The sequence below is a fragment of the Eriocheir sinensis genome, chromosome 54 (assembly GCF_024679095.1).
Source record: "Eriocheir sinensis breed Jianghai 21 chromosome 54, ASM2467909v1, whole genome shotgun sequence".
Classification (NCBI taxonomy): Eukaryota; Metazoa; Arthropoda; class Malacostraca; order Decapoda; family Varunidae; genus Eriocheir; species Eriocheir sinensis.
This window is the reverse complement of record NC_066562.1, coordinates 1,098,599-1,205,890: the sequence shown is the minus strand read 5'-3', so window position 1 is coordinate 1,205,890 and position 107,292 is coordinate 1,098,599. Positions and strand designations below refer to the sequence as shown.

At 41.7% G+C, this 107,292-nt stretch overlaps 1 protein-coding gene and 1 long non-coding RNA gene across 4 annotated transcripts; one reads left to right on the top strand and one right to left on the bottom strand.

Annotated features, from left to right (window-relative positions):
* Positions 1-1,149: 1,149 nt before the first annotated feature.
* Positions 1,150-97,477, bottom strand: LOC126983497 (DNA-dependent protein kinase catalytic subunit-like). 3 transcript variants are annotated; one of them, XM_050836243.1, is made up of 49 exons: positions 97,168-97,476; positions 91,517-91,683; positions 90,499-90,676; positions 87,754-87,866; positions 86,529-86,706; positions 85,882-86,099; positions 82,238-82,413; positions 81,847-81,931; positions 80,322-80,490; positions 79,716-79,907; positions 76,477-76,598; positions 76,314-76,391; positions 75,340-75,537; positions 74,689-74,859; positions 74,378-74,528; positions 74,098-74,201; positions 73,291-73,483; positions 72,127-72,237; positions 71,456-71,664; positions 69,687-69,867; positions 68,165-68,376; positions 67,082-67,232; positions 65,059-65,207; positions 61,086-61,733; positions 60,490-60,642; positions 59,946-60,196; positions 59,287-59,577; positions 57,213-57,365; positions 52,837-52,992; positions 51,846-52,029; positions 51,132-51,679; positions 50,523-50,667; positions 48,196-48,420; positions 47,260-47,408; positions 46,240-46,416; positions 45,243-45,352; positions 44,759-44,885; positions 44,176-44,325; positions 42,930-43,103; positions 39,846-39,964; positions 38,212-38,390; positions 36,201-36,390; positions 33,949-34,074; positions 31,248-31,402; positions 28,604-28,696; positions 28,004-28,235; positions 27,552-27,717; positions 26,896-27,079; positions 1,150-10,386 (listed from the first exon to the last, which is right to left on the bottom strand). In XM_050836243.1, exons 1-49 carry the CDS (start codon positions 97,316-97,318, stop codon positions 7,099-7,101), a joined length of 12,030 nt encoding a protein of 4,009 aa, XP_050692200.1. In that variant the 5' UTR covers positions 97,319-97,476; the 3' UTR covers positions 1,150-7,098. The 3 variants fall into 3 exon arrangements, 2 of the variants coding, with proteins under 2 accessions (XP_050692200.1, XP_050692199.1); XM_050836242.1 differs by having other exon boundaries at positions 45,225-45,352; positions 97,168-97,475; XR_007735943.1 differs by lacking the exon at positions 1,150-10,386 and having other exon boundaries at positions 26,931-27,079; positions 28,569-28,696; positions 45,225-45,352; positions 97,168-97,477.
* On the top strand, positions 28,703-37,928 carry LOC126983503 (uncharacterized). Its single transcript, XR_007735947.1, has 2 exons — positions 28,703-30,687; positions 37,791-37,928. It is a non-coding gene; the product is annotated as an uncharacterized LOC126983503 (long non-coding RNA).
* Positions 97,478-107,292: the final 9,815 nt, after the last annotated feature.

Here is a 107,292-nt window from a genome sequence, read left to right as displayed (position 1 = left end):
CCTCTGACAAAATGAGCACTGCAGAGTCGAGATGAAGCAGACGGCTGCCAGTTTTCCCTCCTCACAGCTGCTGTCCACTTCCTCCGCCCTTCTGGATTCGCTGGAAATCTATAAAATGACACAGCATCTCTCCTGTGTCAGTTAGAACATCCAACCGCACAGCATACGTATCCCATGACGAACTCACAGAGCACTTGTGCAGCCGCCACCAAGGTTTGCTTTGATAAGTGACCACTGCTACTGACCACCAAGATGGCTGTGCAGGCCCGTGCTACCCCTGCACCCCCACTAATGACATCAGCTGCAAAACCTCTATACTGGATGGCTCACTGCAACGTCATCGATGATGTCATGACTGCGGTATGTCATCTGGTTCACTCTCACCCTGCTCTCACGGTACAAAATGTACTAATGGTCAGATTTTGTGCTTTTTTGATTGCTAAGGATATGCAATCAAATTAGGTAGCTGTTGAGTTGGCAAACAGTATACAGCAACAGGATTATATGAGCAATATGTTAGAAAAAGGTACCGAGAAACACTTCTGTCCACCACACATCGACGCTTACCCACCCTCTACAATTTTACAGGGGTAACCAATCCTGTCATCAATATCGTTATAGATAATATATAAGTTGGTATAGTCTTTATGTATTCTTACATATACATTGATCCTTTTGTACATTATTTATATTAACCATTGGATATAATTTTCCTGATCCAACAGTAATACTTCAATTAATATATATCTATGTTAGCTATTTTGACGACAGGATTAGTTACCCCTGCAAAGTCGCAGAAAACGAATGTTAACGAAACTTGAGAAAACGCAAGCACCGATACATATGGCAGACAGCAACATTTTCCAGCAACCCCCATATAACATATTTCTCAAATATCTCCACCACTGCACACCACTGGCCAACTCAACAGCTGCCCAATTCAACCACATATCCCCAGCAACAGAAAAAAAAAAAAATAAAAAAAATAAAAATAAAAGCGCAAAATCTGACTATGAATGAGTGACAAGAGCAAAATCTGACTATGAATGAGTGACAAGATCAATAAGAAATGGCTCCCCAGTACACTTTATATGGAGAGAGTGAACCAGATTGCATACGCAGTGCATTGTGGGTAAAAGAAATGCTTAGTAAGCTATCATTATTATATATTATATATAGCCACTGTAACACCCATATACAGCACAAATCACCATTTTCACTGAGCATGCTGCGGTGAGAACACAGTGAAGTGAACCAGTTTCTCGCCCAGCACCATTTGTGTATATGTGTGATGTCATCCGCAGTGCATTGTGGGTAAAACAAATGCTTAGTGAGCTATCCTTATAGTATATAATCCTTGGGAAGAGCTTCCTCCACTATACTTACATTAATAATTTACACTTATTCCAATGACTGGAATAATTTTCACATTATTTTTCATTTTAGGAAACAAAATATTACACTATTTAGTTGACAATTCGTGTATTTTCAGAAGCTTTTCATAGCAAATTGACACACATTAGCCATGACATATATGCAGATACATTTTAGTTGACAACTTATGCAAATTATCCTTTTTTATAAAGCAAAATCTGACTTTGTTCTTTATTGTGACATTACTTAAGCTAGTAGTCATTGTATTTATCAAAATGCAACATGTCACTACATTACAAGCACTACTGAGCACGTTTTGGGATTCCTATCATGCTTCTTATTCTATCAAAATTAACTGTAAATAAACACAAGTAGCAAGAATGTTCCTACAGCCTTATTTGTATATTTATTCTCTCTGTTATCCATACATGGATTATGTAAATATTATAACACTATACTGGTTCAGGTGAGAAATATATAAATATACATTCCATTTGTAACATAAAAATCCAGCTAGTATCACTAAATAAATTAAAAAAATATATATATTACCAACTTACAAATCAGCAGTGCACAAACTGTAATGAGTCTTTGTGTTATGAATAAGGACCTGTACATTTGTTGCAAACCATGTAAATAGTATAGCCTACATTTTCAAAATATGATCATCATACATTTTTTTTCCAGTACAGGAAGCAGCTGAAGGGCAAAAATAAATGATAAAAAAGCCCATTAATCACTGCTCCAATAAAAGCAAGTATAGATGAGTGGCTAAAAGAAAGATCAATTTTGAGGGAGAGGTTTCTTGACACTCTTCTCGTGAAAAAGGTCAAGTTGTAGGCAGGAGGAAATACAGACGGAGGAAGGCTGTTTCATAGTTTACCAGTGAAAGGAAGGAAAGAATGAAGATTAACTCTTGCATATGGCATTTGGAGAATATATAGGGATGAGCTAGAATAGAAACTCTTGTGCAACAGGGCTGCAGGAGGGGGGGAGGCATGCAGTTAGCAAGTTCAGAAGAGCAGTCACCATGAAAATATTGATACAAGATAGAAAGAGAGGCAACATTGTGGCAAAATTGAAGAGGTAGAAGACTCAGTAAGAGGAGGGGAGTTGAGACAAAGAGCTGTGTGTGTGGAGCCCCACCATACATGGAATGCATACTCTATTTGAAGGTGGACAAAGTCCCAGTATATGGATAGCATTTGGGAGGGGGAAAATAATTGATGATACAGAACGGCCGGCCAACCTCGAGGAAGCTGATTTAGTAAGAGAGGAGAGAGCTTTCCAGTTAAGATTTTGAGTAAAGGATAGACTGAAGATGTTTAGTGTAGAAGGTGATAGCTGAGTATTATCAAAGGATGGGGAAAGGTGTTTGGAAGATTGTGTTGAGTTGACAGGTGGAGAAATTGAGTTTTTGAGGCACTGAAGGACACAAAGTTCTTGCCCTATTTGGAAATGATACCAAGGTCTGAGGTTAAGAGCTTTGCAGCCTCCAGTCTGGAGTCTTGTATTTCCTGTTGGAAGGGTCTTTTGTTGAAAGAAGCTGATTAGTGCAGAGTAGATTCATCGGTGTATGAGGCGATAGGACAGTTTGTTTGGGAAAGATCATCAATGAACAACAGAATTAGAGTGGGAGATTGGACTGAGCCCTGTGGGACACCACTGTTGAAAGGTTTAGGGGGGAGAACAGTGACCATCTGCCACAGCAGAGATAGATCAGCCAGAAATTAAACTGGAGGTAAAGGTACACAGAGAAGTATAGAATCCATAGGAGCAGGGCCGGCCCTAGGCCAATGCAACTGATGCAACTGCATCAGGCCCCGCGCCACTAAGGGCCCCGTGGGGATGATGTCATTCATATGTTATGAGGTCTGTAACACTTGCTCAGAGCTGAAGAGCTTATAAATGACTTTGCATTTGCCAAGTCATGTAAGATATTCCTATAAAATTTGCATTTTTCATCAAAACTGTGACAACTACATTGGTGACATTTCTCATTTATGTACCTCATTTTGTATTGTTTTGTATTTGTTTGACCGCACTAAATGGCAGTAAGATGGGTTTTTGCATTGGGCCCTGCACCTGCTAGGGCCGGCCCTGCAATGGAGGGTAGTTAGGAATGCAAAGATTTGTGCCAGACCCTATCAAGGGCTTCTGATATGTCTAGCGCAATAGCAAAAGTTCAGTTTCACCAAAATGGCTAAGAGAGGATGACCAAGAGTAGGTTAAGAAAGCAAGATCACCAGTAGAACGCTCCCTACGGAACCTATACAGGTAACTCTCGATTTACGCGAGTATTATGTCCTTGAAGAGGTCGCGTAAATAAAAAACAATGTAAATCAAACAAGAGGTAGGTTTCTATCGAAAAATAATTATTCACTTCATTCAGTGGAGAGAGAGAGAGAGAGAGAGAGAGAGAGAGAGAGAGAGAGAGAGAGAGAGAGAGAGAGAGAGAGAGAGAGAGAGAGAGAGAGAGAGAGAGAGAGAGAGAGACATATCACAGAGATATCCACTCAGGCACTCGGTTTCAGCCTTACTTGTGTGAGGAAGAAATGAGGGACACCATGTGCGACTGGCTAGTATTGGTATTGGTACTGAGCAGTCTGGTATCGGTACCGTACCGTATAGCTGGTACCGTTATTACCGGTACTGGTACCGGTACCTGTCCACCCCTATTGTTGAGTAGCGTGGCAGCATGGGTACTGTATTGTTGTTCAAGTGGCGCGCAGGAAGAACTGAGCTCAGCTGTATGGCCGCGGCGCCGTGTGAGTCCAGTCGTGTGAGACATCCATAAAATATCGCGTATAAGTGAAAAAAACGTGTAAATTAAACATTTATTTGGATTTTGGACCCCGCTTTATTACAAAACGCGTAAATCGAGAGTTACCTGTACTGGCAATCAGACAGACGATCAGAAGCAAATAGATGCTTAAGTGTGTTGCCCTGAGAGCTTATTTTCTATTTTCTCTATTTTCCTACAGGACCTCTGCGTGTATCAAACAACACATGAGAAATTAATCAAGACCAGGAGAGGGTATTCGCCAGCTGCCTGGGCTGGGACTGAACCCGTGACCAGCATGGCGAGAGAGCCACTCCCTACCGAGTCGGCCAAAGAGGTACCCCACAGGCTAAATGGGTTATGGGAGGCTCGTTCATCAGGCATAGTCGCCGCACTACATAAGAATTTTACGGTTAAGGATTGATTCAAAAGCTTTAGAAAGACAGGAAAGTAATCCTATATGATGGTAGATTAAGAGATTGGAATGGTCACCCTTCTTAGGCACAGGCTGTACATAGGCATACTTCCAGCAGGAAGGATAGGTAGATGTTGAAAGGCAGAGACGAGAGAGTTTGACCAGGCAGGGTGTCAGCACGGAAACACAGTTTTTAAGGAAAATAGGAGGCACTCCATCAGGCCCATAAGCCTTCTCAAGATTGAGGCCAGAGAGGGCACAGAAAGCATCATTCTTAAGAATCTTAATAACAGGCATAAAGGAGTCAGAGGGGGGGTGAGTAGGAGGAATATGCCCAGAATCGTCCAGAGTGGAGATTTTAGAGAAAATCTGAGTGAAGAGTTCACCCTTTGAGACAGCTGTGACAGCTATGCTGCTGTCAGCATTAAGGAGAGGAGGAAAAAATGAAGTTAAATTGTTAAGAGATATATTTTGGCTATGTGCCAGAAGTCTTTGGAAGAATTAGAAAAAGCAAGGAGTTGGAATTTCTGTTGATGAAAGTGTTCTTGGTAAGTTGAAGAATAAATCTGGCATGATTTCAGGCTGGAATGTTGAGGTCGTGATTAGCAGGAATGCGAAGTTTCTAGTACTTTTTGTAAGCTGCCTCTCTATCTTTGACAGCATGAGAATAAGCGTGATTGAATCAAGGCATTTTAAAATGAGGAGTAGAGAAAGTATGTGGAATGTATGCCTCCATTCCAGAGACAATCACCTCCATCATGCGCTGGGCACACACAGAGGGGTCTCTCCTGGGAGCAGTAATCATTCCATGGGAAATTGGAAAAGTACATCCTCAGGTCATCCCATTGAGCTGAAACGATATGCCAGAAGCACCACCTCCTTGGTGGGTCCAGAGCCTGTACAGGAGTGATAGGACAGAATGCAGAAATAAGGTTGTGATCAGAGGAGCTCAACAGAGTGAACAATTTAATAGAATAAGCTGAAGGATTAGAGGTTAGGAAGAGGTCTAGAATGTTGGTTGTGTCTCCAAGGTGGCCAGGAGTACATGTAGGGTGCTGAACCAACTTCTCAAGTTCATTGAGGAGGCTTGTTCACCAGGCTGATCAGTGAAAGAGGATGAAAGCCAAAGCTGGTGGTGAACACCAAGATCTCCTAAGATGGAGATTTCAGTGAAGAGAGAGTGGGTCAAGATGTGCTCCACTTTAGAGTTCAAATAGTCAAAGAATTTTACAGTTGGTAGAGCTAGGTGAGAGATAAACTGCACAGATATATTCAATAATAAAATGACAATTCTTAGCCAGATGGTGGGGAATTCTGAAGAGTCAAGAGCAAGTGATGTCGTTGCGTGCATAAATATAACATTCAGCTTTGAAAGCTAGGATAGAGATAGTAGGAGGGAACTGAGAAGAGATTACTGTCAGTAGCCTCAGGGACCTGGGTTTTGGTTAGGAAGAGAAAGTGAGGTCTAGAGGCAAAGAAATGGTGTTCCACAGAATGGAAAGTCTGCAAATGTTGCTAAGTTGATAAAGATAAAGGAGGAAGAGTTACTGAGACATCTCCAAAGACTATAACCAAAGGGGGAGTCCGACTAGGGGGCATTTGTGGTGATGGTGATGGTGATGGTGATGGTGTGTGTGTGTGTGTGTGTGTGTGTGTGTGTGTGTGTGTGTCAGTTGTAGTACGCATGTGTAAGGCACCATATTAAAACTTACTATATTGGTGTGTGGGAGGCCACCCATCACCATGGCAGCAAAGGTACAGAGCACTGCTATTCTCCCCAACTTTCATAAATATTGTAATGCGTTGCTCTAAACACTACATCGACACTCACAAATACTTTGCTATTTCCCATTACATTTACATCCTGGACTGTTAAATAAGACTTTTTGGGGTGTAAATACATTCTGCATTTGAATGGGAACCACAAGAAGGAAAATGTTCTATCAGGTGGGCTAAAAAAGACATATCAAATGTACTTGAGACAAAAATGATCAAAGCTGGTACATTCTTACCAACATCGGCAACCATGGTTTGAACTAATGTAACTGAAAGATGAGAAATCAGATAAAGGGAGGAGGGCAAAATGGCTAGCAAATGCTATTGCAGTTAATGGGTGTGGTCAGTTCAAAAACTATTCTCAGTTGGTAACTGGATTTCTGACTGTCTGACCTCGACCGTTAAATCTAAAGTCTGTTAAAAGCTGGTCCATTGAATTGAGGGGGTTATTCTATTATGTAATACACATAATAAGTACTAATGACCATTCCACATGTCAAGAACTACAAAATAGTATGACATGTTTCCTTCCCTTAAATGCAAAAGTCTTTATTGTAAACAAGACATCTGCATGCTAATTTAGCCATGTCAGATTTATAATTTAATGATTTCTTTTCATATGATTTTCTTTCAAACTGTGAACCAGACATCCACACACTTAATTCATCTGTGTTAGATTTAATATAACTTGCTTTAATAAATTAATAAATCAATAATAATAATGAGATACCTGTACTGGATATTGTATAAACTACAAATAAGGCTCCCAACCCAGCCACGTCCGCCCAAGAATCTTTGGGTCAGTTGCCTGCTCCAAGAGGGCATCCACTTGCTGATGCACTGTCAGTCCATCCTTTCCCATACCTGCACGTGTAGTCTCAGAAGTTGTACCCAGAACTATTTCCTTTAAGCCACTCAGGACAGTACTATCCTTACTAGCAGACTTATTCTTTGAGAGTGCCCACACTGTAATATGTGCAGGATTAAGGCCACTGAGCTTTCCTTTGAGGCATCTGATACGTTCCTCAGAAAACACTTCAACTACGCTTCCAGCCAAATCCCCTTCTTGTATCCTTACAAACTCTAGCCAGTCCTTTGTTGGCTCCCTGACAAAGGTTTCTAGCATTGCCAGAAGTACATGACGTGATTCCTGAAGAGCTCCCAGCACAGCTACCATCACATCTTTCATCATGCTGGCATGACCTAATGGCTGGAAAACATTCACAATCTGAGGAGTTAGTCTCAATGGCATCAGTTCAGGAACTGGAAGAAACTGGACACTTGATTCAAAGTGGTGTCCAAAATCAATGCCCACAGCTCTTCCAGTTTTTAAGCTGATCAGGGTGTTTCCACAGTGGCGATCACCCACCCCAAGAAGCCAGTGGGACACACACATGGTGGCGTAGCTGTTGGCAAATACACTGCGCAAAGAAAAAAAACCTTCACTGCTGTTTGAAAGTCTTACTAGACCACGTCGCAAGATGTCCCAAGGTATCTTGTTTACAATATCCACATACCTCTTCACAACTCCCTTATCTTCTACTTGCTTTCTTCCAAGTTCCCATGACCCTCCTTTTTTGTACAACTCCTTGGCTTCTTCATAGCATTTTGCTTCCCCTTCTCTAAAGGAACTTTTTATGAATTCCATCAAAGGCTGAGTAGATTCCACCCATTTAAGTATACCAACTTCCAAGGAGAGGGGAACAATCTGGTAAGTGTCCAGGGATGGGAGGAAGGAGGTGTGTGCACACAAAGGGGAGGTAGAATACAAAGAGTTCATTAGTGTAAAGACTTGCTGCATTCTCTGATCTGTTCGAAGGTCTTCGCCCCACTTCACCAAATATTTGTGATCTTTTTCATCACTTCCTCTGATGACTATTCTTATGGGGACACGAAGTGACTTCATTGGCACCACATGATCATCAAAGCTTGAGATGTTGACATGGTAGGCTGGCAAAGGCTTTGACATTCCTGAGTACTGGCCAGGAATTTCTAGGGAGTCAGAATGCTTTGAGGCCTGAAAATTTGCCAGCCAAGGTGAGTAAGTCTTCAGTTGGATTGGAATTTTTTCCTTTGAATCCTGATTCATTACAGTTCTTGTATATTTAACCTTACTTTTTATGTCTTCAACTGACATTTTCTCAAAGTTTGCCAAATTTTTCCCAAAGACTTTGGTTAGTGCTGCATCAACATTTTTTACAAGCTTGCCATCTTTACAAAATGCTTCTCCTCTTTCTTCTGGCAAACCCCTTTTAGATCTGTTGTTTACCTGCAAGTAATTAGTTATTATATTTTTCAACCCAATTTCAATGTCTGTTTTCTCTGTCAGACGGGAAAGTTTGTTGAATGACTCTTTGAGGGCAACACTTGGTACAACTATGAATGACATGGCAGTAGCAAAATGATGCAGCAGACTGTTTTTACAAAGCAGAGACTCAACTCTCTCACACATTGCTCTGGCAGTCCTTCCAACATCACCTGTGAAGTTATACTGCTGCTTGCTGATTCTGAATGGGTAGACGACAGCCTGAGGATACTCCTTGGCCAGCTCTTCAATGATTGGCTGTAATGCTGCACTTGGAGACTTGTCGGCATACACAAGGATGAGATTTATCCAAAGCAAATACATCCACACAGGAACACTTCCAGCTTGCTTCTTGAACACTTCCACCAGGTTTGGGTTCTCATTCATCAAGTTTATCAGGCGTGGGAAGTAGAAGTGTGCCTCATGGGATCCTAGTGCCATAGCCCTTAGCACAGAGACCACCAGGGACTCTGCATACTCAACAGTATCAACATGCTCCTTCCACTTCTCTAGGCAATTGTCACAGTACTTGGCTAAGGTCATGTACATATCCTTACCTTGATCTTTCACCCCTTCATTAACAGTGTTCAGTTGGTCTGCATGCTCTTTGGCTGTTTGCAGGTTTTCATAACTCAATCTAAGAAGTTCTCTATACAGCCCAGACTTTTCTCTTGCATTGGGTAATCTATTAAATAAGGTTTTTATGCATTCATCATCTTCATCCCAGCTGTCACCCATTGCCCTTATGGCTTCAACAACTTCCATGCTCAAGGAGCTCTCTAGTTTGAGTAATTCAATCTGGGTTGCAACATCCTGCTGTATGCTTGCCATTGCATGGACTTTACCCAGACACTTGGACCAACCTTGTACAAGGGCCTGCAAGGGGTTCTGGTGTCTGCTGTGACTTCTTTGAACAGTTATCTCCGTCATGAAAAAGTAAACCTGTGCAAGGGCTTTTTCGTTTTCACACAGCGGTTTCAACTTTTTCAAATGCCTGCTGGCCAAGTGATAATTTTTGTTTTTGAGAGCAGTGTTGATAACAGACTTATGAAGAGAAGCTTTTGTATCTTTGATGAGCAGTTGAATATCCTGCAAGCAATCCTGAGGCAACTCCTTTTCTAAAAAGTGAAAGTATAAGTCTCTATATGATGACAAGGATTGCATCAAGAATGAACTGTCAGTGACACTTGTTGCTTGATTTCTCCAATTCCTCACTGTCTGTCTCACTTTGGTTGGGTAGTTGTCACAGTCAGCATGATCTAATGTCTTCAGAAATTCTTCAAATTCTGTGATCAGCTGTATATCTCTTATGGTGCCTATGACGGGTTTAGTGATCACCAGAGAGGACTGAGCAAGAGTGAGAAGCGCCTTTGATGTGGCTACAGTAACATAATGACGAGCTTGTGGTATCTTCTGCTGGTGCACTGACATGACAGCTAACTGAAGGGGTAGAGTGTTTTCCAACATGACTTGTTTTTCTGGTTCCCCAAGAGCAGCATTGACGAATGCAAATAAATTATTGTCCGACTCAGAGCCATCCAAGATGTTCATGAGCTTTGAGTTAACAATGGAAGGAAGGACACTCACAGTAGGCCTAGGGAGTGTCCAGACACAATCCAGAGATGGCTGTCCTGCCTCATCATGAAGGATGCGGGTCTGCAGAAAGCCTTCTAGTTCTGACCACTGACCAAGCATGGCTGCACATGATGCATAGCTTTCCTCCCATAGCTGAATCTGAAATGTACATAAAGATATACAAAAAATTAATAACATTATGTACAATGTTTGTAGTTCTAGATAATTTCCACAAAATATTTTTTCCCCTTTATGGTCCAGTGGTTTGCATGCCTAGCTACGAATCCGTGTCCCTAGGTTCGAATCCTGGCAGTTGGAACACAGTTGTTCACCCTTTGTATCAGGCTGGTTGATAAATGACTACCTGAAAACCCTGGAGAGCCTTAAGTGTGGTAATGCAGATGTTGCACTTTCCCTGTGTCCCAGGGTAATGGGTTCTTACCCACCATAAAGACCGTGACTCGGTGATTCAAAAAAAAAAAAAAAAAAAAAAAAAAAAAAAAAAAAAAAAAAAATAAATAAATATATATATATATATATATATATATATATATATATATATATATATATATATATATATATATATATATATATATATATATATATATATATATATATATATATATATATATATATATATATATATATATATATATATATATATATATATATATATATATATATATATATATATATATATATATATATATATATATATATATATATATATATATATATATATATATATATATATATATATATATATATATATATATATATATATATATATATATATTTTTTTTTACAACAAAGGAGGCAGCTCAAGGGCACACAAAAAGAAAACAATAAAAAAAGCCCGCTACCGCTGCTCCTAAAGTAAAACAAAAGAGGTGGCGAAAGGAAGATCAAATACAGGAGGAGAGTGTCTGATACCTCCTCTTGAAAGAGTTCAAGTCGTAGGCAGGAGGAAATACAGATGAAGGAAGATTGTTCCAGAGTTTACCAGCGTGAGGGATGAAAGAGTGAAGATGCTGGTTAACTCTTGTATAAGGGGTTTGGACAGTATAGGGATGAGCATGAGTAGAAAGTCGAGTGCAGCAGGGCCGCGGGAGGGGGGGAGGCATGCAGTTAGCAAGTTCAGAAGAGCAGTCAGCGTGGAAATATCGATAGAAGACTATCAGTATGAGGAGGAGAGCTGATGAGACGAAGAGCCTTAGCCTCCACTCTGTCCAGAAGAGCTGTGTGAGTGGAGCCCCCCCACACATGAGATGCATACTCCATACGAGGGCGGACAAGGCCCCTGTATATGGACAGCAACTGTGCAGGGGAGAAGAACTGGCGGAGACGGTACAGAACGCCCAGCCTCGAGGAAGCTGATTTAGTAAGTATATATATATATATATATATATATATATATATATATATATATATATAGATATATATATATATATATATATATATATATAACCCCGATTATCCGAAATGGAAGGAAGCCTCTTCGGATAAGCCGATTTTTGATAATCCGGATTTATGGTCGCCATTTTGATCGCCGCCAGTTTGATTGTCGGCATTGTGTTCTGCTGTATGGTAAGGACGACTTTCTTTTTCCGGTTTCTTTCGGCATGGTGATGTAGAAAGAAGTGAGGTCGAAGCACAGGTAGAACGCGATCGCCCAGTGTGAAGTGTGTCCGGGTGTGGCGATGTAAACAATGAAACCAAACAAACACACGCCACGCTAAACAAAGTAGTACGCTTAAAACATGTGATGTAAATGTTTTATTGTATGTTTGTCTGTGTGTCTCCTTGTCTGGACCAGTGTATGTTGATACTTGTGAGCGTTGCAGATCTGAATTGTGAATGTTGCAGAGTGCGATTGTGAATGGTTGTGCAAGCTTGCAAGTGTGACCTTGATGCATCGTGCAGGTGGAGACACAGTATGATGACTCATATTATCGCGCCTTTCGTATGTTGGAAGGGAATGTGGCATGGAGTGGAGAGGGAGTCGTGTTTGTGTCGTTGTCTTGAGAGTACGTGTGAGAGTAGTCGTGCAGTAGTTTGTTCGTCCCGCACCACGTCCTTGCTGGGGCGAAGGTGCGGACGTGGTGTTGTTGAGAGTTTGTTTAATGTTTTTTGTCTAATACATTGATCTATTCGTTACAAGCTATTTCGGCAATACGTATTAGAAAGCATATTCATTTTAACTGTTCTTATCAATTTTAAATGTGTTAATATAGTACATATGTAGTTACTTTTATTTATTTTTGATGTTTTATAACATTTTAGAATAGAAATTTTTTTTTTTTTAATTGCATTATCCAGATCAATTTCGGATAATCCGCTTTCGGATAATCGGGGTTTTACTGTATACACACACACACACACACATATATATATATATATATATATATATATATATATATATATATATATATATATATATATATATATATATATATATACACACACACACACACACACACACACACATACAATATAGAGGGGTTGCACTGACGTCACACCGCTTCGCTTTTGTTTTAGGAAAAACAACTGTCAGCCATATTGGGAGGCATGAGCGATCAGCTGAGCCCCTGCCCCCTAATGATGGCTGGCCCGTGCCTCCCGTCTTCATATCACAATCTAAGTGAATATGCAAAAAATCTGGACAGTGATGGTAGGCTATCCATTAGGCTGCCAAATGATGATGGACATATATTTATTATCAAACTTCAAGATATATTTGGTGATAAGAACAATGAATGTATGACTAATTTAAGCCCGGGCATCCCCGGGCGGTGTTTAGTTAAAGCATAAGAACGTAAGGGGCTCACAAAAAGCCCACTGACCTATACTTGGCAGCCCCTGTCTACCTACTGCGAGTGGTATCACCCCCCTCTCCCCATTCCTCCACCTCTTCCCTCCCTTCCGTCTCTTCCTGCTCTTCCTCGCATTCTCTCTCCTTGTCCTCCCCCACATCACCTCCCCCCTCCTCTGCTACCGCTATCTCCCAAGCCTCCCTCCCTCTCCCCTCCTCCTTTCCCCCCTCCTCCCCCACCTCCCCCACCACCTCAGCCACCTCCTCCTCCCCCCCTCCCCCTTCGACGTTATCCCCTTCCTCTCTCTCCTTCTCCCACTCATCGTCCTCCTCCCCCTTCGACGTCATCCCCTTCCTCTCTCTCCTTCTCCCACTCATCGTCATCGTCATCGTCCTCCTCCTCCTCCTCCTCTGTTGCTGCCCCTCCCTCTCCTCCTGTAGCGGCTTCCCTTCCGTCTACTGACAAAGTTAATAAGAGGAAAGTACTGCTGGTTGGGGACTCTCAAGTCAGGTTCCTTGACAGGTACTTTTGTTCAAGGGACAAGGAAAATAGGCTTCGAGTGTGCTTTCCCGGGGCAGGCATCCAGCACGTATCTGACAGAATGGAGGAAATTTTAGCTGGGGAGGGGACACAGCCAATCGTCTTTTGCAGTTTTGGTGGTAATGACATCAGTAAGGTGGGTAGCGAAGAGATATTTCGGTGCTTCAGGGAATCGTTTGCTAAAGTGAGGGACTTCGGGGGGGTGCCGGCTGTTTGTGGCGTTTTGCCGAGGAGGGGGGTGGGAGAGGGATGGCTTTCCAGAGCCTTAGCAGTAAACAGCAGGCTGGCGGCCCACTGTAAGCGAAATGGTTGGTTTTTCCTTGATAATTGGGACCTCTTCTACAATGAGTGATCACTTAGCACCCTACAGAATTTTTTAGAGTAGGCGAGGGGGGAGGGCCTGTCAATGCATCGCAGACTGGGACTAGGGGGGCGCAGGAGAAATCGAAAGGATATAAGAAAGGACGGGCTAACAGCTTATTACACCAACAGTAGGAGTCTCAGGAACAAGGTAGATCTACTGAGGGGGAAAGCATGTGTCGAGAAATTTGACATTATAGCTATCACGGAAACATGGGTGGATACTGCCAACAAAAACTTCATGTCGGAGTATGAAATAGATGGTTACCAGATGTTTCACAAAGATAGAAAGGGAAGAAGGGGAGGGGGGGTGGCACTTTATGTTAAAGACACACTTGAATGTTCCGCTAACAATTATTCAAACAAATGGCGACTCAGAATCAGTTTGGGTGGACGTCCACAAAGGGAAGGACAAACTAATTCTAGGGGTTCTTTACAGGCCACCCAACCTCAGCAGGCAAGACACTGATATATTACTACAAGAGGTAGGCAGGGCGAGCAGGAGCAAAAATGTATGCATAATGGGGGATTTTAACTATAGGAATATAGATTGGGAAGGTGTGGTGGGTGATCTAGAGTCTGAGGATTTTCTGAAAGTAATACAAGATAATTTTCTCAAGCAGACAGTAACAGAGCCCACCAGGGGTAACAACATTCTGGACTTGGTCTTAACTAACACTGAGTATATGATCAGCGAGCTAGATGTTGGGGGAGAATTAGGTGGCAGTGATCACAAGGAAATTAGGTTTAAATTAGACTGGGCGGTGACCCATGAACTCAACCCTGTGTTGGTGCCCGACTTTAGAAGAGCTGATTATGAGGGGCTCAGAAGACACCTTGAGGAGGTAAATTGTGAAACCCAAGGGCTGGATGAGGGCCAGATCTCAGGGCTGGAACCGGAAAGACAGGGGAACCATGTAGAAATGACCAACAATAATTTAGTTAGAGAAATTGCAGAGGGTCAGACAGCATATCCCTTACCAAGCACGTGGGAAGGAAAATAACGACCCCAAATGGATGACCCGCAGACTCAAGCATGAAATAGGCTTGGAGAGGAATTTATAGGAAAATAAAGAACAGAGAGATCCACCTCAGGGGTAGGTATGTTGAGCTAGTCAGATCAATGAAGAAGAACACCCGCCTAGCAAAAAGAAATTATGAGATTAGGGTAGCCAACGAGGCCAAGAGCGATCCCAAGGGCTTCTTCAAATTGTGCAGGACAAAAACAAGGGACAGAATTGGACCGTTGAAAACAAACACGGGCGAGCTCGTTGAGAATGGAGAAGATATGAGTCAAATGATGAATGACTATTTCCTCTCAGTTTTCACGCAGGAAAATCTAACAACCATTCTGGAGAGAGTTCAGATATATGAGGGTGACAAGACTGACAAGTTGAGGGATGTGATCATCACTAGGCAAGTAGTCCAGGATGAGATTGGTAGGTTGAAGAAAAACAAATCGCCGGGCCCAGACAAAGTATTCCCAAGGGTTCTGAAAGAGTGCAAGGAAGTCCTTAGTGACCCTCTTGCCGATATCTTTAAGATGTCGGTAAATTCTGGGTATGTGCCCAATCAATGGAAAGTAGCTAATGTGACGCCGATTTTCAAAAAGGGAGACAAGTCAGCCACCTCAAACTATCGCCCAATTAGCTTAACATCAGTTGCAGGAAAGATGTTGGAGTCAATTACAGCCCAGAGCATTTGGGACCATCTAGAAAAGCATAATTTAATTCATGATTCACAACATGGGTTCACAAAGGGTAGGTCTTGCCTTACTAAACTGTTGTCCTTCTACACTAAAGTAATCGAGGCGGTTGACAGAGATGAAAACTATGACATATTATATCTAGATTTCAGTAAAGCGTTCGACAAAGTCCCTCATCACCGGCTATTACTAAAATTACAGGCTCATGGCGTAGATGGGAAAGTTTTGAACTGGATCAGGGCGTGGCTTAGTGGTAGGAGGCAGAGAGTGCAAATCAATGGTAGGAAATCTGAATGGGGCAGTGTTATGAGTGGAGTCCCACAGGGGTCGGTGCTGGGTCCTCTGCTTTTTATTATTTACATCAATGACTTGGACACAGGAATTAGTAGTGATGTCAGTCAGTTCGCAGATGATACCAAGATCGGTAGAGTAATCCAATCAGACAGGGACGCTACCGTTCTCCAGGATGAGCTTGACAGACTATACGATCGGGCGGGGAAGTGGCAGATGGAATTCAATGTCGGGAAGTGTAGCATTTTGAGTGTAGGTAGGAATAACCCCTTACACAATTACTCCTTAAATGACACTCCTCTAAGCAGGTCTGGGCGTGAGAGACTTAGGAGTCCTAGTGAGCGCTGACCTCCGTCCTAGGGCTCAATGCATTCAGGCTAAAAATTGGGCAAACAGAGTACTGGGTTTCATCTCAAGGAGCGTAAGCAATAGGAGCGCTGAAGTCATCCTCAAACTTTACTTAGCACTAGTTAGGCCTCATCTTGATTATGCAGTTCAGTTCTGGTCCCCCTATTATAGAATGGATATCAAGATGTTAGAATCTGTACCTGAGGAGGATGACAAAGATGATTCAGGGGGTGAGAAACTTGCCTTATGAAGACAGGCTGAAGCAGTTAAATCTACACTCTCTAGAAAGGCGAAGGTTGCGAGGAGACTTGATCGAAGTCTATAAATGGATGAAGGGCTTTAATAAAGGGGATGTCAATAAAATTTTGAGAGTGAAAGAGCCAGGTAGGACGCGTGGCAATGGTTTTAAGTTAGACAAATTCAGATTCAACAAAGACATAGGAAAGAATTGGTTCACCAATAGAGTGGTGGACGAATGGAACAGGCTTGGGAGCCATGTTGTGGGTGCCAATACCATAGATACATTTAAGAAGAGGTTAGATAAAGCCATGGATGGTGAGGTAAGGTGGGGTTGAGTGTACAGGAGCTGCCTTGTATAGGTCAACCGGCCTCTTGCAGACTCCTTACGTTCTTATGTTCTTGTTCTTATGTAACAGTAATAGATGGGCCACTAACACACCCACCCATACAGTAATAGATGGGCCACTAACACACAGTAATAGATGGACACTAACACCCACACCCACACAGTAATAGATGGACACTAACACCCACACCCACACAGTAATAGATGGACACTAACACACAGTAACAGATGGACACTAACACACCCACACAGTAATAGATGGACACTAACACCCACACCCACACAGTAATAGATGGACACTAACACCCACACCCACACAGTAATAGATGGACACTAACACCCACACCCACACAGTAATAGATGGACACTAACACACACACCCACCCAGTAATAGATGGACACTAACACACAGTAATAGATGGACACTAACACCCACACCCACACAGTAATAGATGGACACTAACACCCACACCCACACAGTAATAGATGGACACTAACACCCACACCCACACAGTAATAGATGGACACTAACACCCACACCCACACAGTAATAGATGGACACTAACACCCACACCCACACAGTAATAGATGGACACTAACACCCACACCCACACAGTAATAGATACACTAACACCCACACCCACACAGTAATAGATGGACACTAACACACACCCACCCAGTAATAGATACACTAACACCCACACCCACACAGTAATAGATGGACACTAACACCCACACCCACACAGTAATAGATGGACACTAACACACACCCACCCAGTAATAGATACACTAACACCCACACCCACACAGTAATAGATGGACACTAACACACACACCCACACAGTAATAGATGGACACTAACACCCACACCCACACAGTAATAGATGGACACTAACACCCACACCCACACAGTAATAGATGGACACTAACACCCACACCCACACAGTAATAGATGGACACTAACACCCACACCCACACAGTAATAGATGGGACACTAACACCCACACCCACACAGTAATAGATGGACACTAACACACAGTAATAGATGGACACTAACACACAGTAATAGATGGACACTAACACACAGTAATAGATGGACACTAACACCCACACCCACACAGTAATAGATGGACACTAACACACACCCACACAGTAATAGATGGACACTAACACCCACACCCACACAGTAATAGATGGACACTAACACCCACACCCACACAGTAATAGATGGACACTAACACCCACACCCACACAGTAATAGATGGACACTAACACCCACACCCACACAGTAATAGATACACTAACACCCACACCCACACAGTAATAGATGGGCCACTAACACCCACACCCACACAATAATAGATACACTAACACCCACACCCACACAGTAATAGATGGACACTAACACCCACACCCACACAGTAATAGATACACTAACACCCACACCCACACAGTAATAGATGGACACTAACACCCACACCCACACAGTAATAGATACACTAACACCCACACCCACACAGTAATAGATGGACACTAACACCCACACCCACACAGTAATAGATGGACACTAACACCCACACCCACACAGTAATAGATGGACACTAACACCCACACCCACACAGTAATAGATGGACACTAACACCCACACCCACAGAGTAATAGATGGACACTAACACCCACACCCACACAGTAATAGATGGACACTAACACCCACACCCACACAGTAATAGATGGACACTAACACCCACACCCACACAGTAATAGATGGACACTAACACCCACACCCACACAGTAATAGATGGACACTAACACCCACACCCACACAGTAATAGATGGACACTAACACCCACACCCACACAGTAATAGATGGACACTAACACCCACACCCACACAGTAATAGATGGACACTAACACCCACATCCACACAGTAATAGATGGACACTAACACCCACACCCACACAGTAATAGATGGACACTAACACCCACACCCACACAGTAATAGATGGGCCACTAACACCCACACAGTAATAGATACACTAACACCCACACCCACACAGTAATAGATGGACACTAACACCCACACCCACACAGTAATAGATGGACACTAACACCCACACCCACACAGTAATAGATGGGCCACTAACACCCACACAGTAATAGATGGACACTAACACCCACACCCACACAGTAATAGATGGACAATAACACCCACACCCACACAGTAATAGATGGACACTAACACCCACACCCACACAGTAATAGATGGACACTAACACCCACACCCACACAGTAATAGATGGACACTAACACCCACACCCACACAGTAATAGATGGACACTAACACCCACACCCACACAGTAATAGATGGACACTAACACCCACACCCACACAGTAATAGATGGACACTAACACCCACACCCACACAGTAATAGATGGACACTAACACCCACACCCACACAGTAATAGATGGACACTAACACCCACACCCACACAGTAATAGATGGACACTAACACCCACACCCACACAGTAATAGATGGACACTAACACCCACACCCACACAGTAATAGATGGACACTAACACCCACACCCACACAGTAATAGATGGACACTAACACCCACACCCACACAGTAATAGATGGACACTAACACCCACACCCACACAGTAATAGATGGACACTAACACCCACACCCACACAGTAATAGATGGACACTAACACCCACACCCACACAGTAATAGATGGACACTAACACCCACACCCACACAGTAATAGATGGACACTAACACCCACACCCACACAGTAATAGATGGACACTAACACCCACACCCACACAGTAATAGATGGACACTAACACCCACACCCACACAGTAATAGATGGACACTAACACCCACACCCACACAGTAATAGATGGACACTAACACCCACACCCACACAGTAATAGATGGACACTAACACCCACACCCACACAGTAATAGATGGACACTAACACCCACACCCACACAGTAATAGATGGACACTAACACCCACACCCACACAGTAATAGATGGACACTAACACCCACACCCACACAGTAATAGATGGACACTAACACCCACACACACAGTAATAGATGGACACTAACACCCACACCCACACAGTAATAGATGGACACTAACACCCACACCCACACAGTAATAGATGGACACTAACACCCACACCCACACAGTAATAGATGGACACTAACACCCACCCACACAGTAATAGATGGACACTAACACCCACACCCACACAGTAATAGATACACTAACACCCACACCCACACAGTAATAGATACACTAACACCCACACACACCCAGTAATAGATACACTAACACCCACACCCACACAGTAATAGATGGACACTAACACCCACACCCACACAGTAATAGATGGACACTAACACCCACACCCACACAGTAATAGATGGACACTAACACCCACACACACAGTAACAGATGGACACTAACACCCACACCCACACAGTAATAGATGGACACTAACACCCACACCCACACAGTAATAGATGGACACTAACACCCACACCCACACAGTAATAGATGGACACTAACACCCACCCACACAGTAATAGATGGACACTAACACCCACACCCACACAGTAATAGATGGACACTAACACCCACACCCACACAGTAATAGATGGACACTAACACCCACACCCACACAGTAATAGATGGACACTAACACCCACACCCACACAGTAATAGATGGACACTAACACCCACACCCACACAGTAATAGATGGACACTAACACACCCACCCACACAGTAATAGATGGACACTAACACCCACACCCACACAGTAATAGATGGACACTAACACACACACACACACAGTAATAGATGGACACTAACACCCACACCCACACAGTAATAGATGGACACTAACACACACACCCACACAGTAATAGATGGACACTAACACCCACACCCACACAGTAACAGATGGACACTAACACCCACACCCACACAGTAATAGATGGACACTAACACCCACACCCACACAGTAATAGATGGACACTAACACCCACACCCACACAGTAATAGATGGACACTAACACCCACACCCACACAGTAATAGATGGACACTAACACCCACACCCACACAGTAATAGATGGACACTAACACCCACCCACACAGTAACAGATGGACACTAACACCCACACCCACACAGTAATATATGGACACTAACACCCACCCACACAGTAACAGATGGACACTAACACCCACACCCACACAGTAATAGATGGACACTAACACACCCACCCACACAGTAACAGATGGACACTAACACCCACACCCACACAGTAACAGATGGACACTAACACCCACCCACACAGTAACAGATGGACACTAACACCCACACCCACACAGTAACAGATGGACACTAACACCCACCCACACAGTAACAGATGGACACTAACACACCCACACCCACACAGTCACAGAGGGACACTCACACCCACACAGTAATAGATTGACAATAACACACCCACCCACACAGTAACAGATTGACACTAACACACACACCCACACAGTAATAGATGGACACTAACACACACACACACAGTAACAGATGGACACTAACACACACAGACAGTAACAGATGGACACTAACACACACACACACACACACAGTAACAGATGGACACTAACACACACACCCACACAGTAACAGATGGACACTAACACACACACCCACACAGTAACAGATGGACACTAACACCCACCCACACAGTAACAGATGGACACTAACACACCCACCCACACAGTAACAGATGGACACTAACACACACACACACACAGTAATAGATGGACACTAACACACACACACACAGTAACAGATGGACACTAACACACACACACATACAGTAACAGATGGACACTAACACACACACACACACACACAGTAACAGATGGACACTAACACACACACCCACACAGTAACAGATGGACACTAACACCCACACACACAGTAACAGATGGACACTAACACCCACCCACACAGTAACAGATGGACACTAACACACACACACACACAGTAACAGATGGACACTAACACACACACCCACACAGTAACAGATGGACACTAACACACACACACACACAGTAACAGATGGACACTAACACACACACACACACACAGTAACAGATGGACACTAACACACACACACACACAGTAATAGATGGACACTAACACACACACACACAGTAACAGATGGACACTAACACACACACACATACAGTAACAGATGGACACTAACACACACACACACACACACAGTAACAGATGGACACTAACACACACACCCACACAGTAACAGATGGACACTAACACACACACCCACACAGTAACAGATGGACACTAACACACACACACATACAGTAACAGATGGACACTAACACACACCCACACAGTAACAGATGGACACTAACACACACACCCACACAGTAACAGATGGACACTAACACACACACACACACAGTAACAGATGGACACTAACACACACACACACACAGTAACAGATGGACACTAACACCCACCCACACAGTAACAGATGGACACTAACACACACACCCACACAGTAACAGATGGACACTAACACACACACACACACTAACACATTAATAGATGTTCACTAATACAAACACCAGCACAGTAACATGGCGGGGACAGTTTTCCATAAAGAAGCATAACAACATGGAACGGACTTGATGAGGAGACTGTGTCTGCAAAAACGATTCATGAATTTAAAGTCAAACTGGATAATAAGTGTTATGGAGACGGGACAGCACGAGCCTAGTCCGGTTCTTTTCCTGTATTTCACATCTAGGAAAACACAAATAGGTAAATACACACACATAAACACACAGCACGGACACACACACAATTTTTTTCTCTATTATATTTCAAAATTGTATTTTTTAACATGTATATTTTCAACTTTACAGCTGCAATCACTTAACCTTTAGAGTACAGGTGGCAATTTATTTCTCTGGATGTTGCGCACGGGGAAAATTTAGACATTTAAAAGAGGTGGAAATGGTGTCTTTCTTCTTTGCAATAATTGTATATTCATCTACTATATAAGGTGGTGTAATAAAACTTCTCTACTACTAATAATAAAGTTATGACAGCCAAAAATATTGCGCATTTTCTCGTGGCTGTGACGTGTCGTGTGGAAGCATCCCCCCCCCCGCTCTCTCTCTCTCTCTCTCTCTCTCTCTCTACTTGCTCCTCCCTCTGTCAATGTCACTACCATAGCAGTCATCAGAGTCACTGTCACTTTGATTCGCCCGCGCTCTACTTCCGCCCGGAGCTGAGGAACTGCTTGACGCGTCAGGAGACATGACAGATGTATTCCGAACAAAAGTGGAAAATGATCTGTGGCCTTCGGTAGGCTGCGCGCTGAGATGAATGAATGTGTGTACGGATGCCAGATGCCTCCACCATTCTTCTGAGTCAAGAACTGGCGGTATATTTGAAACGTAGGGAGCGTAGAGTGATATGATTATATATATAATCCCCGTACGGGTGGGGCGTGTGGTAGCGCACTTATATATACGATCGCCGTAATCTAAGGGTTAATAAACTGTTTATTATTATTATTATTATTGTTATTAAATATGTACGTAGTATACACACACACACACACACACACACACAATAAGGGCTACAGAGCGAGCGAAAGCTGAGGGAGACACTGCCACGTGCTTGTTGACTCAGCTGTGTAAACACTGATCTTGGCGCCGGCAGTGCCGCGGTACATGCACCAATTTCGCATCTCCAACGGCTCGGACAACTCCTCAAATGACTCGGACGATGTAAAGGCGGACACACAGTACATGATGCGGCCTGTCCGGCAGCCGAAAAGTGCGTGGAGCTATTGGCCATGAGGCAGTGTGTGTGTGTGTGTGTGTGTGTGTGTAATTTGTGCGGCGCGGCCTCACGACACGGCCCGATGGCCTTCTGTTTATGTGTGAAATTCCCTCCTGCGCGGTCCGCCGCCTCACAGTGTGTGTCACCTTGCGGCGGGGCCTCGCGGCGGGAATTATCAGAGCGGCGCTGACAGCCGTGGTGTACACATCATTTATGCTCCAAGATGTCTGACGTCTGGATAGATAAAGACTTTTGGATCAGTTTTATTGATCTGTACAAGGGCCATCCATGTTTGTGGAACATAAAACATAAAAACACTGCGCCTGCAGCCAGGAACACGTCGCTGAGCGGCTCCATGTTGTTGTTGTCGCTGCGGCGGTGGGGCTCAGAGTGACGGCCGCCGCCCGGTATTCCGTGAGGCCGCCTCATAGTGTGAATGCTTCATCCGGCTGACGATGCTCCGCCCACTTTCCGCCGCCAGACAGGCCGCATCGTATAGTGTGTGTCCGCCTTAAGAGCTATAGTCCGGCAAATCTTAAGTGGCGGCTCTGACGTAGACAGCTTGCTAGACTCTGTTGCCACGTCTCCAACTGACCTCGCACACCATGCCTCTCTCTCTCTCTGTATGTGTGTGTGTGTGTGTGTGTGTGTGTGTGTGTGTGTGTGTCTCTCTCTCTCTGTATGTGTGTGTGTGTGTGTGTGTGTGTGTGTGTGTGTGTGTGTGTGTGTGTGCGCGAGAAAAGTAGGGGTGTACTCTCATTCGGGGAGTATGGTGCATGACAATGCATAATAATATTAATAATAATAATAATAAACCTCTTTTAAAAAAATGCACCAAGACTCTTTACCCCTTGGGTGGTGTGGAAATAAGTGTAATATTTTAATGTTCTTAGTGACCACTCCTTCCCCACTCCCTGGCCATCCCCAGCGGAACCTCACCATTCACCTGGATGATTCACATCAAAATTTGCTTGACGGTCCTGGCATTCCATGTACAGGTACAGTCTCCATATTTTGTCATAATTATGCCATATGGCTGATATTGTATGGCAGATGGCAGACACACACCAAAAAATGGCAGAAATGCGATAATTAAAGCAGGCAGAGCAACTGGCAACTGCGATGTGTTGGGTTGACTTGAGCTGACAACGCCGCGGTGGCAACGCTGCCAAGTGTTGTACAAATTTCTTTGTATTCACTCACAGATAGAGAATCAATCACAAAAACCATATTTATTTTTATACTAGAGTGAGAGAGAGAGAAGAGAGACACGAGAGAGAGAAGGGTGAAAGGCACGCACGAGGTCAGTTGGAGACATAGCACCAGTGTCTAGCGGGCTGTCTACGTCAGAGCCGCCACTTAAGATTTGCCAGACTATAGCAGGGGTATTTTAGCCAGTATATAAGCCGAGTGGCTTAAAATTACTCAATCAAAGGGCAAAAAATGCCTACCGGTGCACTCGAGGAAAAAAAAAAAAAAAAAAAAACACGACTGATCTGATATCCGGCTTATTCGGGTCCGACTTAAGCGGGGTTTACTGTATATATATATATATATATATATATATATATATATATATATATATATATATATATATATATATATATATATATATATATATATAATATATATATATATATATATATATATATAAATAATAAAATAAATAAATAAATAAATAAATGAATAAATAAAATAAATAAATAAATAAAAGTGAGTGTAATAAGGGTAAGGGATAATGAGCAGTTTTATGATGAGAAAAAGATTAATGAAGTGTTAAACAAAAGTTTTCAAGAGGCATTCAACAACGAGTCTGAATTTGAACCCATGATGACAGGAGGAAGAACAGTTAAAAACTTGGAAAATATAGATGTGGAGAGAAATGATTAATTGAACCTCATGAAGTCACTGGATGTCAGGAAGGCAAAGGGACCAGATGATATACTGGGCCAAGTGCTAAAGGAATGTAGTGAAGAACTGATAGGTCCAAATTATAACAATAATAAATTGCCCAGTTAAGACTGGCACAGTACCAAGAGAATGGAAGAGGGCCAATGTGATTCCCATGCAGGCGACCGTTTACAGGAAACAGCGATCATGGTTGAACGAAACGTTTACAGAAGGTAAGGAGATGCAGCAGAAGTGACACTGGTGGTGACTGGCCACTCATACACCTGACATTGCCTTGTTTACACTGTTCCCCTGCCAACACAACACCTGGCACAATGACTTGGAGGGGTGTTTGGCTGATGCCACCATCTTGGCAAAACCTGATAGCTCAATTCTGATGCACAATGTAGCATGGCTGAAGGGTAAACCAATTGCAAGGCTGGGGCGAGGCAAGTTCACGAGGACAGAGCCAGGCTTAGGGAGGCACGGGAACGTCGCTCTATCCGCAGTGGACATTTGGACAGTATTTTATTTTATTTTTTAATGTAAATTTCGACTTAGACCAATTTGACTTATGACTGGCTTGTTGATCCTACTTAAACCCTGTTGAAACTTCAGAACCACCTATATATAGATATATATATATATATATATATATATATATATATATATATATATATATATATATATATATATATATATATATATATATATATATATATATATATATATATATATATATATATATATATATATATATATATATATATATATATATATATATATATATATATATATATATAAATATATATATATATATATATATATATATATATATATGTAAATAATAGTTTAAAATTGCAAATATATATGTATGTACTTATTACTTCCCTGAGAGGTACGTATTTGTATGTACTAGACACTGCATGGGTTAAACATGGTTAAGTCAAGAATTACCTGTACTAAACTGAGAAGCAAAATGAGCTACCAGACACATTCATACACCATGTAAATTTCAGAAATATTGTTGTGACTGTTTCTAAGTACCAAAAAGGGGGGGGAGCATTGAAATGGGCCGCCTAATAGATTTCCACACCATTAATGCAGCTGGGCCATAAATCAACCACATACAATGAAACTCTGCAATATTCCTATCCTGTATTAAAGCAAAAAAACAAAAAAACAAAACACAGCCCAAGTGTTCATCAGCAGCCTACCTCAGCTTGCTCCGGCTCCTCGTCCCAGTGTTTGCTGAGAGCCCTGCGGTACAAGGTGAAGGCCTCCACATAGTCATTACTGGCCTCAGCTTCCAAGGCTTCTTTGGTTTCTGGCTTGATTCTGCTGAGTCCCCCGTGCACCACGCCTCGCACCACATCCCACATGCCGAGGCTCTTGTACAGTCTGCAGAAACAGTCATGTCATACCACACCTGCTCAACTTGAGAAAAAGAGACTGATGGATAAGAAAAGATGGTGCAAAAAGAGGAAGTTAAGCAGAGGGTGTCAGTTGGATCGACAGAAAAAGTGATGGTTATAGAGGCAGTGCCTATGTGCAATATAGTGAAGAGTGGTGACATGACAATGATGAAAACACTCAGTGATGATGATAGAGACAATGAGAGTGATGCTGCTGGTGGCGGGGATGAAAGAAGTGATTATGATGATGAATGACCAACTTATGTTTAATTGATTTCTGACTGCATAATTGACTTGACAGCAAACAGGAAAAAATATAGTAAAGAAGTTGTGGGGATAAAAATTTCTGTGTTTAAGACATAATACAAACAAATGTTTAAAGAATGTACAAACAAATATTTAAAGAATGACTGTATATACAGTGGCATATTACTGTAACAGCTCAAGACTTTTCTTACTCTGCAATGCTGATCCATGCTGACGTATCTGGGCGTGCAATCTGTACGGTGGTTCTCTGCCTTTTTGCAGGGGGGGATAGATTCCTCTCTTGTTCTCTCTGGGACACCAAAACTTGCCTTTCCAGGACTAATATCCCCAGAGCTTCCAGGTGACCACTGTGGCAGGCTAGAAATTTAAGAAAATAGTAGAAATCACATCACTATGGTTATTTTTAACCAGACAAGAAAACCTAGTGCCTCTCTTAATGTCATATGTCATCATCTTAACTCTGTTTTCATGAACATGCATTTGCAAGGACACACACTGATTAAAGTAAAATACAAGAACCCAGTCAGTCTGCATATGGCAGCTCCTGAAAACCACCATCTGTCCTCCCTGTCTACAAAGCTGTTTAACTTTTAATTACAATATAGCACACAAAGTTAACAATTTGGTATATCCTGCAACATACCAGTAGCCAGAGCCTTAGGATCGACTGGGATGTCATTATCAATAACAATATGAAGGAGAGCCCTGAGCACGTCTGGGTGGCTGGTATAGCTCTCGGAGATGATTGTGTTGAGAGATTCCCTGATCTCCTGTTTCCACATGTCGTTTTCTCCGGGTGACAGAAAGGTAGGGGCATTGTCAACCACTCCCTGCACCACTGCAGAAAACAACATCTGGGCCACCTTGTCATCACGCTGGAAAAGGGAACAACTATTTATTTTTTTAGACCTACTTGACAAAGGACTAGACATTACATGCTGAATTGGAAAATCTTGATCTTAAAACACAAGTTATACCCCTTACAGCTTTAAAACTTTATTTTACATATCACTGCACTTGTTAAAAATTAAGTTTATAAAAACATGGGGTACAAAATGGAAAAAAAGAGGACCACACTGGAAATAAGTATTTATATGGGCTTCATGTATTATTCTTGATACACTGTAGATCTTTGTACTTTCCCAAATACAAGTCAATTACTCAATTGTTATCTGCTTCATGAATGGTCTCTAACTTTTCTCACTTACCCTGTGCATGTGTATTCAACATAACAACTGCATACCTGCGACAAAGCTTGGAGGGGGGCTATCACTGCCCGGTGAGGAATCTGAATGTCAGGCAGCTCGCCAACACGGTACTGCCTGTACAGCGTGACCTGTCAGTGATGATTAGCTCTAAATTTTGTTGAATGACACACCTCTTCATAATTTTTACCAGTCATATCTATGGGCAAGGTTTTGTTCACTAATCTATTGCACCATTCTAATTACAACTAGAATCAGTAAAAAACTACTCTGAACCCCCCCCCATGCAAACACATTGCACACACAAATGCACACACACGAGAATGGAAAACACAAAAGTGAACAGATAGGAGATAATGGGGCTATTAAAATCACTAGATGGTAAGAAGGCGATGGGTCCAGATGAAATACCAAGTCAAGTACTAAAAGAGTGCAGTGAGCAGTTAATAGAACCAATTCAGGACATTGCAAGTTGTTCAGTCAAGACTGGGGAAGTCCCAGTACAATGGAAAAGGGCACATGTGGTCCCATTTTATAAGAGTGGAAATAGAGAAGAGCCTCTGAACTACAGACCAGTTCCCCTAACTGGTGTCATGTGCAAGCTGTGTGAGAAGGTAATTAAAAGACAGTGGGTAGACCATCTAGAAAGAGAGAAGATAATAAATAAGTCAATTTGGATTCAGACAAGGTAAATCTTGTGTCACAAATTTAATATGTTTTTACTCAAGAGTAATAGATATAGTGCAGGAGAGAGAAGTTATGGGTGAGAATGGAAAGATGTTGAAAGACGGGGAAGCTGTGAAGGAGAGATGGAGAGAATATTTCAAAAACTTAATGAATTCTGAGGATGGATGTCCAGCAGCTGTAACAGCAGCAGTTTTGAGTAGAGGTAGAGGAGGAGTATATAAAGAAGGAAGTATAACATATGAAGAAGTAAATCAGGCAATAAAAAGATTAAAAAATGGAAAGGCAGCAGGAATGGATGGAATCACAGCAGAAATGTTGAAGTGTGGAGGAGATGTAGTTGTTAAATGGATGGTCAAGATATGTGAAGTAGCATGGGGGGGGGGGTGCCAGCAGACTAAAAAAAAACCCCATCATTGTCCCAGTTTACAAGGGGAAGGGCAGGAGAGGGGAATGTGGGAGCTATAGAGGTATAAGTCTCCTGAGTATACCCGGAAAGGTATATGGAAGTTATAACAGAGAGGGTGCAAAGACTTACAGAAGAGAAAGTCACTGAAGAACAAGGAGGCTTCAGGAAGGGAAGGGGATGTGTGGATCAGATATTTGCCTTCAGGATGGTAGTAGAAAAAATAATAGCAAAAGGAAAGCAACTATACGCTGCCTTCATGGATTTGGAAAAAGCTTGACAGAGTCGATTGGATTGCATTGTGGGATGTTTTAAAGATTTATGGTGTGGGAGGAAAACTGCTTAGTGCAATAAAGTCTTTCTATGAGGATGCATCTGCATGTGTCAAAATTACTGGAGAAACAAGTGAACATTTTGAGATAAAAGTGGGCTTAAGACAAGGGTGCGTCATGTCACCATGGTTGTTCAATATTTATATGGATGGTGTTATGAGAGAAATGAAGGGCAAAGTTGGGGAAGTTGGAGTAAAAATGTATGCTGAGGGATGGAAGTGGGTGCTGAAATCAATCTTATTTGCTGATGACACAGTGCTCATTGCAGAAAATGAAAGTGACTTACAAAATTTGGTCAGTGTTTTTGATAGTATATGTAAAAAGGAGAAAGTTGAAAGTAAATGTCAACAAAAGTAAAGTGATGGTTTGTGAGCGGAGTAGAAGTGAGGTTGTGGATTTTGTATGCCCATATAGAGTGGGAATTGAAGGTGAAAAGGAATGCAAAAATAATTTTGAATGGTGAAGAAATGGAGGAGGTCAATGAGTTTAAGTACCTTGGATCAGTTATGTGTAAGCATGGTGGTATGGAGGGAGAGACAAGAAGAAGGGCATTGCAAGGAAGAAGGGTGGTAGGGTCTTTGGGACATATCATGAATGGCAGAAGTGTGAGCATGGAGGTAAAGAGGGATTTGAGAAATACAATAATAGTACCAACCCTCACATATGCAAGTGAAACGTGGGCCTGGAATGAAAGTCAGAGGTCTAGAGTGCAGGCAGTGGAAATGAGTTATTTGAGGAGTGCTTGTGGTGTGAGTAGAATGGATGGAATGAGTAATGAAAGTGTGTATGAGTGTTTTGGAATGTGTCACAGGGGTGAAGGGAAGAAGTGTGGAGTGGTGGAAGAAGTGAAGTGACAGACTTTAAAGTGGTTTGGTCACATGGAGCGAATGGAGGAGAGTAAGATGACCAGAAGGGTGTATGTGAGTGAGATAGAGGGAGGGAATGTTAGAGGACGACCTCCAGTGAAATGGAGGGATAGGGTGCAAGAGTACGTTAGGGAGAGGGGGGAAAGATCCTTGAGAAACTTTGAGCAGGCAAGGAGGGAGTGTCTGGATAGAGAAAGTTGGAAGCTCTTCTGCTGTGGCCATCCCCTGGTGAGAGCTCCCAGGAGCAGGCGTCGATGAAATGATGATGATGATGATGAAGTGTCACACAATGAAAATGGGAAAAAGTAAAAATAGACCAAGTGGAGTGTATAAGATGGGAGGGACAATCAACAACACACTGAAGATGAAGTGAGTGGATCCCAGTCCTCCTCACCTGGGCCTCTCTGCGGGACTTTCTTTCTTTTTCAAGAGTTGCCCTCATCTTGCTGCGCCGTTCCTCTAGCTTGGCAAAATAGAGGTGTTGCTTTTCCCGATCCTGCTCCTTTACGAAGCGCCTCCTTATAAGCTTTGACTGTGGTTGCCCCGAATCTGTAAATAGGAGAGAAACTTTACCTCCTATCATTTAGTCAACATTTCTAATGTAAATATGTTGTTTAATTTAAAATGCTGTTTTCCCCAATCCTCATGTCATGCAAAACACTTCATTTAAAGCTGTGGCTCTGACTGAAAGGAATCTGTGAAAATGGAAAGAAACTTACCCTAAATGGGTAGCCAAAATTAGTTACCGTATTTGATGGCTTATAAGACGCACCCCCAACTTGGGCTGTCATTTGAAAAATAAATATATGAATACATAAATAAACGGGTTTAAACTACGAGTTTTTGGTGAAGATTTTTTGCCTGACATTCGTTGCCGTCACCACTAACAGGTCATTTTTAAAGTTGCATATGTATTCTGATCCTTACTAAGGGCTGCTTTCACACTCAATTTTGTTTGTTTTGATCGTTTCCGATGAGTAGCAATCGCCGCTATAGTACTTTCACATCAAACTGGCCGATGGGGTAGTGGCGGCTGCAGAGGAAGCGAGAGGTGTTGAGTGTATGTGCCAAGGTGCGGGGCAGGGCTAACCCTGCAGCCGCCACTATCCCATCAGCCAGTTTGACGAGGAAATACTATAGCAGCAATCACCGCTCATTGGAAACGATCAAAACAAAGAAAATTGACTGTGAGATGGGCCCTAAATCCCAATGTTTTACATTTAAAATGCTTGATACTTATTGGGACCTGCCAGAACTGGTCCTTCTTAGAGACTCGAGGCTACTGCTTTGAGGAGCAAACAAACATGGCGGAGACTGCAACAGTGGCAGAGGGGTAACGGGTATAAAGTTTGTACGGGCGTATCGCCGGGAACAGCCACAAATGGACTTTCCAAGATCCCAGCAAACACTCAAATTAATTAAAAATGTACTGGATGTACATGGATATACGGGTAACTCTCGATTTATGCGAGTTTGGTTTACGCATTTTTGAAATAATGCGGGGTCCAAAATCCAAAGAAATGTTTAATTTACACATTTTTTCACTTATACGTGATATTTTATGGAGTGGCCATTAGATGTCTCGTGCAACTAGACTCACATGGTGCCGCGGCCACACAGCTGAGCTCAGTTCTTCCCGTGCGCCACTTGAACAACAATACAGTACCCACGCTGCCACGCTACTCAACAATAGGGGTGGGCAGGTACCGGTACCAGTACCGGTACTAACGGTACCAGACTGCTCGGTACTGGTACCAATACTAGCCAGTCGCTCATGGAGTCCCTCATTTCTTCCTCTTCAGTGGAGAGAGAGAGAGAGAGAGAGAGAGAGAGAGAGAGAGATATGGATATTCTCTCACCGAGATATCTCTCTCTCTCTCTCTCTCTCACTGTGAGTGAAGAAATGAGGGACACCATGAGCGACTGGCTAGTATTGTGTACTGAGAATCTGGTACTGAGTAGCTGGTACCGTACCTGCCCATCCTATGAGTTGCTGAGCTGGCAAAAAGTTCTGTATTGTTGTTCAAGTGCTGGAAGAACTGAGCTCAGCTGTATTCTGCAGGCACTGTGAGTCCAGTTGCATGAGACATATGGTGGCCACTCCATAAAATGTCGCTTATAAGTGAAAAAACATGTAAATTAAAATTTTTTTTTGATTTTGGACCACATGTTATTTCAAAAACACATAAACCAAACTCGCGTAAATCAAGAGTTACCTGTATTTATATTTTGATAGAAACCTACCTTTTGTTTGATTTACATTGTTTTTCATTTACGTGACCTCTTTAAGGACACAATACTCGCGTAAACTGAGAGCTACCTGTACATAGAGTATTAACACAAATGGGAGAGACGAGAATTCACTAATACTTGATGGTGGGGTGGAAGACAAGCTATGCGGCGTCCTTACCTCTCAAAGGCCCAATAGACATTGATACCATGGGCTGAGCGCAATGTTACCAAACTATCGTACTCATCGCATTGTTTTTTTCCGTAGTTTCCGACCGATAACTTCAGCAAAAAACAAAGAAACATCAATGAGAAACAGTCTAAACGCTAACTCTTTTAATTTTCCATTGTTATGTGTGTAGGTTACGAGAGTTTGAGGCTTAAGAATGGTAAATACGACGTCCAGTACGATAATTCGGCACCACTGGCTGAGTGGGATGGAGCCGTCCGCTAGTTTGTTTACATACAAGCATGTTAATTTATATGAAGTAGCAGTAAGTACTACTGTTACACATGGTTACTTAAGGAAAAGTTGCTGTTCTTGACGTAACAGTGATCGCCACTTTGTTTACATTAGCGGAGAGGTTTGGTGAACAAACATCTGCTTTAATCTAAGTGCCAGGTACCACTAACACTTCACTAGCCAGTAAACAAAAACTGAACCTTCACCTTATAAGACGCAGAGTGATTTTCTAGGTCTTTTTTTATCCGTAAAAAAAAAAGGGCGTCTAATAAGCTGTCAAATACGGTATATTGTTTTATGACTTGCAGTTTTTCACACGTGGAGTGCAGCAAAGAGAAAAATGAGATAAAAGAAAATAATCTGTGGGTTAGGGCAAATCTATGGTGAATTTTATTGGTCTTACCAGATGTACCAACAGTGAACATGGGTTGAGCCGCAGAAGTCTGGACTGGTGCGTGGGTGGCCTCATACTCTTTGTCAGCTGCCAAGGTGTTGAAAGTTGATTCTGTGACCCAGTTAAAGGTTGCACCTAGATGACAAGAAGGAGGCATTGTTTGTACAGATCACATTAGAGAAAACATGAGGGAGAATAAATGTTACATCACAAAAAGAAAACATTGTCAGTAATATAAGGAATTATAACCTAAAAAGTGGGCTGGTTTAAAAAGTACATACTACTAGTAATTATCATTCTGGTATAGGGTGAGGTGGACATAACTCGCACAAGGTCATGAGACGTCTAAAGGGCGTCTTGTCGAAGCAAAACATCGAGGAAAGTCTCGCTTCCTACAGAAGAAAGAAAATGGGACACCAACAGCTGACGCAGCCATCTTGTGCCGCAAGCCTCATGGCTGAAAATGCTAGACGAGTCTTTAAATTTTTGAGTTGTCTGATGCAATTTTCTCGCCTCATAGTAGAGTGTGTGGTGTTTGTGAATATGTCATGACTTTGCTGGTGAAGGTTTCCATGGCGAATATGATCATACTGAAAAGATATTAGCATGGAAAGATATTATTGTTGTGCTGAGTTTTTGTGTTCGTGGGAATCCCGTAAACAAACAGACAAAGCCTCCGAATGCAAAGTGTACATCACAGTGGAGAAGAGGCACGGTGACAGATGTGCACTCTCATAACAACTTCAGCGTTGATGGGATTCCTCGCCACACCTTAGATGTAAGAAGAGTGATACTTCCATCGGAGAGTAGTGAAGAACATGAGAGTCAAGAGGCAAGTACTGAAGATGAACAAGAGGTGGAAGACGTTGAAAGTGTACCAAGGCGATCGCAGAGAGAGAGAGACGACGACCAGCATGGATGTGAGATTATGAGACGGGAAGTGATGTGGAGGAGGAGTAAAGTAATATACCTTGAACGTGTTTTGGGGTGAATGTGGTGTTATCTTTTGTTTTGGTATTTTTGCTGTATATATGTTAAATGGGTTTTCTTATTTTGTAGGGTTCGTGAATTGATCTTAAGATCAGGGGGGCGTGTGGTTGTAAATAGATACTTCAAGTAGGCTAGTTGGTAGTTTAGGCTCGACTGCTTGGTTGTTCGAGATGGATTGATTCACCAAAGCGGAGCAGTTGGCGAACCAATTGAAATAACGATGGAGCCAATTTGGGCAACGCTCGGGTAGGGTCGTGGCAGTGGGGGTTGGCTCTCGGCGATGGTGTGATGGTTTGGATCCTTGGGCCGTTGGCTGCGTTGTTGTGATTCCCTGTCTGGTCCTGGAGATTGGCCGGTTCGTTGTGGGGTTGCCGGGCGCCCGGTTGCTACTGGTTGGTTGTTTTCCATTCGTGCTGACTCGGTCTGTGTCATCAAAGGTGACTGCCCTGACGGAGGTGAGTGACGCGTTGTGCTGTTCTTTGTTGCAGTTTATTTGACCACAATAATGTGTACAGAAATACAGATTACCTTACAAGAGAGTGTTGTGGCTAAAAATATGGTATTTTACTTTCTACTTGATTTTGATAATCTGAATCATCAGAATATGAGATTTACTGATTAAATAAAAAAATTGCTTTCAGTAAAAATGAGACGAATCAATCATTTCTAAAATATATATGTATATATATATATATATATATATATATATATATATATATATATATATATATATATATATATATATATATATATATATATATATATATATACCACCAACCTCAACAAAATGGCTAATGGGTCCTGGGCCTCAACAGAGATTGCTAAGGACTGAGGAAACTTAAGAACAAGCTGATGGAGAACAAAGTTTACATATACAAAAATTAATGGAACATTGAAAACTATTAAAGAAATCCTACCTAATTTTCTTTGACAAAAAGATATAACAAGCATAACAAAAAAGCAGCACTACTTCTGTACTAGTATGACTCAAACCAGCCAGGATCATGCTGAGTCACAAAATTGCTTGCTCTCTGTGTGGCATATATAGATATATATATATATATATATATATATATATATATATATATATATATATATATATATATATATATATATATATATATATATATATATATATATATATATATATATAAAAGAGAGAGAGAGAGAGAGAGAGAGAGAGAGAGAGAGAGAGGGGGGGGGGGGGTAAAGAGCTCTGTCCTGCAGTGGATTAATGCCAATGATAGCTGGCAGAGGTATCACTGTCTTACCTGTTTGCTGTGTGGCAGAGAAGACTTTGCTCTGTGTCGCCTCCACCCCTCTTGGAGCATCAGTGTCATCCTCTGACTCAGTTCCCTGGGTCAGGCTCCTCAGGGATGCGTCGCTGCTGCTCTGACTCTCCATAAAGAGTGGGATCATGGAGGCGTGACGAGCCCTCCAGGCAGTGCTCACTCTCATTTCCTGAAGCATACATCACAGGTTGCCAATTACAGAATGAAATTTCTAGATTATTAGTCATCATCATCATCATAATTTCAAACGTCCGTTTTCACTCTTCCTGAGCGGTTGGACGCTTTATGGCTCTCCTCCATTCTACCTTTTTCTTTCTTGAACATAGTGTCTGCCGCAACCAGTCCCCTGCCCTGACAAAACTCTAATATTTTCTCCCCTTCTCTGTTTCTTTCTGTGACCATACACACCCATTACTTCCTCAAATCCATCTCTACTTTGCCTTATATGACCATTCAAATCTCCTCCAATGAACACCTCATTTCTTAGACCTGACATCTCGCCATCCAGCACTCCCCAAAACTCCTTCTCCTCGTCTGTCCCCCACACCTGAGGGGCATACACAGAGAAAACATTGAATAGTTTTCTCCTATCACCATTCTTATTAGCATCATCCTTGATGTTATCCTCCTCACTTCTATTACATCCTCTATTAGCTCCTCTCTCACCATCATCCCCACCCCTCCGACTCACCCCCCTCCACCACTCTCCCCTTTCCACCACATCTTGTACTTTTCTTCCCCACTTCCTATCATTCTGCTTCCTTCACCCTTAAATTGCACTTCCTGCACACAACAAATGTATACACTGCCTTCATGGATTTGGAAAAAGCTTATGACAGAGTTGATTGGATTGCATTGTGGGATGTTTTAAAGATTTATGGTGTGGGAAGAAAACTGCTTAGTGCAATAAAGTCTTTCTATGAGGATGCATCTGCATGTGTCAAAATTACTGGAGAAACAAGTGAACATTTTGAGATAAAAGTGGGCCTCAGACAAGGGTGCGTCATGTCACCATGGTTATTCAATATTTATATGGATGGTGTTATTAGAGAAATTAAGGGTAAAGTTGGAGAAGTTGGAGTAAGACTGTTCGATGAGGAAAGGAAGTGGGTACTGAATTCGATACTGTTTGCTGATGACACGGTGCTCATTGCAGAAAATGAAAGTGACCTACAAAATTTGGTCAGTGTTTTTGAAAAACTGAAAGTAAATGTCAACAAAAGTAAAGTGGTGGTTTGTGAGCGAAGTAGAAGTGAGGTTGTAGATTTTGTATGCCCATACAGAGTGGGAATCGAATGTGAAAAAGAATGCAAAATAATTTTGAATGGTGAAGAAATGGAGGAGGTCAATGAGTTTAAGCACCTTGGATCAGTTATGTGTAAGCATGGTGGTATGGAGGGAGAGATAAGAGAAAGGGCATTGCAAGGAAGAAGGGTGGTAGGGTCTTTTGGGACGAATCATGAATGGCAGAAGTGTGAGCATGGAGGTAAAGAGGGATTTGAGAAATACAATAATAGTACCAACCCTCACATATGCAAGTGAAACGTGGGCCTGGAATGAAAGTCAGAGGTCTAGAGTGCAGGCAATGGAAATGAGTTATTTGAGGAGTGCTTGTGGTGTGAGTAGAATGGATGGAATGAGTAATGAAAGTGTGTACGAGCGTTTTGGAATGTGTCACAGGGGTGAAGGGAAGAAGTGTGGAGTGGAGCTCTTCTGCCGTGGCCATCCCCTGGTGGGAGCTCCTAGGAGCAGGCGTCAATGAAATGATGATGATGAACAAATGTCAACCTTTCTCCTACCCAGCATCTCCACCACCTCTCTGCTCCTTCCTCTCATCGTTCCCACATTCACCGTCCCTATTCTAAAACTAAAACTAAATAGTTGTTGAAAAATATCTCGCTGGTGGTCTGCAGAGTAACTTGTTCCTTCTATTAGTAGACCATGCATATTGATAGCATATACGACAATAGTTTAAGTACTTACTACTTACCCTGAATTTGCAGACAGTAAGTGGATGTTGAAAGATGTCTCTCTGATAATCTGCAGAGTACCTTGTCTCTTCCAAGAGAATATACATTGCCAGTTCCAGGAAGGACTCCTCACTCTCAGGGCTGTATACCTTCTGCAGGATGCGGAGGACACGCTCAGGGGGGGAAAGGCTCTTGAACTCTGAGAAAAAGGTCAAACAATTATTTATACAAAATAAAACAAACTTACTAATATAACATATGCACTATTTTACCAACAAATCATGCTTACCAATATAATAAACCTACTAACTTACGAACACAACCTACACACTAAGGTACTAACATCATACTTACATTGTATGCATGCTAACTTACAAGTATAACATACATACTAACTTACATGTTAGTGCCTATAATGTTTTTAATATATATAAATGATATGCCAGAAAAAGTAGAGAGTTACATGAGTATGTTTGCAGATGACGCCAAACTGCTTAGAAAAATAAGAGATGATGATGATGGTAATGAACTGCAGGAAGATTTAAATGAGATACATAATCGGAGTAAAAAATGAGAAATGGAGTTTAACAAAAAGAAATGTCACACAATGAAAATGGGAAAAAGTAAAAATAGACCATGTGAAGTGTATAAGATGGGAGGAATAATCATGGACATAGTAAAGTAAGAAAAGACTTAGGAATTATAATATGAGATACACTAACACCTGAGTGGCATTTCTCTACTTAGATGGGGACATAATGAAGAAAATAATAACAACATTGATTAGACCAAGGCTAGAGTATGCGCCAGTCGTTTGGTCACCACACAAGAAAAGGGACATCAGAAAACTCAAAAGGATTCAAAAGGATTGCAAGTAAGATGGTGCCAGAACTATCAAGTCTCTCATACGTGACTAGATGGGGAGAACTTGGGCCTACCAACACTTGAAGAAAGAAGAGAAAGAGGAGACGTGATAGCATTGTAAAGGAACACAAGTGGAATGGAGTTGTTGGATAGAAATGATTTAATCAAGATGGAAGGGAGGAGGCAACTAAGAGGACACAGCAAGAAATTGAGGAAGGGGACTTGCTTGAATGACATAAAGAAGTACAGTTTTCCATACATGAGTGTGGATACATGGAATGGCTGAGTGGTTAGCATGTGGGCTCCACATTTACCACGTGATGGACGACGCGGGTTCGAATCCCCACGCTACCACCTGGGATTTTTCAGTCACCGCCGAGTGGCCTAAGACTACCCACATGCTGTCCTGAAGACCACCCATCAACCCTGTCTCTAGAAGAAACCGTCCAAGTGAATCAAGAACGAGTTCCAGGGGGCAGCATGAGTCAAGAAAAGATGGCGCCACTATAACAAACACTTGCCTGCGCCATGACAGGCTGGGGCTGACTACCATCCAGGCCCCTCAAGAAAGCCTACCAGCACTAAAGGCTGACACGAAAAAAAAAAAAGAAAAAAAAACAAAAAAAAAAAAGGACATTGTTGAAGTGGGCAGTGTCCATATAATGAAGGAAAAGATGGACAAATACAGATTGGGAGACAGGACCGTTTGAGCTTGAGCTCAGGCCCTGTATACTACAAATGGATTAATACAAATAGGTAAATACACACACAGATTACAATCTCTACTCACGTTCCAGCCAGAAATTGAAGACAGATTGTTTGAGTGCAGCGTCTTTCTCCCTCATGGCCTGTAACAGACTAACTCGTGCCATCACTTCAATCGGTTTGCCTTCACTCTCCAACTCTGCCCTGGGGAAACAATGAACTTCCTCTTTGGCAATTATATGTGGATATTGGAAGGAAGCTATAAATCCTAAGTTTTGCAACAACATATATGAAGAAATTATGGGTCATTTGTCTTACAACTGATGTATTTTGCGGCATATAACGCGCACCTTTTTCAATCAAAAAATGCCAGAAAGTTACCCCTGCGTGGTATATGCAGAAGGTACAATTTTTTTTTTTTTCAGTCTGCCATTTTCCGCCGTAATTCTGAAGTTTGCGTGGGGTTTTATGAGTCAGCGTGACGCCTAGGCTGCCACACAACTTCTCTGTGCCATTCTCAAGTGTTTCCGTGACTGTAACAATGGCAGGAGGAGAGTTTTTTGTATTATCCACGTCTGATTCTGCGCCCGAGTGTCCACAGCCAGTGACCTCGACTCCTTATAAGCCTCCTCTTGCTCCCAAAAGACCTCTCAGTGTGAGTGCAATTAGGAAAGAGCTAAAACTATCTTTTTCAAACTTTGAAAGTGGTGTTATAGTTGGTTCAGTCAAGTCTGAAGTAAGCAGTATCATGCGCTGGCAACCTACTGTCACACGGCGTGTCCAATGTTGTGGATACTGTATGCTAGCCTACACATAGTAAACAGTCAGTCATCAGTGTCAATAACATGCAGGCAGCAATAACAAGTGCTGTCAAATATAATCAATTATGAGTTAATAAATATTAGTAATGTTGCAAATAGCCGTTTTGTTGATTGGCAAGATCACTGGTTATGATTATTAAACAGCTTTGAAGCTTTATATTGATAAAACAGCACTTTGCAACATTACTAATATCTTTTTTAACTTTTAATTGACTATAATTGACAGTATTTGTTATTACTGCCTGCATATTATTGACACTGGCAACTGTTTACTATGTGTAGACTAGCATACAGTATCCACGAAATCGGACACGCCGTGTGAGAGCAGGTTGCCAGAGCACAATAATGCTCACTTTGGACTTCGCTGAACCAACCTTTTTTTATAGTGGTGAAGACAGTGACATCAACAACAATGAACTCCAACCCCTAATCTCATCAGGAAGGCTGAGTCACGCTATTGTACAACCTCAGTTTGGTGGGCATCCTATAGAGGTTTTGCAGCTGACGTCATTAGTGGGGGTGCAGGGGTAGCGCGGGCCTGCACGGCCATCTTGGTGGTCAGTGGTGGTGGTCACTTATCAAAGCAAACCTTGGTGGCGGCTGCACAAGTGCTCTGTGTGTTCGTCATGGGATACATACGCTGTGTGGTTGGATGTTCTAACCGACACGGGAGAGATGCTGTGTCATTTTATAGATTTCCAGCGAATCCAGAAGGGCGGAGGAATAGGACAGCAGCTGTGAGGAGGGAAAACTGGCGGCTGTCTGCTTCATCTCGACTCTGCAGTGCTCATTTTGTCAGAGGTAAATATTACAGGAAGACTGATCAAATTATTACATGAGGTAACACTCATTTAGGTATTGCCCCGGGTCCCCTAGCTTATTGTGTGGCGGGGGATTACTATGGAACAGGATTTACATGAGCTGGCGGAGGTAAACAAGCTGGCGGAGGTAAACACGCATGGCGGCGCTCAAGCAGGGGAAGAATATAGGAAAGGAAATTCAGTGGAGGCAAAGTGCACAGACGGACAGAGCTCAGTGCTGGGTGGAGTATATAAGTGTACGCAGGGAAGTGACCCACAAAGAGTGTGTAGTGTAAGGTGACTTACCGTCACCTGCCCTCACCTGTCGTCACTTGCCCTCACCTGTTTGCCTGCCTGTGCCGCCCAAGGATGAGAGACACAGTTTGTCTTTCATCCTTGGTGCTGCCTACCTGGGCATCACTGGTCAGAAACAGGAGATCGGCCAGGCAGAGGGACAGCCAGTCAACCGACCAGCCAGACAGTCAGCCAACCAACCAATCAGCCAGTCAACCAGCCAACCAACCAGCCAGTCAGTCAACCACCCAGTCAGTCAACCAGTCAGCCATCCAGTCGGTCAGTTAGACAGACAGTCAGTTCACCAATCAGCCAGCCAATCAACCCACCAGACAACCAGTCAACCAGACAGCCAGCCAGCTAAACCTCCAAAAGCACTGATTTTTTTCAATGTATCTTAGCTTCGCAGCATTCTCAAGTGATCTCGCGTAATCACTTAACACAAATGATGCTGAAGGTCCTGCCATTTGCCCGCGGGTAGTGACTTGGGGATGGGGCACACGTGGTCCGTCTGCTGGGGAGGTGACCACCAACGGGTTTGCAGATGACGCACAAGGTGTAGACGACGCTATTTCGTGACGTCACTGCAAAACCTCTATAGGTCAATCTCATTTCGGTGACGGTGGAAGTGATACTCAGGCCCCTGAGGATGCATCTCACCACCCTTCAGGGCTATCAAGTTAAGAACATGAGGGTAATGAAGGGAGTTTGTAGTGGGGTCGAGTTTGTGGAAGGGGAGGGCGGTTACCAACCACAAGCTACACAGCACTGCGAACACAGGCTTGCTCTGACCTAAGAGTTACTGCGCTTCATCACATCATCACGGAAACACCACATGACATAGAGACTTGGGGTCTGCGGTAGAGTGAAGAGGAAGGACGGATTAAGCGAATGCTCATAAATCTAAAGCTACTGGCATAGGTAGAACCATGAAATTGATAATGGAAAGAGACCAATTTTCAGGAGAACGTCAGAACGTTGCCGTACGAGGAGAACCGATTTCATGGTACATCCCTGCCCTTTTGGGGTTAACAAAAATTTTGGGAAATTGTGCATCATCAGTCTTGCTTTACCATACATATTTCTGAGTATTTTAAGCACTGAATATTTTTTTCCAAAATTGTTGTCTTTAAGTTTACGGTGCGCGGTATATGCTGGTACACGTTATACGCCGCAAAAATTATTGAACTTCTGATCATCACAATGATGATGTCTACAGTTACTATGTCCTTGAAAACACCACGTGTCACTTACTTCCAGTGATTGTACACCCAAAATAGAATTTTATACATATTTTCCCGGCACTTTGCACTTGGATGTGAGGAGAAGGCAGTGACTTCAGGCAGGAAATACAACAGCTGTGATGCGCTGAGACAAGGCAGCACAGAATTCACCAGTTCAAGGCACACCAGCTGAGTGGACTCCTCTCTGAGGATAAGAATTACAGCTCGTCAAGGGACACTTAGAGTAAACCAAGAAACACAAGCTGAAAGAAATCCTCTTTGAAGGCAGAGTGAATCAAAGAGTAATACCTGAGTGAACTCTCTTAACAGTAAGTTACTGTAAACTAAGGGACAATTAATAATTCAAGGAACACAGGCTGTGGGAGCTCCCCTGGAAACAAGTGTTACCACAAGCCAGGGCACACAAGGTAAATTTTTCATAAAACATCTACACATGGTAAGGGTGTAAATAACAAAGACAAGGTAAGCAGTTATCTCTCATCATCATCACATTAGTTTTCTGTGAGGCGTGCGGCAAACTTCACCCATCACTTGTCCCATACTGTCTCTATTCTGCTCCTCAGAACTCCTTGGGTTAATTACTATGAAAGAATAGTGCAGCTTCCTTGTATTTTCCTTGCAGTAAGAAACCAGACCCAAATATATATATATATATATATATATATATATATATATATATATATATATATATATATATATATATATATATATATATATATATATATATATATATATATATATATATATATATATATATATATATATATATATATATATGTATGTGTAGACATACCACACTGGGAAAAAGAAGAGAGAAATATAGTAAGTACTTTCGTATATTACATCTTCAGACTAAATGGTTTAGTCTGAAGATGTAATATACGAAAGTACTTACTATATTTCTCTTTTCTTTTTTCCCAGTGTGGTATGTCTCTCTCTCTCTCTCTAAAAGTATGCTGCAACTTCATATTTCTATAAAGATGACAGAAGAAATATTGAAATGTTGAACTGGATGAAGAGTTACTGTCACTGAAGGAAGCATGACTGAGTTAATCCTTTCTCTAGGTTACTGAACAATAGCCCAGCATGGGATGTTTTTCTTTTCAGTACAGCACCACTGCACTCTGACTCACTTCATGTTTACCTTTTCTCCAGTAACCTCAATACACTTTGTTCTTTTGAGGTGAAAAAAAAATTTTCCGAGTTCCTGCCACTAAGCAGAGCAGTGCTATGTTATACTTCAGCTTACTACTTACCTCTTTTCCATCAGTCCCAATATATTTTGTTCCTTGAGGTATGAAAAGACATCTTCCACGGATGATAAATGAGATACCAAACACTCCAAGACTCTGGTGCGAAAGATTCCATACAAGCGTGGCAAGGCACTCAGGAATTTATTGAAGAACCTGGAATATAATGATTCTAAGTAATAATGTTAGGAATTGTGTTAAGACAGATTTCTTAATTCTTCAGTGTGTGAAAGTAATCATGAAACATTACTAAACAGAGGCAAGAACATTTTTCATGGTAGAGGAAGCAGGAAAAGCATGCTGTTTCATTAAATAGAAGATATAAAGATGACAGAAGACAATTATCAAACTTAGTTTGAGAGGTCTTGATACTCTCCTCTTGAAAGAGTTTGAGTTGAAGGAATACAGTAGAGGGAAAGCTGCTCCAGAATTTACTGATGAAAGGGAGGGGTGGAGGCCTGTAGTCAGTAAGTTCATAAAAACATTTAGCATGAAAATCACAACGAGAGGTAACAGGGAAGGCTTTGTGGCAGACTTGAAGAGACTGAGAACAGTCAGTTAAAAGAGGAGCTGATGGGGCAATCCATACTTGCTGATGATCGCCGGGAAATGGAGGTGTATCTTATAGATGGCTGTGATGCCTTGCCCTTCATTGGAGATCAAAACATCCATAAGTTTTGACACAACACTGTTTTGCCATGATGTGTCTTGAGGTTCTAAAAACAATTGGAAAAACAAGTAAAACTTTTATCACTGTTATGCAATCCATTTATGGACAGAAAAAAAAAGACATTGCTTTTTAATAAGAATTCCTGTCTTTTTAACATCAATACATATTAAACCAGAGTAAATAACTGACAAACTTATGAAAACTGCATCATCATCAACGCTTATTATTATTATTATTGTTATCATTTTCATCATTGCCTTTTTTTTTTTTTTTTTTTTTTTTACAAAGGAGACAACTCAAGGGCATGAAACAAAAAAGCCTGCCAGGAGCTGCTCCAAACATTGTTGAAATACCACCTTTTAATTGTTTATATATTTAGTAATACCTGTGGAGTGGGGTGTACCTTCCAGGTGAGTGCCCTGATACTTCAGCACAAGGCCCACCACCTCGGCCGCAGCACCGTACACAGAGGCATAGTGGGCGTCAAGCAACCTCAGCAGTAACTTTTCACACCTAAGAATGAAGCACAAGTAGATTTAGTATTAATAGTAACAGCAGTAACCATAATAGTAGTGGTGGTGGTGGTAGCAGTGAGTGGTAGTATGGGGTGTATGGAGTGAGGAATAGTAGGTATATGTAGGTGGTGATTCTTGTGGTTATAATAGTAGTAGTAGTTTAATGAAGAGATTTTCTATTCTCTTTTTCTATTACCCTCTCGGTCCCACACGTCCTCTGCGTGTATCGAAACACACGAGAAATTAATCACAACAAGGAGAGGGCATTCCCTGGCTGCCTGGGATTGAGCCCACGACCAGCGTGACTGGAGAGCCACTCCTTACCGAGTTGGCCAAAGAGGTACCCCATTCACTGAATGGGTTATGGGAGGCTCACTCATCAGGCCGTTGCCATACTACAGTAGTAGTAGTAGTAGTAGTAGTAGTAGTAGTATCAGCAGCAGTGACATTAACTCTTAAAAAACTGATATCATGTATAAGTGGTTCCCTTAAAGTTTTATCTATCTATACCTCCGATACCTTGCTCCCTCACAGGAACTTCCCTCCAGGGGGTGGCCGCGGCAGAAATGTCTTCATCTCTCCCTGTCCTGGCACTCCCTCTCAGCACACTCACTCCTCCTACTTCCAACTCTCTCACTCCAGTACTCACTCAGCCTATTGATCCACATCACAGGTGGTCTTCCTCTGACACCCCCTCCCTTAATCCTTCCCTCATACACTCTCTTTACAAATTCATTCTCCCTCATTCTCATCGCGTGTCCAAACCATCCCAATGCACCACACTTCACCTACTCCACTCCTTTCGCTGTCGCACCCATACCAAACTGCTCATACACATACACAAGTTTATAAGGAAAATATACATGGAAAACTCCTCAGATATACCTTGTCTTTTCAGCCTGGCATCCTTCAGTGTAGGGAGCAATGTTGTTGGCCAGCATGATGCCTAAAAGGTGCAAGCTTGCCTCCTGCTCCCTCTGCCTCCCATCTTTCACCTCCATGAAGGAATAGATGACTCCATATGGAACTGTTATCAATGTCTTCCAGCACTCTACCACCGACCTGAAAATTTGGTCGTACAATCATTCACACTAAAGCAAAAACAGAAAAATCAACTTTTTACAATAAATATACAGTTGTGGATAAAACTATTGATCGTATGTTTTTTTAACTCATTATAATTTGATGGCTCCTTTCCCCATGCCTATATCCATGGGGTGGAAGGAGACTGAGGGTGAGGAGGAGTGGGAGAGGGATGGGGGATGATCTGACTGGGGAGAAGAGAAGACTTGCCTCAGGTAAGAGTTAACTTAACAGGTTATGAGTTTAGAGATATGTGGACGAACATTTTTATCTGTAACTGCTCTTTATGCTACATACGATAAGGTTGAAACCTTACCATGTGTTCAGAAGATGTATGTCATAAGCAGATTCAGTTATCAAGACTCCTTCAAAGGTTCCCCATGATAAATCCACCCTCAACACTTCCTGTATTAACTAGCACATTCACTACACCAATAACTTTCCTTCCTTCAGGATTTACAAATAATCTAGTGAATAATTTGTTTCACCTCAACAAGCAGAAAGCAAATTTTACATTTAATTTATTTCCAATAAGGTAAAAGCAATAACCACAGCCACATACCAGGCCAGCTCACCATGGCTCAGCAGAATGGATGTCTGTGCCTTGCATAGCCTTGTATCATGGGTATTGAAGGGGTTAGTGCCAGCCAGGGCATTCAGGCATGACAAATGCCATCACTCCCTAACGGTGGTTTAATACTCACCATTAAAACCAGATTGACACATGCAAGAATATATGGAGCCTTTCAAAACATGCACACAGGGTCCATAGTATCATGCATGGGCTTCTCTCCATGAAAAATCACAAAATGACGAACAAACCTGACAACATCAATGTTGTACTTAAAAACATCTGCCCTGTTGTGTGGAGTGTTGCTGCAGAGAAACTCAAGGACTTTTGAGGCTGTGGCTCTTGCATAAGTGCTGTCTTGAGATATTACCTTCTTGCCCCAGCCCAGCACCATGACAACCTGAAATACATTGAGTAATCATGCAGGGTATGTTCACCTTCCAGGAGCATCACTAAAATCAGTGCTCCTATCAGGGAAATAACTAAAGGAAAATAAAAATAAGCTGAAGTATAAAATAATAATGCCACAATAATGCAACAATCAAACTTTAATCTAAATTCCATCATTCAGAAAATTTTGAGCATGGAGTGGGAGGTGAGGGAGGCCTGTGAAGGGCAGACAGGGAATAGGTCAATGTTGAATTTTGAAATGATGAAGTGTATGGGTTAAGGAAACATGTATGATCATCCTCCAAGCTCTGTCTTATGCCCACCTACAGAAAAAGATAAGGTTGGGGGCATATGCTAAGCTGAGCACAGGCTTGGTCCTCTTATCAGTCACAATAGTCTGTGTGCCTATGGTGGATAGAAGCCCATTACCTCAGGGCACGGAGCCAGGGTGACATCTGGGTTACAACCATTTACCCTCCAAGTTTCCTCAGGTACCCATTTATAAACCATCTAGAATAGGAGATTGAACAGCTGGGTGGGCTGTGTACTGACTGCTCAGGTCAGGATCAAACTCAGGCCCAAGGATTTGTGTGTAGGAGTGTTAACCACTGCACCAGGAGGGAGATCCTATTAATGCTCATGATATCAATCTTTCTAGTTTTAAAAGTAGCAATCTTATCAAACACACAATCAAAACTTAAGGCTTTCTTAAAATTTGTCATGGCCTACACTAAGCACCCAGGGACACTAGCCCACCTCTGAGCCCCATCACAACAGCTGTTCAAAAAGCTACTTACCAGGTCACAAAAGAAATAGTTGATTCTGTCACCAGTGGTCCCGTCCACTAAGCAGGAGAGGACTGGCATGATGAAGTGGACAGCGTATGGAGCAAACACACTTGCAGTATTCATCATCAGGCGCAGCAAAAACAGCTTCACATTTCTGTGCGTTTCTCTGTTATCAAGTTTCTGCAGAATGAGTGTCATCCAGGAAGGGACTACAGCAATTGGTGGTGCCATATCCTGTGTGTGGCATGGAGTGCTCAGTTAGTTATTAGCTTCTTTATTGATGTGTGTGTGTGTGTGTGTGTGTGTGTGTTTACCTACAGTGCCCTCCTGAGTTTTGCGCTTGCTTCATTCCAAAGGCATACTTAAGGATCATGAAACTTGGGGTATTGAAAACACTGAAAATGCGCTTAGTTGTTCCAACCAATGGAGAAGCTGACTTTTTCCCCCCCCTTTGTTCCCTTGTTATCACAAAATACATACCCTGGAAAAAGTAAGAACATAGGAAGTAGGGTTGCACCGATTAATCGGTAAGTAATCGGTAATCGGCCTAATCGGCCACTTTGCCGATTAATCGGTAATCGGTCTTTTGACCGATTAATCGGGGCCGATTATTATTTTTTCTCTTTTATAGTACAGTGTACATAACACAATACTAATAATGTTAATGTAAGGATGGTGATGTTACCAAAACTCTAATACCTTTCCACAGCATTTATTTCCAACGTCCCTATGCAAATGTATATTATGTAATTCAAATTGATATGTAAAATTATGATATGAACTGAAGCACTGGTATTTGCTTCAACTTTGAAACTAGAAAAAAAAATCAACATATTACTTTATATTACAACCAAGAAATATTATATGCCTATTTCAACTTGCTTAGCACAGTAACTGAGTAATGTCCTTCACCAAGCCTGCCGTGCATATGGAAGTAAGTTATTGTAATATATCATGAAAAGTATGGAACTAGACAAGTGATTTTACTCAGCACTTGACGTTAAACACTCTTAAATTGTAATGTAAAAACATTAATTGGGTAACATCCTTCACCATGCCTGCCGTGCATAAGACAGTAAATTAGTAGAAAACTTGAGAGATTGATAAACTTTCTGTACACTACCATTTCTAGTAGCATCTAGGATCACCACAAGAACGAGAAAACTGGCAAATTCTAACATATTAAAATCAGGATGTTTCCACAAAGCAAGGCTAAATTATAAGTAACAAATTACTAGACGTATTTGTTCTCCATGCAGATGGCAGTTGGGCAGTAAACAAAGTTGTAAACATGAGGGTTACGGTATGTCTTTAACTTTGTGGTACCAGTGTCCAGTAATTAGTGAAGATTAATCACATTTACAATTTATAAATAATCGGCCGATTAATCGGTATCGGCCGATTATTGGTTACCGATTAATCGGTAATCGGTAATCGGCCAAATTGCTTATCGGTGCAACCCTAATAGGAAGAGAGACCGTGTCATTTTGAAGATGCAGTTGAAGGCAGCTGCCTCACGACTGGCTGACAGTTCTGAAACCATGCTTGTGATTTGCTGTGAATCCAAGGTGTCATCGCCGGTGCTCACCAAATTAGGTGAGGGAACGATTATGGTTTCAAGGACGGGAGGACAGGAGTGTTTACCCAAACCTCGTCAGAGAACTGTGCCATGAAGACCGGTGTTGTGTACCTTTTAATGCAGCGCGCGTGATGCTGACAGTAGATAGACATGACCCGTGCATGTCAAAGCGGTGCGAAACTCTGGCCGATAATGCGTGAAAGTCGGGATGGTAAACATTTAGGACTAAGGGCTGTATTACAAGTCGAATCCAAGAAGTTTCGGGTCCCTATAGAGTTCGGGATGAATAACTCTGTAGGGACCCAAAACTTCTCTGATTGGACTTGTAATATGGCCCCTAAACTGAACTCTGTGGGGACCCAAAACTTCTCTGATTGGACTTGTAATACGGCCCCTAAACTGAACTCTGTAGGGACCCAAAACTTCTCTGATTGGACTCGTAATACGGCCCCTAAACTGAACTCTGTAGGGACCCAAAACTTCTCTGATTGGACTCGTAATACGGCCCCTAAACTGAACTCTGTGGGGACCCGAAACATCACAGATTAGACTTGTAATACAGCCTAAGCGGGAAACTTGAGGATCCCGAAACTCGGATAGCACGAAACTCAAGAGGGTACTGAAGTTGAAGCATACAGGGCCTGAGCTATAATCATGAGGTCCTGTCTCCATATTTATAAATGTCCGGTCTTTCCTTAAACTGTTTGGCACTATGATATAGAATAGATGAATATAAATAAAAAGAAAACTGACCTACCCCTTGATAAAGCTCCATGATCTTGGCATCCACCAAATGGTAAACAGTTGCTGTCAGGTTGGCCATAACCTCATGGTCATTAAAGTCATTCTGCTCCAGTACCATCGTCTGCAGCTCACCAGTACCTGCCTTGGCTGAGGTGATCCTGTTGGCAACACAAATAAAAAAAGGAGAGAGAGAGAGAGAGAGAGAGAGAGAGAGAGAGAGAGAGAGAGAGAGAGAGAGAGAGAGAGAGAGAGAGAGAGAGAGAGAGAGAGAGAGAGAGAGAGAGAGAGAGAGAGAGAGAGAGAGAGAGAGAGAGAGAGAGAGAGAGAGAGAGAGAGAGAGAGAGAGAGAGAGAGAGAGAGAGAGAGAGAGAGAGAGAGAGAGAGAGAGTTCTACAAATCAGTACAGATATTGAGTCCACACAGACCCTATGGCTCAGGCTAGGTGCTGTCTTTGTACTAAGTGAAGCATTGAATGGTCACAAAGACATTGCATTTCTACTTCAGTGGAGGAAGCAAGGAAGTGGCAGCCACTCTTTTTTTTTTTTAAGTTATTGATAGTGTTGCATTGAACACTTAAGATGTACTGATGCTCATATATCTTAGTAGTTTTATTATTTCTTACCTTTGCTGACTGCCTTCTTTCTGAGACATTGCCAGGACCACAGAATTGCTGAAGTCAAACTGGCTGACATCTTCACGCAGGCTGCTGTCGTCGAGGTAGTGAGAGGCCAAGTACTGGACTGTTCCTGCAGCGGAGCTCTGGTTGTCTTTTTCAAGTTCCCTTCTTACAGTGACAAATCGCCTCTTGCGGGACGGGTTAAAGTCAACTTCAATGTCAAACTGGAAAGTCTTACTACAATCAATGAGGCTGTCCCAAATAACTTCCCTTCTAGCAGGATTTTCATAGAAGAGAAAGTCAGTGTAGAACTTGAGTTCATCTTTAACACAAACCAGAACTGCAATAGTAGTGTTGTATGCAGCACAAGCACATAGTCTTCTGAATTCTGCTTGAGTTGCATCATGCTTCAGGTCTCCCTTGGAAGCTTTTCTTGACTCTAGTAAAACTACCTTGGTCATCTCTTTCCACATTGCATCGCCAGGTTTGTATGCAGCACTTATCTCAGAACCAGGATGAAAGACTTTCTCCCGAGGAAGTCGTGAAAACATGACCTGGAAAAGAGTAACATCAATAACTCATCAAAATCATAATTCTTTCACTTATCCTGAATAGACAAGATATATGGCTGATTATGAAGAAAAAAAAATGGAAAATTATCTTTCAAATGGTCTGCACATGACTAAAAGACTGTCAAACACAGTGACATAACATACATACTTGCAACATCTTAAAGTTTCCAGTCTTTGTGACCAACAAGCTGAGCTGCTCTTGACTTGTTCCATAAATGACCACAGACATCCCTGCCATGACAGGCTTAATAAACTCTAAGTAAAAGGAAACTGTGGCCGACATATCAGCAAGCTGCAGGAAGGGGATCAAAGCCTTGTCCATAATATTATATCTGGAAAAGTTAAAAGCATTATTTAGCAACTTACTTCTTCATTACCTTCAGTCAATATCTACCTGTCTTTCCAGCCATGGCACCTGTATATCTAAACCCTCCTACCCCATAGAGATGCTTGGTTATTTTAGTATCATAAGCAACATTAAATTCTATTGATCTTTATTCTTCCATTGCCAAGCTGACAAGTTATGTTTGTTTATGATCAGCTGAACAGCTGCTTGTTTTTATCATCCAGTTTATATTACCTGTTTCATATTTTTATTACTTGATTTTTATAGCAAGAAGCATCCATTAGTAAATAATTCACATCGTATGATATGCTTTAGCACCAACTGAGTTGTGAGATTCACTAGAATGCACTGACATGTGATTTTTATATATTATTCATTGCAGAAAATCCACAGTAATGACTCCCAGCGCGCCGTGTCCACACGCGGGGTATTTACATCCCTGTGCAAAGGGTGTTTAAATTAATGGTAACTGAAAAATTAAGCCGCCACTTGATGCCTCTAAGACGTTGGGACAACATGTAACAAAATGTTGTACACTTTCATTTTTTTTTTTAATATTCAATGGTGTCCCCTCCTCTCAAGCCACCTGGCAATGATTGAAAATGGTCAACTTGTAGTGGTGGGTGGAACTTGAACCTGTGTCCTCCAGGACACCATGCCTGCACACGAAGGGTAAAACATTCATCCATTTCAAATGCTGGATCTATATCACTGTCACCTGCTTTCAAGGGAAAATGAAAAAGAACTGCCTAGAAAATCAGAAAAGATATAAATAAAAATAAAACACACCTACCTCATACTCTGAGAAACATTTGATGGGTTGGCAAACATGTCATAGACACACTTCAGACACTCAAGTTGCTTTGAAACTGGCTGCTGCTTGATGAACTTTTCCAGTGACTCCCTGAATAATTCATCATAACGGTGCTTGTCTTCACGGCAATAGAGTCTGGAAAAAAAAATTCTGTCTATACTTGGCTCAAGTTATTTAGGCACATTCCTGTAATGTACACACATTCAAAAAAGTATCGTTACAATAGGGTCCGATGAGTTTCAAACTGAGCAACCCGGTAATCTCGGCAGGGTTGGTAAAAGTGCGATCACCCCCACCACCTCAGCTCTGCTGGGGGAGCAGGACAGGACCCCCGTAAGGGAGGGATAGAGAGGAAGGGAGACACTGAGATACCAGATATCACCATAATGTTAATGGAGTGATTTGAGTGCCACTTGTTTAAGCTTTATATTCACAAATTATAAAACAATAATGTTCACATGATATACGTAACAGTGGTGGGTAGAAGTATTCCCCCATATCCAAGACAAAAACATCAACCATCAACGCATGTCAGATATATAGTTCAGTTCATAATGTGCCATCCTGGAACTAATGTTTCCATTGAACGTGTCTTTTCTCTCTTGAACAAGCTGTGGGCATCTGAACAGAACACAACTTCAAATTGCAACGCTAAAAGCATTGCTAAAAGCATTCTAATACAATAAAAGCAACCATGCCTGTGCTGTTTTTTGAACCATGTGTAATATATTATACGATGCTCCTATAGCGAATGTCTAACAATAACGCAAGGTGTTTATCATAATTATTGTCTCCTAAATGGATGAAATTTTAAGTATTCACTTGTGTGTGAAGTGTTAAAGCATAATTTCATCACCCAAACACGACAACACAGTCAACCCTCAAACAGTACGGTGGTTAGGGACCCAGGACCCCCATACTATTCGAAAATCCGTACAAAATTAGTGCCCCCCCTAGAAACTCCCCTGCCACCCAATTTTTTATTTAAGGTAAGAAAATGCCTATTTGTGTGTTTATAATAGGTTTATTTATGAATCAACAGAAAAGGATGCCCTTTCTCTCCACTTGGAGCACTGGCAGTTACTGCAGCATGAATTTCTTTTTCACTACGCTTGATACAGCAAACACTGCTCTCATTCACGTGGAAGGCTCTCCCTACTGTAGCATAACTCATTCCAAAATGTATTTTCTCTAAAACTCTGCCTTCTGCAAGGTGAACACCTTTCTCGAACACTTTGGGGTGCTTTCAGCAGGTGTTTTGGCTTGTCTCTTGGGGCCCATGGTGCTTTGAAGAGTTCCAAGTTATGTGGTAATGGAGAAGCGTAGCAGAAGTTATGCACACACACAGACTGAGGGGAAGCACATGGGTGGCAGTCTGGCAGAACCGTGTTGCTCTGGCAGAAGTGTTACTGAAGTTATGCACTTACATGGGTGGCAGTCTGGCAGAAGTGTTACTGAAGGGGAGGGGAGAGAGAGGGAGGGAGGGAGGGGAGGGGAGAGGGAGGGAGGGGAGGGGAGGAGAGAGAGAGAGAGAGAGAGAGAGAGAGAGAGAGAGAGAGAGAGAGAGAGAGAGAGAGAGAGAGAGAGAGAGAGAGAGAGAGAGAGAGAGAGAGAGAGAGAGAGAGAGAGAGAGAGAGTGTGTGTGTGTGGGGTGCTTCCACGCGACACGTCACGGCCACGAGAAAATGCACAATATTTTTGGCTGTCATAACTTTTTTATTATTATTAGGAGAGAAGTTTTATTACTCCACCATATATACTAGATGAATATACAATTATTGCAAAGAAAAAAGACACCATTTCCACCTCTTTTAAATGTCTAAATTTTCCCCGTGCACAGCATCCAGAGAATTATCTCGCCACCTGTACTGTAAGGGTTAACAAACAGCGACGGTGCACTAGTGACTGACAGACAACACATTTGAAACCTATTACACAATTACTTTTCCTCGGTGTTTAATACTAACAGTCCTCCCACCACTACCACCAACACCAGTACTAATGTAAATCCCGAGCATGCATTGCCTAACTTTGAAATAACAACCGATGAAGTCCTTAAAGCAAATAAAAGTCCTGGACCTGACAAAGTATATCCTACACTGCTCAAAGAAACAAAGAGCGAAACACTCTCCTCCCTCACAACCGTACCAACTATCAGGTAATTACAGGCCCGTTAGTCTAACTTCAGTTGTAGGTAAGCTACTTGAGAGCATAATTAGAGACAAAATTGTGAGTCACCTTGAAAGCCACTCATTAATTGGGGACTCACAACATGGCTTTCGTAACAAAAGATCCTGCCTATCAAACCTATTGACCTTTTATAAAGACCTCTTCACAGTTTATGACGTAACCAAATCACTGGACGTAGTCTATCTTGATTTCCAGAGAGCGTTTGATGAAGTCCCACATCACAAATTACTTTATAAATTAAAGCAAATAGGTATTGACGGTCAAGTACACCAATGGATCGCGAATTGGTTAAGCAACAGACAACAAAGAGTGGTGATTAACGGATTTAACTCAAGAGTGGGCGCCGGTCACTAGTGGCGTCCCTCAGGGCTCGGTTCTTGGCCCAGTGCTCTTCATTTTTTACATTAACGATGTGGATGTTGGACTCAATAATCGCATTAGTGAATTTGCAGACGACACAAAGATTGATAACTCGGTTCACACTGACGAAGACAGGCAAAGCCTCCAAGAGGATTTGCACAAAATTTCAGCTTGGTCGGATAGATGGGAGATGCCCTTTAACGTAGACAAGTGCCAGGTCCTTCAAGTTGAAACAAGGAATAAGAAGTTCGATTACGAAATGCGCGGCGTGAAATTCAAAAGCGTTCAATACGTTACGGACTTGGGGGTCAAAATCGCGTCAAACCTCAAATTCTCACAGCAATGCATCGATGCACCAAATAGAGCGAACAGAATGTTGGGCTTCATTATAAGAAACTTTTTATTCAAGAATAAAGATGTAATACTTCCACTCTACAATAGTTTAGTCAAACCCCACTTGGAATATGCGGTACAGTTTTGGTCTCCCCACCATGTAAAGGACATTGCTAAATTAGAAGGTGTTCAGCGTCGGGCAACGAAAATGATCCCTTCCTTGCGCAACAAATCCTACAAAGAAAGGCTTTTCACCCTTAACATGTTCTCCCTTGAGAAACGTCGCCTCCGAGGAAAACTGATCGAATGTTTTAAAATACTTAATGATTTCACGAATGTAGACAGATCAACATTGTTTATGATCGATGACACTTTGCGTATGAGGAAGAATGGCGTAAAACTCAAATGTAGACAAGTAAATTCAGACTGCACCAGATTTTTCTTCACCAACGTTGTAGTGCGGGAATGGAATAAGCTCCCACCTTCAGTGGTCCAGTGCAACACGATTGACTCCTTCAAAAACAAGCTCGACCGTCACTTCCTTGAACTTAATATTAACTAGAGTAGAAATGCAATGTTTTGGAGCCATCTGATTAATGTAGAATCACTTAGGTTTAAGGACAGACCACCTAGTCTGGACCATGGGGTCTGTGTTGTCTGATCTTCTATGTAAATCTATCTCACTCACATACACCCTTCTGGTCATCTTACTTTTCTCCATTTGCTCCATGTGACCAAACCACTTTAAAGTCTGTCGTTTCACTTCTTCCACCACTCCACACTTCTTCCCTTCACCCCCGTGACACAGTCCAAAATGCTCGTACACACTTTCATTACTCATTCCATCCATTCTACTCACACCACAAGCACTCCTCATATAACTCATATCCACTGCCTGCACTCTAGACCTCTGACTTTCATTCCAGGCCCACGTTTCACTTGCATATGTGAGGGTTGGTACATTCGGGGCCGTTGTCACTCCGACACTTTTGGCTGGTCAGGAGGGAGATTCCCACTTCCTCAGCCTTTCCTTTAAAGTTCGCTCTTAGCCTGTCACTGCATCCCCCCCCCCCCCTCTCCTCCACTTTCCTCCACAAATCTATTTCTTTATCACAACTTATATAAGGAAATAAAATTCAGCAGACACATGTCATCTACACATAATGCAAATTTCTCTGTATATTTATGCATATATCTCAAAATTATCAATTAATTTATGTTTCTTTATGTGCATCATTTAATTTTGCATGTGTTTATATATAATACATGATGATTATGTTGAGTTTATGGCTGAAAACTTGTTATATTCAGTAGCGACATTTGAAATTTGACGCGCGTGGCCATTCCAGATATGGGGCGGGGCTCTGTTTTCGCCTGGCTGTAGTGAAGGGGTTAATAAAAAACTGATGAAATGCAAAAGCAACTTGGAACAAAGCACATCTGAAAATAACTGCAACATATTCAAAACTTACTTTACTATGCACACCAAAAGCTGCAGTGACAGTGAGAGTTCCAGGGCAGTCAGCATTTCAGTGAGGGTTTGCTGGTGGTCTCGGTCACGCGCTCCACCAGCAGGGAAATCAGAGGACTGCAGCGGGAGGTGCTTGAGGATGAGGAGGTTCTCACTGAAGATTTAACACATCATTTAGAGCCAGTTTTATAACCATATAACTATTAAACTTTAACAACAGAAAAGATTTTTATGACTGCAAAGAGAGGTGTTTGCAGCTAATCACTGCAAGTCTTTCTAAGAGATCCGATACATTATTTCTTCAAAGTAATATACATAACAGCTATTTTCAGTATTTGAAATGCAGCAAAAATTCATAATATTGCAACAGTAGAGTTCAAGATACTACTACATTTGTCAGTAGCAAGCGACAAAATATTAAAAAAACAAAACTAAATTTGACAAGAAATACAACTGTGCAATCAAAATTAAAACAGCATGGCCTATGAGTTATGACCACAGGTGTCCCTCATATATCGTGAGGTTGGCTATTGCGAATCTCCTATATCGCAGTGGTATAAAAAAATCTACACTTTTGAGACATCGTGGACATTTCTTGTGCATCACAGGTCTGTATCATTGGTGGTGACCTATCAGCAGCTTCTGGTCTGATTGGCTTCATCTAAGTGGATCCCTGCACTGTGACTGGTTGAGAAAGAGGCCCCTCAGCATGTAAATTGGTATGAAGGAAGCCTGAGTGGTGATTTGCCGATACCAATGCAAGACTCAACGGGTCACTTGTGCAGTAGGTAGAGCAAGATCAAGTTTAAGGCTTGCTTTCACATCATCAGTCATCAGCTTGCAGTCATACAAACAAGTGTTAGTGATATCCGGTTCATGGCTTATGGGACTCAATGGCCTCCTCCCTCCCCGCCAAACCAAAGGGACGACAGAACATAAGTTCAGGCAGCTGCAGAAGAGATAACACGAAGCCCAGGGGCTTGCTTCTCTAGTATAACAACAGAAGATATTCAATACATGCATGCATAGGCCTGGTCCCATCACTCTTAAGACCTGATGGCAGAGAATGAAAAAGCTGAGCTAGAAGGCCAAGAGGAGGAGAGTGTAGAGGATGTCAGACATGAGGGTCTGTCTTTTGCATTGATTACTGAGCAACTCAGCCACATCCTCAAGAAAGATTCAAGCCTCACCAATGCTTGACATAGGTGAGCCACCATCAATAACAAGATATTGGAGGGCCAGTTGGACTAGTACCATAAATACATGAACTTTCTCAAACAAAAGCAGATCACTGAGTACTTAATCTTACATGCCAAAAATTGAGCACAACCTGAGTGACAGCGACTGTCACCATCACTTTACATAAAAGTACTGTAATGTCCCATCATAATTTTACCATCCATACCGTACCATAACGTAATTTCATACCGTACTGTACCGTCCATACCCATGCTCTGGCCCCTATGCTTCTCAAAGTCACCAGCAAGGTAAGAAATTATATTTGAATTCTGTTGTACAGTAATATCCTGCTTTATTATCCAAATGATTAGCTGTTTGTTTGTTACTATTGCCTCTACAAGTGAGTGAAAAGGGGAGAAATGTGGAAGATATGTAGTGCAGTGACTATGCCTGATGAACGAGCCTCCCATAACCCACTTAGCCAGTGGGGTACCTCTTTGGCCGACTCGGTAAGGAGTGGCTCTCCCGTCACGTTGGTCCCGGGTTCCATCCCAGGCAGCCGGTGAATACCCTCACCTTGTCTTGATTAATTTCTCGAGTGTTTCGATACACGCAGAGGACATGTAGGAAAATAGAAAAGAGAAAAATAGAATCCTGGGGCATGACAGATATGGTAAATTGAGAAGGTCTAGGAACCAATTAGAACAAGTCCCATGATTCACTTGTTTGGCAATTGCAATTTTCTATATCACGGGGGTTTTGTGGTCCCAATCAGGTGCGATGTGTGAGGGATAGGAGTGTTGAACGCATGAGCTCATGCATCCACCAAATTCTTGCACTATTCCAGACCATACTATTGTACTTTGCAAGTTAGAAAAATGTCAAAGCAAACATACCAGATAGATTCAGAGACCTGTGGTGACATGGTGAGGAAAAATGGCAGCAGCTTCAAGGCCTTATTTCTTATACTGAGTGGTGTGTTATCTTCCAGCAGCAGACTTTGGTAGAAGCTCAAAATGCCACTGTCATGATGTTGGCATTGTTTCTTGACTAGACCTGCTCGGTCTACTATGAAGAGGGAGGATAACAAGTCCAAAACTGACTCTTGGTACATGCTAGACTTTCCAGCTTCGGCAGAAAACACGGACCAGTGGTGAAGGAAAGCCTGGACCACCTTTTCTGAATACCTTAAAGAAGCAACAATACATTACAAACATAGCACTGCAATTGTACATCTTCCCTAATTTTTACAAATAATACTTGCTTCATATATCATTACAATTTTTAAGGATAGCCTTCTCAAATAGCTATATTGTGAATCATTTCTCAGTTATTATATTCCACCTATAAAATAGTCCCTATTATTCGTATTTAATAAAACTCTTAAGTGTTTGGACACTTTCCCTTTGGCATATCAGGTGGAAAAGGGGAGTGTATTTCAGCTAATATTACAGCTAATATTAAATGAATGACTAGTCATGGGTTTCATTTTCATGGAAACTACACTAAAATCACCACAGAGTAAACAACAAACACACAGCAATCCAACACAAACTTTTTCCGAAGGTCAGCGTTCCTTGTGAGAGTGCTGAGCAGGATGCCACTGAAGCACATCACATCAAGAAAGTTTCCATCCGTAATGAGGTCCAGCAATGTGGTCAAAACCAGGTCACAGCACGGCAATATGTGTGGTATTATCTTGGGGCCAAGGATATTTAAAAGATGGAATCCTTTCTGAATCTGCTGTCGACTGCCAACCCTCACAAGTTCCATGTCGGTAACTTGCTTCACTAAGAGCTGTTGTACCTGAAATTTTTATTTATTTAGTATGTAAGGGGCTGCTAGCCATTTATATGCACTATTTTTTATATGAGTACTATTTAGAGGGATGTGTGCAAGCTGCTGAATGTACCATAATGCACTTTCAAGGTACAGTAACATACAAAACATTATTACTAACTCTTAGAGGACGGGTAATGTTCTGGAATGTCACAAGTGGGGCGACTGTTCTGAAGTGTCATTCAAATTTTGGCCTGACTGTTTACCTGGTCTGCCTCCTTTATCTTAGGGGAGGGAAGGGGGAAAAAAAATTCACTCACCCCATAATCAAGAGCAACAGCAAGGTCCAGGACAGCCCAAAGGAAGGGAAGATGGGCTGGACGAGGAGACACTGCTGTCAATTCTGTTCCCTGACCCGAGAACAAGCTGCCGCACACCCAACCCACCATCTCTGAGGCCGAAACTCCTAGTACCTGCGTATTGGCATATTTAAAAAACTGCATATAACACTTTGATACCATTCAGTCACAAAGTTTATTTTTGATCTCTGGATTAGTAAAATCTAAATGGGACTACTTTATGAACAACTATTATGCAAAAATGGGTTAGTGGCTGTCATGGTACTAATGTGAGTCCACATATAACTATTTTTATATTATTTATATATGCTTTCCCTATAGACATCTCTTACATCTAATGTCAATAACATCATTAATTATTTTAGGTATATGGTCTCAAGCATCCTGACATAAGAACAGCATCACATTGGAAGCACAAATTTATATATATTTTCGTGTTATCTCCAGTGATTGTATTGATGTATGTAAACTCTACGAAATAGAAGTCAAATCAAATGAAATCATGAAAAATAATGTGCACATTCTTCAACAATGAGCGATGGAATGTGTCGACGTACCTCAAGACACTTTCTCAGCCATCCGCTCTTCTGCAAAATCCTCAAGCCTTCAATGCCATGTTGATTCTTCAGAGACACATCCACAGGTCCTGCTAACGGTGATTTAAATATTTTCACTGCATCAAAGTGGGAACTGTCCTCTAAAAACTTCTGAAGAAACTGGATGAAAGCCTCAGACACTGGCCCAGGAACCTTTACTCTCATGACATTTAATACTTCCTCCAAGCGTGACGGTAAGTGCTTCGTCACTTCTGTGTCTCTAATGTCAAAGCCAACACTGGCTGGATCCAAAGCACACTGGAGTACTAACTGATACAGGTCGTCAGTCCATATAGAAAACTCACCAAGAAGGTTTACAGACTGCGCTCCATCCACCAGCAACACAGCAATAAAGTCTAGCAGCCTCACTACCACAGTGCACTTCATCTTTGTCAGAGTTTCATATTCCAGTGGAGTTTTCAAAGTTTCTCCTTCAGACACATTGGCAGTATTCTTCAAATAGTCAGGTAAGGAAGATACTGCCATGTATTTGAGAAAGAAAGAAGAGGCCTGGAATATCTTGCTTTTCTTGCATTTCAATAGTCTTTCTGCTTGAACGATGCCTTTCCCAATCAACCAACTGTAGCCATCAAGTGCAGCTAACAGACTCTGAGGAAAGGTAAAACAGTAAGCAACTAGAAATAACTTCATTATAAATCACAACTTAATGAAAGGCCTGTTACACTTGCATGCCTTACTTGAGAAGGTTAGGAGACAGTACTGTCACTGACTTTCATTCAGCATAAGCAGGGTTACAGTAGCAGGTGAGACTTATAAGGGGAAAGTTTCCCAACCCTGGCAGCTCCTGAAAAAGTTATTCACCATCTGTCTTTCCATCCATAACTATAATTAACCTCTATTTCAAACACTCAATCATACCTGCATCATTCATTCATCCACAACTACATTTTTAAACCAATTCGTTTTTTTCTCCCTTATGACCTGGCTTCTGCCGCCACTGGACCTTAACTTAACACTCGAGAGGATGCAGCCGTCACTGCCACTGTCTGACCCTTAAAGCCACAACCTCGCCGCATGACACAAAGAAGGCACACATACATGCACGTACATTTCATCGCTTTGTCTGACTGGAGTGTTGGCGTGGTATAGTGCTTGAGGTGTGGTGGCGTGACAGACAGTGATCGTACACAAAGAGAAGTATGAAGCACACCATGTGCATCCCAGTGCCCTTCCAATAGGCGCACGTAACATCACTGTAGCCAATCCAGGATTCAGTACGTTTCCTAACTAGTAGAAGGTAATGTTATAATTGTATTTCGTAAAGAATCCTTATAACCAAAAACTAACTAAAATTATGGGTATTCTTTTTCTTGAACAGAACATTGAATAAACAACAGAACAATAATATGAAAATACGTGTAGCTACCATTTCCAGGTCATCGTACACAGAGCACAGTATTTACTGGTTTCTGACGCCTAACTATTGCCAAGAAACATCAGGATCTAACTCTTTTAATGATAACTATAAATAAGTTTCGTTATTGGAGCCCAGAAGACAGTTTAGGGGTAGGAAGTCGGGAAATATAATCAGCTTAGTACGACAATCTGGCTACGTTGAGGCTGTAGCCCGCAGGCCCGTGCCAGCCTATACGCCATTTTGCGGGTGTCAGATACCACAAACAGCATATTTTTACTGTGCAAAGCAGGTGATGTCACTTATTGTGACTAAGTGAGCTTTCATATTTATCTATTTGTGTATATTTCATGGTGGCAAAACTTTCATTAATAGTTTCATTTTTACTAGTGACACGAATGTGACTGTTTTTCACAATAGAATTTCACTCAAACAAGTGAATCAGACAACACAGAAATATTACCAGTGTGTGTATGAATGAACACAAAGATAAGCACATACTTTGATTTAACTCTAGGATGTCTCGCGGATCATTAATAAATAAAAACAAAATATCTGGATAGGCTACTCTTTAGCCCGTTACCGGCTATGGCTGCCAAAAAAGTCCCTCTGCCAAGTTTGTACCCCCCATTTGGTGATTGTCAGGCGCGCCTATTGTTAATGTTTATACTACATTTTCATCACTTGTTTCCATTTTTTGTTTTGTTTGACTAACTGCACTGTCAGTGTGGGTATGTATTTGATGGTGCTCTGCATTGCTTCTGTCTATTTTTCAGTATTCTTCAATTTTTTTTCTACCGATCTTCTTTAATCCTTTCGTTGCTAAATCCTTGCAGTGAGGACTAGCGTAACTTGCTGGTGGTGCTAAATCCTCGCTGCAAGTTTGTCGCACTCAAATTTCCCACGTACGAGTGTTCCAATACTATTTCTCACCCCACAGCATTGCCAATTCTGTGGGTTTTCCACTAAATTTGGTGGAAAATCATATCAGCCTAGAGCAGGGGTTCGGTGGGGTAATTGTTATGTACCCCAGGGCATTACATTGCGTTCAGGTACATTTGGTCTGAAGGAAACAATTACTTGCACAATACATGGTGTTGTAATCTGCACTCAGATTGCACTTTTCTCATTTTCTTTGTGTTGATTAGTATATCTTACCTTAGTAATTGCTTTATTTCTGTTTTCATCATTTAAGATGCCTATGTAATCTAAACATGAAGACTCTAATAAACTTAAAATATCAAAATATTTAAATGTCCTTTTTTACTATCAAGCTTAATTTTTAGTGTTAGGGGTACATGGGAACCTATAAAAAGAGTCTAAGGGTACTGAGGAACAAAAAGTTTGGGAACCCCTGGCCTAGAGCGTAAAATATACGGCTGAGTAACTGGCCGATGTTCTCGTCCAATATAGCGGCATTTTTGCATAGCTTCACCAATCACCTGACTGATTTTTTTAACAAATAGTTGTAAATATTTCAGTTGGCAAATCTACCCCGCACCACTCTCAGTTGCCTCCCGAGGCTGGCCGTGCGCGTGCACTGCAGGAAAAAGTTTTATCTACAGTAGAGCCCCACTTAGCGTGAGATCAATTAGCGTGAACCACAATTAGCGCGAGCCACCATCTACCAAGAAAATAATTAATTAGCGCAAAAGCCCCAGTTAGCGCAAGCAGCCATCACGACTGAATTTTGAAAATTGTGCCAAGCCGCCATGATGCACAGCACAAGCCGCCATGATGCACGGCACAAGCTGCCATGATGTGCGGCACAAGCCGCCATGATGCACGGCACAAGCCGCCATGATGCGCGGCACAAGCCGCCATGATGTGCAGCACAAGCCGCCATGATACGCAGCACAAGCTGTGAGAGCCCTTACTTCAGCAGACAATGCCATGTTGATACAGGGCAAGTGCTTTGCTTACGTTGTGGATGTGGATACGGGCAACTGACCTTGGCCGTGTGTGACGCATTGACCAAGCTGCTGCCAACGCGGTGGGAAGAAAAGGGCTCAGTGTGACACCAGGTTACGGTGAACCGACAACTCGCTGGGGGATGGGCGCACGGGCGTTGCCAGTAGCCACAACGGTTAGAAGAAAACAGCCAGTGTGATACTGCCTAAAGACAGCGAGGCCGCTGACCGGGTGAGCACCAGCGATGACGTCATCGGACTCCCAGCGAATCGCAAGCGTGTTTTCAGAGCTCAGCCAATCGTAGGGTTGTTTTTTTAATGCGAGTGATTATTTTGAGTAATTATCAAACCCAAAAGTCAGACCCACGTGTGCACAAAATAATTTTTTTCATATTGGTTACTTTATTCAATTAGCGCGAATTCAGTTAGCGCGACCGCGTTCATCCACCTAATTCTCGCGCTAAATGGGGCTCTACTGTACTCTACACAGCACATATGAAATAATATAACAGCATACAAAACTGAATCTTATACACACACACACACACCATATATGAGATGTATAATACATCTCTCTCTCTCTCCACACACACACACACACATATATAACTATATATTGAATACAAACAGAGTGAAAGTGAGAACATACCTCTAAAAATATTTTCAGCGTGGATGGTTGTGCATGGTCCAGGATGCCAAGCCCTGACTGTCCACCTCCCTCAATGATGTGCACCAGTTGCTCAGCACTGTCTGGCTGTTGCAGCTGCCTCCCAACAAAGGCATGAATTGATGTGCAGTCTGAATTGTAAAAGTGATAAACCATTAAGAGGTAGGATGAGACCTAAGGGCATGCAACGCCTGGTCACAAAATCACATTCTTTTAAACATGTGTTCACAACATTCCTACATCATAGAGCATTCAATCCTGTCCAATATTTCATTGAGATTTTTAAAAGGCCAATGGCTGTGCAAGAATTAAAGGGATTAAGGTCCTAAAAGCAGGAAGGAGGCATGGAAATTTTGAATCACTGTGGGAATAGTTTAAAAGCAATTTTCCTCTGCACCATAGATGCAAATGCACTGTTCATGTTCCTTCTGGGTTCAGTAGAGTCTCTAGTACATCTGGCAACAGTCACCAGGCTGGCAGAGAGCATTCTGTACTGCGACAATGCTGAGAGAGAGATTAGGGTCCTCTCTTCCTCCTCCTGGCTTACAGTTTTGTGTGTTTCCTGTGTATGACCTATGCACTATTGGTGACAGAAAGAGGAAAGAAAGTTCAGGAATACAAGAAGGCAGCATCTCATGGAGCTGAAGGCTGTGGCATGGAAGGTGGCAAAAAGTGATCCCACGGATGAGCAACAGGTGGCAGGCTGCACAACACTGCCGCCACCCACCACACCTCTCATTCTCCTCCCTCTCACCCCACCCCACATTTTTCTCCCCCATCGACCTCTTCACCCACTTTGGCTTCAGAAAGGGAGATGAATCACAGTGACAAAATGAATGCTTCACTGCAATGATCGACCTTTATTACTACCCATTTTTCAATTCATGACTGTTGTGACTCATGTATACGATCGTCCGACTCTCTCAGTGACCTTTGCTTTACCCATTCCACTGCTCCAGACTCCTCAACTCTCACTCTGTATGTATATCCCACCTCCTGTACACCTTCTCATTAGTCAAACAATCCATCTTTTTAACCCATATACTCTCCTCAATGACTCGTTTCTGCAAATATCTTTGCCTATTGAGACATTTCGTGCCCATTTTCAGAGGCACAGTCAAACTTGGTATAACTATACTATTCTTTAATCTTTCTTTTCCTCCAAGCTTGCACTTCTACCTCTCAAGATTGACTTTTGCATGAGAATATACAGTACCCTGGAAAACTGAAATGAGGTATGGAAATGCACCACTGTCAAAGTAGAGAGTATTAACCCTTTCCTTGCTAAGCGCTCGCAAGGAGACTATCCCCTCAGGCACACTCGGGCACCCCAGCCGGGGAAGGGGATCTCTTTTAACCGCTGTATCTCAAAAACTATTCATCACAGCTACAAAACAAAAACACCATTGGAAAGAGGAGGCCAAGATCTATAAGATTTGGTAATGTAAGCCTCTCCTGCAAATGTACAGGCGCGTTCAGGGGGTGTTGCCTGTGAAGACGTACATTTACACGTGTGCGACGGTCAGCCGTAAGGCAACTACTGAGCAGATCTCTTGATGACGGGATGCTGGCAGGGCAGTATTGCCAACTGCAAAATTTACAACTATTTGGTCAAAATATCAGTCATGTGATAGGTGAAGCTATGCAAAAATGCCGCTATATTGGACAACAACATCCACCAGTTGTTTGTCCATAGATTTTCCGTGCTAGGCAGATATGATTTTCCACCAAATTTCATGAAAAACCCACTGAATTGGCAATGCTGTGGGGTGAGAAATAGTGTTGGAACACTCTCATACGCGGGAAATGAGTGTGACTGGAGCTCGCAGCGAGCGTTTAGCACCACCGGCAAGTTACGCTAGTGCTCGCTGCGAGCATTTAGCAACGAAAGGGTTAATCAATCACCACTTTCACAATGGCTCTTATTTGTTGTTAGGTCAATTTTCTCCTTTGAGTAGCTACTAGTAAGAATGGTGTACACAAAATCAATCATAGTCTAACTTACTTTTAGCATGAGGGGCCAAAGTCTCAAGGAGTTCCATACATGTGTGCCTCACCAGGGTCTTGGGGCTGCCACTCTGCTTCAGAAGCCACACCAGAACATCCTCAAAAGTCCCGCCTTCAAAGTCAACTGGAGTGCGACGTTTGGATGAATTCTACGAAGATATTACAGTTTAAGTTTTCTTCCAATCATCCACTAAATGATATGTGATTGGGATGTGTTTGTACCTTGAAAAAAAGATCTGGAGAGAGCTAAGAAGAGTGCAGAGAGGAGTGGAGAGAAAAATGCTGGCTATACCATGGAGACAGGAAACAAGCATCATCATGAGTTGGGAACAACTAAATGTGAAAGCCATTCTGATGATGATTAAAAATAAGAAGTAGAATTGGGCAGGTTGAATCAAGCTTGGAACTGATAACGGATAGACAAAGAAAGTAAGAATGGCAACACAGAAACTGTTAAAGTCAAGGCAGACAGGAAACCAGGCGAAAAGAAATTAGAGCCTTTGCTGGAGCAGAATGGGGTACACTAGTGGACTGGAAGAAGTGGAGGATGTCAGGAATGGTCTTTGTCCTGCAGTGGACTATAGTCAGGCATAAAAATTAACCTGCAGGAGATGCAATAAATAAATAGAAATTGCACTTTGAATGTGTGTAGATATGTGACGTAGAGGCTGTAAGCTGTCTCCCCTTGATGTTCAGTGCAAGAGTTGTGTTCTTATTAGCCACAGCTCCTAGCCAATAACTCCAGTCCTTGCTACATCTCATTTTGCATGGTTCAATATATTTTACTTTCCTTTCTTTACTTACCACTTTTTCCCCAGTCCTCTATAAACACCTGAACCTCTTTACAGAGCTGCTGCATCATCCCCAATACATCACTTTCTCATATGTAAGCTACACACTATTTGAAATTGTGTCTCAAACATTCTGTGAACATTAAATAAGCTTTTGCATTGCTATGGTAAGGTGACCCCCTATCTAAGGGTTCCACCCAACCGGACTTCATAGCTGAATCTGACTATATAGTAATGGCTGAAGAGATGATGATGAATAAAATGACAACTATGCAACACAGTGAACTGACCTTCCAAAACAACTCATTCTTCACTACAAGGATGCGCTTCATGTGTAGAATTGCCTGTTTGGTCTGCTCATGGGTGCCCAAGGCTGGGTCATCTGCCTGGGCCAAGTTCAAGGCCAACATCAAGTGATTCAGTATTTCCAGAGCCCAGATGTCAACTGCAGTGGCATCTTCTCTCACCTCCCGGTATATGCTGTTCCAGGCCAAGCACCCACCTGGCAGAAATATTATGCTATGAACATATATGGGAGACGGTGTTATATGAATAGCTTAACCCTTTCCCTGCAAAGAATAAAAATCAGGCAGGGGGAGTGGGGGGCTCTTCCCCTCCACATGTCTGTAAATATGCACTGTAACACATGTTCAAGCATATCTATGGAAAGAAGAAGTCTATGTGCTATGTGGTCGCAGTGATGCTGTGCATTTCGTGCTGGTGGTGCTACATCATCGCCACGACAATTAATCAATTTTGAATCTCTCGCTCACGATACATGTTCCAACACTATTCCACACTCCACTGTAACTTTTTCATTGGTTCACATCATACAGTGGGCTGTTCTTGCGCACCCCACGTCCTACACAACCACACCCCCATATGTGAAACAGCTGCATGCCGTGAGTCACCAGAACAGGGTGAATTGCGTCTTGCCGAGTTTTCTGTCACAACCTCCACGTGATAGTGACTGAGAGAAATAATATACTCAACTATATTAAATATATTATTATAGTGTTTCTGTTTCGAGATATGATGGCAAAATAGAATATTACATATGAAATATTTTTATCACATTTACTCAGTCAACATGAGATATTGCAATGACAATAAGCCAGTCATATAGTATTTGCCTTCTTCTTTCCATAGATATGCTTGAACATGTGCTACAGTGCATAGTTACAGAGATGTTAATGTGAAGAATGCCCATCCCCCCCCCCCCTCCCCACCTGATTTCTATTCTTAGCAGGGAATGTGGTGCCAAAGATGTTCAGGAATGAGACTTAAATAGTGGTAGATTTCTGTTGCCAAGCATGTGGATGCACTTGGATGCTTGCAGAAAGAGAAGATCCACTTGATTTTAAACTTAAGGTCTGACTATATACTCATATAATGAATATCTGTCCATTAATAATGGGAGCATACTTGATAGCTGTGCATGGCCTTGCAGCTCAACTCTGGCACATTAGCCCTTGAGCCTGTGGTGGGTAAAAACCCACTGCCCTGGGACACTCAGCTAGTGTAACAACTGGGTGACCAGTTTATCTCCCACTGGTTTCCCTAGATACCCAGTTATTAATCAGCAGGAAAGGGAGAATGAACAGCTGGGTGAGCTGCATGCCATCTGACATTCAAAACTTGAATTAATGTAACATCCCCTTCCCAATAATATGTAATACTGAAGAATAAATTTAACCCTTAGGAGGGTAGCATCCATACTGAAGTCAGCCCCTTATACTTGGCACCAAAATATTCAACAGATTTGATTACATGACTTATGTACGACAACCCACAGTACACTGTTGCCCTCACCTAGGCGCTTGAAGGCACTTGGATGCTTGCAGAGAGAAAAGATCCTCTTAAGTATAGACTTGATATTCAGCGATGCACTGTCCCTCCCTCTGGACTGTTTGCGTGACCACTTGACAAACTCTGCCAAGCACTGTGCACTGATGTCCCTCAAGGCTGGATTGTTGGCTGTCACTATTCCACTCTAGCCAAAGACACACCAGTTTCTTACAATAGTTATCTCTGCAATACTCCTCCACTTTAAAATAGACAAAAATCCTTTAAAATGAAGAGTAGGTCATACAGCCTACTCATAGCAGCTTAAGAGTTTTTTTTATCATGATTTGCCTATTCCATTCAGTAATTCATAAATTTAAATTCTGCAATTTTATTTATATTGAACAACAGCTTAACCCTCTCGTGCACGATGACGCGTTTCGCATCATCAAAGGGTAAAAGGTCCTGGCGCATGATGACGCGAAATGCATCATAAAACTTTAAAAAATTGATTAACCCTTAGAGTACGGGTAGCGATATATTTCTCTGGATGTTGTGCACGGGGAAAATTTAGACGATTAAAAGAGGTGGAAATGGTGTCTTTCTTCTTTGCAATAATTGTATATTCATGTAGTATATATGGTGGAGTAATAAAACTTCTCTCCTAATAATAATAAAAAAGTTATGACAGCCAAAAATATTGCGCATTTTCTCGTGGCCGTGACGTGTCGCGTGGAAGCACCCCACTCGCTCTCTCTCTCTCTCTCTCTCTCTCTCTCTCTCTCTCTCTCTCTCTCCCTCCCTTCTCCCCTCCCCTCCCCTCTCGCCTCGCCTCTCCCCTCTCGCGTCTCCTCTCCTCTTCCTCTTCCTCTTCCTCTCTCTCCTCTCCTCCCCCCCCCCCCCTCTCTCTCTCTACCTACTTGCCCCTCCCTCCTCTGTCAATGTCACTACCATATCAGTCATCAGAGTCACTGTCACTTTGATTCGCTCGCGGTCTACTTCTGCCCGGAGTGTAGAGTGTGATGATTATATATATGATCCCCGTACGGGTGGGGTGTATGGCAGCGCACTTATATAAACGATCACCGTAATGAAAGGGTTAAAAATTAAGTTTTTGGTGAAAGTGCGTCAAATTTGGAAGCGTCATTTGTTGGGATAAGTTTCTTAATGGTAACATAAGGCAACCTTTTTAAGGAGCGTAGATGAGGAGCTCTGAGCAATTTTTATTTGTTAGCCTACTCTAATGGGAGAGGAAAAAAATACAGTTTTCTCTGTGTGACTCGTGACCTAATAGGAGTATGAGGATTTTGAGGATATTATAAGAATCCTCACAAAATTCCGCTTCGAAACATATATTCGGCTAAAAAAGTTGGCCCACAATATTTCAAGCTAGCAAGTGGGGAAGAGTTGGTACTTCAGATTTATTGTCGACAATACTCTATACAGAGACTTGAAACAAGTATGTATTGTTTATATATATTTTTTCTTCTATTTTTATTTGTGCATCTTCTAGTACAAGTCTTTATGAAGCCATTGATACCAAATTTATTGGGGTATGATATATCTGTGAGGGTAAAATACGTCCAGAAGTGTAGAGTATCGTGGCGGCAAAAAAAGGCCAGTCGGGCTGAGAAATGTATGATGAGTGGAAAAGAAACTTATTGGAAACTTAGGGTGTGCGAGAGGGTTAATTAGTTCCACTCATCCACTACCCTATCTGATAACCATTTTTTTCAATACCTTTTAAACTTGAATTCATTAAACTTAGAACACTCTTGCTGTGAGAAAGGGATTACCATTATGGCTTCCAAGAGCACTGCAGTGTCTGGGTTTTCGTAGTTAGTGTTGTTGGTGAACCAGTGGATGGTCTGGAAGGCAAGTGTGGCGAAGAGTTGGCGAGTGACCTGGTCAGGGTCACAGGCAAGCTGCAGCATGGCCTTGAAAATGTGGTGGTACAGGAGGGCCATGGAGTCCCCCTCTTGGACCTCTCGCTGCTGTTGAGAACCTGGAGAGAGTTATTGAGTTATTGTGTTGTAATGATTATATCCCAGCACCGGGCCATAAAGTGCCACATCTCAGATATGAAACAGCAAAGTTATATGAGAAGAAGGAATGTTGTCTTGGTGTTTATAGAGGACTGGGGAAAAAGTGGTAAGTAAAGAAAGGAAAGTAAAATATATTGAACCATGCAAAATGAGATGTAGCAAGGACTGGAGTTATTGGCTAGGAGCTGTGGCTAATAAGAACACAACTCTTGCACTGAACATCAAGGGGAGACAGCTTACAGCCTCTACGTCACATAAATACACACATTCAAAGTGCAATTTCTATTTATTTATTGCATCTCCTGCAGGTTTCTTGTATCAAACCACATGTATCAATTTTTATACACATAACACTCCTCAGAGCAAACACATATCACACATATGCCCTAAATTCTAGGTTACAGAAAACTTGTCGACATTACCTATGCCAATCATGACAATAATGGTGGAATGGAGGAGTTCTGAGGCTGCAACTTTTGTCTGTCTGTCACTTGAATTTAAAGCGAGATCCACAACTCTGGGGAGGAGATCATCTGAGGAAAGAGGAGGAAATAAGCTCTGATACTTCACATATGCTGAAGCTTTCTGAAACTTCAATCTCTTGTTTTCAGTTGTGTACATCCCTGCTGTCTACTTTAACCTCTTCCATTCATCTATACCAAAACCCCTTGACAGCATTAGGATACCCCTCAATTTGCTCTGATATGTATATAATTTTTTTATTACATTATTCTCAATCATCTTACAATACACTCAAACTTTGATTTCCTGTTCTACCAGGGGGAGTACCTGCATGGGTACAACGAAAGTCCAAGAATTGTTACAGTCTGGTTGCCAAGACCCAAACCCAGAGATCTGCACCAAGACTGCCCATTGAACGTAACATCCCCGTGTGATTGGTTCCCCCAGTAGCTTGGCGAAAGGTACTGCCTGCACGCTGCACAGTGAGTGAATCTACCAATCAACCCTTTTTTTACAATTTCAAAGTCACAGGTCCAAGGGGTAAGAGCACTGTAATTCTTCAACCAACATTGGAACACTTTGAACACAGAGCAACATATGGTATCATAGTCATAATTGTAAGTAAAGTGGCCAAATGTAATACTGCATATACATTAAGTTCAATGAAAATGTGGAGTTTTTAATTTTTTCTTAGCATGTCTTGCCAAATTATAGGTGCGTCTTATACTCTGGTACATCTTATATGGCGGGAAATAAGGTATCAATATTACTAAACTGCACTCTTTGGAAATTCATAAACCTACCATTTTCTTTATTCCCCAGCTAAATGTCAATCATGGTTTGTGAGAGGGGAAATTTGATATGCTTTAACCCCTTGGATGCAGATTTCCAATAAGAAGACATCACCAACCTACAGGAGTGGAGCAACAAGTGGCTGCTACAGTTCAATGAAGAAAAATATAGTGATGCACCTTGGGAGGGGATATCCAGCATACCAATACCACATGGGAAACACTCCACTATCCACCACAGAGGCAGAGAAAGACCTGGAAGTATATGTCACCAGGCTACCAGTGAAGGCCAAATCCGATCCAATTGCAGCAAAGGGGTTTACTAATCCTTACCTAGGTGTATGTCTATTTTGGTTTGGTTGAATGGCAGAGCAAATCTGATGTGCTTCTGGCAATCCCAACGCACAGTTGCTGCAGCCAGGGAGTCCGGGTCCTGGGGGATCACATACTGACCCAGGCTGGGGTTCAGGCCACCTATAAGTTGCAGGATTGACAACTGCACTTTCTTCATTGCTGTGTCATCAACCTGTGGATATCATAAAGGAATCATCCCTATAAATCAACATCCAGCTTCAGGGTTTATGCCAGCACCTTCTTCACTATGTCCTTAAAAAGGAAATCATAAAGGAATCCAAACAACATTTATTAATCAGCTTCCAGATCAATAACTCCACCTTCTTCATTGCTGTTATGAACCCCCAAAAATCATGAAGTACAATCTATCATAATTCAAATTCAGTAGCCTCTTCAATATTGTACCGTCAACCAAATAAAGTTATAGTAAAGCCTTGGTGCACCTTACCAAATGTAAATAAAGTCAACTTGAGACAAATTTCACCACATTCATCAATCTTCTTTTCAGCCTCTCCTGTCTGACACACCACAATATCAACCACGAAAACTGAATCATGAAAAATGAAGGACGATTGTCAGTCATGAAACTTATATTCATAATGTTTGAACCACATTCTCAAAACACTTTACTCAGCATTCTTCCTCATGGCCTTGAGCAATTTTTTTTTTATGTATATATTATCAAAGTAGATCCTTTTCATCGTTCTTGTTTTGTAAATCCCGCCAACCCCCCCAAGTAACAATTGGACACCACAGTAATGTTGGCAACAATTCATACAAAAATACCTGTTTGCCAGCAAGCACTTTCTTCTTATCAATTTTGCGTCTCTGATTTGCCATTGCCATTTTGACAGTAATGATTCTGGTCTCCACTTCAGCTTCTCCCGTCTCTGAAAACACAAAATATATTATGATGAGAATGCTTTTCACACATTTCTTCTTCCTATGCTGTTTAGCATGGATGCAAGAACCTTCAAAGTATTTCATCACCCATTACAATGCATGATGAACATGAATATTCACAGGACCGAGTGAAGGGAAATAGTTGGATGCAAAGCACACTCACCTTGGGAGCAAAGGTAAGGGAGGAGGAGAGGAAGCACTGCCGGCAGGTGTTGGTGGAGGGTATCATGGGGCAGCGTGCGTGTCCAGGCATGCAGAGCAGCTATACACACTTCAGCGAGGGGCAAATAACTTACACCCAGCTGCAGGGCCATCTGGAAGAATACAACACCTTATGAGAAGTGAATACATGAATGGCACAATGAGGGAAATCCATCATAAGGCAACTGGTATATGAAGTTCAAAAGCTTTACTGTACAGTAAACCCTTGGTACAGCGGACCCTCTTTTATTATGGAAGGAACAATCAACCTACTTGTAAGGGACTGATCAGCTTGGGAAAGATCTCTGTCACTATGCAGAGAGGCAGCCTGAAGATGAGTGTGAGGCAGGAGGCCAGGAGTTGGTCCCTAAACTGCCGGCACCGCTGCAGCACCTCCCCCACGTAGCTGCCCAGCAGGTGGACCAATGTCTCAATCTCAGGCTCCTTAAAAAAGTAATCACATAAGCAAGTAAATAAATAAGAGTTACCTGGCATCTACTGCACTCAATTTGAAAAGTTATTAACATTCTAACATGTGTTGGCTCTGTTTTCATAATGCTGTCTCCACTAAGCCATGCCAGGGAAGCAGCACAATTTTCCACAGCCCCATGCCCAAAATAATGCCCATGACGACAACAACTCATTAAACACTGGAGTTTCAAAGCTATGCAAGGAAGGGAAGCCAACTTTCTTGAGTCAAGAAATGCCAACCACACCACACACGTTTTATTGATTCGATTTTGAAGAAAAATATTAGGCCAGAAGCTTATTGAAATTACCTCAGAACAACCAAGGATTCGGTGAAATATAATTCCTTTATAAACTTCATACACTATCACATATTTGACTACAGTGCAAAGATCCTGTGATTGAGCTCCAGAGTGTTTTACATGAAGCAAGATAAAAATAGAGTAACTCATCCACCTCCTTCTTTTCAAAGTAGCACATCTTCTGCGTGCATGTGAGGACTGCGGTGAGGGAGGAGTAGTGAGCCGACACGAGGGGCTGTTGGGAGGAGCAGCGGATAAAGAACCAGCAGAGGCGGTTGACATGGGGCTGAAGCTGATCCCTGTACTGCAGCGGCAAGACTTCCTCCATCAAGGCAACGACATTCATGTACACCTGCCAGAAACATATAACAGATGATAACCAAACTTCCTACAGCTTAGTCTTTCACATGGGGAGTATAATGACACCTCTCTAAACAAATCTGATCATTCTTTCAGCGTCATGGGAGAATATTGCAAGTTTTTATCATCACTTTGTTCAAACTTTGGCTTGTCTTTTTTACCACAAGTGTTCATTAATCACATACCATTCAGTTTGACAAATCATAACCATTAGGTAAACACTATATGGAACAAGTTTCCACATGCAGAACAAAATAAATTTTGCTCCCGTACAATAATACAATGTGATATGTTTCCATATTCAGAGCAAAGAAATTCTTCTTACAATACAGCAATAACATACAAGATGTTGACAAAGCTGGCATGCTGCACTCTTGTTTATTTCATTAATTACACATTCTGATCCTGACATAGACCACTCTATGTACAAAGCTCCTGTATCAGAGGAGCTACATCTCTTTTAGTCACCTCTTACATAACTTGCATCTCTCTAGCCATGAATGTGCAAAAGTAAACCAATGAAGTCTGCTGTTTATTTTCTGAAAGGCTTGTCAATAAATCCAAGGGAACCTGGAGAGAGTAGTGTGATAACCCAGATTTTACAACTACTATGTGTCCCAGGACAACAGGTTCCTACCCATCAAAGGCTCAGGAGCAACAAAAAACACATGGTCCGTGACACAACAAGCAGCTAGGTGCATGCTCTTCGCTTTACTTACTTTTACACTTCAGGAATAAAAACTAATGTTTGAAACTGATGCATCTCACCTGGAAGTCTTTTGGAGTCCTGGCATTCACTCCAGCTATTGGGTCTGAAGTGGTAACTTCATCGTCATTTCCATCATTCTGTCAAGGAGAAAAAATTAGATCCACTTGATGGCATAAAACAAAGGCTAAAAATACTTGCATCAACAAAAGAACAGCTACTTACTGTCTCAAGTTCTTCTTGTCTCGATGTAGTCAAATCCAATTTTTCAACAATTTCCAATGTTGAGGTAATATATTCTGTGTAAAGTATTGAGCTGATTTCTGTCAGCACAGGAGCAGACATACCTGAAAACACAGCAGATTTTACTCTTAAAACACAGGCAAGACAAAACAGAAGACCTGCTGCTACTTGCAGTTCAGAAAGTACAAAGTTGACAACTCTTCTTATCTAAGAAAATTGCCTTTAACTGTGATGAATACACTGTGAGCAGCAACAGCATTAATGAGTCATAGCAAAAAGAAATGGTGAATGCTGCATCGTCCCCGCCAACACATCATCTGCTTGTTTATGTGTAACAGCTGAGCAGCAACAGTTGCTGCTGCTTGTGGTTCTGTAATCATTATCAATTTTATTTTTATTGCCTGACTTTTACAGAAAGAAGTATTTATTAGTAAATAATTTGCATTGTATGATATGTTTAAGCCCCTTGAGTTGAAAAAGTAAATGGCGGACAATTCCTGATTGCTGCTGATTGAAAATGTAATGCAAATGTGATGCTTAAATGTGCCATAAATATTGTGGTAAAGCCTTGGGGCAGGTACTAAACATTGGTGATTGCCGAACTGAATGTGGTAATCTTCTGGGAATGGAGTGTTTTGAACATTTTGAGGTCCCCTCCTGAAAATCCAGAAAATCTGGTAATCTGGTAGGTCCATGACCCCCTACACTCTGGGTTAAAGGACTTTTATTTTATTTGGTTCATATTTACCAGTTTTTTCAGCCAATGAGAGCTTTAAGTAAGCTTAGGTGAATGGGTTAAGGGGAACTTGGTGGGTTAGGAAGGGATTATCTTTGGTAAGATGGAGTTTCCAGTAGGGGGACCTTGCCTGAGTCCCACAGTAACCATTAGCATGGTTACTGAGAGAAGGAGGGTGTGTAGGGTGTCGGTGTGGGGTGTGGTAAGCTGGGAGCGCTTTGGCTGGTCACAAAAAAGTACTCAAGAAAACCAATGTGTATTGTTATGGCTGGGCCTCTTCTGTGCCTTTTTTTTTTTTTTTTTTTTTTCCACTGACACGGTGGGGTCACCCACTTGGCCTGCTGTGTGACCCTTTGTTCTCTGGAATTTCCACCCATGCTGACCCAGACTAAATTTAGAAACTGCCTCCATACCGAAGATTTCCGGTTAGGGAGCGAGGCCTAGTTACCACCCAGGTTCTCAAATTTTTGCCCGCCTGACGACCCAGGGTCAATGTTGGCCCGGACCATTCCTTCCATTTATGTCTCTCCTGTCCGTTACAGAGTACTGTGACACATTATGTATATTTCCTTTTTATGTTTAGGTTAGGAAATTTATTTATTGTACTTGATTGGGTATTTTGAGTTGTCATGGGAGGCTGTTGTCCCACACCGCTGCGAGATGGCTGGCAACCCGCCCGCGGCAGGGCAGTGGTCGGCCCCCATATAAGCGCTGACCCTCGGGTCAGAAGCTCTCTTCCCCACATCGTCCACATCGTGGTAGGAGCCGGCTTCTATCTCCCCTTTGATTCCCTGCAGTGCCTTCTGCAGTTTTTCACGCCCGCAGGCGTGTTTTTTTTTTTACAGGAGAGAGTTGTTAGTTTTACGGTAAGGTTTTTATTTTTGTGTGTTTTTACCTGTGCCATTTTTTAAGTGTTTTTCGTGTTTACCACACATTGCCTTTGTGGTCATGCTGCCCCTCGTGTTGTCAGTAGTGTATGTGCTTCTGTGCTTTGTGTATTATCTGTTTCATGTTTTTGAAGGACTGTGTAGCTTCGGCAATCTTGGGTTTTCTTTTTGTAAATAATGTAAATTAAATTCAGTAAATATAGTCTTTAGTAATTTGCACTTCCGTTGACCATTTCCTTTGTTGAAGTTATTCATTTTCCTTTTGTTGTTCGGTTAACCCTTCCCATCTGTGACGCAGACGTCGGCATCACAGTATGGAAAGGGTCAAGAGGAAATGGAAGAGGATTAATCCTCTTCTAAACCTTTCAATCCTCCTCTAAATTCCTCTTAATCCTCTTTCACTTCCTCTTAAAGAGGTTTAGAAGAGAATTAAGAGGAAATGGAAGAAGATTAAGATGTTTAGAAGAGGACTAATGGTGATGATGTTGGACGCCCTTCGGACACTGACGTCGGCGTCGCTGGATTGAAGGGGTTAAGGGGAAAAGAACCTGGTGTTTGAGGCCAAACCAACTCAGTTTTGTTTTTGTCTTGTATTTTTTGGTAACTTTTCCCAAGACCCCTTGACCATTCCAGTGGTGACACTGGTGACGTAACAATATCCAGATCTTTAACTTGCTAATATCCTCAGGCTACCCTGCAGATATTTAAAACTGAGGATGTTAAATCTGCAGATGTTAAGGTATGGCTATAATTTTTTTCACTTTGAAAAGCAAGCTTATCAGGGAAATTTTAAAATTTCACTCTTTGCTAATTGATAAACAAATACCAAAACAGAATTCCACGTAATTTTATATTTAACCTTCTTGCACACCGTAAGTTTCCAATAAGTTTCTGTTCCACTCACCATGCATTTCTCAGCCCGACCGGCCTTTTTTGCCGCAGTGATACTCCACATTCCCGGACGTATTTTACCCTCACAGATATATCGTACCCCAATAAATTTGGTATCAATTGCTTCATAAAGACTTGTACTAGAACATGCACAAATAAAAATAGAGGAAAATATAAATATAAAAACAATATAAACTCGTTTCAAGTCTCCGTATAGAGTATTGTAGACAATAAATCCTAAGTACCAACTCTTCTCCACTCGCTAGCTCGAAATTGTGTGGGCCAACTTTTGAAGCTGAATATATATTTCGAAGCAGAATTTAGTGAGAATTCTTATGGTATCCTCAAAATCCTCATACGTCTATTAGTTCCTGAGTTACATGAAGAAAACTATTTTTTTCCTCTCCCATCAGAGTAGGCTAACAACTAAAAATTGTTCCACGCTCCTCATCTACGCTCCTTAGAAAGGTTGTCATATGTTACCATTAAGAAACTTATCCAAACAAATGACACTCCTAAATTTGACGCACTTTCACTGAAAACTTAATTTATAATCAATTTTTTAAACTTTTATGACGCACTTCACGTCATTGTGCGCCAGGACCTTTTACCCTTGATGATGTGAAACGCGTCATCATGCGTGAGAGGGTTAAGCATTTCATAAGAAAGATTTATATAACTAAAACTTCAGGTTTACATGTGCTTACCTGGAACCTTCATACTCCCCACTTTTTCAGGCATCATCAGGGCTTTCCAGAGTGGCAGGTAGCTTCTGTAGGTGACGGCTTCATCCTTCACTCCCTCCCACTTCTGAGGGGACTTCTTCCAAAACTCACCATCCTTCTCCAGTGGCTCGATTTCCGGGGGATGTGAGCAGGTGTGAATGATTGACTTGTACACTGAAAAATGGAATAGATAACACAATCTGCTACACATTTATGAATTATTCTTGTTTGGGTAGCAAGGTTATGTACAGCATCTGCTCAATACAAGTTGTGCAAACCAAAATTTGACAATTAAAAGTATAAATAAGAATTGGACTTGGGCTGATCATCATTATGTTTACAAGAGTTGTGATCACTAAAAGCTGGCAATAGGAATATAAGCAATAACTGGATACATTAATAGATGAACAACCAAAGTAACAGGAGAAGCAACCTAAAAATTGTATGTCACAGCACAAAAAAAAAAAAAAAAAAAAAAAAAAAAAAAAAAAAACTTTGGCAGAGCAAGATGAAGCATGCTAACACCATATAGAAGGAAGTGAAAAGCGCTGGGACTAATACTAGTTACAGATGCTGCTGATGACTCACCGAAGGAGTGTATGAAGTCTTGGAAATATTCAGCCTTGCCTCTCATCACAAAGAACAACTTGAAGAGTGCCCGGTAAGCCAGGAACAGTCTGTACATTGACACAGAGGGCAAGTTCTCCACAAGGGCCAGGGCCATCTGTTGCACATTTTCCACGATGCCAATACTGATCTGAAGCATTCACTTATAGGTAACCTTTATATGTAACTATTTTAAGCAAATTATTGAGAATAATGATTTTTATTATTCATTGGAACTACTTTAACAACTGTCGAACTATCATGGTCAAATTCTTCAATAGTATAATAATGTCACCTTGGTGTGTACCGACCGCAGGAGAGATAGGAATGTCCAGAGACGGACAGTTTATTGGGGTTTGATAGAAATCACACACACAAAAAATCCATACATGGTACTCCCTCCAATTTTGCATCTTCTGATTTTATGATATGCCAAATTTGCAACCGAGACCACAAAAAAGCCGAACAAGAATGAAGTGTTGGCAGTGGTGATGAACAGTCGCAAGGCGGTGGCTGAGTCGTCAAAGTAACGGCCTCGTGTTCAGGAGGACGCGAGTTCAATCCCCGCCCGGTGCCACCAAGCTGGGATTTTTCAGCCGCCGCCGAGTGGCTTAAAACTACCCACATGCTGTCCAGAAGACCACCTATCAACCCGGACTCTAGATTCTAGGATCAAAGATGAGCCCTGGGAGGGCAGCATGAGCCAATGCAAGATGGCGCCACTATAAACACTCGCCTGCGCCAGAACGGGCTGGGCCGACCATCAGGACCTACCGGAAAGAAGCCTTGGACCGACCATCAGGATCCACCAGGAAGAAGCCTACCGGCGCAATAGGCTGCAATGTAAAAAAAAAAAAAAAAGAAAAAAAAAAAAAAAAAAAAAAATCTGGGATCTTTTGTGACTTGATGACATCCTGTAAGGACTATTGGCTTGCTGACTGGCCTGTATTCTGGAACTGAGAGTGCTGTGAGGCTTGTCCAGCTTCTTTCCATTAATGCGGGAGTGAGGCAGGGCTGTGTCCTTGCTCCATTGCTTTTCAATACTGGGTACTAGGAAGATATGTGGACCAGAGTCATTGTGGAACATCCACTGGCAATACCAGGGTCACTGATTAACCCTATTCCTTTCACTGTATTTCTTGTATAATAGAGAATCAAAAATATACCCTTGGCTGTTTTGTGAAAGTAAGGTCCATTCACACATCCCTCCCCACACTATGATGTCACAGACATGTGCTGTGACTGAAGACATAGAGGATAGGGTCACCTCCCGAGGATGCAGGCCACGACACCTTATGTGTACCTACTATCTAAGAAGTGCAAGGTAACAGAGGCAAGAGTGTTGGGAGATCAGATCAGTCCATTTCCACTCCACCTGGATAGAATTCGGGACCTTAGTTGTGAACCAAACGTGCAAATCAGTGCACTGTAGAGCATTCTTTTGGTTACATTCCCCTCTCACTATCCTCAGAAATTTACCCTCTTCTGAACAGGACAATCAACTTACTGTGGTCATGTTGCGAATGATGTCAGCCAATGACTCAATATAACTTGGCAGACTAGAAAGCCTGTCTTCAAGCATCTCATTGGACCTTAAAAACAAGAAAACATAATTAAACAGTGAGGGATGTTGTTTTATATTTTAAGTCCTGTAATGTTTATTTGCTAATTGTGCAAAATTTACATGCTAGAAAAAAATAGCCTCTATGACACCTTCATAACAAAACAAATAAATAATACATACGTATGAGTTCAAATAAAAAACTACAAATCTAAAAACCCAAGAACTTAGTAATAAGTTCTGATAATAAATGATGTAAAGCTATTTAGATACATGTTAAAAACTATCACTAGCTGCAATAATGAATGTCCAGAATCCAAGCTACTTTTATACTTACTTATAAAAGGCATGATGAGAGGCAGACAGGACCTCCAAGAACATTGTGTGAACCTCCTGCGGGGAAAGGAGTAACAGGCAGGCTCCTGAGAGAGAGCCGTAGCCCTTCACGGCCAGACTGATTTTTGATGAGCTGTTTCCAGTCTCAAGCAGCTTGTTGTACTCTTGAAGAAAATACTGGAAGAGAAAGGTAATTACTCATGCTGAACAATGACTGCTTGAGACAAACAGATTTATGTTGTTTGAATTAACTTAATCCTACAAGATGGGATTTATATTATCCTTAGAAGTAAATTATTTTCTTTACCACCTCCAGATTTGTGGGGTTTTCAGGAGTGCTGTGTTCATTTTAATCAACCACAGACTTGTTGAAAAACTGAGGATATGCATCAGGTCCAAGAAAATGTCAAGATGCAGCCCTCCGGGGTTCCATCTTGAGAAACTGAGAGACAAGGCATGTGCTCAGGAGTATGGAGTGACAGTCTCAAATCGATTTGAAGTGCTTGATACTCTGGTGGACCCTGGAGAATTGTGGGATACCTTAAGCATGAAACTCTCTAAACTGCCGAGGAGTCAATTGGAGAGTGTCCAAGGTCTAGGCGAAGAATTGGCTCTAGGGAGACACAAGAATATAAAGGAGAGCCATGCTGACAGGCTGGATTTGGACTCAAGAGTGATACAGGATTCTGTCACAAAGGACTAGAACCCTTCTGAGGAGGGATTAGGAGAGGTATGTTAGCAGTCTTTCAGTGGATAAAAGTGAATTAGTGTCTCAATTTATAATCAGTAATAATTTCATTTGACAGATGAGTATGAAGTTATGAGTTGAATAAAGCCTTGTATCATCTAAATTTAAAATTAAAATTTTTTTACACCACATGAAGCTGTGAAGGGCAAACACTAACCCTTGAATTACGGTGATCGTTCATGAACGATCGCATCGCCACGGCTGGAGAGGCGGCGATTGTTCCGGTAATCATGATCTTTTAGCACCACATGTTTGAACTATTCCTGCTCGTATGTAGTCAGAGGGCGAGTGTGAGTATCTGGCAACTATTTCCACTAGCTGTGTTGCCACTTTAACATATTTTGCAAAAAAAAAGTTCTTAAAGTGGTGTAAATTTTACTGCTTGAATTGACAAGTGTCCTTGAGTAAAGCAATGAAAATGGTGGCCGGGCTGGTGTTGTGAGAAATACATCCCCGTAAACATACTGATGATGCACAGCTTCTGATATAATAAGCACATTATTCTCACCATCACTCGTAGGTTATGACAGGCAACTAGGCAAGACACAATTCACACGGTTCTGGTGACACGCGGCATGCAGCTGTTTGTTGCTTGGGTGTGGTTGTGTGAGTTTTCAAAGAATGCAAATGGCAGCCGGGCTGGGATTGCGCGAAATAACTTCTCATACATACTGATTATGTACAGCTTCTGACATCATAATAAGCATATTATTCTCACCATCACTCATAGGTTATGACAGACAACTAGGCAAGACACAATTCACACGGTTCTGGTGACATGCAGCATGCAGCTGTTCGTTGTTTGGGTGTGGTTGTGTGGTTTTCAAACAAAGCAAATGGCGGCCAGGCTGGGATTGCGCGAAATAACTCCTCGTACAAGACTCATGATGTACAGTTTCTGTTATCATATTTACTCCATTATTCTCACTAATATTAATAATTAATAATGAACACATGGATATGTTTTTCTAATATGATTTTTTATGTAGCTTGTACTGCTCCTTAGTCATACAATCTTAAGCCACCTGTGACATCAAGATCAAGATCATACAAATGGCGCCTGACGGAAAAATGGGATAACGGCAAGGCATGGGCGATCCTCCACCGATTTCATTTTTGCATAGTAGTTATTTGATCGCCCTGTATTCTATGGTAACATATTATAAGACAGCTGTGGACTATGAAGGATCATTAACCCTCTCGCGCACAGTAAGTTTCCGGTATGTTTCTCTTCCACTCACCATGCATCTCTCAGGCCCGACCAGCCTTTCTTTGCCGCCGCGAAACTCTATATTCCAGTACGTATTTTACCATCACAGAGATATTGTACCCCAATAAATTTGGTATCAATGGCTTCATAAAGACTTATACTAGAACGTGCGCAAATAAAGATAGAGGAAAAATATATATAAACAATAGAAACTCGTTTCAAGTCTCCGTATAGAGTATTGTAGACAATAAATCCTAAGTACCAACTCTTTCCCCACTTGCTATCTCGAAATTTTGCGGGCCAACTTTTTTAGCTGAATATGTTTAGAAGCAGAATTTAGTGAGGATTCTTATGGTATCCTCAAAATCTTCATACACCTATTAGTTCCTGAGTTACACACACACACACACACACACACACACACACACACACACACACACACAAAAAAAAAAAAAAAAAAAATCCTCTCCCGTCAGAGTAGGCTAACAACTAAAAATCGCTCCATGCTCCTCATTTACGCTTCTTAGAAAGGTTGCCATATGTTACCATTAAGAAACTTATCCCAACAAATGACACTCCAAATTTGACACACTTCCACCGAAAACTTAATTTTTAATCAATTTTTTAACTTTTATGACGCGTTTCGCGTCATCGTGCACCAGGACCTTTTACCTTTGATGACGTGAAACGTGTCATCGTGCGTGAGAGGGTTAACAATAATAAAGGTAAGTTTGCAGTTGTTATTGGATAAGACGAAAAAACAGACCCTTAAAAACACCCCAAAGAAGAAAAAAATCATAAAAAATTTGTACATTCGGCGTATAACGCGCAAGGCTAAACTTTCTGGCTTTTTTATGTGAAAAAGGTGCGCGCTATACGCTGCAAAATATGGTAGGTTTTAGTTGTTTATTTTCATCATGGAAGCAACATCTGGCAACCCCCAAGAGCTGGCGGGTGGAACACCCACTCCGAGTGACAGGAGACTGCGTCATGACCAGGAAAGCAACAGTGATATTGACATAAATGTGTTATTCAGGAGTGATATTGAGAATACTGAAGAGAGTGAAGACAGTGATTATTATATTGAAAGTGAAGAAAGTAAAGACATCAGCAGTGATGACGAAGATACTCTGGGAGACACAAAAACATCTTCACGGCCTCCATCAACCTCTCACTTAGCAACACATGGCTCACGTAGACGACTAGGGACGTGTTGAAAACTATATCAATGTACTCAGAATTACAAAGAGAAATGGATTATTACAAAGAAATTTATCTTCTGTCATTTTCAAGGTTTGCGATTTTTACCCGGAACACAAAACGGAAATTAATTCAGCCACCTGTAAGACGAGGGTTAAAAACTGGGAAAAAGTGCACCAAATTTCTGTTTCCCAAAAGGAAAAGTGGAAGAAAATTATATTACAAATGGTTCAAGGGGTGTGTTGATACTCTCCTCTTGGAATTTAAGTTGTAGGAAGGCAGAAATATAGGTGAAGGTTTGGTCTGATCTCGCACCACAACTTGTGTACAATCACAGATGCATTTTCCCAACACAGATATTTCTGTAGCTTCCTTATCCACAGCTAATATAAACAAAATTGTAGATGAATTTTTAACAATATAAATATTTCTGTAATTTCCTTGTCAAAAGCTGAAAAATATCACATCTTCAATGCCTTTCCCATACCTTAAAAATCTCTTTAGCCTTCATGTCATCAGCTGACTGCAGCTGTAGCTGCATCGACATGACAGTGACGAAGGTATCCATGGCTGGCACGGCAGCCTTGTAGTCGTCCCTATTCCTGGATGAGCACCATGTGACGAGCCAAGGGAACACTGAATCATAGTGGTGATACAGCTCCTCTGAGAACTTGTCTCCGTGGACATGGATCAGCTCCAGGGCAGCTGTTGGGGTGGTGTTTTGTTATCACTAATTATGAATCACAACCTGACACACAACCCACATCATCCACAGCAATTATACAAATGCCTCAGAAAATACAATGGCGAAAAAGTTATTCGCTCTTTACTTGTTTCCTGGGACAGCTGTTGGGGTAATAGCACTCTTTCTAATGATGATGAAACACTGCCTTCATCCTCTGGCATTCTGGGTAAATCTACTTGGGAGGGAGGCCTTTTTCCACCCTCAGCCCACCATAACTAAGGAGCTACATCCCTGTCACCTCTTCCAGCACACAATGGAGCACAGATTTGCACTCTGAATCCCAAAGTAAAAACAAAAAATAAACAAAATATTAAACAAAAAATAAATTGCATTTTCTTAACCAAGCAAATCAGTTTTGTAGTTGAATATTCATACATAAGAGATCTTACCTCTCTGTGCATCTCTCCTGTTAAAGTTCAGGTTGGGGTTCAAGACCATGTGGATGCGTTTATAAAGTGTTTTGTACAGCTCAGGATCATCATGGTCTCCTTCCGGAAAATTATAGAGGTAGAGAGTCAGTCCTCGAAGTACTCCTGCCAGGGCGACCAGGTTGGGCTTATTCCCCATCTGCGGTGCATTGTTACAATAAAAGTCAAAACTCCACTGGTTCAAATATCCTAAGTATGAATTTTCACAGCAGGGAATTATGGTTAGTATTCCTAGATGCTTTCTTCTCTTACATCATACATTTCTAGAGCAAAAAAGAGGTTAAACACGTTCCCATGGGTGTTTCTTTACGTTCCTGGTGCAGAAACTGTCAAAGTCAAATATGTGTGCTTGGGCGCCAAAATGCTTAAGAATATGACCCTATAACCTAAGCTACACAATTATTTTTTTGATGACTATATTCAACGTTGACAGACAATATATTATACACCATTTTTCTCTCCTTCAGGGTATGCTAAGCAGTTTCTACACACCATAACAATTAGTATCCACATCAAGAAAAAGACTATTGGTACTTTGGAAAATTATGCTGGGGTAGACAAATCAAAGAATGTCAAGGTAAACGTTGATGATGAATCTTTATTTTAACATTTCATTTTTATACCTTAGCTCAGTTTTCCAGAGTAAATTCTGTTTATCATAACACTGTGCGACATATGAACTCCCAAACACAACCAATTACTATGCTGGTGCACTCCACACAAAGCTTTAACCACTGCTGCCCTATAGTGAAGCCAGATTGGTGAGTCCATTTTGGTGTTGGCTCCTGTGGGTCCTTTCCTCCCCTCCGCTCTGCTGCATAGTTCCAACATCTAGTATCTCTTCCTCTCATATGTTAGCTATAGGTAACATATGAGAGGAAAAAATAGGTGTTGGGACTGTGGCAAAGCAGAAGGGAGGAAAGGACCTGTGGGAACCAACGCCAAAATGGAGTCGCCAATCTGGTTTCACTAGTTCTTTACATTTGTAGATTAATGGACATATTTAAAGCCCTTCCTTGCTATGAGATGTCAATTATCACCAAATAAAATGCAAATGACAACTCCTAAATTGTCTTTGCCTGCATTTAGTTTGACATTCACCTCTAATTACTTTTTTCTTGGCCTCTACTAAACCAACAGGAAATTGATGGAACTGAAGAGCATGTACTATAGGTATAATACTCACATGTTTGGCTAAGTGATCCTTATACAGTCTTAATATCAAGTTGGATTGGTTGCGTACTTTCTCAGGATACACCTTTGCCAACATTCCCAGGATTCGAAGTTGGTTATACAGCACTGTAAGAAAAGGAAAAAAGAGAAAATACCTAAATACTGAACTGCACTAATGGTGTGTTTCCCCTATGTTTAAGAGCATAGATTCTCATCCCTACAGAAATCTTGTGAAAATATATACATGCTATGAATCAATCGGAAGACAGCATTACCTCATTATGATAAATGACCGGTTCAGAAGACATTTTCGCTTTTAACAGCATTAGCTCAACCAAACTTAAACACAATAAAGGACCAAAAACAAATGATTTTGAGAGCTTAAAATCAAACATTGTTCAATTAGTACTGGAATTACAGCCAATTATTAGTTTCCATTCCAAAGTTTTAACAGTTTTTGGAACCATTCTCCTCCAGGATATTAGACCTACAGTATTGTTTGAGGTTTCATCAGAAAATCTGTGAAATCAAATCCTGGAATGGTCGGATTTTTTAACCTCATGAACCGATCAATTGTCTTCAGAAAGGTACTGCAGCTAAGGATCTAGAACCTCATGTAAAGATTGGAATTCTTGGCTTCTGGATTGACCAAGAAATATGTAAAGAGGTAAAATTATACACACACACATACACACGATAATAAAGATGTGCCTTGCCCAATATCAGGGCTTTGCCTTTTATTGAATAGACAGCACTTCTTGCACCATCCCATCAATAAAGAATTAATACAAGAAAAGGCTTTTCTTTGACCTCATTTCCTCCTGCGTAGTAAATTAAATAATCTACAGTAAATATATACTATAATCCACAATGTCCATGTAGGCCACACGAGGCCACCTGCTGTTGCCATTAACAAAGTGCATCTTTTCCAGTCTATAAGGGTTGAACACCTTCACTCCGGCGACGCCGACGTCAACGTCTGACGGCGTCACTGTATGGAAAGGGTTAGTCCTCATCTAAACCTCTTAATCCTCTTCTAAACCTCTTAAGAGGAAATGGAAGAGGATTATGAGGAATTTAGAGGAGGATTGAGAGGTTTAGAAGAGGATTAATCCTCTTCCATTTCCTCTCGACCCTTTCCATACTGTGACGCCGATGTCTGCGTCACAGATGGAAAGGGTTAAACGTAACTTTGGGTTGGAGGTGTTGAATCTATACATACATCTCATAAAAAAATCTTGTACTGAGGCTGCATTACTCATTCTTACCTCACTGGATCTAGTGTACTGATTGGTTACTGTGGGTTTACTGATACAGGGTATCTCTAAACATTAGTTCTAGTTGGCAACTATTCCCAAAGGAATAACCAATATTCAATAAAAAATGAATTTGATAAACAAAAATTGTATAGTGATAAAGTGTATCATTATAACCCTTTCATAAAGGTACTAGAGCCAAACTATTTCCACAGAAAAAAAAAGTAAATAAAAAATAAATAAATAAATAATAATAATAATAATAATAATGATAAATAAAATAAATAAACAAATAAATAAATTCATCATCATCATCATCTCATCGACGCCTGCTCCTAGGAGCTCCCACCAGGGGATGGCCACGGCAGAAGAGCTTCCAACTTTCTCTATCCAGACACTCCCTCCTTGCCTGCTCAAAGTTTCTCAAAGATCTTTCCCCCCTCTCCCAAACGTACTCTTGCACCCTATCCCTCCATTTCATTGGAGGTCGTCCTCTAGCATTCCCTCCCTCTATCTCTCTCACATACACCCTTCTGGTAATCTTTCTTCACCATTCAAAATTATTTGGCATTCTTTTTCACATTCAATTCCCACTCTATATGGGCATACAAAATCTACAACCTCACTTCTGCTTCGCTCACAAACCATTACTTTACAATAACATTAAAATACTTAACAATAACATTTGCTTTCAGCTTCCTCCTATTACAGACACTATCAAAAACACTGACCAAATTTTGTAGGTCACTTTCATTTTCTGCAATGAGCACTGTGTCATCAGCAAACAGTATCGAATTCAGTACCCACTTCCTTTCCTCATCGAACAGTCTTACTCCAACTTCTTCAACTTTGCCCTTCATTTCTCTAAAGACACCATCCATATAAATATTGAACAACCATGGTGACATGACGCACCCTTGTCTTAAGCCCACTTTTATCTCAAAATGTTCACTTGTTTCTCCAGTAATTTTGACACATGCAGATGCATCCTCATAGAAAGACTTTATTGCACCAAGCAGTTTTCCTCCCACACCATAAATCTTTAAAACATCCCACAATGCAATCCAATCAACTCTGTCATAAGCTTTTTCCAAATCCATGAAGGCAACGTATAGATCTTTCCTTTTGCTATTATTTTTTCTACTACCATCCTCAAGGCAAATATCTGATCCACACATCCCCTTCCCTTCCTGAAGCCTCCTTGTTCTTCACTGATTTTCTCTTCTGTAAGTCTTTATAATAAAAAAATAAAAACTCAATACAGAAATATATATTTTTTTATTTTTATCAAAATCTGATTTCTTCCAATTACACCGCTTCAATCTATCCTCCTACATCCCAGGACTAAAGCATTCCCAGCCCATCCTTCTTCTCACCCCATAAAACACTCCAGATCCTTCTTCTCAGTCCCTTATTAAATAATAATAATAATAATAATAATAATAATAATAATAATAAATAAATAATAATAATAATAATAAAAAACCTTCAAAATTTCTCACCTCCATGTCCTTTGACAGATTGAAGCTGGACACAGATTCCTTCAATGAACCGATGTAAATTAATATTGCAAGTGCTGACTTCTGTGGAATATTTCTCCAGAAGTAAGCAAAAAGCTTCCAGGGCAACAGCACACACCTTGGTTGACTTCTCAGCATTGTAGAAGGATAGGGTGTACTTCTGAAAAGATAACAATAACAAAAGCAGCTCAGCAGTAAAATAAAGACAAAATAAAAGTCCACTAAGAACTGCTCCTATAAAATAAAACAGTGATCTATTATGTTGAAAAAATAAATAAATAAATAAATAAATAAATAAAAAATAAATAAAAGGCAAAAAATTACAAAGCACTTTTTTTTCATTTTCTTTAGTCTTATTCTTCCATTAATATATACAAATATATACTCTCTCTCTCTCTCTCTCTCTCTCTCTCTCTCTCTCTCTCTCAGGTTAATCAGCAAGAGTTTTTATGAAAAAAGTCAGCAGCCTCTGACTCTGCATCCCCAATTATTTTTCCAATCAATGGTTCATTAGCAGAGACTGAATACTAGTCAGACACAAATAGGAAGTCCATTTAGGTGGAGCACAAGCTTCTCCACAGAGCTGCCACATCATCCCCAATACATCTCTCTCTCTCTCTCTCTCTCTCTCTCTCTCTCTCTCATATGTCAGATATTTACTATTTGAAATATGTATTAAATATTCTACAGGCATTAAATACGCCTATATAAAGCTTAGCATGTGTCACTTCTTAGAATAAGAGTAATGAATTGTATAAATTCCATAACATGACATTGTTGCTTTCCAACGTTATAAGCAATCAAGGACATCATGTCACTACCTTGCTCACCTCCATACACTATGACAGCTACTGTGACAGCTGTCCTTATTTTGAAGGCTGGGTTTGGCTTCTCTGTGGCCTGGGGACTCCCTGAGTGGCCTGCACCCAACCACACTTCACAGCTGAGTCTGACTATAATTGTAGTGATGCATACAAAATGGTAACATGGCTATACTTACTGTGACATCCCCCACATATTTAGTTATCTTCCTCGTATCTTTCTTGAGAAGGGTTATGATCAAGTCTAAGGTGCTGCTCTTGGCATCCACAAAATCCCCTCTCTCAAGAACTTTTAAGCCAAACTCTGTTATCCCCTTGGGTCCAAAAATCTGACTCAAGTACAGATCTGAAAAGAAAAAACAGAAAAATTCTAATGCTCTATCACTGATTATTAAAGTTATATGAAGATGCAAGTCAAGGAAAATTACTGTTCCAAAGCATCTCAGCGTATATATAAAAAAAGTATTTAACTCTAGTTTTAGTTTACTTGGTTAAAAGGTCATAACTACTCTTGCTTTAGCTACTGAGGCTCAAGACTTTAATTCTTGCATTAGTTTATTAGGCTACAAATTCAAAACTTTAAAATTCTTGCATCAGTTTGTTAGGCTAAAAGTTCAAGACTTGACTCTTGCATTAGTTTTTGTCTTCATTTCAAACTTTAACACTTGCATTACTATTTTGTTCGGCTACAAGTTCAAGGCTATTTTTTTATTTCAATGTTTGCAGCTCAAGGACAACAAAACAGGAAGCAAAGATGCCTGCTAAGGGTTGTTCCAGCAAAAATAAGTCAGTATGAGGCCAAAACAAGATGCTCAATTTCTGATGGAGGGGTATCTTGGTACTTCCCTCTTGAAAGAGTTTGTCATAGGCAGGAGGAAATACAGACAAAGGAAGGCTGTTCCAGAGTGTACCAACATAAGGGATGAAAAAGTAAAGATACTGGCTAACTCTTGCATAAGGGATATGGATAGAATAGGGAGGAACTAGGACAGACAGACATGTACAGTGGGGACATGGGAGGGATGGAGGCAGGCAGTCAGCAAGTTCAGTAGAGCAGTCAGCATAAAAATATTGAAAGACAAGTAACAGTGTAGCAGAATTTAAGAGGGAGTTGATGATATTTACATAGATTTACATAGAAAATCAGACCACACTGACCCCATGGTCCAGACTAGGTGGTCTGTCCTTAAATCTAAGTGATTCTACATTAATCAGATGGCTCCAAAACGTTGCATTTCAACTCTAGTTAATATTAAGTTGAAGGAAGTGACGGTCGAGCTTGTTTTTAAAGGAGTCAATCGTGTTACACTGGACCACTGACGGTGGGAGCTTATTCCATTCTCGCACTACAACGTTGGTGAAGAAAAATTTGGGTGCAGTCTGAATTTACTTGTCTACATTAGAGTTTTACGCTATTGTTCCTCATACACAAAGTGTCATCGATCATAAACAATGTTGATCTGTTTACATCCGTGAAACCATTAAGAATTTTGAAACATTCGATCAGTTTTCCTCGGAGGCGACGTTTCTCAAGAGAGAACATGTTAAGGGTAGAAAGCCTTTCTTCGTAGGATTTGTTGCGCAAGGAAGGGATCATTTTTGTTGCCCGACGCTGAACGCCTTCTAATTTAGCAATATCCTTTGCATGGTGGGGAGACCAAAACTGTACCGCATATTCCAAGTGGGGTCTGACTAAACTGTTGTAGAGCGGGAGTATTACATCTTTATTCTTGAATAAAAAGTTTCTTTTAATGAAGCCCAACATTCTGTTCGCTTTATTTGCTGCATCGATGCATTGCTGTGAGAATTTGAGGTTTGACGCGATTTTGACCCCCAAGTCCTTAACACATTGAACGCTTTTGAGTTTAACGCCGCGCATTTCGTAATTGAGCTTCTTATTCCTTGTTTCAACTTGAAGGCCCTGGCATTTGTCTACGTTAAAGGGCATCTCCCATCTATCCGACCAAGCTGAAATTTTGTGCAAATCCTCTTGGAGGCTTTGCCTGTCTTCGTCAGTGTGAACCGAGTTACCAATCTTTGTGTCGTCTGCAAATTTACTAATGCGATTATTGAGTCCAACATCCACGTCGTTGATGTAAATAATGAAGAGCACTGGGCCAAGAACCGAGCCCTGAGGGACGCCACTAGTGACTGGTGCCCACTCTGAGTTAAATCCGTCAATCACCACTCTTTGCTGTCTGTTGCTCAATCAATTCATGATCCATTAGTGTACTTGACCGTGAATACCTATTTGCTTTAATTTGTAAAGTAATTTATGATGTGGGACTTTATCAAACGCTTTCTGGAAATCAAGATAGACAATGTCCAATGATTTGGTAAACTGTGAAGAGGTTGTTATAAAAGGTCAATAGGTTTGATAGGCAGGATCTTTTGTTATGGAAGCCATGTTGTGAGACCCCAATTAATGAGTGGCTTTCAAGGTAACTCACAATTTTGTCTCTAATTATGCTCTCAAGTAGCTTACCTACAACTGAAGTTAGACTAATGGGCCTGTAATTACCTGGTACTTTTTTGTCTCCTTTCTTAAAAATCGGTGTCACGTTAGCTTTTTCCAATCCGAAGGGATGATTCCTTGTCGCAAGGACATATTGAATACGGTTGTGAGGGAGGAGAGTATTTCGCTTTGTTTCTTTAAGCAGTATAGGATATACTTTGTCAGGTCCGGGACTTTTATTTGTTTCAAGTGACTGGAGGGCTTAAAGGACTTCATCGGTTGTTATTTCAAAGTTAGGCAATGCATGCTCGAGATGAAAAGCCTTTGACTCTATTCTGGGTATTATTCTAGTGTTTGCCCATACTCACCCCTCGCAACCAAATTTGGCTAGGGGGCCATTGAGACTTCGGGGAATGCGGTGGTAAACATGAAATGCGTCGCAAATGCATAGTTTTTGAGTTATGAGGGGTTGAAAAATATCCTAGATGTAGGGAAATTCCTTACAATTACTTAGATGTAGGGAAATTTCATACATTCCGTTTTTTTTTTTACAACGTACGGAAACCACACAAGGTAATTATTGAAAATCACTCTGCACCTCGAAAATACGATATTACGCCTCCATATTGTACTTAAGGGCATATTATACATACGGACGATGTGTTTACATGGCGACGCCATTGCAATATGAGCAGCGTTGCCAACGATCCGGTTAGCAATGGTACACAAGGTTAGCGATGGTACGTTTAGTTAGTGATTAGCCCACGCATGTGAGACCAGGTCCACCACGCGCGGTTATTATTTTTTTTAGAACACGCACCTTTACCTAATACTATTACGCTTAGTTAGCCATTAGCCCACGCATGTGAGACCAGGTCCACCACGCGTGGGTATTTTTTTTTTAGAACACGCACATTTACCTAATACTATTACTGATGGTACGCTAGGTTAGCAGTGGTTCGCTTAGTTAGCCATTGGCCCACGCATGTGAGACCAGGTCCACCATGCGTGGGTATTTTTTTTTTTAGAACACGCACCTTTACGTAATACTATTACCGATGGTACGCTAGGTTAGCGATGGTATGCTTAGTTAGCCATTAGCCCACGTATGTGAGACCAGGTCCACCACGCGTGGTTATTTTTTTTTAGAACACACACCTTTAAGAGGGGGGGTCCAGGGGCGGGCGCAGCCCCCTCCTGGTCAGCAGGGGAGTCGAGGGGGGCAAAGCAGGTCGTAAAGTTCGGTTGGAGTAGTTTAAATATGCTCCCTCACCCAAATACCCCAAGTTCACGCAGGTCCCCCAAGATCGTTGGGGGAAGGGGATTAATTCGGCTTCTTTACTTTTAAGTACTTTGTTTTTTTTAACTATAATATATGGAGGCGTATTATCGTATTCTGGAGGCGCGGAGTCAATATCCACAATCACCTTGTATACTGGGAATACGAGCCCGTGAAGCAGATTCAAAATCCGGTCAGTAAGGATTCACGTGTTCGAACAGCTCAGGCAGGAGGTTCGAGAGCCTGCACTTCCTGCACAAGCCGCAGTACTGTTTAAGGCGTGGCGTTGGACGGATCCTGGCTAGCCGGTGGTTTTAGTTATGTCAGTGATAAACAATGAAGATACACTGTGTTTGGTGCCACAGACTCTACTTGGAGGACAGAAACCTTGCGATGAGGTGATAACCTACTAGAGAGGGCATGAGTATGGTGTAGTCAGTTTATGTGAGCACAGATGGCCTCCGGTGCCACGCCAGATGGTGAGGTGAGCATCGTTTGGTGGGTTCACTACGCTTCTCTCCCAAAACAAGCTTGGGGATCCACTGAGTGCGTGGTTTCTGCATGGGAAACACTAAATTCGTCGCAAACGCTTATTTTAGTGGTGGTGGTAGGAAAAATTCCCTAAATTTAGGGAGTTTCCCTAGATCTAGGGAGTTTTTATCCCCCCCCCCCCACTAAAAAAATGCGCGAATGTGATGGATTTCGTGTCCCCCACCTGAAACCCCGCATTCCCACCAGGTCCCCAGGCTTGTATGGGGGGGAGGGGGGAGTATGGACAAACACTAGAATTTTACCTTATTCTGTAACTTTGTGCACAAACAACATTTTACCTTATTACTTTTGTCATCTCAAATCACTTGTTTGTTGGATATGAATTTCTTAAAGTATGGTCTACAAGGGTTATAGTGAAGGAATTATTTACATGTATTTTGGCAGCAGGACACAGGTCAGGTTGAGTTGGGTTAGTCAGTAAGCAGGACACAGGTCAGGTTGAGTTGGGTTAGTAAAATAAAAGTAAAGTTGGGGGCATACGCTGTAGCAGTGCGTGGCCTTGGTGCTCTCTCCGTAACATTGGGCCTTGAGGCTGTGGTGGGAGGGAGCCCATTACCCCGGGACACAGGGCCAGTGTGACATCTGGGCTACCACAGTTTAGTTTCCCCAGGTTTCCCCAGGTACCCATTTATCGACCAACCCGAAAGGGAGGATAAACAGCTGGGTGAGCTGCACGCTGACTGCCCGGGCCCACAGAGTAGAAGCCAGGCACGCTGACCACTAGACCACGGAGGCGAGTTGGGTTAGCCAGTAAAGTTATGTTATGTTAGGTTTACATTTAGTTTGGTTGGATTTAATATTAATTATTTACGAAAAATATGTGGCTAGCTTCACGCAGCACCACTGGTTGCTGTCACTGGCAGTTGGTGGGCAGTGGGTTAGTTAAGAACATAAGAACGCAGGAGTCTACAAGAGACCGGTAGGCCTGTACGAGGCAGCTCCTTTGACCCTAAGCTCCCGTGTATCTAACCCCACCTAATATCGCTGTCCATGAATTTATCTAGTCTATTTTTGAATGTGACAATTGTATTGGCACTCACCACGTGACTGCTAAGCCTATTCCACTCATCCACCACCCTGTTTGTAAACCAATTTTTGCCTGTGTCCCTGTTGAATCTGAATTTATCCAGTTTAAACCCATTACTTCGTGTCCTACCCGGTTCTCTTACCAACAAAACCTTATGAATGAAATGAATGAATGAAACTAATTTATTTTTGATAGGCTCTGATATGTTGTATGTAGTCTGTCAGGAAATGGAAATGGAATTTTTTTTCTAAAAAGCATATCAAAATACATTAAAAAGTAGTCTCGTCTGTAAAGTCTGAATGACCTAATGAACATTTATAATTAAGTGGTAAGCTCATGAGCCCATATGATATTTGAGTACATTTTCAACACGAAATCAGTGCGACATTAAAGTGACCGCCAGTTAAATAGTAATCATGATAAAAGTAATAGAGTGCGGGGCAATGACGTGTGTGGTGACGTTACGGCGCTGGGAGAACCGAAAGGAACAAACTAATAACCCAAATGATGGACTCACCGTACTGGACAGGCGACAGGTCCACGCTCAGGTGCTCGGAAATGTCCACTATGATGTCCTTGGCGTATCTGGCATTACACTGGTCTGTCCCAGGCGAAAAGTCGTGTAATTTGTCCAGTAAACTTTCAATGTCCTTCTTCTTGCCCGCCATGCTGAGGGGGAGGCACTCGATCAAGACCTTGATCTTGATGTTACAGATGATAAATGACGTCGCACAAGTTAACCTAATCTTTTTTTACTAGGGTTTCAAAGTTGTGGGCATTTCCAGGAGTAGGTTTATGTCCCTGGTGGTAAAAGTCCTATTTCCTACATCTTGCACGCCACATTTCTTCCAAAAACTCCGTATTGTTGCCCAGTGTTGCCAAGGGAACCAGCTCAGTTGAAGGTCTGGGAGTCAGCCTTTGCAACGGCCTCCCCTTAAAACACAATGCTCCTGAATCTACATGCTTTTCCGAAATCCTGCTAATGTAGGTTACGTGACTGTTTCACTCAACTCGGTTTCAACTGTACGTTAGTGTAACATGCTATACCTACCCATTTATTTTTTATTTTTTACGTGCTGCCCACATCACCTGTAGGCTTTCTTGATGGGCCTCTTGGGCGACCCCAGCCCGTTACTGGAGCAAACGAATTATGTTTATACTGGCTGCCAATGTATAACTCATTATTGGCCCATGCTGCCCCCCGGTGCTCCTGTTGAACCAAGTCACTGAAGTTAGGGTTGATTGAAGATCTATGCAGCATGTGGGTAGTAATCTTCCGCCACTCGCCGATGGTTGAAAAATCCTAAGTCTATATACACCAAGTCAAGTCATACGCAGGTTTGTGGGAGGAGACACGGCCGAGGCGTGGTTTATGCGTGACACTGCTTAAGCCAAACTAGAGAATGTAGAAACAGGGATTTAGAGAAAACGAGGAAAGGCGGACTAATTTAACCCTTTCATTGATAAGCACTTGCAACGAGACTATCCCCTCAGGCGCGCTCGGGCACCCCAGCGGGGGAAGGGGATCTCTTTTAACCGCTGTACGTATCTCAAAAACTATTCATCACAGCTACAAAACAAAAACACCATTATAAAGAGGAGGCCAAGGTCTATAAGATTCGGTCATGTAAGTGTAGTGGGGCGACTATGCCTGATGAACGAGCCTCCCATAACCCATTTAGCCAGTGGGGTACCTCTTTGGCCGACTCGGTAAGGAGTGGCTCTCCCGTCATGCTGGTCGCGGGTTCAATCCCAGGCAGCCGGCGAATACCCTGATCTTGATTAATTTCTCGTGTGTTTCGATACACGCAGAGGACGTGTGGGACCGAGAGTAATAGAAAAAGAGAATAGAAAATCTCGTCATTAAACTGGTGGCAAAGCGGTGGGCATCCTATCCTGCGGTTCTGTTGCGTTTCCCCGAAGGGGTAACAGGAAGGATGGTCCATGCTCTCCGAGGATAATAGAAAATGGGAGAGTTGGAGGTATGTCTCTACGGGGACATTGTGAAATTGTTCACCAAAATGGGTCACTGTCTAAAGGTCTCAGCACACAGAAATTAATCTACATAGGGGGGAAAGTCGTGAAGTGGGGCGACTATGCCTGATGAACGAGCCTCCCATAACCCACTTTGCCAGTGGGGTATCTCTTTGGCCGACTCGGTAAGGAGTGGCTCTCCCGTCATGCTGGTCGCGGGTTCAATCCCAGGCAGCCGGCGAATACCCTGATCTTGATTAATTTCTCGTGTGTTTCGATACACGCAGAGGACGTGTGGGACCGAGAGAGTAATAGAAAAAGAGAATAGAAAATCTCGTCATTAAATAAGCCTCTCCTGCAAACGTACAGGCACGTTCAGGTTTTTTTTTTTGCTGTGAGTGCGACTGGCGCTCGCAGCGAGCTTTTAGCACCACCAGCAAGTGACGCTAATGCTCGCTCTTTTAACCGCTGTATCGCAAAAACTATTCATCACAGCTGAAAAACAAAAACACCATTGGAAAGAGGAGGCCAAGATCTATACGATTCAGAAATGTAAGCCTCTCCTGCGAAAATACAGGCACGTTCAGGGGATGTTGCCTGTGAAGACATACATTTATACGTGCGCGACGGTCAGCCGTAAGGCAACTACTGTAGATCTCTTGATGATGGGGTGCTGGCAGGGCAGTATTGCCAACTGCAAAATTAACAACTATTTGGTCAAAATATCAGTCATGTGATAGGTGAAGCTATGCAAAAATGTCGCTATATTGGTCAACAATTAACATTCACCAGTTGCTCGTCCGTAGATTTTCCGCGCTGGGCAGACATGATTTTCCACCAAATTTAGTGAAGAACCCACTCAATTGGCAATCCTGTGTTGTGAGAATTAGTGTTGAAACACTCTCATACGCGGGAGATTTGAGTGCGGCTGGAGGTTGCAGCGAGCATTTAGCGCCACCAGCAAATACGCCTAACGCCCACTGCAAGCGTTTAGCAATGAAAGGGTTAAATCAATCACTTCAACATGCCCTCCCTCACACCCCACACCACCGTTTGTAGTCATTGAAATTACAGTCACGCAATAGCACAATAAAAAGACATATTTTTTCGTCAGTGGCTTGCCTGAACGCGCTGTGAAAGAAGGCGAGAATGCACATCCAGAGTGCACATACGGCCCCAACTTTAGTCACCCCTGAACTGGCGGATATTTTTTGGGGGGGGCTCCAAGTGACGTCATCCCGCTGCTCCGCCCCAAAACCGCCTCCTGCGCATACCGGTCGCAATTTTGAAGCAAAGTGACTTGACTTGGTATATATAGGCTTAGGAAAAATCAATGTGTTTCAGTGGGACTCGAACCCAGGATCAAGAGAAGAGGGGTCTACTCGCGCAGAAAATGACGTCAGCTGGCGTAACGAGGGGAGAACGATATCATATAAAACACTGAAGCATTCATGTCGAGCATCAACTCAAATAAAATTGAAACTGGCCTACTCATTAATTTTGAATAGCACATATTGGATCTCTTAGGGTTTTGTAGTGTATTCAATCATTTTTTTTAATGTAGATAGATATATTGAATATGCCGCTTATGGGTTTCGTGAGAGGGGTAGAAAGCGGAAGTGTGTCGTGAGCTCCTCGGAATTGCTGAGTCGACAATGGCGGGCACAACCAGGAAGCCGAGATATTTGTGTTGTGTCTGTGAAGACTTTGCGGGTGAGAAGTGGATTGTATACTGTTTGTGTCCTTAGTGGTGTCATGTGGAATGTGCTAATTTGACTGGAGTCAAGCAGGATAATATACCTAAAATAATTTGGATTTGCATTCAATGTCTTTATGAAGTCTCTCGCTTTCAACATTGTTGAAAAATTGGATGAATTCAAGCAAGAATTATCTAAAGAAATATCTGTGGTTAAAGATATGGCTGAATCTCGGGTATCCAGTGTGAAGGAGGAATTGAGTGAGGTGGCTGGTGTGATTTATCCTGAACAAGGGGAGTTGACTGGTGCAAGCTGGGCTGATGTAGCCAGAGGCTGGAGGAAGAAGCATCTCCTTGTCGTCAAGGCCTCTGATCAAGATAAAAAGGCTACTGAGTTGAAAAACTAAGTTTCCCAGGCATTACAAGGCATTCAGATTACCGATTCAAGATTCACGAATGGAGGTAACACTGTTATGAACTTTGATGATGAGAATATAAGGAATGAAGCAGCTCAGAAATTGGAAAATGTAGAGCAAGTTAACACAAAAAGTGTGGGAAAACTAAGGCCAAAGATCATGATCTGCAATGTGCATAAGGAGGAGACCCAAGATAAGATAACTGAGACACTGTTAAACAGGAATGAGTTCCTACACTTGATTTCTGGAGTTGAGGGGAAAATTGAGAAGATTTTTAATAAGCCTGCTGCTGGTGGTATAATGAAATGTGATCCAACTGTTCGAGAGTTGATTCACAAATACCATGACAAGATAAAACTTGAATGGGGAGTGTATACCGTAAGAGATAGATACCATGCAATTATATTGTATGTTACCATTGTCAAAGATACGGCCATCTTGAGGCCAACTGTACTGCCAAGAACAATGGAGAAGCCCCAAAATGTTATAAGTGTGCTGGTGATCATATATCAAAGGATTGCATCATGGCTGAAATGTATAAATTGTGTGAGGTACAAGAAGCCTGAAATCAACCATTCAGCGAATGACCAGTGTTGTGTAGTTCTTCAGGCTGAAATTAAGGGAAGTCGTAACATAACTGATCATGGCTATTAATTAGTGTTTGGGAGTGTGTGTGTTAAATGTTCAGTAAGTTGGAAATAGTCAATGTACATCAAATTATGACACTATAAAGAAAATCTGAGATAAATGGAAAATGAAATAACAAATATTTGTGATACTATAAAAGGAAAGATATTGAGATGAGTACAACCCTAAACATGGCCAAGTGACTACGATAATGCCAAGTTTATTAAAAGACATCAGTAGGCTATTTATGAAAGCAATCAAGACTCACACACTCACTATGACGTTTGTGAATAAGTGCATTGAGGATTATTATTGAGGCTAACATCATAAATGTTGATGGCCCTTGCGAAGCGCTGGCAGTGGAGCGGGCCCTGAAACTTCATTAATGGCAAACGGTAAAAGCTATTTATTGTGGGCAAGTGGGAGGGAGGCAAGAGGGGAGGTGCAGCAGCTGGGAAGCAGACAGGCAGGAATTTTTGCTGTGGTAACTAAAACACATATTTGACTGATTTTATCAGCTTGGCCATTTTTTTAATTTTTTCTGGGAGTTAGTAATTTCCTTAGAATCTTGATTCTAAAAAAACATGCTGCACCTTACAAAATATGTGATTACCTTAAATGGTAAATTTACAAGGTCATTAATCTTTTCAGATAGTCTATACTGAATATCCTACCTTCAAAGCATCAAAACTATTCCAAGTATGTCAGCTCTATCAAAACATCAAAAAGCCTATCTTTTCAAAGCATCCAAAAAGCTGGATCTTATCCAGTTATAAAAAAGCTGAAACTGCCTGGATGTTCTCAAATCATCAAAAACACTTAGATGGCTTCAAAGCATCAAAAATGGATAAAATCCAATCAATGCATCCAAAACTTCATATATTTGCAAAATGTCAAAAATATCTTCAGATCTTAGCAAAACATCAAAACACATTATGTACAGGTACAGCAGATGAACCACGAGGCGGCACAAAAGAACACAAGATATATATCAATATCAGTCTTTATTTCAAGTGACTTACTTAAACAATAAATAACCTAAGAACCATAAAATTGAAAGAAAAAGTGTCAATCCTCCCTCTGAAGACAGGGGGTTGCAATTAATTGGCAGCATTCAAAACTAGAAATGAAGCAGCAGTATTTCATATCTTACTGAATGAATATTTTGAATCACTCTTGCACCTGGCCCCTGCAGATAGGACATGGATACCTTATGGCTTCCATCATGCTGTTGCAGCCTACACAGACCTGTGCATGATTGCAAGGCCTGAAGCAGATCGTTCTCTCTCGGGGTGCCAGACACACAGCGCAGGGACAATGATCCTGTTGCTGAGAAAGTTGATATTCTTGGTCAACAGCAGCTTCATCAGCATCATCTGAATCGTATCCATCCCGAGTGTGGGCAGCCTCTAGAAACAAAAGGTGCCTGTCCATCGTGTGGGCCACAGCTGAGATAAACTGTATGTGATTATACTGCCCATTTCTATGGTGGATGTTATCCTGGATAATGGAGTAATTGGCCAGCATTTTATTGATGGATGGCACTTAACGTTACTATTAATTCCTTGGGCTGAAGTGCTCCTGGTGCTACAAGGTACAGAACCTGTTCAGAGACTTTCATCGATATTGCTTCGTGACTCTGAACGGGGCATCACTTGTTAGTTTGAGAATTTGGTCCCCAAGCCAGCCTCGAGCGTACTGTGTCACACCGTTTCACTCGTTGATGTAGTAGCATTTGCATTAACGGTAGTTGTGATGGTGTACCATTGTCAAAGTCGTTTTTTTTTTTTTTTTACGTCTGATCCTATAGCGCCGGTAGGCTTGCTTGAGGGGCCTGGATGGTAGTCGGCCCCAGCCCGTTATGGCGCAGGCAAGTGTTTATAGTGGCGCCATCTTCTCTTGGCTCATGCTGCCCCCCGAAACTCGTTCATGATTACTTGGACGGTTTCCTCTAGAGTCCAGGTTTATGGGTGGTCTTCAGGACAGCATGTGGGTAGTTTTAAGCCACTCGGCAGTGACTGAAAAATCCCAGGTGGTAGCGTGGGGATTCAAACCCGCGTCGTCCATCGCACAGTGAATATGGGCCCAGCACGCTACCACTCAGCCACCGTCTACCCCATAGAATCATACTTTTGACAATTTGATGCTTTGATAACATCTGGATTTATTGATGTATTGATGACTTCTCACTTTTGATGCATTGAAAGGATATGAAACTATTGACACACTGATGAGATAAGGGTAAAAAGCTGTTTTTGACATAATGAAAACATCTGGAAAATTTGATGGATTGATAGTTTTTTGCTGAATTGATGAAAAGATAGGACCAGTTTTTGACACTTTGATGCTCCCCTGTGCAAAGAATGCTGTGCTTGGCATCTTACAGCTTCATCTGCTTATGGCTCCAATTCAGTACACACACACACACACACACACACACACACACACACACACACACACACACACACACACACACAGTGGTGTACCGAGGGGGGGGGCCATGGGGCCATGGCCCCCCCCTTTAGCAAAGAAAAAATAATAATGAATAAATAAATATTACAGGAAAATAATAGGAATATGTATACAGTAAAACCCCGATTATCTGAAAGCGGATTATCCGAAAAACCGGATTATCCGAAATTGATCTGGATAATGCAATTAAATTTTTTTTTCTATACTAAAACGTTATAAAACATCAAAAATAAATAAAAGTAACTACATATGTACTATATTAACACATTTAAAATTGATAAGAACAGTTAAAATGAATATGCTTTCTAATACGTATTGCCGAAATAGCTTGTAACGAATAGATCAATGTATTAGACAAAAAACATTAAACAAACTCTCAACAACACCACGTCCGCACCTTCGCCCCAGCAAGGACGTAGGTGCGGCGAACGAACAAACTACTGCACGACTCTCACCGTACTCTCAAGACAACGACACAAACACGACTCCCTCTCCACTCCATGCCACATTCCCTTCCAACATACGAAAGGCGCGATAATATGAGTCATCATACTGTGTCTCCACCTGCACGATGCATCAAGGTCACACTTGCAAGCTTGCACAACCATTCACAATCGCACTCTGCAACATTCACAATTCAGATCTGCAACGCTCACAAGTATCAACATACACTGGTCCAGACAAGGAGACACACAGACAAACATACAATAAAACATTTACATCACATGTTTTAAGCGTACTACTTTGTTTAGTGCAGCGTGTGTTTGTTTGGTTTCATTGTTTACATCGTCAGTCGGCGGCAGTCGCGTCACACACTTCACACTGGGCAGTTGCATCAAAGTGATATTCATCCAAACGAGAAAGCAAGACACAATGCCGACGATCAAACTGGCGGCGATCAAAATGGCGGCCATAAATCCGGATTATCCGAAAAATCGGCTTATCCGAAAGAGGCTTCCCCCCTTCCATTTCGGATAATTGGGGTTTTACTGTATTAGTATTACGATTACGAATGTGTGTGTGTGTGTGTGTGTGTGTGTGGAGTTGAGACCTTAGTGGCACCGACTGACCGAGTTATTTCCCTTTTGGTTTTGTTTTGAGTTGATGGTAGGATATAAGGTGTGCTCTGAGTGATAAAAAAGTAAGGTGTTAAATGATGGGTTCATCAAATTGTGTGTAGAGCACGATGTCAAGCTGTCAACTGAAAGCGGCGGAGGGGTGTTTGTAGCGGGAGCGGGGAGACAGGAAGAAGAGGAATACGAGATTGGGATGGCTTTGGCAGAGAGAGAGAGCACGAACGTCGTAAGTGTGCCTTCTCTCCTTCTTGCCTCTCAGATTTACTTAATTTTAGGTGTAAGGTGCTGTCAAAGTGATTGGAGGACTATATACTTATACCATAGAGGCAGCAAGCGAGCTTGTCTGGTGACAGTGGTGAGTATGTAATGTGATTCTGTATTATGACGGGGGGAGTGGCAGGCGACGCAAGACGCGTATGGGACCTATGACGTCGGCCTTTGCCGCTTTATTACCACCTTTAATGACCGTTTTGTGCTTGACAGTGGACAGTGTAGAGTGGCTGAGTAACTATTGTATGTTCAGCACTTGAACAATGGAGCTGCTGAGTTGAATAAGAGCAGGTGATCTATTTTGAGAAACATTCATTGACAACGTAGGCTCACGTGGCCGTAGCCTATTCATGTTATCTGTATAATATTTTCTGACCACAAATTCCAAATTTCTGAACATTATGATTGATAGACTTCATTTTCTGTTTATGTAGTACTTTTTTTCTATAGCGTGTGTCATTTCTTGAATTCACGCAGGCTTGGGATTTGTGCCTTTCCATTCTTTACATATTTCCTCCTTGGCCACAACACGCCAGAAAACGCTTCACGTACGTACTCTATCTGGTATAGGAAAGTCACCACTGACTCGGCTGATGCCCCGGATAATTCAGTTATTCAGGTAGGTAAATAATGAAATAATGATTAAGAATAATTACCGCAAAACACGTTAGGTGAAGAATCAGCAGCCAAGCCTAATCTAAAGCAAGAAGTGACCCAGGTTTTCTCATGAGTTTGGAAGTGCTCGCCTCAGTTCTAAGTGTCACTAAACCCTTGCCGGAAAAGCTGCAAGGGTCACAACAAGAACTGATGGGTGCTCTTGGAAGTGTACAGAGCTGCATAGATGCATTTCAGTCTCATCGTGATGGAAATAAGTTCAACCAACTTTTTGCCCAAGCTGAGGAAAGGTCCGGAGATATCATCCAGAAGCCTTGAACAATCATTGGTCATCAGAAACATAATTAAGGCTAACCCTCCAACAGCAACTCCATAGGAGTACTATCGAAGAGCTATTTTTATCCAGTTTTCGGACACTGCTATAGCACAACTCAGGGAAAGGTTTGCATCTGAACACATTAGGAGTTTTTTGTTGGGAAATCTTGTTCCCTCTCTTTCAGTTGATACTTATTTTAGTGAACTGAAGGAGGCAGTTCAATTTTATGGAAAATTTCTTGGTGGAGATGCAGATCTCGTTGAAGCTGAATATCTACGGGGGCAGAGTTATTGGAAGAGTCGTGAATCTCATGAGAGGTCAAAGCAAGTTGTTGAGACATTGGCATGTGCCAAAAAATTGGGCACATATCCAAATTTTTCCACCTTATTGCAATTTTTTCAACCCTACCTGTTAGCACTTCCACCAATGAGCGATCCTTTAGTGCCCTTAAATTGCTTAAAACATACCTTAGGAACGCAATGAGTGAAAGTCGTTTAAATGGACTGGCCTTTCTTTGTCTATTGTGACACAAATCTTGATCATGAAGTCCTTGATGAATTTGCACGTAAGAACAGACGCATAAATTTGAGGTAAACCAGTTTCAATGTATTGTTGTTAACAGTAACTAATCTAATTCATCTAGTTAATTTTTATTTTATATTCATAAAATACCTGACCCAGTTTTCATGTATCTTGTACATAAAAATATGTATTACAGCAGCAGCCTGTATAAACGAAGATTATACATGTTATATGAATATAACATTTTTTTCCTTGCCAGTATATTACTTTTTTATTAGAACATGTAGTTCTAATTTAAAGTAAGTAGTGTAGTTTTGAGGGTAAATTTTTGCAGTCCAAATTACAGAAATGAACAAGATTATAAAAGTAATGTTCGCTCAAGTAACATAAAATTAGTACTTTAAAGATTATTTAAATCTCCCAGATTTATGTTGTACTGATATGCTACCAACAAACTTCTAAAATGTACAATGTATGTATATGTATGTATCAATGCATGTATGTATAAAAAATAATAACTTTACCCTAGCGATCTAACCCGAATCCTCAAGCTGTATGGGATCCCTGCGCTATAATAATACTGGACTAGAAAAAATATATATATATATATATATATATATATATATATATATATATATATATATATATATATATATAT

What these genes read in the sequence shown, in the direction of transcription:
- LOC126983497 (XM_050836242.1), bottom strand. Translation starts at nt 97,318, where the DNA reads ATGGCGGGCAAGAAGAAGGACATTGAAAGTTTACTGGACAAATTACAC. An exon ending in CCCTTACCTTTGCTCCCAAG is followed by an intron (nt 74,202 to 74,377) that starts GTGAGTGTGCTT and finishes TTGTGTTTTCAG; the next exon opens with AGACGGGAGAAGCTGAAGTG. An exon ending in ACTATTTCTTTTGTGACCTG is followed by an intron (nt 47,409 to 48,195) that starts GTAAGTAGCTTT and finishes AATGTATTTCAG; the next exon opens with GTTGTCATGGTGCTGGGCTG.